This window comes from Lytechinus variegatus, chromosome 6 (genome assembly GCF_018143015.1).
Source record: "Lytechinus variegatus isolate NC3 chromosome 6, Lvar_3.0, whole genome shotgun sequence".
Lineage (NCBI taxonomy): Eukaryota > Metazoa > Echinodermata > Echinoidea > Temnopleuroida > Toxopneustidae > Lytechinus > Lytechinus variegatus.
In genome coordinates this window covers 25,275,362-25,419,540 of record NC_054745.1, presented here as the reverse complement: position 1 = coordinate 25,419,540, position 144,179 = coordinate 25,275,362, and the positions used below count along the sequence as shown (strand labels likewise).

The window sequence follows — 144,179 nt, the reverse complement described above, 5'->3', positions numbered from 1 at the left end:
TTGTGTAGAGTATCTCATCTTCCAAAACTCTTAATCCAAAAGGTTTTCGTGCTTTCTTATTTTTTTCGTATTCAAACTGCCAACAGTTCTTCAATGATGATTGGAGTGGATGTTTGGCGTTTTGTCTTATTTTTGCTTTGTAAACCTTGCTAAGCATATATCTTCTCAGATCAAGGGGTAATTCACCAGTATCTACCTGTAAGGATTCCAGGGAGGTGCCCGGTAACGCCCCTGTGCACAGTTTTAAAGCCTGGTATTGAATTGTCAACAAGAAGTTCTTCACATGATCATGAGCTGAATCATATGCTTCTGCTGCATAATCCAACAATGGCCTGATGACCACTTTATAAAAATTCAAAAGGCTTTTATAACTACTTCCCCACTTTGTTCCCACTAGTCTTTTCATTATATTTATTTTCTTTTTTGCTCTTGTTACAATCATATTTATATGTGGTCTCCATGTTAACTTTCTATCCAGTAATACTCCTAAAAATGAATGTTCGTCCTTTTGTGGTAAGGGGACCTCATCTAAATCAATCTGTACACATTTGTTAGTGTTACTAAAAAGCAAAGTAACAGATTTTTCTTTAGAAAGGGTAAAACCCCATCTGTTGAACCACTCATTTAGGATATTCACATAGGTTTGTACTTTTCTTTTTAGAAAATCAATGTTTTTTCCACTTTTCCATATAACACAGTCGTCTGCGTATATAGAAATACTGACAGATTCATCCATTGGTATGTCCGACAACATTAAATTGAAAAGGACGGGACTTAGGGAACTACCCTGCGGTAGCCCTTCATCTATGTCCTGTATACCTGAAAGGTACTTATTTGCCCGGACCTGGAAAGAGCGCCCGCTTAAATAGTTCCATAAGAACTTAACTATGTTGCCTTGGAAACCAAGTTCATTAAGTTTATATATCAAGCCTTCCTTCCATAGTCTATCATAAGCCTTCTCCATGTCAAAGAAAACGGCCAGGGTATGTTCTTTATTCCCAATACTTTTTTGAATGTCATTTTCAAGTTGAGTTATATTGTCCTTAGTGCTTCTTGCCTTTCTAAAAGCACTGTGGCAAGATGGCAATAAACTATGCTTTTCCGTAAACCATACCATTCTTTCTTTGATGATTTTCTCAATTATTTTAATGAAACAGTCATTAAGAGCGATAGGCCTGTAGGAAGAAACGTCTGTAGCTTCCTTATGTGGTTTCAATATTGGGACTATGACGCAATGCTTACACTGGAGGGGAACAATTCCTGTTTCCCATATGTTATTGATTATAGCTAACATTATACCTTTCCCTTTGTGTGAGAGATTTTTATATACTTCATACCCAACGCCATCTTTACCTGGAGAAGACTCTTTACATTTTTTAAAAGATATACTCAATTCGTACATGGTAAAGGGTTCATTAAGGACACAACATTCCTTAGCATCACCAAAAGATGATATGATATCCTCACATTTTTTAACAATATCTATTTGTTCAGGGGTAAAAACTTTGCCCTTAAAACTATCGTTTATGTTTTTAAAGTGGTTGGCGAAGGTATCCGCAACGTCATTGCCAGTAACAACGGAACTATTCTCTCTCATGAGAACAATGTTTTTCCTGGGCGAAATACCATCATTATTGATCCTTTTAATCATATTCCAGATCTCGGATAAAGGGGTAAAACGATCAATGTCTTGACAGTACTTTTCCCAGTAAACCCTTTTGGCTTGCCTTAAAGTTTTCTGGGCAATAGATCTTTTCTTCTTAAAATCCTCCAATAAATCTGGAGGGGGTATTACATAACTTTTCAATTTGCTCCTTGCTCTATTTCTCTCTTTTATTCTAGAGGAACAATCTTTATTCCACCATGGTACTGGGTTTTTCTTGATATACTTGGCAGCTCGATGTCCTTTCAAATTTTCCAGGGTAATCTTAATTGATTCCATGAAAGTATCGAACTCTATGACCTTGTCTTCTTTCTCTAAGGTATTCCATTGCTCATCAGTTTGCCGCCTAAATTCATCCCAATTTACATTCTTTGTGGATAAAATTGAACTGATTGAATGGGAGTGGTCGATCTTTGTTTGCGTACCATTCCCTTTCAGTATGTTCAACTCACTTAACAATGGATAATGGTCACTTCCAAAACTATTATTCAGGACCTGCCACGTTGCTTTGTTCGCTGTACTGGGAGGGGCTAATGTTAGATCCAAACAAGAAAAATTACCTGTGTGGTAGTCTACTCTAGTGGCACTTCCATCATTTAAGAAAACAAGATTTCTCTCGTTTGCAAAATCTTCCACTACTTTACCATTTGCATCTGTTTTTTTACTGCCCCATAATGTATTATGAGCATTAAAGTCTCCCAATATTACAAAGTTTTTTCCCCTCACATTCTTGAAAAGTTCATTCAGCGAGTCTGTGCTAAGTTTGCTGCAGGGGTTATAGAAATTAACTACATTTAAAACCTCATCATCCAATAAAATTTCTAATGATATTATCTCCAGATCATCGTGTTTAAAAACACTTTTGTAGTTTAGTGAAGAATGGACGTATATAGCGCAACCCCCTCGGGACCCTCCTTTTCTATTCCTATATTCACATATATAGTCTGGTATCTGCATGACTCTCCCCTCTTCTAACCAAGTTTCTTGTACACAAATAATTTCTAAGGGTCTTTTTTGTTGATTCAAAAATCTAATTAACTCATCCCCGTGGCATTCAAGACCCTGTGCATTCCACTGGAGAATGCTGAATGCCACGAGGGTGATCAGACTAGTAGAATAGGCTGCGAATTGACTGTAAATCAACGTCTGAGGGATGTAAACCCAGAGTATCTTTCAAAATATGTGTTATTTCATCAAATGGATTACAGTCAGGCTTTGTTACTATTCTGATTAGTCTAATTATGAAAGAAATAAGTGTGATGTCTGAAGCACCTTGCAAGAAATTACTATGCGTTTGTCCTACATTCTCAGACATTTTACCTGTCACCTCTGTTTTGGTAGAAAATTGCGAATCCGAGACGATTTCCATTTCGGTTTGATCAGAATCTGCATTTCCTTTCTGAATGTTTACTTTATTGATTGGATTTGTTACTTTTATTATTTCTGCCTTGTTTACAAGATGTTTTCCCTGCTTAATTTCCTCATTTTGTTCAGAGCGTAGTCTCACTGCTTGTGCATATGAGATATGATTTTGTATTTTAATTTGCTGCACTTCTTGTGCTTCTTTTGAGGCCTCACAACCTTTATAAGCAGCCGAATGGTTACCATTGCAATTTACACATTTGAAGTGTTGTCGCTCCAGCTCGCAATTTTCTACCGAATGACCTAGGCCACATCTGGGGCACCTTTCCTTAGCACTACACCCACTAGCTAAATGCCCGTATCTTTGGCATTTAAAGCACCTGGGTGCTGGTGGAATATATTCCTTGACTCTTATTTTCTGGAAGCAAAATTCAACATGCTCTGGAACTTGGGGGGTAGAGAAGAACAATATTACGGTCTTTAGGGGCTTCAAATCACCCTCAATTCTCTTTTTCATTCTCTCAACCTTCACTACTCTGCTAATTTCTAGCTCTTTCAGAATATCTTCCTCAGAGGTTTCTAGAGAAATTCCAAATATGACCCCTTTCGAGGCGTGGGTTTTTTCCTCTATTTTGACCGGAATATTGCCAATCTCTGGTATCTGAGTTAAGGCTTTACGTTGCTTCTCATTTTTACACTTTACTAAGAGACCCTTCCCACCACGTACAAACTTAATGAAGTCAGGGGGAGACCTGCAAGCCTTTCCAATATCCTTCTTGACAGTCAGTTCATTAACTACACTAAGGTTTTTACTTTTCTCAAAGGGTACTAAGAGTACCTTTAGGTGGTCTGCTTTTGTGGCATTTATTCCTATTTTGAAAGGAGTTGACGGCGGTGTGCCAAAGTCGGTATCCGCTGCCAACTCTTCCACATCACTCAAACTTCCCTCTCTCAATCTTTTTTTTGCTAATTTTAGCTTCCTTATAACTTGAAATCCCCCCTCCTCTTCTGGGGGCTTACGCTGAGCTAGATTCTCCGCCATTGTGGTTTGGCGGGAAATTCAAAGTGCAAAGTGCATAAAAGGCCCAAAAATGACAGCTTACCTACTGCAATCCGGAATTTCCTCAAAATAGCAATTGCAAAAAACCAAAGGACTAAATCCAAATTCCTATATATCCAAAATCCTATATATATCCAAAATGAAAAGAAAATGAAAAAGAAGCAACATAGCACAACTCGCTGGAGCACGTCTCGATCCGTTCATCACCCATAGGTTATGTAAAAACAGGTTTTATTTATATACTCTGTCAAGTTGCCGTATGCACAGTGTCTCTGATTGGCTGGATAGGTCACATGACATCTTCATATGCGGACGTGGGTGTCAGCACACAAAATTGGGCCCTCAAAACAGCAAAGGCCGGAAATGCCGTCAATTATCGTTCACAACCTTTTCATGAGAATCTAACTTTGAAATAGATTTGTCGTGATATTAACAAAATATATTTCACCTTTCCTTTCCTTTTTCCCACTCCTTTCTTTTTTAGTTTGGTTGCAGAAATTGTGTCCAAATCATTCCATACGACAGTGGTATATGAGGGTGGGGGTCCATACCAATGGCCGCTTTTGTAATCAAATTATGTGTCTTTAGCTGAAAAATCTTGATATTCTGACTTGACATTTTGACATTCTAAACACCCTTGGTGATCACCTATTTGAGAAACAGTTATAGGCGAGCGCAAAGCGCAAGCTGATTTTTATTTACATTCTGACCTTAGATCTGAACATTCTAAGGACTCTTGTTATAAGGAGCAGGATGGGTATCAATGGAAACAATTGATGCGAGGGCAAGCTGAGATATTTTGATAATCTGACCTAAAATTCTGACTTTCAAAGCACTTTTGGTAGTCCTAAAAAGGATGTTCATATAACTAAGCAATTGATGCGAGCGCCAAGCTCATATTGAAACATGAAATTGGCGCCCCGGTCAAACATCAATTTGACACCCCTCCCCCCCATGATATTACCAAGTCATGGAATGCCACCACTCTTCGAATAAAAAAAACGCTTCATGTATTCTTGACTTCGAATCTTCCCTTAAAACAAGCAAACTTTTTTCCTCAATATTTTTTTTCCGAACAACCGACAGTGTTTGCTTGTTATCGTAAATGCGATTGTTCTTTTTACCATTTTGTTGCGCTGTATGATACTTGATTTTATCGCCTCTGAATATCCACAATTATTAGTTTTCACAAAAATATATTAGTAAAATGTTGTGCTACAAGTTAGTGCAAGACACGAACAACGTGCTGTAACCATAGCATTAGAAATGTAATATTACAGTTCTTCAAAAATGTTTATTGATATTATGGACTGTAAAAATACTATAAACCATTGTTATGTTTTATCATTAAAAACAAAAAGTTTGATGTTGTTTTAGGTACATTTGTTTTATCTTCGAATATTTATTGAATCTATAAATCAACATCAACAGTTACAGTTGTCAGAATATAATTCATTTATTGAATACGTACGAGGTGTTGTAATGGAAGACACGTTGTTATTTAAGTATAGTCTGTTTGAGATCGTTGAAGCCAACAATAAAATATGCCATCGCTTGGGCTTCTTATTACAGACTCAAATTCCATAGACGGGGACGGATCCGAACGGTAATTTTCCACTTTCAACCTGTGTATGACTTATTGGACCGGTATTCTGAAATAGGAATTTCGTTTTAGGACTAACGAACCTTCGGAATTACGACTCTCATTTCCTTTTCGGATAAACGAACCTTCGAAATTACGCCACAAATGTTCGGATTAACGAACCCTTTTTCGTCTTCGGATTAACGAACATCGAGGTATATATGGCAATTTACGTGTTTCGGAATTACGAACCTTCGGAATAAAGAAACTTCGGAATTACGAAGTGCAACCAGTTACGTCATAGTCTAATTCAGCGCTAAAACTATGAGAGGCCAATAACTAAATGGTTTGGTTTTAATTGCGCACTCCTTATGTTTAATGAGCCAGCCTCGAGCCTCGATGGTAAGAAAATATGTTTTAAATTACTATTTTCACACGATTCTGAAATTCTGAGTAACTGATTGCCAAATACTCTTTTCGTTAAGACGTGTGCCACGATTGGCTTTTCATTGTTAAACCACAACTTTAGATTTGAATTCCTTGAATGCTTCAGCGCCTATCAGGGATCTGGGAACGATTCTGTTAACTGGTGGTCATGTGACGCTGATACCGTTTAAAGCTAAATGGTAACACTGATTAGAATTAAACTCAAACCAATTACCGTTACAATATTTAATTAAAACTGCCCATAAGTGCAATTACGGATATGCTGGATTTTTATTATCATTATTATCATTATAAATATTATCATTATTATTATGACACTGGGCCTAGGAAGAACACCGTTTAAAGCTTAAACGTCATACTGATTAGAATTAAACTCAAATCCATTACCGTTATAATATTTAATTACAACTGCCCATATGCGCAAATACTAAGGATAAGATATAATAATAATTATCATTATTTTAATTATTCATGTACTAACTTGTCTGCCTGAATGACATGAATGCCATAAATCTTAAATGCAGTGTAAATGCGTAATCATCACATTAATACACAGTCTAGTCAATATATACGCATCTCTTGTTTCCAGTAAATATACTGAGCGTTGAAGAAGATGGCGAGAGGTTTCGTTAGAAGATCGATAATGCTAACAAGCTTTTTGCTCTTGAGTAAGTATTCGCTTACGTTCAAGCCACATGGATTTCGTAATATCTATAACCCATTACGTGTCGTATTTTGCATTTATCTTACCTTATTATGCACGAACGCTCTGCCTTGATAGCCCTCTTTTAAAAGGTTAATCATTACATACTTCTCCTACATCATCAACATCCCTTTTAGCTTAGTTCCATTAATGCTAAAAAAAGAATCGATGATCAATAATCAATTTCGTTTTGTAATCGGCGTACCAGTGTTTGTTTTACGCTTCCGTTTATAAGTGATATCCTATAACACTCCCCGCATTGGCTCCTCCTGGAATCCGGACAACTTCCATCCAGATTCAGGCGCTAGTTTGATCACAGAGCAAGCAGGGTCAATAGGTCACGACAAATTTGGCGACAAAATTCGCGAAGTCGTAAATTTTATTGTGAATGAAAAAGGTGTCGCGAAAAAATGTGATTTGGGTCAAATTTCTGCTACTTTGTATACCAGACGTTCAGGGGATGCTGCTTATTGCGTATAACACACGTAGAACCGCCTCCCCCTTTCCCCCTTCTACTCAGTACCCCGCTTCACAGGGCCGAATGACATACGTTTTTCTCTAGTTCGAAGACGGTAGGCATGGGACTAGCCTCTTCTCGAGGCCCTGGCGGCTGCTTCCCGAGCGAAGCAGAGTTCAGCGATCTCAGGAAGCAGCCGCCAGGGCCTTGATAAGAGGCTAGGATGGGACTGACTTGGAATCTCGTTTGATTTTTTTGTTTCAGTTTTAAAGTGTGGTATGCCATCATACGTAAGGTGCGGAGCAGGCATACTGCAAACTGTAGACATCGCTGCCCTTGAACCCAAGTTGATATTCAGAGATGATATCAGCTGGCCAGGGATAAAGAGAATCGTTTCAAATAGATTCATCTTCATCTTCAAACTCCCAGGTATGATGTAAAAGCCCCTTCTAAAGGACAAGTCCACCCCCAACAAAAAATTGATTTGAATAAAAAAAGAAAAAATCAACAAGCATAACACTGAAAATTTCATAAAAATTGGAATTAAAATAAGAAAGTTATGGCATTTTAAAGTTTCGCTTTATTTCACAAAACAGGTATATGCACATCTCAGTGGGATGCAAATGAGGAACTGATGACATTACTCGCTCACTATTTCTTTTGTATTTATTTATATGAAATATTTTGATTTTCTCGTCATTGTCATGTGTAATGAAGTTTCATTCCTCCCTGAACACCTGGAATTCCATTATTTTAACATTTTGTGCTTCAGGGAAGGTGGTCCTTATCGTCAAATTCGTAAAAATTGAAATGTTGTGTAATTCAAACCATAAAAGACAAAAGAAACAGTGAGTGAGTGACATCATCGACTCTCTCATTTGGATGTAACTGGCTCGTTCATATGAATATTTAGTTAAAATGAGCGAATAAACTTTGAAATGTCATAACTTTCTTATTTTACATCCGATTTTGATGAAATCTTCAGCATAGTGCTTGTCTGATTTGTCCCTATTGGTTCAAATCAACAGAGGTGGACTTGCCCTTTAAGACTGTCATTTTTATATCAGCGAGTTTTCACTCTGTGAAGTACAGAGGGTCCAGAAGCAGGAAAAGTGTTATTATAGAAATATATCAGGCATTACGGAATTATTTGTCCGAGGTTGGACTGGCATTAATAATTTTGCCAGTGCAACCGAGGATGAATAATTCCCTCTATACTTTCGAAGTAAAGGCCTGGTGTATTCATTTTATTCCCTACATTTAATATTGATATGTAACAATACGTCTTCATAATCTAGTTCTTGCACACCTATTTCATCCTTTTATAATCTGAACTGAAATACAGATATCGCTCTGCGCTGACTAATCTACTTTTTTCCCGAAGCCAAATGTGCAACGCGGATTTGTGCCTGCGCCAAAGATTTGCCCGGTAGAATTTCCTCGCTGATCGGTGCGCCCAAAAGATTGTATGATCTGTGTCAGTGATCTGTGATGCCAATGATAGAATAGTGCACTCTTCCGTCATTGACATCACGGAATAATAACTTTTCTTCAATGGTCATTTCATTTTCAACATCATCGCAAAATATGGAAAATATGTTTGATCACATGATGCTATTTAGACCAATTAGCCTACAAAATTAAATTTATGTAGGATATGACATGAAATAGCCTTCATGACAAAGAGCAAGAATTCTTCGTCGAAAATTGGTGGCTCATAATGGTTCAATGAAATTTGCTCCGGTGGCAACTGCTCTTCAGTGAATTCCACATACAAATGGAACTACCAATTTCACCCCTGGATGTAATACTGTTCACTATTAGCATTAAACCAAATAGTAACCCGAACCCTAGCCCTATATCTCAGACGACATAAGGCCCGGAGCAATTGTCGCCGGAAGAAAATGTCGTGTCACCCTCACAACAGCAACTTATTTTCCAATTCAATTCAATTTATTTACATTCTTCAACATAATACAAATAAATACAAGATAGATTAAATCAATTTTAATAAAAGCATGAACATATTTCAACATTGGATAAATGATATACATAATTATTCGATAAGTGATTCAAATATAAATTAACATGCATGTCAAATTTAAATCAATATAATAAATATAATTAAATATATTTAAATCAATATAATTGCACATCATGAGAAGAATGGACGGGTCCACTGGAAAGCAAAGCTTGTAAAATGTGGACCCCTCAAAAAATTTAGGATAGAATGAATATTGAAATATACGTAAATCCCGACAAACAACAAATTTTCAATTTTTCCTCAGTTTCGAAAATTAAAACGAAATTGCAGTTCTGGTTCATCAATTTCTAAGAGACTTCCAAGCTCTGCGTTGTAATTTGTAGGGCATTTTCAATACATTTCCTGTATTTATAAATCCGAAAGCACGCCGTGGATTAAAACAAAAACATTGTCTAGTTTGTACCTTACCAAGCTTGCGTGAATCCAGGATTTTCTAAGAGGGAGGAGAGGGCACTTGTTTGCAGGAAATTTTGACCAAAAAAGGGAACTCGCTACCAATTCGAGGTTATTTGTTGTAGAAAAAAAATGACATGCAAAAAAGGGTTTTCAATATCAAATAGATGTCATTTTGTACCATGTAAAATATGACAAGCAAAATAGAAATAAAATAGAATAAAAAAGAAATCCTCACGACTGTGAATGACAAAAAAAATGCTGGTGCCTCCTAAAAGCGGTTGGCACGGCCGGATTCGCACCCTGGCTCTGCCGGTCGAGTATTTTGAGAGTAAAATGACAGGTGCTGAAGAATCGTTCCTTTGACGATAAAGATGATAAAATCGATTTGATTTCCCAAGCTATCCCTTTTGTCTGTCTTTGTCTTCCCGTTTCTGCCTCTGTCTATTTGTCTCCCTTTGTTTCTATATACCCTGTTCATTCACTTTCCCACCTATTTCAATTTGCCGTGTCACGTCAAATTCTCGATCTCAGATTGTTTACCCAACCCGTGTCTCAACGGAGGAACATGTACGGAAACACTGGAAAGTTTTACCTGCTCCTGTTCAGCCAGGTTTCAAGGACCAACATGTGCAGTCGGTATGTATAATATTGAGCAGAATGTGGACAATATAACCGATAGTAGGTTTCGAAATAAAGAATGTGAGTGTGAGAGCAGTAAGGGAAGACGATGACCCCCCCCAAAAAAAAAAAAAAACCTTCTCTTTGCGCTCCCATTCGCTACCGTGTCGATGTTGAAACCTGTGAAATTTTGATTGTTAAAATAAATGCCCTATTTCATATTTTTTGGAAGGTAGCTGTGGATTTGTCTGGACTCAACTTCCATATAGCATCTGAACATCCTGAATAGGGAGTTTAGCTCCGCGACGCAGAATGCTTTCAAGAAAGTAGGAATGTGTAAGCAAGGGTGATTGAATTTTCCTAGGGGTTGCTGTGTTATTTTCCATAGGCAGCCAAAATGACGAACGTTTTGTAGTAAATTTTTTTTTTCTCTACACCTAAATAATCTTCATGTTGTAGCGAAACGTTTTGCTTTTTTTTGTTTGCTTGTCAAATTTATCTGGGCCAAAATGACATTAGTTTTGCAGTAAACCTTTTTTAATTGCTTTTAAAATAGCACCCCCAGTAAAATATCGTTCCCATGGCCCTGTCGCAACATGTACCGTACGAAGCTTTAATCCTGCGATTGCCGTTACACTACACGGTGAATAAACGAGGTGAATGCATCGTCAATCTGCATCAGAGCTTAACCTATGCAGTATGATTTTATAGTAGACATCTTTAGCCCCTTTCACAATTGGTGGTACGACTGCTGACAACCGTTGCGATTGTGTGCAACATTAACTGTGACCAGATGATCGCAAACGACCGCACGAGCAATTGTGAAAGCCCCTTTACTCAAACCCCTCCGAATTCCAACTATTTTAATTAATATGTGGAAGCTCTGTGGTGTAGCGGTTCTGACTCTCTCCTTGTAATCAGAGGGTCGTTTGTTCGAATCTCACCATGGCCTATAGCGTCCTTTGGCAATGCGTCAATCCACACTTTGCCACTCTCACCCAGGTGATAATTGGGTACCGGTAGGAAAAACCGTCATTGTGGTTGATTTAGCACGTGTGCGCCTCACAGGCTGCTTGGAATGCTATGAATCCAATGACCGGGTAATAACAATTGTGAAGCACTTTGAGCAGTCGTAGATTGATAAAGCGCTATATAAATGCCAATTATTGTTATTATTGTTATTATTATTATTATATCTTCTTTACTTTGGTGTACCCTTCAGATCTCTGCCCGCATTCATCATGGAAACACTTTGCAAGAAGTTGCTACAAACACTTTTACGATTTATCCAACTATACAACCGCCCTGCATACCTGTCGTCTTTTCACCAGTGGACAGTCATGTCGTGGGGATTTGGTTTCGATTCATAGCGAAGAGGAGCTAAATTTCACAACTACATTGCAAGAGGACGTGAGTATTAAAGGTCAAGTCCACCCCAGGAAAATGCTGACTTGAATGAACAGAGAAAAATCAAACAAGCACAGTGCTAAATAATTCATCAAAATCGGATGTAAACTAAGACAGTTATGGCATTTTAAAATTTCGCTTATTTTTCACAAAACAGTGATATGTATAACTAAGTGAGTCAGTCGATGATGTCTATCACTCACTATTTCTTTTGTTTTTTATTGTTTGAATTATACAATATTTTATTTTTTTAGATTAGACAATAAGGACCTACTTGACTGGACCATAAAATCTTAAACAATGCTTTATATTCCACATGAAAACTAGAATATTTCACATTTCGTATAATAAAATATATAAGAAATAGTGAGTGGATGACGTTATAGTCTCCTCATTTGCATACCAGCCAGGATGTGCATATAACTGTTTTGTGAAATAAAGCGAAACTTTCAAATGTCATAACATTATTATTTTACATCCGATTTTGATGAAATTTGTAATGTTATGCTTGATGGACTTTTCTCTTTTTATGCAAATCATTTTTGTTTTTTGTTGGGGTGGACTTGTCCTTTAATATAGGTCACTATGTTAAATGCATGGTGGATTCACAGGCCTAATTTATTTTCTCAAGACTCGTGTGTTAAAGTGGCACTTTAAAAAATATTTAAAAAAATAAGGAGGAAATTCGAGGGTTGAATGCTTACTACCAGTGGACAGGATATATGTCTGGCATTCCATATCTAACCACAAAAGGGTACCTCGACCGGCTCATTTTAAAAATAAATCAGCATTTACGAAGACTACACCTGACAGGACCAAATTCATCACTTTAGAGAGTAAAATGGCCCTAATCCTTCCGCCAGTAAAAGAATAGCTCCAAACTGTGATATATCTTTCCAATTTGGAAAAAGGAAGTTCAGTAGTACCCTCCCTAGAACCAGCGTTAGATTGTGAATCATATTCATTCATTTTTGTCAATTACCAATATCAAATTTTAAGCATTGGGAATGGGAAGACTCGAATGAATAACTTTTGCCTGCCAGTTGTCACTAGGCCCGTGAAACCTCTATTATATGGCACACGAAGGTTTCTTTTTAAATTACATTTCTGACTTGTCTTTAACATCTGTACACTCACTTTATCACAAAGAAATGCATGAAATATGCATATGTGTTATGTAATGACCAATTTTGATGTAACTCCTATATGTCTAGTGCCCTATGGAATTGCACACATCCTAGTTCAACAGTGGATGCAATGTAGGGCCCAAAATCCTATAATGCAGAATTGTAGATATGCATAGTAGGCGTATCTGGATGAAAGAACTACCCAAAATATAATACCAGATTTACATAAGTTGAATGAGATAACAATAAAAAGAAATGAGAATTAACAAAGCATCACACTATACATTCACATCTTCCTATGGCAATGGGTGTAAGCGAGAGAGAGAAAGAGAATAGAGAAGGGGGTGGGGGTTGATGGCTTGTATTATAAAGGGATGGGGGCTAGAAATAAGTAAAAGTATTAGAACAAGATAGCAACAACACTCATCCTCAGCCCCCCCCCCACATACTTACTTGGCTTTTCTCTACCCCTCCATCCTCCCTTAGCTTTTTGAATTTTACTCTATTTATTGAGATATAAATATCTCCAGTCTGGACCATCCCTTTAAAATTTGCGATGCCCGTGTATGCGATTACGAAATTACCATGGAGCTAACATGTAGCTCCATGAAATTGCGCATCATAAGTGCATGTCAGATAAAAAAAAACGCTCAAAAAACGTGAACATGTGTACAAATCCAAGGCAAATTGTGTATTTAGCCAAAATTAAGGAATGTATTTCTACTTTTACAGATGACACTTAACAAACTTTGTCTTGCTTTTGATCAGAATTAAGTCTGCAATAAGTTTGATCGAAAGAAGCAATAAAAAATGTCGAAAAACAAGGAACTACATACGAAATAAAAATAACAAAATACATTAAAAAATTGCGATACTCTATTTTTCAAATAAATTTGATCTGGATCCTACAAAGCGTCTGTGATTTCAAAAATATCAGATTTGAGGGAGTATGAGAGTTGATTATTGCAAATGTTTTAATTTGATGCACAAATTAGCATAATTAATTCATTGAATTAATTATGTAATAATGATAAAAGAAATCTTAATAAAAAAATAACCATATAGCCTCGCAGAATTTTTTCGCACACTACCACCGTGCAAATTTTCGCTGCACTCGCGCGATCGAAGGCCGAGATCTCGGAGGGGGGGGGGGGGGTGGAATCTCATCTCCCCGTGAGATGGGTTCTTTTTAGGATTAAAGGTCCGTATAAATCGCAATTCGACGCAACATGAATTGCAAGCAATGGAGCGCGCGTATTCAGTAGAAGGGCCTTGCGCTTCAATTTATTTCAAAATAATTCAAAACCCTCTTTATGCAATCATAGGCGGCGGAAGCGGGGGGGGGGACGTTTTGTTGTGATAACCTTTTTTTTTTGCTTGTCAATTTTTTTTCCTGCGTCCCCCTCCTTAAATTCACGTGGACCCCCCCCTGAAACTTGTGTTTTCCCCCCTAAAATGTAAGTTGATGCCTTTTTTTTGGCTTGTCAAAATTTTTTACCTGTGTCCATCCCAAAATTTCAGGTGGACACCTCATAAATTTTCTGGCTTCCGCCGCCAATGTCTGCAATTGACTCATTTTTTTTACATTTTTTTTTGCGCCATCGATAATTCATTTCCTTACAGAGTCCTCTATACTGGATCGGGCTTCACCAACCCAGCTTACCTGGTCTCTATGTTTGGACCGATGGAACAACAACTACAACAAATGGGTTGCTAGCTATCATCTGTACTTGCCCCAGGGAAAGTGCATAACGTACTGGAGGAAGGAATCGGGATGGGATGAGGTGTCTTGCCATCAAAGATATCCATTTGTCTGCAAGATCCCTGTTTCTTGTGGCTAAAGGGACTTTTTACTACGAGGAAACGCTCTACAATGCATCCAAGCCCCCCCCCCTACGTCCCTGGCTCGACTGGTGTGGCGCAATCAGATTACAGACAAAAAACAATGGCTTCTATATTTTGTTCCTTATAACTAGGTAACACTGGTTATTGTATATAACATGTATGTTTATGTTCGCCATTGCGTATGCATTTATTGGCTAAATTATTATTGTATAACAACAGTTGTCTCCTCTAGAGATCCATGACCTGCTTGAGATGTGCCTCAATTCCACCTCTTTCAGGTGGAGAGACACATTCTACAAGCAAACGGAGGGTGCTGCCATGGGGTCCCCCCTGTCCCCAGTGGTAGCTAACATGTTCATGGAACATTTTGAGGAGACGGCTCTCCAGTCAGCAACCCACAAACCCAAAGTGTGGCTTAGATATGTGGACGACACTTTTGTGGTTTGGCAACATGGAGCTGAGGAAACTAACAATTTCTTACAGCACCTCAACTCTCAACACGAATGTATCAAGTTCACCATGGAAATGGAGAATAAGGGGTCTATCCCCTTTCTTGATACAAAGATTACGAGGACGGCACAGGGATCCCTATCCCATCAGGTTTATCGCAAACCTACTCACACTGATCGGTACTTGAACTATCGTTCATTCCACCACCCATCAGTGTTGAGATCAATCAACAAGACCTTAGTCAAACGAGCACATGAGGTTAGTGACCAGATCCACCTGAGAGGTGAGCTTGTACATATCAAACGTGTTTTGAAATGTAACAACTACCCCTCACATAAGATCTGCACTGAGCTTCCCCCTTCGCGGAACCCTCATGTTAGACAACCCAAGGCGAGAGTTATTCTTCCATATCTGGGAGCAGCCTCTCACAAGATTCAGAGGATTTTGAGAGAAGCCGACATTGAGGTTCGTCATAGTTCCTCAAATAAGCTTCAATCTGCCCTCACCAGCCATAAGGACAAGCGAAACTCCAAGGACCTCCCTGGAGTTTACCGAATTCCTTGTGAATGCGGTAAAGTTTACATCGGAGAGACGGGTCGTTCCTTTAACACTCGGATTAAGGAACATAGGGCCCATGGTAGACGAGACGAGAGGGACAAGTCTGCAATCATCGATCATGCTCATACGCATGATCACCGGATCCTCTGGGATGAAAGTAGACTAGTCACCCGTGTCCCCTACTGGCATCAGCGGAGAGTCAGAGAAGCGTTGGAGATTGAGGAACATAACACTGTTCCTCAAGACAGTGGCCTCCAACTTAGCAATATCTGGCTTACCGTTCTAGACAAAGGGGCTAATTTGCCTAATTAGCCTACCGGGAGTTTCTACACACACGTGTGAGCACTGCAGCGCACGGGCGGAAGTGGTGGCTTTTGTCATTCATGCTAATCTTAGCAGGAATGATAGATGACAGCATTTCCGGTCGTAGCTAGTTTTGCGCGCCCATTTTGTGTGTTGTCACCCGTGTATGTGGATGTCATGTGGATGTCATGTGACTTTTCTAGCCAATCAGACACATATACCCTGCGAGATACCGTGCAGACGGCACTTCGACAGAGTATATAAAACCTGCGTTTACAAACTTTGCTCATTCTCCTGAGGACGACAAGAACACACTTGTCGAAACGTCGAGATTGGGTGGTCCTTTTCAGGACCAACATTTGCCCAAGAAAGATACATGGTGTACCGTGAAATCTACTACACAACAATTGTATATTATTATTAAGTTATAGGGATGGCATATTATATAAGTATTCTGATTGATATACTTAACAATCAATTAGTTAGTTGACTTGTATCTGAAATCTCAATTCAAAATATTTTTGCGTTTTTCAGTGGTCTCCGAAAATCAATTAATAAAAACTTCATGAAATGAAAAAAAATGAAAGCTACTTTTCATTTTCTCATATACACAATACTGATCCGTTTGATAGTTCAAAATTTAAGTCATTTATTTATCCAATGTGCTTAATGAACTCTCATTATATGCCTGTGTTGTATCCTCTCTCTGTCTATTCAAATTGTTGTACATGACTTTGTAGGTATTATTACTTTCCTTCGCACCGGGTTTGTTTTCATTGTTTAAAACTGAAAGCCAAATCAGTCATGATTACGCAGCAAGGACCTCCTCTGGACCTACTTACAACTCCAAAGACGTAGCATTGACGTGGTGGAACGGAAAAAACGAGCAACAAATCTGTCCATGTCTACTGCGCGGCTGCCACACACATTCAGTTTTCACTACGGCCTATACATCAGTAAAAGTTCCCGCTACGTTGTTGAAATTCCGAAGAAATCCTAGCATCTGGCGACAGCTTCATTTGATTTTCTCAAAATATGTGATATTGTCAAGTGCATGCTACGTCCGCACCAGGTTCTGATAAAGTTCCCACTAGGTTTCTTTTGCCCCCAAAAGCGGCCCTGCTGAGTCTAAGCGGTCCCCGCTACGTTCTGACTACATCCAGCAGATTGTGCAACTTGTTGTACCTTCGTCTATTTGACGTAGCGCCAACTGGGTTTGCGTCATGGCCGCGAAGTGTCGAGTAGTATCAGTACACAAGACATGGATAGAGTTGTTGCCACGTTCTTCCCGTGTCCTCTACGTCTATGCTACGTCGGTTGAGTTGATAGTAGGTCCTTCCTGCGTCATTACTACGCAATGTTTAGACAGCACTCCCGCTACGTGGACATTGGACATGCTCGTCTCGTGCAGACTATGCCACGTAAACAGTTCTCGTTACGCTCTCAGTACGCTGTAGCAGCTCCCACTGCCTCAAGGCCATTTTTCTTTGACGTAGAAATGGTGTAACCGGGTATCAGTTGGTGCTACGTCCAAGTAGACGAGACGAAGCAAATCGCGCAATCTGCTAGATATAGTCAGAACGTACCGGGAACCGTTCAGACGCAGCATAATAAGCTTAGTGGGCACACCACACACGCAACATAAATGCCCCCTGACACCTAACCGAATTGCAAGAAATATGCCTCGCGATGGCTGCCGAGAGGCCTTTATTTCAAAATCGTTTTCAATTGTAACTGATAGTAAATCATATTTACCTTCGTGTCTGGGTCCGTACACCTTCTGAACTATAGGTTGCGATTATTCAAATTCGCGCGGAAATTCTGAACATGATTAAAATTTCCCGACGAATTGTAAAATCGTTAGTCATCTGTTTGAATTCGCTTCTCTTATTTAGTCTGCGGCAATTGTTCGTTTATCGTTTATCGTTCTCTCATCAAATGCTAAGTACTTTCATTTGATAAATTTTGCGTGTGTGTTGTAAATGAATATACTCTTCTTTAGTATGATACACCGGGCTTTGTCTTAATCTTTGTTTGTAAATCGCTTAATTTAAATTCTACTTTTCCATCTTGTTTTAATAGTTATTTTATATTTAATAGCAGTATAAATAATTATGTAACGAGAAATTCAAACAAATTATATATACCGTTCTTTCGTTATACGCTTTCTAAATCTACAATTCGTTATAAAGGGCCAAACTTGTGGAATAATTTACCCGATACTTTAAAATCATCTGTTACATTCTCATCATTGAAACGTAGATTGAAACAAAACCAACTGTCTGCATATAGTAAATAATTCCAACTGCCTATCTAATGTGTGTGTGTGTGTGGGGGGGGGTTGATGTCAATATGTTCGAGTATTGTTTGTTTTGTTTTTTGGCCACTATTCTATTTATGTTTTTATTCGTATAATGTAGTAATCAAGGGAGTCGGCTTGACAGGTCAATGGCCTTTCTGACTTCCTACATCCGCTGCATTTTATTTCCATTTCTTTTATATTTCTACCATTTTTATTTTCGTATTATTGCTTATATTGTGATTTAAATTCTTTTACTCCTTTGTTGTATACTTGTATATAGGCCTATGTTTGTATGATTTTTTTTTAAAGGATGTCAAATAAATGAATTGAATTGAATTGAATTGAATTAAAGTGCATGATACACAATTACACACTCTTTACCCATTTATTTAGGCAGGTATTATACGTTTTTAAATTTTTAGAATTAGTTTAAATATGTATATTGTGGAGCTTTGTGGCCCAGGGATTAGTCTCCGGACTTTGAAACAGAGGGTCGTGGGTTCGAGTCCCAGCCATGGCTGATTTCCTTCAGCAAGAAACTGATCCACAATGTGCTGCACTCAACCCAGGTGAGGTAAATGGGAACCGGTGGGAGGTAATTCTTCAAGCAGCTGTGTGCGCTGTGAACGCCTAGATTAGCTAGGCAATATAGGAGCACCTTGAGCACCTATCAGTTAAGTTGGATATGTAATAAATACCCTAAATTATATTTTCCGATCGATCTTATCAATCGTAACTATGGATAGTCAGCAATGGCAACATCCAAAATGCATGCTTGTTCAAAATATCTTGTAGAAATGATGTATGTACCTGCATTCACTTTTTTTTCTTGACAATTCAGTATGCCTCTGTTTTGTTTTCAAAGGACATTGAGCGAATTTTCTGAATAAAATAAAATCATGACATTGATAGATTTCTACATACTTGAGGGCCCCGTCTTACAAAGAGTTAGGATTGATCAAATCAACCGTAACTCTATGGAAGTCCATCAGTGTCATAATTATTTCTACAGGGAATTTGCACAATGTCCTTTGCAAACAGAGAGAAGCACAGAAAGTTTTTAAGAACACATTTAATGCAGGAATATACATCATAGCTAGAAAATATTGTGAACAAGCATGCATAATACATGTTGACGCTGCTGGCCGTCCATAGTTGTGATTGATCGGATCAATTGCAACGGGGCCCAGACTGTTCTGATCAATCCTAACTCTTTGTAAAACGGGGCCCTGGTCGACAGGCGCGCAGGAACACTTTCAGTTTTTTTTTTTTTTTTTTTTGGGGGGGGGGCAAAATCCCGAAGGGGGCACAATATTTTTGACAGCGTGAGATACCGAAGCGATCGAGCTGGAGAGGCTATGGGACCCCCCCCCCCCCCACGGTAAGGATTTTGTGTAAAAATGGAGTATAAAAGTTGCGTTTCTAAGTGCATTCAAAAATAAATTTCTTGAGAATTAAACAGTCTTGGAGTTCTTTTTGCTCCTTCTGTTTCCTCCCTTCTGACCCAGCCTGGTGTTTTTTTCATGACCAGGGTCGCAGTGCCAGCAAATTACGAGCCTTATTGCAAACGAAATTGTTTCAAACCAATGTAATATAGGCCTTTTAAAGACTTCAAGATGATAAACATGACCGTACGCAGCCGGGGACAGCCGATCGAGAGGGCAAAATTTAAAAAATTCACCTAAAGTATGCACGAAATCCTTCAATTTTATTCTAGAAAATGCAAAAGCTCCCCCATCACAAATTCCCTCGCTCTTACGTTTCTTCGAAAATTTAGGTCTTGCAGCCCGGGTCTTGCAGCCACACCCACTCCCGCGGGTTTTTTATTTTTGCAAACGTCCATGAATAACAAAAGCTGGGATGAACCAGAGAACATAGCTGCCATCTCGATCTGATTAGTAACAGGTAATGGGAAGAAGTTTTGGAATCTAAAATACATAAGTGCTATATATGAGCTGAAATAGTATCAGACAAAACGCCTTCCAATCATGCCAATGAAAAGGAATAGAGGAAATTACGGGGCTGTGAAAATATCTTAAGATTTTTTTTATAGTAGAGCAGTACTGTAACGCTTATTTTTTTCTTTTATATTCTTTACATTTTTATTCATATCTCGGATAATATGAGTCCGGTCAAGAAGACATTTTCACAGATGATTTTATTTTTTTCATGTCTAAACATTATCTCTAAGTTGCTTTCGAGTGGGATTCACCATTTTTACAAATTATAAATTATAATCCTCTACACATGATTATTCTGAGTGTAATTTTCTGATAACATGTCTATATTGAGTTGAAATGACCTTGGTAGTTTCTTTAAGGCACTGAATTTTATTATTATTTTTTTGGCGTCACCTGTGCCTGGGGGCGAAAAGCGAACTGAATCATTATGATCCACAGGTCTCTCCTCCCGATATAACTGATGGGGGGGGGGATGCAGGTGGACCTCGACACCGGGGTTTCCCCCTACTCTTATACGAATAGTGCAGTGGGTTCTTAACGTGCAAAGGTGGTGACTCTCCTCTACACGGGGCCTCCATTTAACGTCCTATCCGAGGGACGGAGTGTTTTCCATTGAAGCATAGCCTGCATCTATGAAACATGGGAGAGACGTTTACACACAACGCACTGACTTCAGTCATCCGCCCAGGGTGGACTCGAACCTACGATCTTTGGTTCGACTTCGACGGGCAGACGCGTTACCGACTGAGCCAACACCTCTCTCTTGTTATCACTGTATTAACTCAATTTATATTTAGTTGAAAGTTTCTCGAGATGTTATGGTTTCTGGGCTTGACAGCTATGACATAGATTTCATATCTTGCTCGAGTAACTAGTGTTCACGCGCGTTAGTATCGGGTCTGGTCTGAGCGTTTCTGGGCGACCGTGCGTTTGTTAGACGACACAGCCAGCATCCTAGAATTATAAACCTATATCATTGGTGGACCACTATCAATTTGCCATTCGCTTTTAGTCTGAAATGTATTCATTAAAAGGTTAAACGTTATCACACTGTAATAAGATGGAAAAGGGGCTTATCAAAGCTATGTTTCACAGAGGAACTGTTCGTCAAAAGACGCGAGGCTTACTATGAAGATGTATTTGCCCCGTCAGGGGCAAAAAATTTTCATTTTTGACAATGGAAATGACAATTTTCAGGAAGAAAAGTGCCTTCGTTTACTTTTGTCCTTAAATAATTTATCATTTTTCATCTTTCAGGGGGGCACGTTGGGGGGGGGGGGGCAAAATTGCACTTGCCCCCCCCCCCGCTTCCGGCGCCCTTGCTGGTCGAAAAGCATTCGGTCTGTTATATACAAGAATAAAAAAATAAACAAATTGTTATGTCTGGCAAGGTAGCGATATGTTTGTCATTTTCCCCTAAACATCTTCATATTTTAGACAAATGAAAAACAAAAACTTGACCAATTATGTCGTATTTAGGCTGGTTACTTTTCAACACAATCCTAAGTTACACCTTTTTCTTAGTGATGACATATGACGATAGAAAATGTAAAAGAATCATAGATTTCACATTCATGTATATTTCGATTATAACGATGTTTGAGAATATTCTTACCTTTTTCTATGAAATCATTTTTATTTCATGAATTCGGACACGTGTGAGTGATATATCTTGAAACAAAAGACGATGAAGCATTAGTTATCCTACACATTAAATTAATGGTAAACTCATTTTGTTTCGTGTTTTTTTCTGGAGAAAAACACCCCATGAATAATATTATTTCATAATTATGACAAAATGCAGAATGATAAGTGGTGATGACATCATAAGTTGCTCATTGCATATTCATGAAGACATTCATAACTGTTTTACCTAAATCAAAGCAAAATCTTGAAATGTCATAGGTGATCTATTCCGTGTCTAATTTTGAGGAAACAGTCAGTGTTTGTTTGGGGGCTAGCATGTAGCTCCATGAAATTACGCATCGTAAGTGCATGTCAGACAAAAAACTGGGGGGGGGGGGGGGGGGTTGGTGTAATCTCACCCCCCCCCCCCCGCTGTGAGATAGGTTCAAGTAACTCGGCTCTTTTAGGGTAACGACTCCGTAGAATTACAATCGAACGCAAATGAATTCCAAGCAATGGAGCGCGCGTATTCAGTTAAAGGGCCTTAATTGCGTTACAATTTATTTCAAAATAATTCAAAACCTTTCTGCAATTGACTCAAATTTTTTTTTTGTGCCATCGAAAATTAATGTTTCTACAGAGTCCCGGGTACTGGATAGGGCTTCAACAATTCAGCCTAGCTGGTCTCTACACTTGGACCGATGGGACACCGTTCAACTACAATAAATGGGTGGCTGGATATGGATTGGACTTGCCCCATGGATGTTGCACAATGCATCGGGCGGTGGGCTCGGGATGGAAAGAGGCACCATGCCATTTTAGATATCCATTTGTCTGCAAGATCCCTGTTTCTTGTGGCTAAAGGGATTTTTACATTTACTACGTGGAAACTCTCTTCAACGCACCCAAGCCGCCCCCCCCCACGTCCCTGGCTCGACTGGTATGGCGCGATCAGATTACAGACAAAAACAGTGATTTATATATATATATTGTTCATTATTACTAAGTAACATTGGTTATTGTATATGACATGTATCTTTATGTTCGCCATTGCGTATGCATTTATTGGCTAAATTATCATTGTATAACAACTGTATATTATTATTAAGTTATAGGGATGGCATATTATATAAGTATTCTGATTGATATACTTAACAAACAATCAGTTAGTTAGTTGACTTGTTTCTGAAATCTCAATTCAAAATATTTTTACGTTTTTCAGTGGTCTCCGAAAATCAATTAATAAAAACTTCATGAAATGAAAAAAAAGCTACTTTTCATTTTCTCATATACACAATACTGATCCGTTTGATAGTTCAAAATTTAAGTCATTTATTTATCCAATGTGCTTAATGAACTCTCATTATATGCCTGTGTTGTATCCTCTCTCTGTCTATTCAAATTGTTGTACATGACTTTGTAGGTATTATTACTTTCCTTCGCACCGGGTTTGTTTTCATTGTTTAAAACTGAAAGCCAAATCAGTCATGATTACGCAGCAAGGACCTCCTCTGGACCTACTTACAACTCCAAAGACGTAGCATTGACGTGGTGGAACGGAAAAAACGAGCAACAAATCTGTCCATGTCTACTGCGCGGCTGCCACACACATTCAGTTTTCACTACGGCCTATACATCAGTAAAAGTTCCCGCTACGTTGTTGAAATTCCGAAGAAATCCTAGCATCTGGCGACAGCTTCATTTGATTTTCTCAAAATATGTGATATTGTCAAGTGCATGCTACGTCTGCACCAGGTTTTGATAAAGTTCCCACTAGGTTTCTTTTGCGCCCAAAAGCGGCCACTGCTGAGTCTAAGCGGTCCCCGCTACGTTCTGACTACATCCAGCAGATTGTGCAACTTAATTGTTGTACCTTCGTCTATTTTACGCAGCGCCAACTAGGTGTGCGTGATTGCCGCGCAGTGTCGAGTAGTATCATGTCACAAAACATGGATAGAGTTGTTGCCACGTTCTTCCCGTGTCCTCTACGTCTATGCTACGTCGGTTGAGTTGTGAGTAGGTCCTTCCTGCGTCATTACTACACAATGTTCAGACAGCGCTCCCGCTACGTGGACATTGGACATGCTCGTCTCGTGCAGACTATGCCACGTAAACAGCAGTTCTCGCTACGCTCTCAGTACGCTGTAGCAGCTCCCACCGCCTCAAGGCCATTTTTCTTTGACGTAGAAATGGTGCAACCGGGTATTAGTTGGTGCTACGTCCAAGTAGACGAGACGAAGCAAATCGCGCAATCTGCTAGATATAGTCAGAACGTACCGGGAACCGTCCAGACGCAGCAAAATAAGCTTAGTGGGCACACCACAGACGCAGCATAAAGACCCCTCACACCTAACCGAATTGCAAGAAATATGCCTCGCGATGGCTGCCGAGAGGCCTTTATTTCAAAATCGTTTTCAATTGTAACTGATAGTATATCATATTTACCCTTCGTGTCTGGGTCCGTACACCTTCTGAACTATAGGTTGCGATTATTCAAATTCGCGCGGAAATTTTGAACATGATTAAAATTTCCCGACGAATTGTAAAATCGTTAGTCATCTGTTTGAATTCGCTTCTCTTATTTAGTCTGCGGCAATCGTTCGTTTATCGTTCGTTTGTTATAGTCGCGCATAATCCCTCATCGTGCTTTTTTTTTTTTTTTTTTAGTAATCTTTTATTCTCTTCTCTCATAAAACACAATTGAACATAGTAAAATATAACGTTCATTACAAAGTTTGATTTGAACTTACAAATATTATGGTTACATTTGACAATTCTTAACAAAAATGAATTTAAACAATGTCATAAATAAATTCTAAATCAATTCAATTTGTTGTAAGTGTCTGATGTACATTCTTTTCTCTTACATTTTTATATATACATAATACATATGTTAATTGAAGCGAAAAAAAAGTACAGCCTAAAATCAAATTATTCACCATTTATCACAAAGAAAACTCTGTAAAGAAACCTGTAAGTTTATTAAAATATGGGATTTATGAGAGAAGAATTACTATTGATAATCTTCGGACCTTCCCGCACACTCACATCCCACCCCCATCACACTCAAACCGATTCACGCACAAACACCCCCTGCCCACACACCCTTACACACACACACACCCGCACACATACCCTCACACACACATACCTCCACCAGATCAAATGCATTTCATCTGTCCGCATAAGTGTTAAGACAGCTGTCATGAAAATAAGTGCATATCATGCATTAATTAAAAACAAAAACAAATGGATTCTGAGTGCCTCGTCATCGTGAAGTGTGAAAGTTGTCCCACTTCCTCAGGTGACCGGATAATTTTCCACGTGCCTCTGCTATTCTTTTTTCCTCCTTTTCATTTTCCAATATCTTTTTCCTTATCTCTTGAGGGGTTGGGGGTCTTCTTTTAGCCTTACTATACTCAAAGATCATAAATTTGATTAGAAAGATTATATGATTTAGTAATTGTTCCTTCCCTATATCAAAAACCTTAACTCCAATATGAATATCCTTCCAATTAACATTTTCTATTTGACGTAATTTAAATAAACAACCACAGTCTTTCCATAAAGTTTTTATGTATTCGCAGGTGAAGAATATGTGCTCATATGTCTCTTCACATTTGCCACAGAACGAACATAGATTATGTGTTGATAATTTAAATCTAAACAAATATTTTTTAGTATATACAAGTTCATACAGCAATTTAAATTGAAACTCCCTTAACTTGCTATTTAAGGTAGCTACCCTAGGTCTTAAAAATATTGTATCAGTATCTTTTTCAGAAAAGTCATATATTCTTTCAATGTTTTTAACAGCGCATGACCTCTCAGATTTCATGTTTAACAAAGCTTCATAGATTTTCTTTGATGTAACATTAGCTATTGTGTTCACATTTCCATGAAACATAAATTCGAAATTTAAAGCTGTGTCCCTGCATGTGTCTGTTTTCTTCAAGAGACATTTCCACGTTGCTGGAATATTTTTATATACTGTGTGGAGATATTCTATCTCATCTTCTTTTAATCCCATCCTCTGGAAGGCTCTAGATGATTTAAAATTACCCCTGTCATCAACTAAATGATGTATTTTATAAATATTTCTAAGAAATAAGCTTTCTTCAAATAGCATATTTCCGTCCAAACGTATAAATTTATTATTAAAGAATATCTCATTTCTTTTTGACGTTTCCTTTTTAAGCAATATTTCTTTCGTAGCACCCCATATTTCCAACAAACTTATGTAAAAGCTTGGTAGGGACAATCTGCACAAATTTAAAGATATGTTACTAAAAAGTATTAGTAAGCCTCCAAAATTACGTGTCCTATTTATAAAAAATCGTTTCCATCCTATTTTCGAATCTCCGAGTATGAGTCTCTTTAACCACATAATCCTTTGTGCAAATACAAATAAGTTAAAATCTATCATTCTAAGCCCTCCTTTTTCGTAATCCATGCACATAATGTTCCTTTTTATTTTGTCTTTCCCATTCCATAAAAATTCAAACATTAACGTTTCAATATCATGAAAAACCCAAGGTGGTACTGGGGTGAGTGACGATACAAAAATTATTTTCGAGAGTGCAAATGTTTTCAACAATTGAATTTTTCCCATTAGAGTGAGATCTCTCTGTTTCCACCAATTCAACAAATTTTTAATTTTGCTTAAGATCTCTTTATAATTTATCCTTTCCTGTACCTCCACATCCAATGAAAAAGTTATACCCAATATTTTAATGACTTCTACTACTTTACCAAAAGGCATTCTAACGTTTTCTTCGGAGAGGGGGCCTAACAGCAAAATAAAGGTTTTGTCTTTATTTATTCTCAAACCTGATATTTTTTCAAAATTTTCAAAGGTTTTTTCTATGTTATCTATTGATAACGGATCTTTTATGAAAAGGGTCATATCATCTGCATAAAGTATTTGTTTAACTTCAAAATCACCAAAGTGAATTCCACGTATATCGGAATTTTTACGAATCGAATGAGCTAAGACCTCGATACATAAAATAAATAAATAGGGAGAGAGCGGGTCCCCCTGCCTTACCCCCTTTTCAACGCAGAAATACCCTGTAGATATGCCTCCATTAAAAACACAGCTTGAGGCTTTATTATATAATGTTTTAATCCACCTACACCAAGATGCTCCAAAACCGAACTGACGTAAAACATTTTGTAAAAATACGTGGGACACAGAGTCGAATGCTTTTTCAAAGTCTATTGCCATTAAATAGCCCGGAATATTATTTTGTTTCGTATAAAAAATCATGTCGTCTATTAACCTTACTGCCTCTCCTATATTTCTGTCATTTATATATCCAACCTGATCAATATGAATAATTTCATGCAATACTTTTTTAATTCTTATTGAGAGAGCTTTTGCTAAAATCTTATAGTCGACATTCAGTAATGAAATTGGCCTGTAATTCTTAGTAAACAAAGGGTCTTTTCCGTCTTTCGCAAACATAATAATAACTGCTTGTTTTTGATGTGCCGAAAGTTCCCCCTTAGAAAAAGATTCATTTAAAGCGTCTACTATCAAATCTCCTATTATAGACCAAAATACTAAATAGAATTCAACACTAAGCCCATCGTTTCCCGGTGTTTTATTAAGTTTCATTTGTTTTAAAGCTTCCAAACATTCACCTTGAGTAACTTTTCCTTCACAAATGTCTCTTGAAGCCGGTTCTAATTCCGGTATATCTTGAAAAAAGGTATCTTCCATAATCTCGTATTTTTCGCCTTCCTGTTGCGAGTATAATTTACTGTAAAATCTTTGTATTTCCTGAATTATTTCATTTTGATTAAAACTGATTTTTCCTTCTATCATTAGTTTACGTATTACTGTTTTTCTTTTATTAGATTCCATCAGTTGAGTAAAATACCTTGTATCTCTTTCACCACTTTCATAATATGATGCTCTAGATCTTACCTTCACTCCCTCATTTACGTAATTATAAATTGCTTTTAATTCATTTTGTTTACCTTCTAATAATTCTATTTTTTGCCTGTCTACCTTTCCTAAAAGATCGTTTTCTAAAACCAATATTTCTTTCTCCAAAATCTTTATTTTTTCCTTCCGTATCTTAGCCTTTTCTTTAGAATATTTTCTTGTAAAACTGCCAATTTTCATTTTTAGAAAATCCCAGAGAACTCTCTTATCTGCAATTTCTTCTTTAAATTCTTCCTTCAATCTTAAAATTTCCTCTTTCATCTTTTTCTTAAAATCTTCATCGTTACATAAACTATTATTGAATTTCCAGTAAGAACTTTTAAATTTTAAATCAGATGGCAGATTATAGCAATGCAACTGAACTGCTGAATGATCTGGTGCTAAGGATGGAAGTATTTTACAATTTGAAATAATCTCTTCTAAAGTTTCTGATACAAACCAATAGTCCAATCTACTTTGCATGAAAGGGTTCATTTGTTTGTAGGTATATTGTTTTTTAATTCCATTTCTTTTCCTCCATATATCTATCAATTTATATTCAATCAAAAAATCATTGAAAAGAGATTCAAATTTGGAATTCATATTTTGCTTACAAGTACCCCTATAATCTAGGTCTTTATCTCGTATCATATTGAAATCTCCTCCTATTATTATGGGGTAATTATTCTCATTTATTCTTTTTAATGTTGTATTGAGCTTCCTCAAAAAAGTTATTTGCTCCGATTCTTTCCCTCGAACTGGGAAATAAACGTTTGCTAAAACTAAATCAAACCCCTGTATGTTGCATTTCCAAATTATAAACCGACCTTCTTCATCAGCAATGACTTTTAAAACTTGGGCATCTAGCTTAGCATCTACAAGTATACTAACTCCTTTACTATGACTCGTACCATGACTGAAATATATATTTCCAACCCATTGTTTTTTCCACCTCTCTTCGATATCTTTCGTACTAAATGTCTCCTGTAAAAATACAATATCTGAACGTTTATCACGACACCAATCAAAAATTTTTCTCCTCTTTGATTCTTCTCTTATCCCTTTTACATTTAGAGAGATGAAATTACAATCAATGGATATCTTACTAGTGCTACACTCCATATAAATTATTTATAAGTAATAATATACTTGTCCACATTTTACTGCTTCTAAATACTGACGGCGAGGCACTTTCAAATACACATCTGCTATCCTTGATCCTAACATCATTTTCACTGAGACGTCCACACCCATGCGGACAGAGAGATACATAACAAACAATAACCATACATTCCCCACAAAGACACACCTCCCAATTCACACACAACAAAGGGAATCGCCATAGTGTCGTAAGCATTAGAACTTAACCTATAATTCCCGTATTCGCCGCCCCCCCCCCCCCGACACCTAGGAAAATGAATTTAAACAACAAAACGACAAAAAACATTAAAATGAAAGGAATCAAATGCCAAAATATAAAAAAGAAACCAATGCAAATATATGAGACATAATAAAGAATTGAAATTAAAAACCAAAATAATTTGAACTAATATCAATTATCTTTCTTTTTTTTCTTTTGTATATTATTTACAATATCTTTAATCATGTTAATAAACATGACATGCACGTTTCTAAAAAAAGAATAGATTTCATTTTTTTCAAAAAAAGGGCATCAGACCCGACAGATTATGACCTGTACCCGCTAACGATCCCTTTCCATTCTCACTATAAACCCCATGTCAGGGGCTACTTCCCCTTTAATAATTGTATCCCATTAAAAATATTCTCGATACAATGATTACCTTTCAAAAAAGCACAATTTTAAATTGACGACATCTTCGCATTCATGAAAGTTAGTTTTCCCAGGGTAATAATGAGGCGAAGTATTAATAAAGAATTAATTATAAACAGAACATAAAACAATGCACCTTTACGCTTGAAAGGCCGTTTTGTCAACGGTTTCCTGACTATATCTTAATCGAAATATAGGACATCCCCCTACAATAAGCTTTTTTATCCACCATCTTATTTCCTCATTAAGTCAGCTCACTTGCCTAAAGCCCCCTTCCTAACTAATCATCAGGACCAAGGTTTGTTGTCATCATACCGGACTTAATCTTGTGAAAGAGTAACAATATCACACCCAAGGGCCCAAGTATCTATTTATTCCATTCTCAAAAAATCTGCTTCAAGATGTTAAGTATCTATCTCGCGACCAACAACAGCACATAAGAGCCTGCTCAAGTTAAATTAACAAGAGGGCATTAAGGCATGATACCCCGGCATAATACCAAACAAATATTTTCCGACCCACCCTTGACGAGTGGCATGTATATGAGGTACACAATATATTAACTTCAAGCATTGATCTTCAGTTTTGAACGACCATAGTGGCATTCCGATGCAGTATATCTGACCACTCGTAACAATGTGGAATTTTCCCAGTCGAGTGAATGCAATGTGACTATCACTTAAAAAAACAATTAAGATAAATTTATACCCTTTGACAATTCACTCTTAATAATATGTTCAAAACTGTGGAAATACGACAGTATGCCTGATCAACTGAGTGTTGCCAAGTGGCATGTTTGAAACGTGTAACGAGTGATCAAACAACCGAGAAAATATGCCTAATCAATATAACACTTGACATAGCAACGATACCATTTATCTTGATTAATTCAATCAAGTTCAATAAACCATTAGGCATTAAGGCATGATGCAAAACAGTCGTTTTCCTATTCACCCTTGCCGAGTGGCATGTGTGAAAGAGGTACACATTGTATTAACCTCAATCATTGTAACTTTTAGAATGAACATAATGGCATACCGATGGAGATATCAGCTCCACTCTTACAATAATTGGGATGTGAAATTCTGGTGTACAAAGTATAAATACGGTATTGTGTCAAATCTTTTTCTAACCGACACTCCACCCTGATAACTGTGAAAATTTGGATGAAAAAAAAAAATGATCATTTAGTTTTAGTTAATACAAGGCACGCACAATTTGCGGAATGACATGACTCTGTATAAATTCCGTTGGCCAATGTTTAAATGACCAAAAATAATCAGAGTAACAATTCCATTCACAATAATGTGGAATTTCCCTTGTCAAGTGGAATGTAATGTAAATTATCATTAAAACAATTAAAGTAATTTTATACCTTCTGACATTCCACTCTTAATGAAAATATATTCAAAACTGGCGAAATACGGACAATAAGGTATACATGTTCAACTGAGTGTTGCCAAGTGGCATGTGTAAAAACGTAACATGCGATCAAACAAAAAAAAGTGCCTAATCAATGTTGCACTTGACATAGCATCGATTTCATCGTAATTATTTCAACCTTGAAGTTCAGTAAACAGTCAGGCATCAAGGCATGATGCAAAACAATGATTTTTCTATTCAACCTTGCTGAGTGGCATGTATATAAGAATATAATACAATGTATTAACATCCAGCATTGTAGCTTGTCTTTTTGATCGAACATAATGGCATACTGATGCATGATATCAGACCCCCTCTTACAATAATTGAGATGTGAAATTCTGGTATACAAAGTATAATACGGTATCGAATGAAATCTTTTTTAAACCGGCACTGTACCCATAAATGTGAAAGTTTGGATGAATAAAAAAAAAAAAAAAAAAAAAGTCCTTAATTTTAGTCAATGCAAGGTACGCATAATTGACTGATACTTGCGGAGTGGTCAGTAGCGGACCGCGACCCGGACGAGACTAAGCACTGGGGGGGGGGGCACTGCATTGTCTGTGAACAATGCCGCCCCCCCCCCCCCCAACGCCTCGCGTCCTCCGGGCCACGGTCAGCCACTGAATATGTATAAACTCCGTTGGACAATGCTTGAATGCAAGCTTTTATGACATTCTTTAAAGCCAATTTATACCATCTGCTATCCAGCCACTCTTTAAAGCCAATCTACCATCCAGCACCCCGCCCTAAAAAAAACATTCGTATTCAATTTGGGATGGACAAAAATAATCAGCGTAACAATTCTATTCGCAACAATGTGGAATTTTCCCTGTCAAGTGGAATGTAATGTCGACTATCATAAAAACAAATAAGGTGATTTTATTCCTTTTGACATTCCTTTCATAATGAAAACAAATTACAAAAGCTGGCTAAATATGAACAGACATTCAGGTATGCATGATCAACTGAGTGTTGCCAAGTGGTATGTGTAATAATGTAACACGCGATCAAAATAATAAAAAAAAAGAACCTGACCAACATAGCACTTGACATAGCATCGCTTTCATTGATCGAAATTATTTCAATCAAGTTGAGTTCAGTGAACAATTAATCATTAAGGCATGATGCAAAACAATCATTTTCCGATTCACCCTTGCCGAGTGGCTTCTTTTGTTATTCTTCTGTAAACCAATACAAATTGAGATTTGGTATGAGAAGAACTGCTATAACCATGTGCCATTTATTAAACTAGCATTATACGTGATAAAGGAATGAAGAAAAGGAAAATCAATAAAATAAATGGTAGAATACTTAAGATTCCATATAAAATAGCGTCGTTTTAATAAAAACAACTAGAACAAAATAAAGCAGATTTCTTGCCTCTCAATTAGCTGGTTACATTCAATAACGTTAATGGAGCTATTCAAATTGCCCATGCTAATTTGTTTAGAGCCATTGTAACATATAGCTCTATTCAAATAATGTTCTCTGCCAATTAAAGCTATCTGCCTGAAGCAAATCTTTCTATTCCTTCATTTTTTTTGTTTCATTGAATATGTAGATCAATAACCATTAATAAAATTTCAAACATTCTAATTGTTGGAAGAGTCATCCCGTGTGCTTATTATAAAAACAAACAAACAAACAACCAAACAAAAACAAAAACCTGGGATGTGCGATAGAAAAAGACGTAATACATAGTCACCAGCAATGATGCAAAATTTGTAAATGCACACAGAGCTATTCATCCTGTACCTTCTCTAGCAATATTTATTCTTTTATGAAACTGATTTAAGGTTATGCCTTTAAATTAGACTAAGAAGATTTACTGTCATGTGCATTCCATTCCTTTTTTTTTCTTTCTACCCCCTTTTTGGGGCTAAAAGTGGTTTAGTGAATGAGCCAAGAGCTCCTTGAGAAAACCCTTCATACCTTGCAAATTCATGCTCAAAATTAATTAATTGTAAGTTAGGTAATATTTGTGTACCTATATATCTTTTCCACAAAATCATAAAGAAAGGGTGATTGTTCCATCAACGTCTTCTAGTTTCTTCATTCTAGATAAAGATTCTTCTTGTTGCATGAAATATCTTTAATAATCAAAATATAAGCCCTGTTGCTTTTCACTTTTGAAACGCTTCATCTCCTTTCCTTCCTTAAAAAAAATAGTTTTTAGTATTAAACTCGTTCTCCATCCAGCAGTGATCAATGTTGATAAGAGTGCACAATATTTGTTCTCACACCACGCTTTAGTTATTGCTGTTATATTTTCCTGTCTTCTTTATCCTGCATTTCTCTTGCTTTTTTGGTTTGAATAGGAATATACCATTCTTCAATCATCCTCATTGCATCTTCCACAAATAATGAAACAATTTTGCTTTCAGTTGACTCGCAATTTGTTATGAAATATTTATCAAACCAAATTCTTATCAGTTAAACGGTTTAAATGGTGTTTAGAAGGGTCTCACTTAGCGAAAAACCTCTTTAACTCCGTTGTCTAGAAAATTAAATGCTTAGTGTAAGCGAATGTAAACATAAATGATACTTATCAAAGCTTTTCTCCTTGCAATCTCATAGCGCCAGTTGCTTATTCCGGGAGATTATGCTCTGCACCAGCAGCTACCTGAAGACGTATTCCTGGGTTACCGGGATGTGTCTCCGTAGGAAGTGGCCGAATGAACGCATGTTGCCTCTCCCGTGGCACATAAACTCGATCGATGTACAACTTCCAAGGTTCGCTTCGGGAGAAATAAGCCATCTTACCTGAAGACCGGGCTGCCTTTAAGGCTGGCAATTGAGCTCGTTGACGTTCTCTTATTCGCAGTGGGAGATCCTCTGTAATAAACATGTGTGAACCTTTCAAATTCTTCGCCTTTTGAAACACAGCAGCGCGATCTTTATATCTCAAAAATCTTGCAATGATGGGGCGCGGTCTTCTGGTAGAGTTGATCCGATGGGCTCGTTGAAATTCAATCCTATCTGCAACCGCTCTATCAAATCTAAGGTGCTCCACAAAAAAGTCCCGTAAAAGGTTCTCCACATTTTCCTCTTGATTACCTTCTGCTATTCCGTGGAAAAGTAAATTTTCCCGATTAATGTATGCCTTGAGACTGTCAATTTCCTGGTTGACTATTTCCTTATCCTCCTTTATTTTCTGCTGAAGTTCTGAAATACTTTGTTCATTAAAAGTGACCGAATTCACAACATCGTTAAGTTTTTCTTCAAATTTCTTTATTTTGGCTTCAAAGTTAAGTTCCAAAACTTGAATTCTATCTAGAACCTTTCCTATCTCCTCTGCTAACAGATTCTTAATGGCAGGCAAGAGAGCAGGTCCTTCTGGACTAGAGCCGGTAGATGGTCGGGGGCGTTTCCCGCCTTGTTTCCCTCGATGACCGCTCGACATTTTCGTAGTTCCCGATATCTTTTTCAACTTCAAATATCCACGTTACGTAATGGGAGAGAGGAGGCGAACCTGCGATACGTGTCACTCTCTGACGAACATGCTCCGAAAAAAAGTGGAACGATCTCGAAAGAATCCTTAACGAACATGAGGAAGCAACACGATGACACAAACGTACAAGAACACCCGATCTATTCCCTCGTCTTCGTTTCTAATCGTACGCCATATCAAACCATTGCTTGCTGTTCGTTCGTCTTATTGAGTTAATAAAACATGTTAATCAACCCTTCGCTCGCCTCCGGCTGCAAGTTACTTCGCATGTTATATTCATCCTTCGCTTATCGTTCGTTGGTAAAATTTGACAATAGATACTGATCGCATGATTGACGGAAATTTTATTTGAATTCGTTGTATTCGCGTGCATTTCGTGCATTTTCCCATTCGTCACCCTTCGTCAACCTACATTTGGTCAGGTGTGAGGGGGCTTTTAAGTTGACAATAACATGGGACCTTTCGCAATCTTCACCGACGCTAATATTGGGGTCCCCTTACACAAAAGTTAACGCTTAATCATACACTTGATTTTTATGATTGATTGTACATTATAGTCAATAGAATCAAACGTAGAAAACTGCTGTACGATCAATGCTAAACTTTGTGTTACAGGGGGGTTACAGGCCCTACAGATCTGCTTTTCGTGTGCAAAATCATTTCCCGCGACACCCGCACTCTACATACATGTATATTATGACTGATGGCTGGAGATATTCGAAATGCAGGGCCTAAAATAGATTATGACATGGATAAGAAAGTGGTTTTTCAAACAGATCGAGTACATATTGAATGAGGAAAAACTTACTGAATGAACGCTTAGATATAGATCATTACAGTCCATCGAATCGATATTGCATTTAATGTGGATTATTGGTGGATCACTGGCAATTGATTTCATGGGTCAGATCAACCTCTCTCACTAGCCAAAACCATTTCTGTACACAGCATATACATGTACAATACGTTTAAGCACGGACCCTATAGGGTCCATGGTTTGAGCTAACGGGTTTCTTTGTTCTATTGTGTACGCCTTCTACACAAACGATATGCCTCTAGCACACGATGTAATGGGCATTATGTTTTACTTTCCCCAGAAATGGGGATTAGATTCAAATTCCGGGGGGACCACTTCCATTGATAAGTGGATACCAGGCGCGACAATGGAGTTTCGAAAAGCACCCTAAACAATGGAAGTAAGTCTTTTTCATATTATGAAAATGCATCTCTTAATTAGTATTTGGATTGTGACACCCCGTCAGTATCCCTTTTTCAGCATTTTAAACATCGTTTTGACACCCTTATAACGCTACATAGGTCTATACGTAATGTACTTGCCCACTCTGTCCCCTTTTACGCGTGGTTGCTCTTGGTATCCACTAATCAATGGAAGTGGGCCCCCCGGGCGGCCTCTCGAGCTCTAGGAGGAGTCAAATGTGGCTTTGGAAAGTCGTCCTCAATCGGATATATCGCTGTTACCATAGTAGCAACCAGAATTTTGCACACGAAACGCATATTGAACGTTTCCGTCGCAGATGCGAAACGAAAAAAAAATCTCATGTCACACAATTTGCATTGCCGGCTAGAGTTTTACGACGGGCCCAAAAAGTCTCTTCCAAAATCAACTACCGTTGTAAAGTAGCGTTCGCGTCCTCAAACGAAAGGTCGGGAATAACATGGCGCGGACGTAGCATGCACTTGGAAATTTAAAATATTTTTTTAAAATAAAACGAAGTAGGCGCCACGTCATAGGGATTCTTATGAACTTCAAGAACGTAGCGGGAACTTAATCTGGTGTAGAGGGGGCGCGTATAACATTTTCCGGTACTCTGTCGCAGTTCCCAATGCGTCATGGCTATTTTTCGTTGACGTAGCGAGAACTGCCTGGACATAGCATTGATGTAAAGAGGATATTATGGCCGATTACTCTCATCAAATGCTAAGTACTTTCATTTGATAAACTTGGCGTGTGTGTTGTAAATGAATATACTCTTCTATAGTATGATACACCGGGCTTTGTCTTCATCTTTGTTTGTAACGTGCATGATACACAATTACACGCTCTTTACCCATCTATTTAGGCAGGTATTATACGTTTTTCAATTTTTAGAATTAGTTTAAATATATATATTGTGGAGCTTTGTGGCCCAGGGATTAGTCTCCGGACTTTGAAACAGAGGGTCGTGGGTTCGAGTCCCAGCCATGGCGTAATTTCCTTCAGCAAGAAACATCCATAATGTGCTGCACTCAACCCAGGTGAGGTAAATGGGTACCGGTGGGAGGTAATTCTTCAAGCAGCTGTGTGCGCTGTGAACGCCTAGCTTAGCTAGGCAATATAGGAGCACCTTGAGCACCTAACAGTTAAGTTGGATATGTGCGCAAAATAAATACCCTAAATTATATTTTCCGATCGATCTTATCAATCGTAACTATGGATAGTCAGCAATGGCAACATCCAAAATGCATGCTTGTTCAAAATATCTTGTAGAAATGATGTATGTACCTGCATTCACTTTTTTTTCTTGACAATTCAGTATGCCTCTGTTTTGTTTTCAAAGGACATTGAGCGAATTTTCTGAATAAAAAAAAATCATGACATTGATAGATTTCTACATACTTGAGGGCCCCGTCTTACAAAGAGTTACGATTGATCAAATCAACCGTAACTCTATGGAAATCCATCAGTGTCATAATTATTTCTACAGGGAATTTGCACAATGTCCTTTGCAACAGAGAGAAGCACAGAAAGCTTTTAAGAAAACATTGAATGCATGAATGTACATCATAGCTAGAAAATATTGTGAACAAGCATGCATAATACATGTTGACGTTGCTGGCCGTCCATAGTTGTGATTGATCGGATCAATCGCAACTCTTTGCGACGGGGCCCAGACTGTTCTGATCAATCCTAACTCTTTGTAAAACGGGGCCCTGGTCGAAAAGCAGTCTGTTATTTACAAGAATAAAAAAATAAACGAATTGTTATGTCAGGCAAGGTAGTGATATGTGTGTCATTTTCCCCTAAACATCTTCATATTTTAGACAAATAAAAAACTTGACCAATCATGTCGTATTTAGGCTAGATACTTTTCAACACAATCCTAAGTTACACCTTTTTCTTAGTGATGACATATGACGATAGAAAATGTAAAGGAATCATAGATTTCACATTCATGTATATTTCTGTTATAAAGATGTTTGAGAATATTATAACAAAAAAAAACCGAGGAGCTAATTTAGCTCTTAAAGAGCATGTATAGTGAATGCACTTCGGAGTGCTGTTTTTTTTCGTTCAATTATTTGAACGAAAAAAAAAAATCAGCACTCCGAAGTGCAGTCACTCTGCACACTCTTTAAGAGCTAAATTTGCTCTTCGTAGCTCTTCGTGTTTTTTTTTTGGTGTAGAATGCATTTGGCACGAATATAATTTTTTATTCTTCAAAGAAAATTCCTCTTGAAATATACTTTTATCCCAACGATATCCCAATAATATGAAAGAGCTTAATACGCTCTTTCATTCGAGACCAAATTCGTCATGGTAATGATGGTAGTATGTATATTTCTGAAGATATAGTAAATTCTACAATGTTTTGCAAGCGAACAAATTTCACTGAATTCCACGAGTTTATGCAAACTTTTGGCCTCAACTGTAGGTTGATGATGCCATATCCTCATTTTTTTTCTTTCTTACCTTTTTCTATGAAATCATTTTTATTTCATGAATTCGGACACGTGTGAGTGATATATCTTGAAACAAAAGACGATGAAGCATTTGTTATCCTACACATTAAATTAATGGTAAACTCATTTTGTTTCGTGTTTTTTCTGGAGAAAAATATTATAATATCATTTCATAATTATGACAAAATGCAGAATGATAAGTGGTGATGACATCATAAGTTGCTCATTGCATATTCATGAAGACATTCATAACTGTTTTACCTAAATCAAAGCAAAATCTTGAAATGTCATAGGTGATCTATTCCGTGTCTAATTTTGATGAAACTGTCAGTGTTTGTTTGGGGGGCGTGATGTTATCATTTTAACCCCGAAGCAGCCCTTTTATGCCCCCAATAGATTAACAGTTGTGCGTAAAGTAAAGCGTTATGTTACAGCTTTAAGAAACGTTACGTGCGTCTGCGCCTCTAGACAAAGGTAACAATGGCTTACAGTCTTGCCAGTGGGGCAAGATCTGGGATTTCCCTTTTCATTTTGTGATTGTCTTTTATTTTTGAACATTCATCTATTCAATCGTAGTTTGGTTAACACTGATCTGTTTATGTCGGTTACCAAGGCGACAAACGATGATTGAGATAATTATGAACAATAATTAGCAGTATCTAATCTAACTTATCTTTATCACATCGAAAGCGTGTGCTGATGTATGTGTGAATGAGCGAAAGGTGAGGTGTGTGTGTGTTGAGTCTGTTGTTCTTTTAAATATGTTTAAATGTGGAAATCTGAATGCGTGTGTAAGAGGGAATGGTCTCCCTTTGTAAATACGAGAGGGGTTATTAAAGGCTACACGTGTGTATATGTGCGTGTGGAGGAGGGTGTGTGTGTGTGTGTGTTGTTATCACTACCGTGTGAGTAAAAAAAAAAATGCCACCTCACAAATCCTCATTTTATGGAAAAAAATATGTCATCATCACACATGATTTGGATTTGTGCCAAAGTGTGGCATGACTGCAATCAATGAATCCAGATGGCTCTGATTTCATATAGCCCTACATAGGTTAGTAAACACGCATACATTAGTAATTATTCCGAAGGTTCGTATTACCTTACCCTAGGGTGTTTGCGTGCTTTGGCGTGACGTTTCCTGCGGCTGGCACTGTACATAAACTTTGTGAAACAACCTCTGGTCATGCAATGGGGGTTCGGGGGTAGGGGGAGGGCGCATACATTCGTAATTCCGAAGGTTCGTAAGTCCGAAAACGAAATGAGGTTCGTAATTCCAAAGGTTCGTTAGTCCGAAAACGTATTGATTAACGAGCCTTATTTCGTTTTCGGACTAATGAACCTTCGGAACAATGAACCGTATTTCGTTTTCGGACTAACGAACCTTTGGAACATCGAACCTTCTTTCGTTTTCGGATTATCGAACCTTTTGCATAACGCCACACATGTTTATCGAACCCTGCTACGTTTTCGGATTTACGAACATCGAAGTATAGGCAATTTACGTGTTTCGGAATTACGAACCTGTGGAATAAAGAACCTTCGGAATAACGAAGTGTAAACTAGTAAACATAAAATTATACTCCTTTCAGTGACATTAACTTAATAATCGATGCTAAAAAGTGTATATTCATGCATGAGAATAATCATAGAAACGGTGTTTTATAATGGATTTTAATGTAACTCTTGTTGGAACGTGACATTATTGCCATCTGGATTAATTAATTGCAGTCATACCTTACTTTGGCGCAAATTAACATGTACAGTATATCTCTGCGAAGAATACATCCTGATTACCCTAGCGTACACATACCACGTAAGTTTGGTATCAAATGATTTTTGAGAAAAATACTCTTTCAGGCCGTATATAACAAGTATGAGTTAATAGGATATTCCCTATTTAAATTGGGGGTTTGTAAGGTTGTTTCACTCACACGTTATAAGATAAACAATATATTCATATTTTCTATTTTCATATTTTGAGGTTAAGTTATGTAAATAATCGAGTGAGAACTTCGTCACACATTTTACTTAAATTACACAAGGAATACATTGTAATAAAAACAACGAACAGTGACAGATTTTCTAAAAGTAACCCCCATTTATATATACATGCATGCTGTAAATATAATCAATAAAACGGTATATATCGTAATTGCAATTATTTGGATGGAAAAAACCTAAGAAAATTAACAAAAATATCTCCTGAAATATAGCAGGGTGACCAGATTTCACAAAATGAAATACGGGACAATCGACAAAAAGGATCAATAAAGATACATAGTGTTAGACTTGTGAAAAATATAAGAATTGAAAGGGAGGGTAAACGAAAGAATGGAGGAGAGAAAAGACAAAAGAAAAGGGATGAATTGAAAAGAAAGAAAGTAAAAACGAACTGAAGGGGAAAATGAACAGAAAAAAAAATTAAAGAAAGTTAGAATAAAAGAATGAACAAAGAAAGAATAAAAGAGAGAGAAAATGTTTCCGTCAATTCTTTGAAATGAATATTAGAAAGAAAGAAAGAAAAATAAAGGAAGGAAGGGAAGAAGAATAAATGTGTGAAGGACAAAATAAAGGAGAGAAAGGAAAAAGAAAATAAGAAAAAAGGGGTGAAAAGAAAGAATGAAGGAAAGAAAAATGTTTCCCTCATTCTTTGGAAGAAACAAAGAAAGAAAGAAGTAAACAGGAAGGGAGGAAGGAAGGGAAAGAAATGATAAGGGAAAAAATTAGAAGGAAATATATAATAAATAATGAAAGAAATGCGGAAAGAGAGGGAGGAAATAATGAAGGGAAGAGAGAATTGAAGAAAGAGAAAATACTGGAAGGAGACGAAGAACAAAAAAGAGAGAAAGGGAGAAGGAAGCAAAGAAAAGTTTAAGGAAAGAAAGATGAATTCAGGAAATAAAAAATGAAATTTAATAAAGGAAATCAGAAAGAAGGAAAGAAAGACAAATGAACAGAGAGAGAGAGAGGTTCAGGAAAAAAAAGATCGGAAATAAAGATAGATGGAACAAAAAAGGGCAAGCAGGAAGGATATAAAGATGAACAAAGAATGATACAAAAGAAAGAAAGAAACTTCAAGCAAACAAAAAATCCAGTCATCTAACAAAAATCATATGATATTTGGTGCTTGATACATTTTTAGAATTTGAAGAACTAAAATGTTTTAGATATGAAAATTTTAAAGCAAAACATTGTCAAACTTAAAAAAATAGATGAAACATAGCGGCATCATGCACAACAAGAATCAAAACGAAAGCTGAAAGAACAAGATCTAGTTACGATAACTCATTTGTTCCACCCTCATTTATACATCTCCAAATTAGTTTCATTGTTATCTCTGCTCGTCATCTTTTGGTTATTTGATGAAAATTCATCACTTTTAAATGTATTAACTACATTTTGTTCAATATTCTTAAATACGGGACAAATAGGCGTCCCGGGAAGGGTTTATCGGGATGCCGGGACGAAGGAGCAAAATACGGGACAATCCCGGGAAATACGGGACGTCTGGTCACCCTGAAATATAGAGACAACATTCAATTCATTCTAGGTGATGATAAATGTTTAACGTCGATCTAGGGGGTTGATTATCGAAAAAATCACAAATGAAAAACATATCCCGGCTCCGTGACACAAAGCGTAACGATTGATCGTACTCTTGGTTTTACGATTGATTGTACATTGTAGTCTATTCAATCAATCGTCAACATTTGTATAACGATCATTGCTAAGCTTTGTGTTACGGGCTCCTGATCTTATTTTGTAAAATTGGCAGAAAGCATTTTGTGGCAATTTCCAATGCACTGTTTTGATAGGGGCAGTGCACTGTGAGTTGCGAACTTGACAATGAATGATAACATTTAGTCTTATTATTCATCCCCCCGTTGGTCTGTTGCTAAGACTACCGAGCTAGAAGCGTCTTCATATTGAAATAATAGGGACTAGTCCATGATATTCCCATAAAACCATCTTAAAAGGCATATCAAGTTCCCAAAGCCTCTGAGGACTTTACAGACTCCAACAATATTTGTAAGTATCCTTTGATTATACAATATACAATAAAAAAAGTTATGTTCAACAATTTTAAGCATGATTATATCCTGACCAGAGGTAGTAACATGCAACAATTTCATTGTATTATTATGTGCTATAAAATTAGTTGTACGATAATTTTGCTGTATAATAAAGTTTTACAATTAATCCTGTTGTAATATTTTTTTTCAAGGATTATGTTGACTTATTGACATATCATACATGTATATGCAAGCATCGAATAGATATCTTTGCGTGATTTGTGGTATAATCATGTATTTATTATTATTATTATTTTTATCATTATTATTACCGGTGTTATCATTATAATTGCTATTATTCATATTATTACTATCATTATTCCGAAATCTGGTACCATTGATTCATATAAGAAATAAATAAATTATAAAGGCTATTGAAGTTTCGTTTGATATTGGCATCAATTTTGGAACATTAGAAGAACACATCAGCCAACCACACACACACACGCACCTTGGGTCTCACAGGACTACAAACTCATGTGCTGAGTTGGTACATTTGCCTTAAGTATGGTTGTATGCCTTGATAAATTCGTTTTATTTTCTTTCTCAAATAATGTTCAGTTCAGTTCATTTATTCATTTCTAAAAAGGCAATGAGTACAGATATACATAGAGAAATACACTTCAAATATATCCATCAGTATTTTTAAAATGTAAACGTGCAATAAGGAGTGCCCCAGGGATCTCTCCATGGACCCTTACTGTTCATTTTATTTATCGATATAATTTCTGAATTCAAAGAGTGCACCGTACACCTTTATGCTGACGACACAGTCATATATTTCTTACATAAAGATGTTAGAGTTATTGAACGCGTCCTTAATAAGGAACTTGAAAGTTTATCTGCATGGATGAAGATGAATAATTTGAAAATAAACTATGATAAAACTGTAAGCATGTTGATTGGAACGACTAAAATGCTTAAAAGGTCACAACATTTACAACTAAAAATTGACTGTCATTTACTGACTCAAGTGAAAACTGTTAAGTATCTAGGTGTCTTTGTGGATGAAAACATGAAGTGGGACGATCACGTAAATTATTTATGTAAAAAACTGGGGAAAATAAGTTATATTACACGGCTAAAGCATTTTGTAAAATTGTCAGAATTAAAGTTAATATATAACTCAATAATTTTACCTCATTTTGATTATAATAATAATAATAATAATAATAATAATAATAATAATAAAGGTATATTTACCCAGGGTAGCCACTTCAGTTCCGAAAACTGTTCTCCCAGCGGGCCCTGCTATTATTACCCGGCTAAGCTAGGCTACCTTCTCGGTGCACACAGCTTGTGGTGACATTATCTATCAATTTGCTAACAAATCTTTTCTTGACCAACTTCAAAAAATTCAAAATAGAGCCCGAAGAATAATTTTGAAAATTGACCCCTATTCACACACTTCAACCTCTCATATTCATTCTATTCTGGGTTGGGACACTATTCAAAAGAGACAGTACACTGTGAAAAAATTGGGCAATATTTTACCCAATATTTTGCCCAACGTTGGGCCGATAGTCAACCCTACCAACTACTGGGCAATATTTTACCCAACGTTGTTGGGGCATTAATGTGCCCAACTGTTGGGTAATATTTTGAACTACATTTTGGGGGACATTAATTTGCCCAACTTTTTAATAAAGTTATTAACCCAACATCTGGGCAAGGCCTACACTCACTTCGTGTACCTGGTCCGTGTCGATCCGGAGACCTTATCCGAAAGTGCTTTGCATGCACAATAACGCTGCATACAAGTGCAAGTGCATATCTCAAGTGAGTGAAGCAAAAACAAAACAGCGTCAGATATATGTCATGTATGTAGGCCTATTCTGACAAATTCCTTACAAATTATGCTTAACGTAAAGTCCAAAATAAAAAAATTAAAAAACGTTTAAGCAACTCATCTATGAAAGATTCAGCGAGGCTCCCCAGCCCCCAGTCATCTAGAAGCTCCTCCATATCTTATCGACCGTGTGTAGCATGCTGCAAGCGCAACTCGTGATCGTAAAGTTTCGCAACATTTACCACTCAGCAGGGCAATTACTAGCCCAAAAATTGGACATCTGTATTTTGGCAGCGGCAGAGTAAAAATTTGCCTAAGTATTGGGCACATAATGCCCAACAAAACAATAACCAACGTATATATTACCCAACAAAAAAATGACCAACGTAAATTTACTCTTTTTTTTCACAGTGTATACTCATTTTATATTATTCATGTATAAGATTAGTAACAACATGTCCACTGAATATATGAAAAGTATGTTTCGTACAAAAGCTACTCCTTACCCTCTTAGAAATGAAAATAACATATGTTTACCCAGACCTAGAACCAATAGTTGTAAAAGATCTTTCTCTTACCGAGCTGCCTCTGAATTCAGCAGAATCCCTTTGTACGTGCGTAATGTCACCACTTTTATTTCTTTTAAAAATACATTTTTGAAATATATCTGTGCTAAATGAAATTAAATCACTGATTTGTACCGGGGGAGGGGGGGGGGGGAGTAAGTGTAGGTTATATGTTTTTTTTGTCTTTTTTTAATGAGTTCACTTTTATGTCTGAAGGTCAACTTCCTTTTTTATTATGGTAATCATAGCCTTATTGCAAGTAAACTGGCTCCATGGAAGACCAGCAGCAATGCATTATTGCAGCTGAATATGGATTACCAGCCGTATAATTAACTTTATTGCCTTACCTTTTATTCTTGTATCTTAACATTGACCTCATCATCTCATGTTATATGTATATGTACTTTGTATTTGTTATTTTATATACGGAAATAAAACAAACAATAAACTACTTAAACTAAATACAATGATACTCGTGTACAGTTAGGCCTTGTGTACAGTAATAATATGAGAAACGAAAAGGAGGACTTAAATTAAAGCCAATAGTGGCCTTGTGGGTTAAAGTCTCCTAAAAATAATAAATGCTATTTGGAGACTATTTAGTATATACAATAATAAAAGCATATGAGAACTTAGGTTACAAAAGTAAATGGATTAAAGAAAACGAACATAAGGTACAAGATAAGCAAAAGTATTATGGCAAATCGTCTATAATATTGTAACATAGCTGCAAAATTAGGAATATTTTAAATAAAAGTATTGTGTGAATTTTCTTGTAAAGAGGGAAAGAGACTTGCATGTGCGAACAAATTTTGGAATAGAATTCCAGATTGTTGGGAAGCTGAAACGTATTGCTTTTTGTACATAGGACTTTCCTACTTTCCATAAATGAAACAAATTACTGTGACAATGTACAGCATTATTGATACAAAACATTTTACTGATCTTATTTGGTAATAGTTTACCAAATAGAATGATGCTCTACACTGTAAAAAAAACAACAGAATTTACATTAAAATAATGATTTTGCAAAAGGCAAATTCATAAAACAGGATTTTTTCTGCAATTTAACAGAACAGGTATGTTTAAAAAAGGGGGAAAGGGTGTTTTCTTTAAGGAAATTTGTAAGGTTCCATACACCAAATACCAATATCCTGTAAGATTACGCAATCTGGTAAGATTACAGGGGTTATCGAGACTATGCTGCAGGAACTTCTTTTATTTTAAGAAAAACAGTGTATTTAATTTCCTCATCATTATTTGTTTCTATTTTCTTTAATTCATTTTCTCCACTATCACCTTTCTATACATGATGAAGCCGTGTAAATTTTAACCCTTTATTTTATTAACCCTTTTTTTTCTTTTATTTCAAAGACGTGACCAATCTTCGCCATTATGCCTGAGGTAAGTTGCAATACATGTAAAATCATTTATTTGGATTACAACAAAGTATGAATTGATGAAAAATAAACAGAAGTCATTGAAATTTTGTAAGATGCGAATTTCAGATGAAAATTGATCATCCAGTCATTTAGAAAAATAATAAAAAAACAACAAAAATGAAAATTTGTCTTACGTCTCAAAGTCTCTATTAAATAGCCTACTAAACTTTTCATATGAATTGCAATTTTTTTTTTGTATGCACTATTTTTGTTTTATTATTATTCAATGTTACAGAAAATTATGCTTAGTCTTCTTTGGCGCATTTAGCATCCATTAGAATGCGCTGTAGACAGCGCTGTAGTTAAAAATTTATAGTTATCTATTATTGCTTGGTATTTATTGAATAAGTTTTCAAAATGCTTTGCAAACGATGTGCGTGTGAATGGTGCTTTAAAATATTAATGAAGATGCCGAACTTTCAGCATCCATGGGGATTTTAAACTTGAAATGAATTAATCATAATATTGTTTGGAGAGTTAATGTCTGAGCCTGTTTATAAATATTGCCTATTAACTTTCCAACGGCCCCTATTAAATTTAACAACCTTAATACCACAAAGATCATAGAGTGAAAAATAAAAGATTTTATATTTATATGTGTAAAACCTTGCATAAAAGGTGAACATAGAGTTATTTCTAAGAGTTAAATGTGGAGTTTAAAACACCATTCAAGCAATAAAATTGGAAATATTGAATATTGCTGCTTGAATTGTATTTTTTTTCATTTAATTTGAACCATACGGTTGTTTTATAGGAGAAAATTTCACTTCAACAAAGAGTTGATTTGAATAAAATATGAAATATCAAGCATAACTCTGCAAGTTTCATCGAAATATGATGTAACATAAGAGAGTTATGACATTTTTAAAGGGGAGGTTCACCCTGACAAAAAGTTTATTGTAAAGAAAAAAAAAAAAATATTGCCGAAGATTTGATAAAAATCCACCAAAGAATAAGAAAAACTATTAAAGTTTTAATTATTTGATTTGTGACGTCATATGCGAGCAGCTCTTCTACACAATTATCATGATTATGTAAAAATCAATGTAATGTCATTTCTCAGAAAAGTGAAAATAGTTTTGCTATACCTTCAGCATATCAATAGACAAATGATTTCGTATCCGTTTCTATTAAAAAGAAACAATAAAAATGAAATGCACGCATATTATACATAGCGTATGGGGCAGCTGCTCGTTTATGACGTCAAAAATTCAAAACTGTAAATTGTAATAATTTTCTTAATCTTTCGTACATTTTCATCAAGCCTTCACCAATATTTTTCATATTTTTTTCTGCTTTTTTTATACCAAACTTTTCTTCAGGGTGAACTTCCCTTTGAAGTTCTTTTAATTTCCAAAAAAAGTTATAAGCACACCCTGCTCGGTATGTAAATGAGGGGCTAATGATATAACCCACTCACTATTTATTTTTGTATTTTGTTATATGAAATATTCTAATTTTTCCCTCGTTATCCTGTGAAACAAAGTGTTTTCCTCTCTGGACATGTGGTTTTACCATTGTTTAAACATGTTATGGTTCAAGTTTATGGTCAAGGAGCTCGCCGTAATAGATTGGAGAAGGATAATAATTATTTTACCTTCTGCCGGAATCTATTGGAAAACAGTTTATAAGTAATAATGTGGCTGCCCCGGGTAAATTATTATATTCTTTAATATTGTCTGTACTATATTCTGTAGCTCTTTGTACTCCCTTAGACACAATGTGTTCTCTGCAAAAACACCGAAAATGTACTATAAGAGCTTCACTTTTATTCGTCTTAAATTAATGAAGAACTTCAAGATATCATACATTCTAATAATAATGAGTTTTCTCAGAAAAGAAACTTGAAATGTAATGGTTGTACTCTTTTATGTCTCCTTTTATGTTTAGTTATATTTGTGCAATGCTTTTCATTAATCTCTGTTGATTTGCTGGTTTTAAATTAAATGTAATGGAATATAGATGTACATATTTTTTATTTTCGATTGTATTCCCATGATTGAGTATCTGAATATTGCGGTCAAGTCCAATTTTTGGCGAAATAGAGTTAAGTATGGAAAATTGTTCCTTATACAATGACTCATCTTGTGTACAAATGATGAATCTGAAATCATCTAAAAAAATGCCTTGAATAAAGGAGGAAAATCTGGTATGAGTGTAAGAATAGCTCAAGTCCAGGACTTGGGCTTTTCTTACATTCATATCATAGCGCCCTCTCTCTTTACTTCTACTACTCACTCCAGAAGTCTACCATGTACATGATGTATAGGAATGTAAGAATGACACAAGTCCATATGATTCTAAAAACGACCCAAATCCACCAGGCAAAAGGCCCCGCCCACAAGAGACGTGAAAGTTAATGTTCATAAAATATGCACTTAAATTTGTTTTAAGGCCCCCTCACACCTAATCGAATTGCCTGAAAGGTGCCTTGCGATGGCTGGCGAAAGGCATTTTTAAAAAAAATCGTGTTCAATGGTAACTGGTAGTAAATTATATTTACCCTTCGTGTCTTTGGGGGTTTATTTGTACACCTTCTGAACTAACAGTTGCGCTTATTCAGATTAGCGCGGAAATATTAAACATGTTCAATATTTCCCGACGAATTGAAAAATCGTTGGTCATCTGTTTGAATTCGCATCTCATATTTAGTCTGCGATAATCGTTCGTTTATCTTTCGTGTTTTATTGTCGTTCATAGTTCCTCATCGCGCTTTTGCCAAAAAGGACCGATCTTGAAAGAATCCTTAAAAGACAAGTTCACCCAAACAAAAACTTTATTTGAATAAAAAGAGAAAATTCAACAAACATAACACTGTAAATTTCATCAAAATCGGATGTAAAATAAGAAAGTTATGGCATTTTAAAGTTTCGCTTCATTTCAAAAAACAGTTATATGCACATCTCGGTCGGTATGCAAATGAGGAACTGATGACATCACTCACTCACTATTTCTTTTGTATTTTATTATATGAAATATGAAATATTATTATTTTCTCGTCATTTTCCTGTGGAATGAAGTTTCATTCCTCCATGAACACGTGTAATTCCATTATTCTAACATTTTGTGCTTCAGGCAAGGAGGTCCTAATCGTCAAATTTGTAAAAATTGAAATATTGTATAATTCAAGCAATAAAAAACAAAATGAATAGTGAGTGAGTGACATCATCGACTCTGTCATTTGGATTATGAACGAGCCAGTCACATCCAAATGAGAGAGTCGATGATGTCACTCACTCACTATTTCTTTTGTTTTTTATTGTTTGAATTATACAATATTTCAATTTTTACAAATTTGATGATTAGGACCTCCTTGCCTGAACCACAAAATGTTAGAATAATGGAATTGCACGTGTTCAGGGAGGAATTAAATTTCATTTCACATGACAATGACGAGAAAATCAAAATCTTTCATATTTCATATAATAAAATACAAAAGAAATAGTGAGTGAGTGATGTCATCAGTTCCCTCATTTGCATACTGACCGAGATGTGCATATAACTGTTTTGTGAAATGAAACATTTGAAATGTCATAACTTTCTTATTTTACATCCGATTTTGATGAATTTTTCAGCATTGTGCTTGTTGAATTTTTCTCTTTTTATTCAAATCAAGTGTTTGTTGGGGTGGACTTGTCCTTTAACGAAGCAACACGATGACACAAACGTACAAGAACGCCCGATATATTCCCTCGTCTTCGTTTCTAATCGCACGCCATATCAAACCATTGCTCACTGTTCGTTCGTCTTATTGGGTTATATCAATCCTTATCTCGCCTTCAGCTGCAGTTTACTCAAAGAGGTGAACCGAAAAATCTATATCATTCGCATGTTATATTTATCCTTCGCTTACCATTCGTTGATAACATTTGACAATAGACCAGTTCGTAGTTATTCATGGACAATTTTGGTGAAATGGCCTTTCATTTCTTTCATTATGATAGGCAGATTTCAAAGCAAGATATTACGTAAGCTTGCCTTACATAGCAGGATGAAGAAATTGAATGGATCAGGTGACTAGAATAGTACACCAATGAGCACATGTATTTGTTGCATTCCTACTTTGAATGCAAATCATAGCATGTTGCACAGTGTACTTGGCAAACTGTGAAATACAAGTCGTTCGTGGACGCATTGTTGTTCTTTGTGGATGTAAATGAAAAAACACAATTCAAAAGAATATATGCATAATCAAGACACCAAAGTTGGTGCTTATCTCATTAGATTTTAAACCACCATGTCACTTTAGTACAAATGACCTTCCTCTGATCATGCGCAGAATCTTTTGATCATGCGCAGAAAGGAACTACGAACTGGCTTATAGCTATTGATCGCATGATTTGACGGAAATTTTATTTGAATTCGTTGAATTCGCGAGCATGTCGTGCATTTTTCCCATTCGTAACGCTACGTCAGCCTACATTCGCTCAGGTGTGAGGGGGCTTTTGTGATGTTCTCTGATGCCTTTTGGCCAAATATACTTATACTTAATATTCATGTACTCAATTGTTCTGGGTTTATTTTCTTTTATTTCTTCCATGTTATCATCCCTTTCTGAAATAGGATATTGAAGTCCATGATTTTACACACACCTCAGTATGGATGCTGTTGTACGGCTTCGGTGCGGTGGCATGCGGAATTGTAGCCGGATACTACAAGATTGAATTCAGCCTTGGTGCGGTAAGTACATCAAACTTTTCCTTTCGTGCCCTACATTTACAAAACCAATATAACTATGACAATTTAAAATCGGTTCTAAAAGTGGTTGTAGGCGAACACAAGGAAAAATTTCTGCTTAGTTTGGAATAATGTTGATAAAAATGATGATAATAAAAATGATGAAAATAATAACAACTTCATATTTTACCCAGGGTTTCACTTTCCCAGCGGGCCCCGCTTAATGTGATCAGATGATAGTGCTGTTATTACCCCGAATTTTGCACGGATACCTTGTTACGTTTTATTTTTAAAGAATATAAAACAATTGCATGGTATGCATAGGAACCAGTGAACTCCTGAAGGTGATGCGCACAATTTGAGTAAAAGCGGTACGATAACTGAACCCTGGGATACGTCTTATTGTATTGGTATTGGATATCACTCTGTATAGTGATCGGTATTTAGGGAGCATCCCATCGTGCTGTTTCCTATCGTAGGGATATTTGCCAAGAATGTTCGATTAACAAGTCATATGCCGCATCAGTACGTTGGGAATTACGCAAAGTTCTAAATCAAGCATTGAGTCCTATAATCTTGTATTGGACGATTCTTTAACAGGCATAGTATTACACAATCCACGTTCCCTTTATTTTTTTCAGCTGTACATTGTCACTGCCCTTGCTGGACTTGCGACAATATCCAAAAATCTGTGGACGGTAATTATTGATGTATTTTCTCACTTTTGTTAGAAATATATAGTGCGTCCCAGAAAAAACGAAACCGAGATTTAGCGATCATTTATCATTACTTAATCATAAATAGAATAGACAAATGACCTAAAGCTTAGAATCTCCTCTTTCATCTGATATTACTTAGATTATTTCTCATCCACGCATGAGTGAGCAAATGTAATTTGAAGAAAGGATATCAAAAACTCTTTTGGCGGGGGGTATCTGGGTTTCAAAAAGAAAACCACATTTTTGAAAATTGTCACGAAATAACAAAGTTCTGGTCATTTGAAATAAGGCTTGTATTTCCATAATTTCATGAGATAAACGTGTTTTCACCGGTTTCCCACAGAAGCTTTCGCATGGTGAACAAAAGATTTAATGCATGGCTGATCGTCAACAAAACAGAGTGTCGAGAGAGTTTCTGTAATTTAGGTATCAAATTAAAGAGGAGATATTGAACTTTTCAAAAGTGTGGTTTTCTTTTTGAAACCCAGATACCCCCCGCCAAAAGAGTTTTTGATATCCTTTCTTCAAATTGCATTTGCTCACTCATGAGTGGATGAGAAATAATCTAAGTAATATCAGATGAAAGAGGAGACTCTAAGCTTTGAATTGGTAGGTCATTTGTGATTAAGTAATGATAAATGATCGCTAAATCTCGGTTTCGTTTTTTCTGGGACGCACTGTATATAAAAAAGAAAAGAAATCAATGACTATCAATTTTATAAAACTTACCATCAATTGATCATGTTGATTATGCATAATTAATCTTTTTATTTTGACATCAAACAGCTGTATTTGATACTATGAATAAGTATATAGATAATATGTGGATTCATTGGAATAGTTACATTACTAGATTCGGAAGTGAATATAAGATCAATACATTATAATAATCATTGTCAACATTTTGTAGATTGCACATTGCTTCATGTGCTACTTTCCATTCTCAGTGAACTTTCCTTTCTGCATCTCTCTATGCGTCCATATTCCATTGACGACCTAAAAAATACTGGATATCCATTGAGAAAATCTTGAGTTTGATTCCTGCTTAACGACGCGCGGACTTTTTAAAGTGCTATGGTAAAAAGAGAAAAGTATGCACCAAAACGGACAATTCCTGTGACAGTAATTGATCTAATGAAATATTTCAGGTTGTGGCGTTCCTGATATTGTGCGCCCTGTCAACATTTGGAAGCGTAGGAGCTTGCGGGTATTACATCAACACGCTTGTATCTGGTTCCTGTCACTTCAACGGATGTTTGGTAAGCAATCCTGTATAGTCATAAAATATTAAAAGTTATATTTACATAGCGCTTCAGTTTCTTTGTAAAGCGCTTTGTGAATATTATTACCCGGTCATAGGATCCATCACTGTTCCACACGTATACTCCACTTGTTCCACTCCCTAGGGAGTATCCTGGTCATGCACCTTTTTTATTGGCGCACAATTGCTAACATCATCACATTGAATTTCACATCGTATACCGGGTACCCATTTGTCACCTGGGTGGAGAGTGACAAACGTGGATAAGTGCCTTGCCAAAGGACATTAGCGCCGTAGGATTCGAACCCTCGACCATTGGTTAAAGAGTCGAATGACTGAATCACTACACCACGGAACCTCCACAATGTATGTATGTGTGCTCGTGGATGTGTTTGTGCGCGCGGGATGCGATCTGGATGTGCTTGTGTCTGTTATTAAGTTTTCACAATATTTCTCAATAGTATATTTGATGCATCCAGGCTACACCTCGTAATTCCGAAGGTTCGTAATTCCGAAACACGTAAATTGCCTATACCTCGATGTTCGTTGATCCGAAAACGTAAAGGGTTCCTTAATCCGAACATTTGTGGCGTTATTCCGAAGGTTCGTTATTCCGAAGGTTCGATAACCCGAAAACGAAATAAGTTTCGTTGTTCCGAAGGTTCGTAAATCCGAAAACGAAATAACGTTCGTTAATCATTTCGTTTTCGGACTAACGAACCTTCGGAATTACGAACCTCATTTCGTTTTCGGATTAATGAACCTTCGGAATTACGAACCTTTGGCAATACGAACCTTCGGAATAACGATAATACAGGCACATCTAGTAGCGGACCGTGACCTGGCGGAGACAAAGCATTGGGGGGCACTGCATTGTTTGTGAACAATGCTGTGCCCCCACCCCCAATGCTTTGTCTCCGCCGGGTCACGGTCCGCCACTGGGCACATCTATGCAAAAACAGCCATCTTTCTCCTACTATTTAGTTTTAGTTGATTATTACAAAGACAATCTACTTTAACTCGACTGATGGTGTGGGAATGGAAATTGTTTAATAATTTTCAGGGCAACGTCGCATAATATGTACTAATATATGGTAAATTTACCATCCAATGGTAACTAGCATGGAATCCTTGATTTTGATTGGCTGATGATCATGGGCGGATCCAGGATTTTCCAGGGGGGGGCACGTGCCCCCTGTGACCCCCCTTCCCGGATCCACGCCTGCTGATGATCAGCGTTACAATGGTAGTTTCCATTGGTTTGTAAAGTTACGATAATACTTACCGAAGCTTTTATATAGGACGATCAGCTATCCGTGTGCGCGAAATGTCGATAATAAACCATCCACCTTACCATTGTGGTTTGACTTGCATTTTCAGTAAATTTACCTCGTTGCAGAACCTGTCCCTGTTTCAATTATAAAAGCTTCCTTTTATGGTGCGTATTGATAATACTATTTTTCTTCATCCCCTCCCCCAGGATGTCTTCATTCCGTTGTGTAGTTTAGCCGGAATAACCTTCATGGCTTTAATCACCTCATTTGCCGGGTTGGTCTATAGCTGCCAAGGATGGTTCTCTGTTGAGGCTCGCAGACGAAGAACATCGGTAAGGTTCTGTTGCTATTTCTGTTATGGTAACTCGATCCCGTAGGAGCTCGGTAGAAGAGCATTTTGCTGTTATAATGCCAATTACTTATGAAACATTTTACGCCTTAGTTAAGCAGTCACGGTGGCTGACCATATAGACGACAAAAATTACTCTCAGGTTTTTTTTCTTCTGTCTATTGCGCAACATATCCTTCACAGCGAAGACCTCTTCCTGAATGGAAATGGAATAAAGAATTGAATTGAATAACACAGTCAGTCCGCCAGTGCTTGAGGCTAATTGCAAAATTGGGGTCCTCCATATAAGAGTCTTGTGCTGAACCAGTGTCAAGTATGCATACACTGTCATATGGTGTTAAATATTTAGTTTCACTTTCTCTTGCAGAGATATACTCACTGCATCACACAGAGCTGAATATATGGGACTGGCAGTATTATTTTTTTCAAAACTGAAGGAATGTGACAGCAGCAAAAACACGCTTCCTTATTCAAATTGAAACCATGATGACAGGTTCATTTACAGTTACAAAGTCCCACTTACAGATGGATGGCAAATTGAATGGCTTAATATCCATACATCATCCAAACAGCATGTATCACCAGATTCGCCATTTCGTATGGCCATCTATCGGTCCTTCGATACCCATCCGATCGGAAAATTATAATGTTCGGAAGTGAACTGTATCCTTTAATCTTGACAAGCATAATTAGATCTGTGGCATATCAATAATAATAGCTCATAACAAAATGTATAAAGGATATATTACAAGGAGCAATAAAACTGACCTTGTTATAAGCTACTGGGAATTCCGATTGGAAATTTCCTGGAAATACCAATGAATTCCGGGAAATTTAGAAAAGTCAGATCGAATCTTGATATTTTGTAGCCATGGAAAAGTTTAACCTATTAGAATATTTTTTTTTCTCTCTCTCGTTACAGGTTGCTAACCGGGAACAGCCAGTAGTTGTCACTACAGAAGTTGAGATGGGATAGGCTGCGTACCCTTCTTAGTACGATCAGGCTATGCATGACAAGAACTAATGAAGTGTGTAATCCTTTTTTTAATATGGTCTTCCACGGCATCTTTGTTGATCTTTAGGCAACATATTCTTAGAGGAAAACCTTTTAATGAATGAATGATTTTAGTCAATACTGAGAACTATTCCAAAATGCCTTACGATGAGTGAAACGATTTTTTTTTAGCTATCCGGCTATAAGCCACACTCAAACTTTTGCTAAGCACCTCTCCTCTACAGATGTCCACTTTTATCTCTTTATAGTGGGCCATATGTGAATTCTCCAATCTGATTGGTCGATTTGTTTGTGAGACAAACCCGTATGTACCTATACTGGGTCACAAAGATCAAACAGGTGATATGAGCCCGCATTACTTGTTTGGACTTTAGCTATTGTTGTTTTAATGTTGTTTCATTGATACGCGCATGCCCAGTGCTGATTTCAACCACGTAATATGATGCTGCATTACGTGCACATTCAAGAATCACGCTGCGCATTACTATCAATTTCAGTTGCAAAATTTGCATTCTTTTTACTGTGATCATTGTGATGTCTGGATAACTTCCTTTCAAAAATCACTCTCAAAATGCAGGGTTTTGCATTTAAAGGGGAAGTTCACCCTGACAAAAAGTTTATTGTAAAAATAGCAGAAAAAATAATGAAAAATATTGCCGAAGGTTTGAGAAAAATTCATCAAATAATTAAAAAGTTATTAGAATTTCAATTATTTGATTTGTGACGTCATATGCGAGCAGCATTCCTACATAGTGAATGGTAAAAAATCAAGGAAATGTCATTTTCTCAGAAAATTGAAAATGGATTTCACTGTACCTTTTGTATACCAATAGACAAATCATTTCACACCCAATCATGAATAGAAAACAAACTTAAGTCATCTGGAACCATACAAAATTTGAAATTCATACATTTTATATTACATAACAAATGGGGCAGCTGCTCGTTTATGACGTCACAAATCCAAAACTTTGAACTCTAATAACTTTCTTACTCTTTAACGGATTTTCCTCAAACCTTCACCAATATTTTTTACTATTTTTTCTGCTATTTTTACAACAAAGTTTTCTTTAGGGTGAACTTCCCCTTTAAACCTTTTTTTATTGATTTCCCTTATTCTGCAATATTACAAGGACACACTTCAAGAGATAAAAGCATTGCAACCTGCTTGTTCTTACGAAACACGGGAAATATCTACGTTCTGGTTCCATATTTATTTCGGGCTCTGGCGTCATGGAATATTTCCCGTATTATGTGAACAAGCAGGTTGCAACTAAAAATATCATCATTCAATATGATTAATCCGATATTGAGAGATTTGCTCGGAGTCAAGAAAGCGTGGCTGTGATTTGTATTATTTCTGTTGCCCATCTTTATGTGAAGCGGGTTATAATTTTTCCTTTCTTTCTCGATTTTTTTTCATTAATTTCATGTCATGTCATTTATTCTGAAACTTATATTTGTATTTCCATTGTTTGCGAAGAAAGACAGTGCAGTTCTGACTGAAGATAGAGGCGAAATATATTTAAGGATTTGCGATTAATAGTTTGATGTGAAGATTACATTACTCAGAAAAATATCCATGCATTGATTGATGCTTTTTCCAAACGAGCGCAGAGGGCATCATCACTTTGGAAAGAATGGGCGCCCTCTACGTTCTTTACTCTTTACCTTCCATTTCAAACTTACCAACGTACCCTACTGGAAATAAAACTGCGTCCAACAGGCAAGGCAATGTGTTCAGCAGTGTTCGAGCTAGATATTTCATTCTGGTGACAATGCATTGAAAAGTGTTTGAAGATACTGAAACTTATATTGATATTTCCATTGTTTGCGAAGAAAGACAGTGCAGTTCTGACTTTCGATAAAGGCGAAATCTATTTAAGGATTTGCGATTAATAGTTTGATGTGAAGATTACATTACTCAGAGAAATATCCATGCATTGATTGATGCTTTTTTCCAAACGAGCGCAGAGGGCATCAACACTTTGCAAAGAATGGGCGCCCTCTACGTTCTTTACTCTTTACCTTCCATTTCAAACACACGTACCATCGTACCCTACTGGAAATAAGACTGCGTCCAACAGTCAAGGCAATGTGTTCAGCAGTGTTCTAGCTAGATATTTCATTGTGGTGGCAATGCATTGGAAAGTGTTTGAATATAAGTAATCCCTATTGCAAAATATGAAAAATATAGAATAGGAAACCTGAATTACAGTGTAAAGGAGAAAATTGCCATGCTTGTTTGCAAGGAGTTGCATTTTAAATATTCTGTATTTGAAATCAGTTGCAGTAGGAACCAGTAATACTTCTTGATATAAATCAACGTTTGACATCATGAATTCTATGTCTTTATGTCAAGAAAGTGATTCTTAGAAAAAAACATTTCCCCTGTTTTACTTTAAAATCATTTCCAACTAATTTAATCAATTCATTTGATATATTTTGTATTTATTATGTAAAACTTATTTTCATGTTAATTTCAAAACTTTGTGTGACCATACCACCCTCTCAATACACAATTATCTTGAAACGTTGGTTTTTATGCTTTGCATGTTTCTTTAATAAGAGTATTTGGTGATTCAGTGCAATTTAATAGGGTTTAATGAATACTGAGATATTTAGCCTGCGCTGGCCAAATCACCTAGGGCCCCATCTTACAAAGAGTTGCGATTGATCCAATCAACCACAACAATGGAAAGTCAGCAAAATCACACATAGTATGTTGTTGTTGTTTTTTTCAAAAGTTTTGAAGATATGACCTACATGCATATTCACTTTTCGGGTGCATTCTTCGCATCCTCCTTGTTTACAGAACGACATTCGGCAAATTTTCTGGAGGACAAATTATGAGATTGATGGATTTCCATTATAGGTGGGGTGACGTCACACCTGCTTATCAACGACGACAGCACTGACCGTAGTGCGATGAAAACAAAGAAACACAATAAAATGGTGTCAGAAACATCACCGGTCAGTTGCTAAGGCTCGAATTAAACAACAAAATGGCAGGATGTTCGCCCTGGCCTATACCGTGCAAGTAAAAAAAAAAAACATGACACCTCCCAAGTCCCTTATTAAAAAATGTGATGAACAAACAATTAGTATATATAGCCACAAAAAGCATCTTCTCCGAAATAATTTGATATATTGCCTTCACGCTTGGAGAATCAGCAAAGGTATTCTTTGCAGTGGTGTATCGTTTGTTTTTCGCCAAAGTAAGGCACTACCGCAATTAATGATGTCATAATCTTCAAAGAGTTGCATTAAAATCCATGGTAAAACACCTTTTCAATAATTAACATTCAATATAATTGTTCGATAAACACTGCTAAGTATCCATTCTCAAATTAAATGATTCATTCGTTGCAGCCATGCCTTATTTTGGCGCAAATCGAAGTTAACACCACGGTAAAAACATACAATTATCCAAGCGTGAACACATACCTCACAGAGATGGTATCAAATTATACAGGAGAAGATACTCTTTCAGGCCATATAATTATAATCATTGGGTTTTCATGACATTTTTTCTTACTGAAGTTGGGGATTTGTGAGGTATATCTAACGTGTAGTTGAGGTTGATTGGACCGGTTACACTTCGTAATTCCGAAGGTTCTTTTTTCCGAAATACGTAAATTTCCTATACCTCAATGTTCGTTAATCCGAAAACGTAATAGGGTTCGTTAATCCGAACATTTGTGGCGTTATTCCGAAGGTTCGATAATCCGAAAACGGAATAAGGTTCGATGTTTCGAAGGTTCGTTAATCCGAAAACGAAATAGGGTTCGTTGTTCCGAAGGTTCGTTAGTCCGAAAACGAAATAAGGTTCGTTAATCATTACGTTTTCGGACTAACGAACCTTCAGAATTACGGAATAACAAACCTTTGGAATATCCGAACCTTTGGAATAACGAAGCTTCGGAATTACGAATGTATGCGGATTGGACCAATCACTACTTCTTAGACGGGACCCAGGTCATTATCCTTTTCACTCATGATTAGTGGTCTTTGTTCACGTTGATGACGAAAATGAAACACACACACACACGATAAAATGCCCTTATCATTTGCAATCTACTTCTTGTCTAATTTCTTTATTTTTCCCTGTTAATAAAAAAATATTCTATTTGTAAATAAAATAAGCTTGTAGTTGTACTCTTTTCTGTATTCGCCGTCAAAAATACTGTATTGTATTGCATTTTGTATTTGAATACCAAAATCAATCGATTCATGAATATTAAAGGATCCTTAGAGAGTGAAGTTATTATAGTGACCTGTGACCAGCCGGGAATTAGATTTAGGGTAAGATTTATACATGCATCAAAGTTGAAGGATTTTGATCTAAATTCGTTGGGATTTAATTCAAATCTGCTCCAGGTAGTTCGTGCTCGCGAACAAGTTTTCGGTTACATTTTTGCTATGCTGTCTCATTATATTCGTATAACTATTCATTTGTGTATCTGCTCTCCGTTTTTTTTTTCTTTCTCCCCGTTATATCTATTATGTTGTATCTATAGACCAGTTCGTAGTTACTTCATGGACAATTTTGGTCAAATTACCTTTCATTTCTTTCATCATGATAGGCAGATTTCAAAGCAAGATATTACGTAAGCTTGCCTTACATAGCAGGGATGAATAAATTGAATAGACCAGGTGACTAGAATAGCACACAAATGAACACTTAATGAAGGCATTTGTTGCATCCCTTCTTTGAATGCATATCTTAGCATGTTGCACAATGTACTTTTCAAACTTTGAAATACCAGTCGTTCGTGGAAGCATTGTTGTTTTTTGTGGATGTGAATGAAAACGACAATTAGAAAGAATATATGAATAATTAAGACATCAAAGTTGGCGCTTATCTCATTAGATTTTAAAGCACCATGTCACTTTAATACAAATGACCTTCTTCTGATCATGCGTAGAATCTTTTGATCATGCGCAAAAAGGAACTACGAACTGGCGTATTTGTTCAGCTTTCTCCCCACTTCCTTCTTTCCCCATGCGCTGACCTTATTTGAACTTCCTCACTCAATGCACATCCCTCCCTGTCCATCCCTATCCTGTCCATATAGACACACTCACCCTCAATCACCCACACACACACACCCAGACTTTTTTGAATTTGACAATCAATAACTTATCATTAATTGCAAAAGTGGTTACACGCACGTCACGTAACCGGACGCAATTTCAGACAATGAGACGTACGTGAGCATAGTTCGCACCCCCCCAAAGAAAAAACAGTGGGGGCAATTTCTAAGCAGACTGAACACACACAAACACACAACAAGAGTTTATTTGGTCGAAAGGGAAACTTTTCACAAATCATGCTTTTATACCGTATGGAACGGTTTGAAATGAGGAATTGATCAGCATGGCGATGTGGACGTCCCCGGTTGGTCAGTAAAATGTAAGAAAATGTCCCAAAAAGTAGGCCATTGCAAAACTTACACACATCCGCTATTATTAACCGTATCAGACATCTGAGCAGGGCAACTTTGAAACATTGTTGCCTGCTGAAGACTGGGATCAAATTGCCGGTCAATAAAATTCCATTTGTTTATCCACGGGCCCAATTTATTGCCCGCTCAAGAAAGTCAATGAGAAATTGCGTGGAAATGTAGCGGGCAATAAAAAGCAGCGCTAATATCCGGGTATTCTACGCATTTTTGCATGCGTCTTTGAACCACGCAGTGCTATACGTCATAATGGTAATCAAGTTAAGACAACGCTGGATACTGCGTCCCCAGGCCAGGGACGCGTCATTTCAATTACGTCACAATGGTAAAGTTCAGAGGCCCAGTCTACTCAACATGATAATCTAGATTCTCATTATTAAAATTAAAAATATCTAGATTAACGATTTTTGCTCTAGATGCCTGATTTGGTTAATAATAGCAATATTGACTGGCCTGGGGGCGAAAGGACATATATCGCCCTCACTAAATTAATATCCCCCTCGTCTTCGACTCGGGCGATATAAATCTAGTTTGGGCGATATATGTCGTATCGCCCCGAGGCCAGTCAATATTGCTTTATTAACGCCCATGTTTTTGCGTTCCTCCGCCCCCCGGGCTCCGCCCTCGCCCTTACTGTAGATTCATATAAAACGCATACCCCACACACACTCAAAACATAGTAAAAAAAAAGTATCTTCACAGAGAAATGCCACCCCCCCCCAAAAAAAAAAATAAATAAATAATAATACAATCAAATGAATAAATAAATAAAAACAAATAAATTAATACACGAAATAAAATTAGATAAAGAAATAAACAAAAATAAAAATATGGCGTGAAGAATACATCTGGAATCAATAAGTCAGACATACGTTCGAGATGAGTACGAGTGTAATAATACGATTTAATCTGCCCGCAATGATATAATAATAATTACAATGTACGATACTAACTTTCGAGAAGATTGTAGAAAACAAATAATAGACGTTTTACCTCGTATAAGTACACATAATGATAGAATATATTTAAGCCGGCGACATGAAAGGGTTAAATTACTTCTAAGGAACAATACATGATAAAGCAAAACGTCCTGTAATGGTCAGGCTGAGTAAACGAAAAACAAGGCGGATAACGATCAGTAAATCATTTCACCGTGGTATGCTTAATGTGAATCCGTGCATATATCCAGGGTCAATTCTTACGAATGACTGTGATCGGTACAATCGATGCAAATTATGGGTAGCCAAAAGGGTCATAATTCTTTGGCTGCAAAGATCAGGGGCCCGTTTCATTTACTTTGACATTATGACAACTACCATGGTAACCTTGATTTCGATAGGCTGCTGAGCCCTGTTGCCATGGTAGTTGCCATAGTTGTTACAACAGTTATAGGTTTTATGAAACTGGCCCCTGAACTCGTCCCTCAAAAAACAAGGACAGGCCAATGAATGTTTGTCACATTCAGAGAACAGGGGTTCATTGCAGAAAGAGTTGCAATCAATGGCAACTCTAAAATTCATGCGTCTCAAATGCGCGCTGTTGATTGGTTGAAAATCAAGTTGCGCATGATTTTTAGAGTTGCGATTGATTGCAACTCTTCCAGCAACGGGCCCCTGACACGAAAGAACACATGCATTTTGGCGAGGTTGTGTGTTTTCCATAAATCAGACAGAGCGATCACGCTCATGTGTAAGAATAGGCTAAAGAAATCATCCTCTTAACCTTTGACGTAATGTATTATAAATTTTAAAGGCACATCCATTTACATGTAAAATAATAACAGAAATTCTACAAGAATATTGTCTCTCACAGTACTACACACTTACATTCCATTCAATGAGTATGCAAGTAAAAGCTTGACATTTCGGAAATTCTTTCTAAAATGGCCGCATTATAGAATATAACTGTAGAATGTGATAAAATCTTTCTGAGAATACATACATATGGTGACATTTCAAGCTTTTATAGCAAAGGCATTAGTGTGATCATTTACAAAAATATGGAAAAGGGAAATTAATAAACACATATCTATTCAATAAAACATCTATTCAAATGAAATTCCTGTAGTTATTATAACAATGAAATTATTCAATATGAAAATAAAGTGCATATGTCAATAATCACTATGAAAATTCAACTTTCATGATTTCTCCCTTTAATAATGAATATCTATAGTTCTATATACAGATATATCTTCATTTTGAATACGTACTCTTCTCTTTTCAGCAGTATGATTCATGGGAATATATAACTTTAATATCTTATTACAGAAATGCAATTACAATTGGTATGATTGCAATACAGTTAAAATAGAAACCAGATTTGAATAAAATAAGAAGTGTCTGTTTCTTGTTTAATTCAATCTCATTTCCTTGTATTACAAAAACTACAAATGTATTTAAGATTGGGCTTATGTGTTATCGACACATGTTTTCATAGAAATCAATCTCCATTTGTATACCTTTGTATTGGCATATCATTAGAAATCAGATGGGGGAGGTGTCATTGCTATATTACTGGAAAACAATTTAAATGTAAAAATGAACTACTTATTCTACTATTTCTTTTCACATTGAACAAATAATTTCAAAGAAGATAAATAATAAAACATGAATATGAATGGAAATACAGAGAATGAGCAGGTTTATAAAAATATACATGTCTTGTTACATAGATGTAAATCAGTTTGGGGCACAGGCGTTATATTAACACTAAGTTATGAATAAAAAAAGAAATACTTCTAATTATGCCGTTTGCACTTAGTTGAAAATTTCTTCACCCACAGTGGACAAGGGCCATTGTACAAAGCTAGTGCTAATTTTTGCATTGTCTAACATCGGTGACATGTACCACATAAATACGCTATTAAAGCTGTCCATTTGGACTAATGGCTTTTAAGAAATGATCACCTTATCTAATGTAAATTACAGGAATTTCTATGAGATGTTTACACAATGTGTTCAGTATTTGGATCCATCAAAGACAAATTTGGACAGAAAGTGCCAATGTGTGTGTTTGTGTGTGTGCGCGGGTGTGTGCATATGACCTAAACTCAAACACATTTATATATTTTTATCACACAACTGAGTTGTTTTCCTGGTATAAAGCAAGCAAAAGTGCAATCACATCACACAGTTTGCATGACGACAGTATGTGTCATAATTTGTCAAAATACATGTATGCATTTCCGAAGAAAATAGAAATATGCACAAGAAAGCAAAATCTGTTATTCAAACCATGGGCTTAATTGGAAGTCCATGTCCCAAGAAAGTTCCATAACCAATTTTACAGACCAGGAAGTTTTCTGGCAGGGACCATGACGATTTCTTTTCCAAACGGGATATCCCGACCAATATATAATCTTAATCAAATTCATTTGGATTTAAAGGCTAAGTTGCACCAGCATGTCCAAAGTTCCATTATTAACCAATTTTACAGACCGCGGAGTTTTCTGACAGGGACCATTAAGATTTCTTTCCCAATTGTGATACCCAGACTAATATCATATCATCTCAATCCCATTCATTAGCATTTAAAAGCCAAGTTATACTAGAATCAGGTTCATTTTAATAAGTGCAGTGTTAATTTAGATATATTGCCCAATTGCATCACAGGGTAATTCATCATGAAAAGCAGATGAAAGAAATGCGATCTGGGGCCCGTAACACAAAGCTATGGCTTAGTAATCAATCGTAGAACATTTTATTCACAATTTATTGCATTGACTAAAATGTACAATGAATCGTTAAAATTAAGCGTAGAATTAATCGCTACGCTTTGTGTTATGTGACCCTGGGCTCCGTAACACAAAGGTTAGTGATAAATCGCTAAATGAAATGGCCTATCAAAATCATCCTTGCGTGTGCATTCTGCTCCGCAGACTGACAAGGAACCAATCAGAATTGATCTTTCAATAAACTGATTAATCATTAATCTGTGTTACGGAGCCCTGATTGTCTTTTTTTTAATTGTTGGTCTGTCCTTACGGTATCTGAAATGAAAAAATGTATTTTTATTGCAATGAGGATAATGTGTCTATAGTGAATCAATTGGGTATGGATCATAAGAAACCTTGAATAAACCTCGTAAGACAAAAGTTGTAGTATTACATGTGAAGTAAAGCAACAGTAGGAAATAAATCTGCATAATACATGAAGAAAAAATGTGTGTCACTTATATTTGAAAAATCTCATTTAAATATTAGTGGACAAAGATATACCTTCGCTCATAATATAACTTCTCTCTTTCTGTCTCTCTCTAATACAAAAGATAACTTCATTTACAAAATCAACATAATCATGTCCATCTAATCTGTAAAATGAATGTAGTAGTTGTTGTACAATGTCTATTTTATGAATATAAATACACACCATTATATATAAATGATAAACATAAGCATGGTTTTGGTTTATTCGCAAAATGCAGCTGATACAATGCAATTGATTATAATGTCATACGCAGAAGACAAACGGCATTCTTTGAAATCACTAATATGATGAATCGAGGCAGTGGTATGATGAATCAAAAATTTAGATGAGTATCGGCAAATTCATCAAAATGGTTTGAGCGAGCAATTTTGTAATTAGAATTTTGACATAATATTCCGAAAATAATATATTTCACCCCTTTCCCTTTCACTTTCTTTTGGTTGTAAAAAAATTCTTTATGCCTTTAAATAGAGGTACTGTATGAGTAACTTTACTTTTTAACATGCAAGAGAAATACCTTGGCCAAGGTGTATTAATGATCTTTTTGGTCATCCTCGATTTGCACAGCTGCACTTCACGAAACCCCGCAAAAGACACGCTTTCCCTATCGAATATTTCCTGTATAAACCCCAATGATACAAAACACATGGAATACTGGTATACATTGATAATGTATGCATAAAATTCTAACACAATCATTGATAATATACTTTGTTAATACATTTCCACCCTGGATCAAAGGTATCAATTACATTATACATTCATTCATATATTTACATTTGTGTTCTCTACTGTCATTTGTATGTACATTGGGTAATATATCAAAATATAAACTTCCCATCCTCTATGCATATTAAGTGGAAATTCACAGTACAACATGGATATCATAATTATACCTTTTTTGCTTTATAAACGCACCATTTCATTATGACCATTTAAAATAGCTCTATATTCCAAATTTACAAGTCAAATTTCTACAATAATTGAATACTACTGGTAAAATATATAATATACACATGTCAAAGTAGCATTTATAAAGCATTGTTTTGCGATAGGCGAAATTGAACAAAATATACACATTAATCTTGGATACAATTTAAAGGGAGAAATCCCACTGCAATTTTTAAAATATAAATGATTCTAATATATAAGTATGAATTTTCTTTTGAAAACATGACATATTGGAATACAGGTTCAGACATGAAGTTACATAGTTATCGCTTATTTTGGAATGAATACAATAGGACTGTAGTTCTTTTTTAGTACTAGGGTACTCACATTGGAATGAATAATATGGGACTAAATGAGAAATTGAATACAAATCTAGAGTACTGTTTTACCTCTATGCAACAAAGTGAGAATAATCAATTAAACACTAAAGCAGGCCTATGTAAAAAAACACGAATTATTTTTTGTTCACTTATTGACTTAAAGGTTTTGTTTTTCGTTTAATATATATATATTTATTTTGGCTTTTGTCTTAGATCTATTTTGTTTTAATATGTGGTTCATTTCTGACAACACCTTTCCTTATTCTATTTAATATAATAAAATCATTACCAGACATGAATACTCAATCCTCACAGACATATACTTTTCACAAATTTTAATTTGTGCTCGTTTATTTCAAAATGAATTTAAAACCAAACTGGAAATTATCCAAATTTATGCAAGTGATACTGAGAAATACAGTTAGAAACATACTGGATATATATACAAAAATAGTGATTTATCTACAGCAATACAGAAGTATGAAAATCTTACTAACAAAACTTCCTATATACCGTTATGAACACCTGTTTCTACTTCTTTTAATAACGTTCAAGTTCAGGAATCAAAATCAAAATTAATTTCATTAATGGGAACTATTTAAAGCGATGAACATATTTGTACAGCCATTGGAGAAATTAAGACAATGTGTGAAGTGCTACCTAAAAGTGGAATACTGTCCTTATTGTTAAAAGTATCAAACTTATCTGTTGGTGTAAGTTTTCTTGGAAAATTTCATGTGATAACTGCAGTCAAGGACCTTGGCCCATAGAATAAAAAAAAACATGATATAGCCATGGGAAGCAAACAGGCAAAGCTTTGTGAATATAATGTAATGTAAATATAAATGATAACCGGAAGGGGAAGTCGTGAAATCTACAGTTTCAATGGGTTATTTGAAAACATTCAGATGCATAGGTGTACCATGAAACAGGTGCTTTATATCCCATACATGCCAGACAGTAAAATCATACATCAGTTTCCCTGGCAAAGAATGTCTAGAAAGGGTCAGCAAGTTAGCTGTACCCCACTGACTTACTTTTTGCCAGTTATCACCAGTTATTCCAAAAACTCTGGGATCAGCCAATTGAAACATACTAGCTTTAAAAGCGGATGATTGCTGAAGTTAATCTAAAACCATTAGCATACATAGACTGGAGTTAATGAGAGCACTGAGGCATTCTTGTTTATAATTAAAAATGAAATCCTATGGAAAAAAAAATCAGAGTTGATTTGGCCTCTGCAGCATTGGAGTCCCACTCGAACCAGTATGAGCAAGCAAAAAAAATAAATGAAGCAAAAGCAATGGAAATTTAACCAGCAGATGATGGAATCCTATCATTCCCATAAGCTTTGTATAGAAAATATTTGGCTTGGGTAGGCAACATGGTAAAATGACATGCAGACATATAGCAGCCCTTGCACATGCAGTATGGTATGAGCTGATTTTAACGGCCTTATGAATCCAAGATGAGCAGACAAGAATGTTAGCACAAGAAGGCTCTACAAGCGCTGTGATAGGTTCCAGGTTACTTCACCATGGGACATCTGGGGGCCCCTCTATAAGAAGTAATAAGATAATTGCATAATGTCAATAGCCTTATGTGATACAGCAAAACCTTATATCATATAAGACACGATACAGCATTCATTTACTCTATCGGCTTATATGGTATAAGGTGAAAGCCGATGAAAATGGTATAAAAATACCTTACGAATCCTGTAATATTAAACCATCTTCTATCAATAACAGTAAAGGGTGAATGAGGATGGTTGTGCAGTAAAAAGCAGTGTTTGAGGAAAGAAATATGGTATTTTCGCAGTAATGAAAATATCATTTGAATTCTTTTCTGTTAAGAGACAAAATTGATCGCATTCATATATGATATATACAATACTGCACAGGCATTAGATGAAAATGGTGCAATAGAGCAGTCATAACTGCTAGCATTATAAGATAGATGAAATAAAAAAAGTACTTTCCTAATGTAATGCCAGATTCAAAGTAAAGTAATAAAATGGGGAGTATATGAATTTCCCTATATGATATATGACTCAAATCAACCGATGTAAGTAATAACATGCACTTTTTCATTATCATCTTTTATGGCATATTGTGCTGTTTTGAGATAATATGGAATGGATAGTCAAATGTATTGATAGAAGATGGGCATATGGATGAAATGGAGGTAAGATGTAACTGCTTTGTTAATTTGCATAGCAACAAGTGTCAATTACCCATTTCTGTACAATCGGTACATGTATCAAACTGTTACATACCATTGAAATGCAGGGATACATATTGGGAGCATTTGATGAATCAATTTTTTTCAGTGCCTTTTTCACTAGCAGCTGTTATAAGCTATTGAAATGCTAACATATGATTGGCCTAGAGTAATTTACCAGTTCACTGAGTAGGTGCTCCGTGAAATGTGTGCCTGCACTTGTTGCTATATGCAAGCCCACAGTGAGATTAACAAATCCCCTTGATACCCCAGCACATTATATAGTTACCTAAGGCACGCTGCAGATAGACTTGCACTTAAATGCAACCAAATAAATAACATACTAGTCGTATGTTTCTCATTGCTTAAAAATCAATGCCTTTTATTTTTCTTTTAGCTGCAATTAGTGCAATTCTTTCTGCAAAATAGGCCTGCAACCTCTTATCTCAATTTTTTACTTTTGCTTCTTTATTTAAAGGTAAAAAAGAAATGTGGTTGCAGCAAATATTTTTTTCATGACAAAGTTTTTGAAATCAAGATGAATTTGTCCTCATATTATCACAGATCTGGTCTGGTACATTGAGATAAACTTATCTTTGTGAAATCACGAGAGCTGAAAACCAGTAATATATAATGTGTCAAAGCAAGGCTTTAATATTTCATAAAGCCTTATGGCATTCATGTTTCTCTTTCTTCATCTATTCCCTATTTGTGAGATAAGGGGTTTTGTCACTAAAAGCAGGTTATTCAAACAGAGATGAACCCAAATATCCTGTAACACAAGTTCAGAGAAAAGTACAAAATTCTGATTCTGAATGCATGGTTAAGGGGGAGAAAGAATAATGAAGATAAAATGATATAAGAGAGTTGTTAGTTGGGTACATGTATACTAAATACAACTGAATAGGTGGAAGATGAAGGCAAAAATTGATTGAGGAGAATAAGATTATATACGGAAGACAATGGAATTGCATGTAATTAACTTGTATTAAATGTATACATCTAGTATTTTGAGTAAAATGAAATGGCAAACAAACATTTATCATGCATTTTCTTGGTTAGGTGGAGTTTACATCAAATGGAATACACGGAGACACAACATATCACAAAAAAATACAATGAAAAGTAATATGATGAAAAATGCAGTAGACGAGGAGCAAAGCGTTGAAGCCCAACATTTTGAGAAATATTTTGAGCAATCTTTTGGGATCAATTATTGACCGAGAAACACAATTTGCAATTTCTTTTACAGAAGTCAATAATTATACAAGAGTGAGAATAATCTAAGGATCTATTGTGAGTGAATGGGAGCAGACTAAATTCGTTTTAGAAGAAATCAGTGAAATACAAGAAGTTTCACTATAACTAGAATTCTATCGATTTGAAATTTGACCTCTGGCCTAACTTTGATGGAGAAGGACCATTGCTTTCTCAATATAGCAAAGCAAATGCCAAATTATTAGCAATATCATTATGATAGCATTTATTTTTTTTTAGAAAAGGAGAAATGAGGAATATAAAACGCTGATGTCCTTGAAGAAAATAAGTTAGCATCTTTCGATTTGTAGAAAGTGATTTATATATTTTCTATTGAACAGAAGAATACAAGTATATACATATACAATCCAAATGTTTTTCCTTAGCAACAAATAGCAAATCCATATGTCTAATCATGTTTTCAAAAAGTGGAAAGAAAAAAGCATTAGCTAGAGAATGACTCATTTGCATTAATTTCTTGTCAAAGTTCATTAATATTTTAAGGAAAGTACTATCAAGTTTTCTAATTCTACATTTCCAATCAGGTTTCGATAAATAAAATGAAGACATGCAACCTTAAAAAGACCATGTTTAACTATTTTATGGCCAAATTACATTAATCTGCGCACATTTCATAAAACTTTATATTATGACAACTGTGCACTAACAGTCTAAAGCTTTTAAAATCAAAAGATTTTTCTGATAGTAAACTTGTTATATAAAAAACTGTGCATTTGATATTAGGTCTTTATAGAGCAGGAGCATGAAATAAATGTTTATTTGAATTGAAACAAATTATCCAAATTTTGACCACTTTTTTTTTACATCGAACTGCAATTAATTGGTGAAAAGGATCTGTTAAACAAATCATCCAGTATTCCCCTTTTTACATGGTGAATAACTACTGTGGATCAATGATGTCTACCTGTAGGTGAATCGAAAACCGGAGGCGTTTCCGGGATGAAATCGGGCGGGGGAAGGGTCTCGTCGAGGACCCGTGATTTACGTTGCATCATAATGGCGTCGAGCTCAGACTTTCCATTTTGCTCCTCCTGGGAAAGAAAAAGATAAGGTGCACACACCAACATGCCACAATAAGCGTGCTATCTGATCATTATTTCTAAGAAGGGATTGTCAAGTTGGCAACATTAATTCCTCCAACTGATCAATTTGAAGGAAAAAATCGATGAACTGATCAACCAAAAATAAAAAAAAACCCTGAACATTTTCAAAGTCAAAGAAACTGCGATCATCAAATTGGCAATAATATTCTTTACCAACTGATTGAGTTATATTATGATCAGTGAAACAAAAAAAACACCCTGAAAACTTTGAATATCCATCATCAAATGCACAAAAGTTAAAATTTAGGCCGAATTGTAAAACCAAATCGTATCATGAGATATATTTCTTACTTTTTTCAATAACTGATGAAGTTGAACAAAAACAACCGACAATTTTGAAAGACACTGATTTTACTAAAACAAACATATAAAAAACATAATAACAAATTGCTCCCCCCACTAAAAAAACTAATTAAATTACAATATAAAGCAACTGACCAAATATGTATTTTTAAGAACATGACAATTTTTGAAAGTCAATGAAAAAAGGGAAAATAATTTGTGCATTTTTAAATCATTTTCCTGATATTTGGAAAAATATGGTCGATAACAACTTGAATTCCAAAAATTCTAAATATCTTTTTTTTTTTTACTTAATATCAATATCTATCTCAAAATATTGAGAATAAAACAATAAATAAAACCCTTTCTCCTAAGTACCCAAAACTAGAATTCAGAGATGGGTATTTTCATTTGCACAACATCAATTTCGTCAAAATTTCCACAATGAAAAAAAGAATATTAAGGATAATTTAAAACCAAAAGCCCCATATTAAATCATCACACATTCCCCTTGTAATAGGCAAGGACAAAACAAACACACACAGGGATACCATACATCATGATGGGGTTTACTAGAGGATTATTAGTGGATGAAATATCTAACATAATTTATATCACAATTTTAAATGGACCGCATACGTGTAGGCACATGGGGGGAAAGCATGTGCAACTATTAATTATAATACGGGCTGATATGTATTAGATAAATACATGTATGTACGTGTGTTAATTGGGTTAAAAGTCAGAGGCACTTGGCAACATTACAGAAAATCCACAATTACACCAGGGCCCTATCTTACTAAGAGTCACGAATGATCGGATCAATCGCAACTATGGACGGCCAGCAACGTCAACATCTATTATGCATGTTTGTTCAAAATATTTTCTAGCTGTGGTGTATATTCATGCATTCATTGTTTTCTTGAAAATTCACTGCACTTCTCTTTGCATAAAATGGACATAGTGCAAATTTTTTCGTAGAAAAAATTATGACACTGATGGATTTCCATAGGGTTACGATTGATCGGATCAATCGTAACTCTTTGTACAAAAGGGCCCAGGGCCCCATCTTACTTAGAGTTGTGATTGATCCAATCAACCACAAATATGGAAAGCCAGCAACACCAACATCTAAAATGCAGGTTTGTTCAAAATGATTTCTAGATATGATGTATAACTCTTAAATTCACTGTTTTCTTGATAGTTTTCTGAATTCCCTCTGTGTACAACAAACAATTTGCAAATTTCCTGTATTAAAAATTATGACATTGATGGATTTCCATGAAGTTAAGGTTGATTGGATTGATCGCAACTCTTCGTAAGACGGGGGCCATGAATCTACAGTCTAGTTGGAGTATTGTATTGCTCTATTTATTAATTCAATTGGAATTTTTTGAAATATTAATACAGAAAATGACAATGATTATGAAATCAATATAAGGCATATATCTGCCGGATTTACACGGATTTACCCCTTTCAAAATAGTCTTTCTGTGTTCATTTTATTAACAAAAAATTGTGTGCAAACTTGTACCTTTCGAAACTGTTCATGTTTTGCAATCAGTGTCAAGCTGTGAACCACTGACATGTCAGCCTCTCTATAAACCAATTGGTCAAAAGCTATTTTATTTTCTGAATCCCAAAGTAATATCTAATTGAATTCAAATTGTTCCCCTCATGTTCCATGATTAACTCTTCCGACTAGAATCTATGTGTACATATGAATTCAATGAAGTGAATATAGAATAATATGAATAATATGAGGGTATAAGATGAAATGATATTACATAACACTGAAAACCCCATCTTTATGTATAATGCCAGAAAAGTGAATATCTATAAACGGAATTAATGTTTTTAATTATTTAGTGCAATTAACGACTTTGTAGACCACAGAATTAACATATTGTGCACTGGAAGGCTTGATCGAAAAACAAATATACAGCAACAAGCCCTAACATCCATAATGCAGTAGGATGACAAAATAAAGTAACTATGTAGATTAAAAAGGTCATTTTGAAAAAAAATCTGTCCTTTTGCCATGGAACAGCAGAGTTTCATTATCATGATGGATGTATGATGGAGTAAATTTCTGAGCAAATTTTGCCGGCATATTAGGCATTCCATACATTGTGTGTAGCAAGCCAGAAATTGGAAGTGTAAAAGGTGTGGCACTGGTTCATAAAACCTAAGATTTTGGCAATTATGATTGTTTAATTTCATTGTATTATTTGATATCTAATTCATTGTTTTACTTCATGTTTCTATTTAATACTTTTTCTATATTTCTATTCATTTTTTTCAACTTATTTATATCTATTTTTTCATTAAACATTTTTTTATTAATTCATCTATGCATTCATTTACACATGTATTATGTATTCATTTATTTATTAATTTACCTTGTTATTCTTCGATTCATTCATTTATTTCTTTATTAATTTTCATTTTCACTTGTTTATTGTTGTTTTTCATTTATCTGAATTATGATTTTAAATTTCTACTACTATCATTATTTCCATATTCTCCTATTCATTTCTCTGTTTTATTGATCATTATTCACTAAGTCACTAATTGATACATAGCATTATGAGTGGTGAATGATAAACAGAGTGAGGACATTCATCATGATATGTGCATTATACCAAATACAACAAGCTTACACAAAAGTGCAATATATTTTGGCAATCAATTGCCATATAATTTTGAAATCAATTGCAACATAATTATGCAATCAATTGCAGTATAATTGTTGCAATCAATTGCAACATAATTTTGCAATCAATTACATCACAATTTTGCGATCACTTGCGCCATAATTTTGCAATCCATTACATCATAATTTTGTGATCACTTGCACCATAAATTTGCAATCAATTGCAACATAATCCTGCGATCAATTATATTATGATTGTGCAGAACTTGCAACATAATTTTGCAATCAATTACAACTACAGTGAAACCTGTCTATAGTGACCATCCAAGGGGAACACAAAATGTGGCCTTTATAGACAGGTTCTTATACACACAATCTGCCTCCATAGGAAGTGGTTTTAGTGGTCACTATAGGCAGGTGACCACTATAGACAGGTGGCCACTAACACAGGTTTGACTGTATTTTTGTGCAACAACCCCCTTAAAGTCTGGTCTGGAGAGTTACCTGTAGAGCAGCTTTCTGGATCATGAGCTGGGAGTAGACCCTGGAGCCATCATCGTGACAAACTTGCTGCAGCTCTTCCTTGGTAAGGCTGAACAACTGGGCACCATTCAAGATTCCAAGACTGTGCACAGTCCTATATGATAATGTGTACATGAGAATGGGATGGGATAAGCAAGAGAAATGATATCAATCTCCAAAATTAGTCTCTTCGCAGAATATTTTAAAATATTGGCTTTAAAACAGAGGGTGGGTTTGAATCCCGGCCATGGCGCAATTTCCTTCAGCAAGAAATTTATCCACATTGTTCTGCACTCAACCCAGGTGACGTGAATGGGTACCCAGCAGGATTAATTCCTTGAATGCATGAGCGTTGAAAGGCAGCTCGAGCTAAATTGGGGGTAATAAAAACAACAACACCCCTCGGAATAGAACATTTCAAGATAGATGGCGCTATATAAATGCCTATTATTATTATAACTTACATGGGACTGAAACCTTTTGATTCAAGCCATCTCTTCACATCATCCCGACCCGAATCATACGTCAGGGAGACATCGCTGATACTTCGCCTGGGAATGCGGTAATTCTTTGCCTTTCCTCCGTTGCTGACGCGATTCTTCAGCTCTTCCTGGAGGGTGTCGTATTGACTGCTAGATGACGGTGCTGCAGACAGATGAGAAAATAATATTTAAAGATAAATTCTGGTATTGGTGGTAACATCAGAAATAACTTAATAATAATGGATATTTAGAGGCGTTAAAAACAAAAAGTACCATAGCGCGTACAATGTATGAATAACAATTTAACATTTGCAATAATTACTACAATATTCAAGATAAAAGGGGAAATTAATTATTGAGTAAAAAGGTATGTCTTAAAGGAAGATTTGAAGCCAAGAACTCTGAAAGCATTTCTTATTTTAAGAGGGATAGCATTTCAAGTCCAAGTCTTGGCAGCTGCTACAACAAAACGTTTCTCGGCAGAGGAAAGTTTTGACAAGGGAATGCAAAGTCTGCATGTGTCAGTGATTGAACGAAGATTACGAGAGGTTGTGTGTAATTTGATGGCATTATTAAGATATTCAGGTGCCAATTGATTTAGAGTTTTGTATGCATATAAACAGACTTTGAACTGAATACGTTGGAATAGATGTACCCAGTGGAGTTCTCTAAGTAGGGGTGTAGTATGAGTTCAGGATCCAAAGCCAAAAATTAATCGAGCAGCACGATTCTGAATAAACTCAAGTTTTTCTCTATCCCTAGCTGACAAACCAGTACATGTATATAAACTATTGCAGTAATCTATCCGAGAAAGAATAAGTGCTCGCACAGCATGGTGACATGTCTAAAAATCAATGAATCTACGAATCCCACACAAATTGCTGAGATGATAATTACAATTGCGGACAACCTGTTCATAGAATTGAACAAAACTTACACACAGTCACAGAAACTATAAACATTTGACATCTATCATAAATCTGTAATTATAATTACACAGTCATGGGAAAATAAAGATCAGAAAAAGGCCTGTCCGCTTATTGTGTTTGCCCACATTTTGTTTCCTGTGTTAGCTACACCGGGAAAAGCATGCATGTGCAAATGAAGAATATAATTTCGAGCAAGCCTGAATTATTTCAATGAAACATTGTTGTTCTAAATAAGCATTGTCGCATATACAGGTATGAAAAATAGTTTAGGATTACTTCCAACCATTTCCTAACAAAATTAAATTTCTATACCAGAACTCGAACTTAGCCTAAATATAACAACTGTTATGATGATAAATTAGAAATGTGAAAATCATTTCAACAATTATATATCATGTCATAATTTCTCTGGGAACGAAGTATTAGGGTGAGGGTTGGATGAGTGTTCTTGGTTAAAAAATCTGAGGATTCGGATATATATGAGATATCAACAGGTTCATTTAATGGCCTGCATGGTGTAAACATCAAAATACTCCAAGACACCGCAGTTTTATTGTAATAAAATTATTCTGATTATCCATATTCACCATGTTGTCACTGGGGTAAATGCATTGAAATTATGCATACACTTCCAAATGTTATCAGTTGAAATAGACAATGGGCCGCCCCCCCCTCAAAAAAAAAAAAAATTGTACATCATTCTGTTACTGGAATAAATTGTCTGTGTTTTCTAGTTCACACAAGAAGTTGTAATGCTAAAAACTTATCATCATTAAGTACAAGAAGAATTGAGTGAAATGGAGGTGGGAGGAAGGATAAGGGGATGATTTTTTTGTTTTGTTTCCCACATGCTAATCAAATGTAAATTAAACTGGTCACTTAAAAGTTAAATCAGGAATTCAATCAGTGTAATTGCGTTTCACAAAGTCCATTTAATACAACTGCATCAGATTTAGATTTACATCGGTGTAGTAACAATAAACCTTGAGTTTACAGGCTTTCTCATGAATTACCGCAACATTGACATTTGCTCAAACGACAATTGCTTTGGGCATTATTTTGTCTAAGATAAAGAGTTAGGGTAAAGTTTGCAACTTAGAAAGAGGGTTTTATGTTAGCTTTAGGATAGGGTATAGTGTTAAAGCCAGATTGAAGTCAGTCATTCCATTTGCATATGACATAATTCGTAGCAGAGCAATAGAGGGCCCGTCATATCTGCTGCCTGGTATTTTTATCTTGCTCAGTGTTTTTCGAGCTACTTTTATCAATTTTATGACATTTTACTTGGTATTGTTGTTTTTACCATTCTCATTCTTTTCCATCTTCCTCTGTGATTTTCGTGAGTAATTTTGGTTTGTGTCACGGTTGTTTTTTTTTCCTGGTATATCTTTTGTGATTGTATAATATGATAATCGGTTGGTTGTTATTTTGTGCTTATATTTCATCTTTACAATATTTTACTTTGCCTTTGTTTATACTGTACACTGGATTTTTCAGTCTTTGGACTGTTTTGCCAGTTTTCTTGATTGAATAATATTCCCATATTACTACTACCACTTCTAATACTACTTCCACAATTGTCGCCGGAGCAAATGTCATGGGACCACTGCTACTGCATTCATTAATCTTTAGAGTTGGGACACACTGGTACCACTCACCTCTATCCTGTATCTTTGATGGTCTTAACTGTTTGTTCTTTAATGTGTTTTGGAGCTGCGTGGCAAAGTCCATACCATTTGCTTCTGAAAGGTAATAAATCATTAAGAAACAATCAAAAGAAAAGATCAATGAAGGCTGATTAACATGACCCCGTTCTCATTACCGCCCTAAAACCAGTTTAGTGGAAACTAGTTAAACGTGTAATGCAAACTGTCCAAGCTGTCTCGGAAGTGAGCTTCCAAACCGGTTGAGAAAACCCACCTAGCGATATAGTTTTCAAGATTGCTTTCCCCAGACCTGCCAACGTCTGGGAATGAAAAACTGTATTTTGTGATAAAAAAAAATGTATTTTTCCCCAAAAAAGTGTATTTCATAATAAAATGCTTGGCGCACCCACTCATCGCGGCGCTCAAGCTGCATGCAAGCTAAAATGCGCACTGCTCTTGCAGATGAAAAAAAAGAAAATATTGAAACATGTGTATATCTTCACCCTGGTTTTAACAAAATGATTAAAAAAAAAGTTATCTGAAATTACATTGATTTAATAACCATATTTGTGTATATTTAATGGAATACAGACTTATAGAGATGATTTTTCTCAATAAAGTACGTTTTTTTTTTACGAAAAATCGTACTGCCATATTTTGGTTGCAAAAACGTACTACATGTAAATACGCCTAAAACGTACTGGTTGGCAGGTCTGTTTCCCTCGTTAAACTTGTGTTAGCGCGAGGACTCAACCGTTTTACGGGAAGCAATCTTCGCACATTTTGAGCGCGCTCCTCCACACTCGTGTGTGGAATGTCCACGTTGCGGTTTCAAATTTTGCGCAAAATATGTCACCCCCACTGACAGTGTTCTCATAGCGACAAAGCCACTTTTTGTGAAGTGGTTTCAAAACTACTTTAGGCTGATCAAATGGTAAAGCTAGCAAAAGCGATCTTCCAAACTGGTTTCCTGAACCGATTTCCAGTAAACTAGTCGTAGAGAGTAGAATGAGAACCGTATGCATGTTGCATTTCAAGTGCTGATTACAACCCTTAGGTACTTGGAGGAATATAGTAAGAACAGAAAAAGTAAAAAAGGAATGTTACAAAAATAAATAACTACATCTGAGTTCATGTTTAAACTAATCTCAGAGCTGCCAACCTGAACTAGAACATTTCAGTACAGTGAAACCTGTCTATAGTGACCACCCAAGGGAAACACAAAATGTGGCCTTTATAGACAGGTTCTTATACACAAAATCTGCCTCCACGGGAATCAGTTTTAGTGGTCACTAAAGGCAGGTGGCCACTAACACAGGTTTGACTGTATTTTTAAAGCTGAACATCAGTATTTTGGCGAGGAAATCAGTATTTTCAGAGAAATACCATAGGACAACACATAAAAATGAAACTTGAGAAATCAGTATTTTGCATGAAACCATCAGTATTCTTCTTATTTATCAGTAATAAATACTGAAAATCTGTACTACTTGGCAGCTCTGTAATCTATAGGAAACCAAAAATGAAACGTGTGAAGTTCTATTATTTGCTCTTACTGTTTATATATAAGCCAACTTATTTCAAATCATTCTAAAGGCACTAAAAATTAAACAGAAATGAATCTACAGCAAACGCAAAAATACAGAGATATAAAAAAGGAATAACAACATCATGTTAAGCAGGGCAAGCTGGTAGAACAGTTTTCAGAACTGAAGTGGCTACCCTGGATAAAATTTGGTGTTATTATTGTTACTATTTTTATTATCATCATTATTGTTATTGTTATTATTATAAGAAATGGAGATGAGATTGAAGGACGGAAGGTAAAAGGTAAATGCTAGTTTTGGTAACGATATCAAAATGAGTTCGTACAGAATCCAATGAAATGACCACTAAAGTGTCTGTTTGTATAAATAAAACGCATGTGCCAAAGGATTCTGGAAGAAATTGTGTAATTGCTGAGAAATCAGCAAATAAGCACGGGATTCGGGTAGGGCGTCGGGCCCGACGCCCTAAGCAATAATTATACATTGTCCCACGTGCGCTTATCTGTGTTGGGGATTTTTGGTGTGAACATTTTTCAGCGTAGATTTCAAGATTTCACAAAGTCCAGTTAATGTAACTACCAGATCTAGATCCTCGATGATATACTGGCAATTAAGCCTTGTTTTACAGACTTTCTCATGAAATCAGTGTTAACTGCAACTACTGGAATTTCTCTTTAAAGAAAAAGGAAAAAGGCAAGTACGAACAAACCCTCAAAATAAAAGGGAGAAAAGAAAGACAGAAAAGAATGAAGATTTAGCGCCCAAAATAGAAAGAAAAAAAAGGAAAAAACTCAAAGAAATGAATAAATAGGAAAAGAAATAAAAGTACAATTTACTAGATAATTTCTTACATGTAAATAAAGCGATACTTACTTTGAGTTGAATTTGGTCTACCTGACCCATCAGCTGGGGGTGGTGGAGGAGGAGGGGGCGGGGCCTAAAACAACAACCAGAAAAATACAACCAACTTTAGACTATGCATCACAAAGAGAGCAAGCACTGCACAATTCATTTTCAGAGGAAAAGTTGTTGAATCTGACACCATTCATGAACAAGTGGAATGCCTCTGGCTGTCTCACCTGCATCACGCGGTTCAATATAGCAGCAGTGCTGACTTTGAATACTACTCTAACTTGCACAAGATGTTCAGTGATACATGGTTACTCTTATGTCCACTTTTGATGAACTAGACCAATAAACTTACAGAGATATGATGGTTATTCAACAAAAAAACCCAACATGGCCAAAGTTCATTGACCTTACATGACCTTTGACCTTGATCATGTGACCTGAAACTCGAACAGGATGTTCCGTGATACTTGATTACTCTTATGTACAAGTTTCATGAATCAGATCCATAAACTTTCAAAGTTATGATGGTAATTCAACAGATACACCCAATTCGGCCAAAGTTCATTGACCTTTGACCTTGGTCATGTGACCTGAAACGCGCACAGGATGTTCAGTGATACTTGATTACTCTAATGTCCAAGTTTAATGAACTAAACCAATAAACTTTCAAAGTTATGATGGTAATTCAACAGATATCCCCAATTCGGCCAAAGTTCATTGACCCTAAATGACCTTTGACCTTGGTCATGTGACGTGAAACTCATGCAGGATGTTCAGTGATACTTGATTAACCTTATGTCCAAGTTTCATGAACTAGGTCCATATATTTTCTAAGTTATGATGACATTTCAAAAACTTAACCTCAGGTTAAGATTTCGATGTTGATTCCTCCAACATGGTCTAAGTTCATTGACCCTAAATGACCTTTGACCTTGGTCATGTGACATGAAACTCTATTAGGATGTTCAGTAATACTTGATTAACCTTATGGCCAAGTTTTATTAACTAGGTCCATATACTTTCTAAGTTATGACGTCAATTCAAAAACTTAACCTCAGGTTAAGATTTGATGTTGACGCCGCCGCCGCCGTCGGAAAAGCGGCGCCTGTAGTCTCACTCTGCTTCGCAGGTGAGACAAAAACTATCCTGTGGCCTACAAGATAAACTTTAGCAATCGCTGTAGAACATTGTTTATGATCGAGTGCATGACTACAATGTACAATTAATTGTGAAAATAAAGCGTGCAATTAATCGCGAACCTTTGTGTAACGGGACCCTGGTGAGTCAAAGAGACATTAAAGGGGAATGAAACCTTTGGAATAAGTAGGCATGTGTTGAAACAGAAAAATCGAAGAAACAGATTAACAAATATTTGAGAAAAATCAGACAAATAATGAGAAAGTTATGAGCATTTGAAATTTTCGGCATTTTGCTCAGTGAATTCTACTCTACAGTACGTATTAAGATATAAATATTTTCAGCCCAGACCATCCCTTTAAGCTCTTGCAAAATTTATATCATATATCAATTTAAAGCTTAGTAAGTGAATTATTTTCAAACTCAATAAAAGTTGCAATAATCACTTTTGTTGACTTATTGCTGGTTCTGGGTGGCAGGTCACATATGAAACTGATCCACAATGTGCTGCACTCAACCCAGGTGAAGGAAATGGGTACTGGTGGGTGTTTCATAAAGCTGTGCGTAAGATACGAATGACTTTACGCACCACTGGTGATCCTTTCTTGTGCTATGTGATATCCCTGTATAATTGTTTCATGACCCAAGAACATGTTCCAGTCGTTCGTAAAGTTGTGCATAACTTTACGAACAGCTTTATGAACCACCCACCAGGTAGGAAGTAATTTCCTCACGAAGCTATGTGCGCTGTGAACGCCTAGCTTAGCCGGGTAATATAGGAGCGCCTTGAGCACCTAACAAGGTGGATATGTGCGCAATATAAATACCCTATATCATTATCATATGTTTATAATTGCACTTCCCAAAGTTCCAACATGTATACTCACTCCAAACGTTGACATAGAGGGAGGAGGGGGCGGTAGCGTGTTTGGCGGCTCCGGGACGTGATTTGAGTTGGTGTTGGTGTTTGGAGAGGGCGAGGTGATCTTGAGAAGCGTCGAGGGAACGTAACCGGACTGGCCTGAGGTATTCCTGACCTCCCACCACTTACGTTGGTCATTTAACACCTGTCAGAGAAGAGAAAGGTATTGATGTCAATGCTCACAATGTGCAAAGCAGTAAATATCTTGCCCTAGACAAAAACCTACAAGTTGATACTAAGAATTTTTTTAAAACTGTTAACTCTTTGCCCGCCACGTACACTATCCCCCCTGCGCCACATTAATTTTGGGGTACCGTATGCATTCTGTGCGAACTGTGACTTGAGTTGTCGTTGGCAGTCCGCTGGATGTGCTGCAAGTCGTCCGTGGCGGGCAAAGAGTTAATAAGACTTTGTAACATCAGTCCTGTAAATTGTAAACTTTTTCACTTAATAATCGTTATTTGATTAGGGTAAAAAAATTCAGCAAGTCTTTCCCCGAAGAGGAAGTTTTGTTGTAACTTCTGAAGGTTTCCATGGCGAAGAAGGATACTGTATTAGGTTTCACGGTACATCAAGTATCTTCTAGGGCAAGTGTTTGTCCTGAAAAGGACCACCCAAACTTGATATTTCGACAAGTGTGTTCATGCCGACTTCAGGGAAATGATGGTCAGCTCTTTGAAGGAAGTTTTGCCTAATAAGTCTAATTTTACACAGTCATACATAAATGCCTATTATGATTTCCCGGATTCCACTACTTTTCTCATTATCTTTACCTCAAGTTGTTCATCTGCCATTATGGTCAGCTCTTTGAAGTTGCGTGCGACAAAATCAAAGATGGCGGTTGCCATCTTGGCCCCAGGGCGGGTAGGGGTGGGGCTGGATACTGGCTTCGGAGCTGGAGGGGGAGGGGTAGGAACTGCTGAGGTCCTATGTAGAAGAACAGAAAAAAAGGATTAATGTAAACAAAATAATCAATATTGATCTGAACCTTTTACTATTTCTGATCTGAATATGAAAGGTTTTGCAAGAAATTTTTGCAACAGGGATCTGAAGGGAATGAATTAGAATGTTGAATCTTTCATTTTCGTTGTCTTCAGATATTCTTGCCCAAAGGGTATTATAGTAATGATTATTAATGTGAACCAATGCCAAAAATCTTACCTAGGACTATGGGCCAATGGGTCCGAGGTCTGACGCTGATGGTAACCGTTTCCATTAGCATGGGTGGGAGGTCCATGTGAGTGACCGATGGGCCCGTTTGTGTGAGTAGCTGGACCGTTCGTGTGAGTACTGGGTCCATTTGAGTGGGCATTGGGCCCGTTGCTGTGGATGATCGGCCCGTTAGCGATGTGGCCGCTATCGTTGGAAGGTTGCCTTTGGTGGTTGTGGCCGAAAACCGGGCCGTCGGCTTGATCGCTCTGCGAAATTAAAGAAAGGGAAGTGACAAGTGAGGATTATTTTCGCTGAAAAAAAATCCAGGGTCTGTACTATAGAGGACTTCCTACTCTGGTAACATGGCTCAGCAGATAATCAAATAATAATAATAATCCACTTTCATAGCTAAATACATCGGAATGACGTCTCTAAGCGCTTTCCAGATATATCATTACCCCGGTCATCAGATCCTGGCATGCCTGCATACAATGTATGCACCTTCTCCACTCCCTCAGGAGCATTCCAACAAGAGTTCCAAGACTCAATAGCTAGGCATACTACATAGGCTTTCGCATCCTACCAGGTACCCATTTACATGTAACACCTGGGTGGAGAGGGGCAAATTGTGGATTGACGCCTTGCCAAAGGACGCTAGGCCATGGTGGGATCCAAACACACGACCTTCTGTTTAAAAAGCGAGAGTCAGAACCGGTACACCACGATGCTTCCTTGGTAATTCATCATTGTACCATCGTAGGTTTATATAAATTAGGTGTTCCACTAAAGATTGAAAGGTGACTATTAAAGTCACATTAAAATTCAGAGTTGTGTGCAATATACAACGCTTTGCTACTTCACATTCGTGAATAAAATATGAAAATACTTACCTGATTTTCTTATTTACGAGATAACTCATACATCTACTTGATTTGCTAGTTCAGCCCTCTGGACTGCCATACCCGAATAGAACTCCCAAGGATTTAAAAAGCGCGAGCGCGCCCTCTCCCGTTCAGGCTTACTACCCATGATCACCGCGCAATTAGCGTCCATCTTCCTCACCTTTCGCAAGCCCATACGTTGAAACATGTTGCTACGCAAGGCGGAGGGTCGGTGGGAGGGTATCAAGTAGATGTATGAGTTATCTCGTAAATAAGAAAATCAGGTAAGTATTTTCATAATTTACTTCAATAACTCCATACATCTACTTGATTTGCTAGACCAGCACGGACTCAAACCGTAGGGAGGCATGTTTTCAATTGTAAGCCTAAGAAAATTTAAAAGAAAAAACAAAAACAACGAAATTTAGGGAGAGGGGGAAAAAGCCGCAGCTGCTTTAAGCGCCGAAGCAGCAAATCTCGCCTCGCTGGACGGAATGTCCTTCAAGTAGAAAGAAGTGAAGGAGTTAGTTGAGCGCCAAAAGGCGGCCCTCAAAAATGTCCTCGAGAGGAATGCCCTGTATACTCAGGAATACTAAGTATCATGGGCCCTCGGCCTAGTGTCAGGAGAACAACATCACCTGCTGACTAGAGCGTAAGAATTGAAATTTGTTGAAAATTTCAACAAGAATCGTGATCGGAAAACTGAAGCTTTTAAGGCTCAGTAAGTGATCAATCGACCAATCTGAGAAGGCGAGATATCTCAGAACCCCTACCGAAATTTAAGCGTGCCGCTTGCTAGTAACTAGCATGCGACTAGCAGGGCACTCGCTTAATAAGCGAGTGCATGCTAGCGAACAGTCCCTGCTCGCTAAAAGATCGCTTAACTATTACTCTGCACGCATATCACACGCTTATTAAGCTAACCGCATGCTAGTTACTAGCATGCCGCAAGCTTGCGCAAGCTAGTCGCACGCTTCCCGCAAGCTTGGAAATTTCTGTAGGGGAAGCCTCCGCGTGGGAGAAAGCGCCCAGAATTCGATATCTGTCTCAAATGCGTGAGGGCAGAAATCTGCAGAATTCTGATAGAGAGCTGTGGTAAAAAGTTACTAGCGGTCCGAAGGGGACCAGGAACGACGGAGAGTAGGGTTTTAGGAAGAAAACCACTCGTAAGGCAGACAAGGGTCGAGAAAGCGACTGAGTGCCATCCTGTTAATAAGGAATGCCGCGGACATGTTGCCTATGTAGAATAGAGCAGTCTGGTCAAAACAGCTCAACCGGGCGTGTCAGGGATACAGCGCGGTACACATCACGACAAAAGTGTGTTAGACCGAGTGATCGAGAGAGAACTCAGGATCCCCTTTCTCCCATACTGATTGAAGCACCCATCTGAGGGTGCAGTGCCCGCGGTGGAAGAGGTGGCTTGGCTCAAGCCACCATCGCCGAGAGAGCCCGTGAGGCTAGGCTGCGATGGCTGTCCGCTGGGCGGGGGAATCCCTAGCAGCAGCAAGTGTACGCCAGAGGGAGCTGGCGAAAAAAAAAAATCTGTCACGATATTACGTGTAAACGACCATCAAGAGATGCTCTAAACGAACAGACATCGCCAGATATGATACCTCAACCGTTACATTCCCAACGGAATCGAATGAGGTAGCAACGGCCCTGTCCTATCAAGTTAGGGACGGAAACTGGCTAAGAGTGTCGAAGTCCTCGCTTGAAGAAACAAGCGAAGGAGACTTGAGGAAGTAATCACAAAATTTCCATCAGTCTGCGGTGAGAACCAGTTGTTTATGAAAACAGTCACAAGGCCTGTTTCTCAGGTGATCGTAAGAGCGAGCACCGCCGGCGCCGGTTGCGGCAGCGTGGAACAGTCCGATATCGGTAAGATAAGGAGCTCCAAAAAGCTGCGGGGGGGGGGGGGGCGGCAAAAATGACGCCCTAAGCAGGGGGGGATGAGAATCTAAATTTCTAAAAGAAGAACTCCAGTGAAGTAAATCACTTACATGGAGAGGCTCATCCACAGTCGGCCCGAGAGAAGGCGGGTCGTAGTGATCGTGGTTAGGAAGGCATAAGCATACATCCATCCACTGTTACATCATCCTCGGTCGTGCGGTGACCCTGGCCACATGCCTTGCATGGAAGGAGGATGAAAGCAGCATGCGGGGCGACTCGAGTGTGCCGTGAAAAAAAATTTCTAAGAAAGAAGCCGATTCGACTAACGGGCACGGTAAAGACATCCACCGTAGACCACTCCGCACAAGGAGGGAGCGGCGGAGACGCCCGCAAGATTGACCCACATAGAGGGCAGTCTATAAGATAGACAGTTAGAGCTCGACCGATGGTCTGGCGGTGTACAGTTTGGTGTGAACTCGCCGACCCGGTACGGTGGGTGTGCCCAGAAAGTAGGCATAGAATGCCGACAGAGAATCCTGGGGCTTTAAACAAGTTTGAACGCACGTACATAGCCAACAATCTCATGAGATGTACGGCGGTTACTTTCCTCCGAGATGATGTTTACCCAACCGGGAAAGACTCGGGGAACAGCTGTGAATGTCAACAGGAGGGATATCTAGCATATGAAAAGCTGATTCCTTCCACGTATTCGGTGCGGGTGCTGCCGGCGGTGTCCGGGGGGACGACCGGTGATGGCAGCTCGGGCAGGGTTCGTACGAGCCGCCCGAATACGAGAAAAATAGGTTAACATAACCATAATGCACCGGGTGGTGAAGGCATAGCGATTATTAAGCACAGGAGAACTTTTAATCGCCGTGACATTCAGATCCGATATACATACTCATAAGCTCGGAGAGCTATGAGATAGTGAGACATACCGCTGAGCGGTGATGGTGCTCATATCAGAGTCGCCCTCTCTTCAGCGGCGATCGCTGGAGAACGGGTGTCTGTACTAGCCCTGACTCTGGCGTTGCAAGGGTAGGAGCTAAGTAAGACAGGGCACCCTTACTTTCGAATAGAAAGTGAGGTTCAGGCCAGAAAAGCGACGGTCCCGTCGCCTGGGCGGACGGTCCGCGGACGTGATAGGTTGTCCTCTCAAAGCAGCCAAACATTCTCACGAGAGAAGTGCGGCATGCGGTATGTAAGAGATTCATACCTCCAATCTACGGGCCCGCTTAGGGGGAAGAATGGAGAGAGTTACCGCTGAAGGAGTCGTCGCCGTATGTGAGCTTGACGTAGAGGGCGAATTCGGGAGTACCTGCATAATAATCGCCCCCCCCCCCTGCCTCTGCCTTCTCGCTAGCCTCGAGAGGCTTGAAAATTTCGAGACGGCGGCGCCGGAGCCTGGCGCTTCCGGGCAGCAGCAGAGCGGGGGTGGGTTTACACCCACGGAGCTGGCGGCTTCCTCGTCGTAGGAGCCGCCTCGTCTAGAGCGACCCCGTCACTCTCCGAGACCCCCAATTCGGCCGATTGAGCTCGGAGCGCCTGAAGAGGCGGGGCGAGAAAATATGGACTCCCTTGCTTCATCAATACCCCCGCTCGGAGGGTAGATGTGAGGTAGATACTTGTCAAGCAGCGCCTGAGCGCTTACTGAAAAGTCGACCGTGGGATAGGGGTTGTCCTCGTAAAGGGAGTCTCGCTCTATGGACTGAACCGGGGGGTTGTCCAGTAAGCGCCGGGGTGGCCCCGCGTGTCGGCTGGGACACGTGCTCTGAGATCGACGAAAATGCTGGAAAGCACACGCGATCTTGGGGCACCCGGTTAGTCGGTGCACTGGCTGGCGATTTAACAGAATCGCTCGAGGATTTCCCGGGTGTCTGGTGGTTATTGCCCACTTGTCTCGCTTGATGCTCAGGGGCATCAGCGGGGTGAGTAGACGTCGAGGGTGGGGTGAACCCGCACTACTCGAAAGCAGAATGTAGCAGCATGAATAGCTGTAACATCTGACCACCGACACAAGGGTCTGAAGGAGGGACGCCCATGGCAACAGGGCTGGCCGACCTCACCTTCGACCTCTTCTTCTTCGCGGCCTCCGCCGGTGTGGCCGGGGCAGAAGAAGGCACAAGAGGCACGGGTGATTTCTTACGATTTGCCGCCCCTGGCAGGGCGGCCGTCAACAACGAAACTTCACCCGAATCTGACGGGGTCAGATTGTGGTCACAGTCTGATGTGTGACGCCTCTCGCGGTAGCAGAATGTAGCAGCATGAATAGCTGTAACATCTGACCACCGACACAAGGGTCTGAAGGAGGAACGCCCATGGCAGCAGGGCTGGCCAACCTCTCCTTCGACCTCTTCTTCTCTTTCTGCGGGCTCCGCCGGCGTGGCCGGGGCAGAAGAAGGCATGAGAGGCACGGGTGATTTCTTACGATTTGCCGCCCCTGGCAGGGCGGCCGCCGACAATGAAACTTCACCCGAATCTGACGGGGTCAGATTGTGGTCACAGCCCGATGTGTGACGCCTCTCGCGGTAGCAGAATATAGCAGCATAACATGTATGACTGTAACATCTGGCCACCGATAAGAGGGTCTGAAGGAGGAATGCCCATGGCAACAGGGCTGGCCGACCTCTCCTTCGACCTCTTCTTCTTCTTCTTATTTTGCGGGCTCCGCCGGCGTGGCCGGAGCGGAAGAAGGCACAAGAGGCACGGGTGATCTCTTACGATTTGCCGCCCCTGGCAGGGCGGCCGCCAACAACGAAACTTCACCCGAATCTGACGGGGTCAGATTGTGGTCACGATCAGATTGTGGTTACAGTCTGTGTGACGCCTCTCGCGGTCAGGGGCTGGGCGATCTTTCCCGATGCTGTCAACGGAGGACGACTTATACGGCAGAGATCCTGACCTGTGCCGGGGGGAGAGAACCGCACTCTCCCTCCGGACTTCTGGTGACCCGGTAGCCGGTGGGTCGCATAGCCCTATGGGTGCTGCGGCGGCAGGACCTAGTTTAGGCTTGGAAGCCTTGGCTACCACTTTTTCCTTTGTCCGAGACCGTGGCACCACAGTCTCGGCCTTCCTTCTCTTAGCATCCGACCGCAAATTCGGAATGCTGATCGACGCACCCTCATACTCACCGCCGCTGGGCGCTCACCGCGGCGTCCCTCCTGCTCGCCTGGAGGCGGCCGACTTCTGTAACTTGCAATCGGGACGGTCCCCGTGGAGGGCACCAGGTCCTCTGGGGCTGTGTTAGTCCCATTCAAAGATACCTCTCTCTACCCTGAAAAAGGAAAAACAAGAATTTTTCTTTTTTTTTTCTTTTTTTTTTTTACAAAGATCTCGCTTAGATTAAAAGTGGAGACCGGAGTGGTCTTTCCCTCCTCCTAAAAGGAGTTTGTTTGAGCAAACAGAACAAAACAAGAGGGGAGGGGTAGGGAGGAAGAAGAACCTAAGAATAGTTTAGGTATCTGCCTGTAAGAAAATAAAAAGGAGGTCGGAGACTTTGAAAAAAGAGACTCCTACAAGGTTCCCCTACTATATTCTCTTTTTTTTTTTTTTTGTGCCCGAAGGAAAAATTCGAAACAAAAATTCAAAAATGAATGCAAGTTCAGAAGAGAACGAAGTTTCCACCTGCGAAGAAACACAAAAACAAGCATTTCAGAGCAGGAAGAAAAGGGATTGAGAGACAAATAATTCCAGATAAGAGAAATTTTACGATAATTTCCAAGAGGAAAAAAAAAGGTAACCTCCTGTGGAAAGGTAAAGAAATTCAGAACAGGAGGAAGGAGGAACGTCTCTAGTAACGATTCCAAGAGGAAGAACGACACAGTAAATCCTCAAAGGGAATCGTAGAGCCCGCCTGTCGAAATAAAAAAAAAAAATATATAAGACTAGGAGGGAAGAGGGAATTGAACGAAGAAAACAATTCCGGGACAGGTCAAAAAAATTTCTAACAGGAAGGAGACCCCACCTTTTTTTTTTTTTTTAGGGGGGATTGAATAACCAAACAATCATCAGGTATAATTGCGTAAGCCGAATTAAACAATCCCCGAAGCGTCTGTGAATAAAATATTAATCAAGAATTTTATTCAGAACAGAAAGGAAAAGGAATTGAGCTTTAGGATGCGCCTGTGAATAAAATATCAATCAAGAAATTTATTCAGAACAGAAGGAAAAGGAATTGAGCTTTAAGATCCGCCTGTGAATAAAATATCAATCAAGAAATTTATTCAGAACAAAAGGAAAAAGGAATTGAAGAATTAATCAATCAATAATCAATCGAAAATCTTAATAAATCAATTCCAGAAAGCAAGGAAGGAACAGAGTTGAAGATCCCAACCTGCAAAAAGAAATAACAATAACACCCTCGACAACAAAGTGTAGAGGCTGTCTAGAATTTAATTCAAAAACGGCACCAAAAGCCACCACGCTTTGAACGTGAAGAACAATAACCATGACAGGTGGTGAAGGCTTGCTGCCACGTAGGCAGGCCAAGCCCGGTGCCTCGCGAACGCGCTAGCGATGCGGCGCGACGAGAACTCAAACGTTAGAAAAACAATTTAAGTGTCACCAAAAACACGTCTAAAAAGTCACGCCAAGTGTAAATTCTGAACACAATCTTACACACAAATGGAAAGATTGAAATTAAAAGGGAGAATGCACCACAGATAAGCGAAAATAATATACCAAAGCTCAAAAAGATTTGAGCTCTTAGGAGACTTATCTGAGCACGTCTTGACAGGTGGCTTGCCGAAAGCAAAAAAGGATGATGGACGCTAATTGCGCGGTGATCATGGGTAGTAAGCCTGAACGGGAGAGGGCGCGCTCGCGCTTTTTAAATCCTTGGGAGTTCTATTCGGGTATGGCAGTCCAGAGGGCTGAACTAGCAAATCAAGTAGATGTATGGAGTTATTGAAGTAAATTTACTTGTTTATCATCGTGCTAATGCAAGCAAATGTACACCATACTTAATGGTATTCAATAAAAAAGGATATAACAACTTTGTCATGAATTTGTTTGAGATATCTCATAGTTATTCGAACTGTAAAGACTAACAGATTATGCTTTTACACACATTTTCCATTGACCCGCAATATATCTCCATCAAAGCCCGATCTCGCTTACCCTCTCAGAGAGCCTCCTTGGCGACTCCCGAGCCACCGCAGCCGCACTGGCAGCAACTGACGCATTGTTGACAAGTACGCTTGTATTGAAGTCTTGATGAGGCTGGGGTTCTGGGATAGGTCTCGGTGTCCATCCATCGCGGAAGCGCGGGACGTAACGGGAGACGGGGCGATCCTTGGGCCATTCGGTTCTGCAGGGATAAATGGTTTCAAGCATATGCTGCATAATGAGGTGTGATATTTAAACCAAACAAAACCCACATCAACATGGTAGATTCATTACATACATGTAGACCCATATTCCAAAGTCAATGGTCTACCTCTGTGCAAGGATTATGGAGATTAAACTATTTCAAAACTATGTAGATTGTAGTTTTCTTTATTTTCTTGTGCCCTTATCTAGTACCTTGATGCCTGAGAAAACTAATTTAGTAATCATTCCCCAAGTTTCTGAGTGATTTTATGGTCACATGAGCTGATAAATTGCAAATATATTGATTTGTGTTACAATTGGCTAAACCTACATGTACATGTAGCATAAAAGCCAACTGCAAATTACACTACATCTTAGACAAAATGAAGCCCAGAGCCATTGTCGCAGGGGCAAATGTTGTGTCACTATCAAAAGATGTATAGGATAATTATACAAGATTCATGTTAATAGATTTCGTCCAGACAACAATTTGACAAGATGCCTGAAGAATCCAAGACTGAACAGGCCGAGGGTTACTTACGATGGTAAGGTCCAGGCCCTGCCCAGAGACGTCCAAAGCTCGTTCTCCCTAGACGTGAGGCAGTTCTGTAGGAGGTCCACCGCCTGGGGGCTCAGGAGGGGAGAGACCACGCTGGCAGCGAGTTCCGGACCTTGACAACTCTGGATGATCAGCTTCAGGGGGACAAAGAGAAAGTGGACCAGCTCGGGGGCATTGGGGTCATGGATGTGGGCTTTCAGCTTTGCCTGGAAGAAGTTAGAAAGAGTTGGAGTGGATTGATAGTAGAATCAATGATTACATATCAATAATACATTGTACATGTGCATGTATAGCATTATCGATCTTGTTGCGGATTCATTGGCATACTGGGTTACCCAAGCTTTGGCGAGAGACATTGTCGGAATAGCCATTTTAGATCAGAAAGCAAGTTAAGACATATTATCTGCTTCAATATCTTAGATTATGGCCTGGAAATGATTTTTTTTTTAAAGTTAATTCATTTGTAGAGAATTTTAACTCTTCATGCGTTCACCTGTAAACCCCCTGTGTGTTGCATTATTTTAGCAGTGATCCCTCTATGCAGTATAATACACTCTGTTATTTAGAGTGACATTACTTTTATCTGATCATTTTGAAAGAAAATGTTGTGTAGCAAACATGTAGAGTGTTTCCTGGTCTTTCTTATCGTATATAAATTTATTGAATAAATTATGGAAAAATGTATAATAAATTGCATTTTCTAAATGCTTTCTCCTAATACTTCCAACAAAATTTGGCCCTACTTTTACTTTGGTTCTTGTGTTAGTGGCATGATTTTTATTTATCCACTTGGACTGTTCATTACATAAGCTTTGTATTGATACCAAAATCATGATAATCTGATAAAAATAGCCCATATGATAAATAACAATAAACCTGGCCATGGTTATTGTTTGTGAGGAGGGTTTTATTGATTTTTCTCCTCTCCCTTTTCAATGAACTTCCTGGCTGTGATCAGGATGTATTGATTTTTTTGGGGGGGTACCTCTGATCTCTATACTATAGCATAGAGATCAGTGGGGGTGACTAGTAAAGATACAATAAAGTGGGGTGCCATGATTTTGTTCGGAAAATAAACGCGATATAAGTACTAATTTTCAAGGAAAACTCAACGATTCTGTAATTTGTAAACTGCGATAATCCGTCGAACGCTAAACCAATGTCGCACGCGCGATCGATTGATTGGTACACATGAATGGTATACACAAATGCCAGGCTATACATTGTAGCTAGGCACGCTCCGGGGCATGCAATTGATCGAAAAAATATGGGACAGGGGACGCGTCTATGGGAAATGTGTGGTGTGCAAAAATGCGAACGAAACACGCCTACAGATGTGCAATAATGCGAACGAAGCGCATGAAGAGTTAACTGTTTGGAACTAAAAAAATAAATAATTTTTATTAGTTTATTCGTTTCAAATTTCTGACATCCATTTATCGGAAAACCATCTCTTTTTTTACCAGAACGGCTTTGGAATCCAGAAAGAAAATTTCTTATCCCTACTTGATAAATTCGAAGAATTAGTCTTCTCATAGAATGAACTTACCAGTAAATTAAAACAGTATTTAAACTTTTGGAAGCACTCGATGTATTCCCCATCAGTAGGGGGTCTTGATTTAGCCAATAAAAAAAGAACAATTCTTATCCATACTTGGTATATTCACAGAAGTAATCCTCTTAAGAATCGAGTGCTGTTTAAAACTTACCAGTAAATTAAAACAGTATTTGAACTTTTGGAAGCACTCGATGTATTCCCCATCAGTAGGGGGTCTTGACCTAGCCGATAAGAGACCATCGCCGTGTTCCCTCCGACGATTCTTCCTGGACTGACGTCTCCGGCTTAGCTCTGTGTATGCCTCAGCGGCTTTCTGTAGTCTGCCGATGAATGCCTCGATGTCATCGAAGCAGTGATTCAGAATTTCCTTAGAATAATAGAAAATAAATTTGGGACATCAATTATATGTAGCCTTTGTACTTGTAGGTGTGATGAAATGTATTATTCACATTTTTTTTATAACATTTTCTTTTTATTGCTGTATATTTCAACTTGAATAAATAATTCTTACTTTTATTCTTCCTCTACTTATTATGCGTCCATATGCCTCCTCCTCCTTCTTTCTCTTCTTCTTCTTCTTCTCCTCCTCCTTCTTCTTCTTCTTCTCCTCATTCTTCTTCTTGTTCTTCTTCTTCTCCTCCTCCTTCTTCTTCATCATCTTCTTCTTCTTGTTCTCCTCCTTCTGCTTCTTGTTCTTCTTCTCCTCCTCCTCCTTCCTCTTCTCCTTTCTTCCTCTCCTCCTTTCTTCCTCTTCTCCATCTTCTTATTCCAATCACAATTTGTTGTTAGGGTTATTTCTATTATTTTGATACGTTTTCTCTTACCACATCCCTCTCTGTCCTCATAGCAAGCAGCTCAATAGGTTCCTCCGACTCAGCTGACTTTACTGGAGCTGATTTAGGAGACTGGAACCCCCTTGGTGAGATACCATTCCCATTAGCTGTAATGAAAAGTAAACAAGAACTTATGTGAATAACTGATACCAGTCTGTCATTTTATCATTCATCCCTTTGGAGAGAAACTATCGCCGTTTGTTGTAATGAAAAGTAGAGAGGCAACTTATTTGAATAAATGATACCAGTCAAATACCAACTGAAATCATCTCTCCCATTTCTTTGGTTAGAATGAAAACTTCCACAACACAGAATGATAATGGAGGACATAACTGGAACACCTCTGATAACAAACCATTAAAAAATCAATGAATTTTAATGTGAATAGAAATAGTGTGATACATAATATCCAAATATAATCTACATACATTACATGTGTATGTAATTAAGAAAGGAAATTCAGATGGATAAATGATTAATTACAGACAGAATCACTTTGTTAGAAACTGGAACAACCTTGATGACAAACCTAATTACACGGTCAGAGAGAAATCAAAACCATTTACACACGAGGTTACAAAAACTTATATGAAAACGGTCTCCATTATTTCTACATGTCAAAACACCCTTGATGACATACATGTAACATCCATTGTGAAAAGTAGCGTTAAAGAAAAATAAGACTAACAACAACAGTAGAAATAATAACAAAAATAAGATTATGGTTAGCTTCAAACACAAATCCAAATACAGTATGTAAAAGAGCCACTATTCAAGACATCTTTTGTGCATGTGCATGGGATATACATCCTTTCGGTAAGAGTGCAGAAGGATAGAACGAATGTCTGGATGTTTTATGATGTTCCCTTAACTGCCTCATTCAATTTCATGAAGCGTATTGCCTCACATTTTTTTTTTCTTTACATGTGGCAAAGTGCTTGGTAACTGGGAAACATCCATGCTATATTGGTTAATTTTCCTGACAGCTACCCAATACGTGTTTGCCCATTTTACGCAAAAAATACTTACAAATTCTAGTGCGTGATACTTTATGATCAAGATAGCCTGAAAATTACAACAATTGCAGACAAAAACACACTCAATATTCTATGCTACATCAATGAAGTCTACACAATATCTGGATTTTTTTGGGGAAAATCACTCCTTCCCCGGATGGGAGGGATGCGCTTCAGGGGAGCATTTCATGAAAGGACTTGTCAGACGTTTTATCCGACAAGTCCTGTTTTATCCGACAGTTACTATAGTAACAGTGCTTCTCAACCAATCAGAATCCAGGAAAGATGTCAGATCTGACAACTTGTCGGACAAAAATATTGATGAAACACCCCCCAGATGAACACAAACATTTGGATTGAGAGAGGGAAGGAGAGAACGGAATAGACGCATCTAGGTAGAAGAGGGGGAGCTGGTAAAAGAATGGAGGGAGAAGAGAGAGTGTGAAAACTGTGCTAGTTTCTCAGCTATTCATTGAAGGAATCAACACACACCAAAGGAAACAGACAATATGTGACCAGCCACCCCAGCCCAAATCAACTATAAAGTTCCCATAATTTTGAGATTTTTATTGAGTAAAAAAAAAGGAAATCCTAAGCTTTAAAATGATATACCACATGTTAAAATTGATATATGATTGAAAGTAGGTGAATTTCAGTGAGAACTTGAGAAAAAGGAGGAAAAAACAATGTTTGAATTTTGGGGCTTATTCAAGCATGAGTTGTGTGCATTCTGTGCAATCTCGCTGAAAACTTACATGTAGCAGTCCACAAAAAGATACTTGTGTCAAATAAACTCTTCTTTCTTGCTTCCTATTCAGTTTCAATCCTGAAATTTTGACAGTATGAAGAAAAATTTCCATTAATGCTGCAGCAACATTTCCCCTACGGCAGCCGTACCCCGAGCCAAAAACAGCCGTTTTATCTATTTTTATTCAAATCACATGTAGCTGGTTCAAAAAAATGTTAAAATGGCTGTTTTCGACTCACAGGGGGGAAATTAGAAAGGCTAATCTTCAAAATTATGCCTTTTATGAACACCAATTACTACTTAGGCTGTTAACACAGAACCTTCCCTGGCGACTTATTGTTGGTTTGGGGGTTGACTGGTCACACACCAAGCTCCCTACCTTGTGCAGCAGCAGCTGCAGCAGCGAAGGCTGCCACCTTGTTCTTGACGTTCCCGGGGACATCGATGGGCGGGGGCGGGGCAGGTTCATCGGGAGGGGGCGGGATGAACATGTTGTCGGTGTCGTAGGCCATCCTCCTGTCGTCCCCATGGACCTGGGCCTGCGACTGCATCTGTGGTTGGGACGGTCCTCCGGGTACCATGCCGTAGTTTTCCGACCTGGGTGGAATTGACCACGCAAGAGATAGACATCAAAACAACCACACAAGATACAGACATCAAAACAATTTACGTATTCCTTTTTTTTAAATGAATTTAAATTCGTAATTCAATCAGATATATTGGGGCGAAAGAATAGAATTCTCTCACTTATGACATTAAAAACTGCCCAATACTCTCATGATTTAAGTCACTATCAAAGTAAATTTTGTTTAATTACTTAAACAACTTCAATCCCCCCCACTGTAATTGTATTTTATCATTTGTTTTTATCTTGTCTTATCTTCTATTCTATTTTATTCTATCTTCTGTGTTTTTGCATTGTGTGATGATGTGTTGGTGTGTGTGTGTGTTTATATATATAAAACCTTTTTTTACCAGTTATGATATTTGTGTATTTGGCTCTAAGCAGTTTTGCTTCTTAGGGGTCCTGACCATTAAGTCATTAAGTAATTTGTAACCTCTTATATTTTGTATTAGTTTGCTTGTATCATGTTATTTTTGTCAGTATTTTGATGTCTTTTTAATGGTCAATAAATTGAAATTGAAAAAAAAGATAGGGTCATAGGGGCAATGTTTTATGTGTGTGGGTTGCCTTTTAAAGGAGATACAGACCATCAGCCTTGTGTAGCTTTATCTCAAACCCTCAACTGCTCAAAATCTGGTCAGGTTGTAAACCCATAATGCAACATTCAGAGCACTAGTAGTCTTGCAATATAGACCCATTCGAGTGTAATATGCACAACTTGTAATTCACTACCCCATACACTCATACTACAGTATCAAAGGCAAAACAAAAATAATCAGCAAAATGTCATTACAAATACAGGTTTGATAATGCCAAATGCAAAACTCCTGAAGGGAATTTAAAAGTGAAACATGCCCATAAACAAAATGACAAAATAAAATCTTTGCAAGAAAATGCACACCTAGTCTTGTCAAATTGCTCATTACCAAATGATATGCTAAACAATTTATTTTTCTATGGAAATTCCATTGTTACCATCGACAAGCTCTGTTGACAAAATGACATTCCATTTCCTCTCAAGGCACATGTTTACTCAGATATCCCACTAATTCCCTTTATCTGGTCTATTTTTAACATTTACCTTAACAAAAAGACATGTAAACTCTGGTAAACGTGAATAAAACATGTGAATAATAAAACCAGGTGCAGTACTACTTTGAATGGGTACAAAGTTCATACATAAATAATGCCCAAAACATATCTACTTCTTTCAATACTCCCCTCTTTCCCTGCCAGAAAAAAAAACAGAGACGGGAAACCATGATAATGTTAAAAAATATTCATGATTTTATTCCATGGTTTGATATTGGCACTAGGTTTTGATAGCTGAATTGATTGAATGAGTTATTTTCAAATGAACATATTTCCATCCTGGTAGGTGTTCCATAAAGCTGTTCATAATTAAGAGCGACTTTAAGAATGACTGGTGATCCTTTCTTAAGTTTCTTGTTGTAAATGGTATATTTATTGGTGATGCTTTAGCGCGTAAGAAAGGATCAACAGTTGTTCTTAAGGTCGCTAGTAACTTACGAACAGCTTTATGAAATGGCCCCCCTCGTCCATTTTACTCCAAAGTTGAAGAGATTTCTGTAATCCCCGAATATTCAACTTTATAAAAGTTTGATGTATACATGAAAAAAAGTAAATGTATGAAAAAATGAAGAAACAAAATAAAAATGCTGCCAAGAAGAAAAAAATCTGATCAAATAAAGCTTCACGGGCCATGTTGCAAAGCGTAGCGATTGTCCGTGGGACTGACGTCTATGATTGATCAACACAGTCATTGCAATCTGTTGCTGAAATCAGCCCATGATTGATTGACCACTAAGGCCCAAATTCACAAAGGTGGTTTTGAAAACCCACGGTTGAGTCCATGGTTTATGCAGATTTCCTGAATTAAGCACACATCGGGCGCGTGTATAAAGATGTCCAATGCTGATGCGCGCTTTTTTCCCAATGTGCCAAATTGACGCCTGTTACCGTGGTTAGATACGTCATTTTATTCAGGAGTCCACTGTTTGAAGAGTGGACTCATGAATAAAACAGCGTGGATAACCACGGCAACAGGCATCAATTTGGCGCACTGTGACAAAAGCGCGCATCAGCATTAGACATCTTTATACACGCGCCCGATACGCGCTAAATTGAGCGTATTTAATACATGAAATCTACATAAACCATGGATTCAACCGTGGGTTTTCAAAACCACCTTTGTGAATTCGGGCCTAAAAGTTTCGGGTTATAGGCCCGAGACAATTACAGCGATTAAAACTGAGAATATGTACATGTAGGCCTACTGTCACTCGGAGCATATACAGTGTAGGTTCCATCTTGTATTCAAACCACTTCAGCATTACATAACAAGGCTAAATAAATAATTTACTTTCTACTTTAAATTCCATCTTTCTAACAAGCACAATGTGGCTATTTGTTTGGTTCTTAGCCCTGTGTTGGTGCCCATGTTGATACCATTCTATTGGAAAGTATGAGTTGTTGAGATTTAGAATAGGATTTATTCTGTTGACATTTCCTGCCATATCGAGATCATTCTATCGAATGTGTGTATTGATGCAGTAGATTTTCAGGCTGCAATATACAAAGTACATCCCCAACCCCTTATTGATACCTTTCTATCGACTAGTTCGACATCTACATGTATGTACATGTAGTCGAAACTTATGGTAGACTTCGATATGTACACCCACGGACCCACCCCCATATATATTAGTATTATCATTATGGTAAATGGTAAATGGTAATTTTTTACCTGATTGCTAAGAAAGCATTTACCTTAGAATTTAACTTGGAAGCAGGCAAACAGTTATACACAACTTCTTTGCCCCTGTGGCATAGTCCATGAATGATTGGAAGCAAACAACCACTATTATTTAAGGTCTATGGCCGGTATTCTGAAGTCAGGTTTAAAGTTGTCGTTTAAGTATGGGAAGCCAAAAGTATCAAAAGTTTTATTAAGTTGTATGTTTCTTATGTTTACTGTGCTCTTTCCTGATTCATCGATGGTGAAGACAATCATCTATTTATACTTCCTACACAATTATGAATGATTTGAGAGCCGCATGAGCTGAAAGTATGATATATCTACTGTTAGTAATTATGTAACAATTGGCTATCCATACTTAATCCACAACTTTAAACCCAAGTTTAAGTTAAACCCGACTTCAGAATACGGGCCTATGAGTAGCAAGTCTTTCACTGAAAGTCGCAATTAATCGGAAATAACTTTTATGTTTCGCAGCACCCCATCAAATATAAAAATGAACCAGAAAACACACTAATTACTCACTTCAATACACATTTTATCGAAAATCAAGGAACTCTTACCGGTACATTTCGGCAAAATAAGCCACTATCTGGGCATAATCCATCTTAAATATCCTCAAAATATAGGAGCGGAGAGTGAAAGTTATCTGCGTCACCAATCCCACGAACATACCAGATTTGTTATGGAGGTACATGTATGATATGAGGGGAATATATTGGGATCATTTTTTGTGGGTGTAGCTGAATTCCTTGGTCACAGCAGTTTTATTAGCTATTGACGGGAGGGTAGTCTTCAAGTTCAAGAACAGTCTTTTTCACAAACACATAGTGTCTTCAGGGCTGTATGACATGAAGTTTAGAAATTGATCATGTGGCTGACTCCTATGATTGACTGCAACGATTATTGTACATGTTCAATAGAAAAATAACCATACAGAAAATACCTGTTTTGGGGTCTTTTTTTCGGGGGGGGGGGGGGGGGGGGGATTCTGCCTTAATGTACATTTAAAGCTTCACCATTGCTTGTGGGGTAGATTTCTATGATTAATTGCATACATTATTGTGCATGTTTAGTTGTAAGATATTCACACAGAAAATACCTGGGATTTTCTTTTTTTTTTGGGGGGGGGGAGGAGAGGGGGAGTGGAGGTATCTGTCCTTTTTTGTTGTTTTGTTTTCTTCAAATAGGGAAGGGTGTAGGAATTCTGCCCAGATCAGAAAAATACCAGGAATTTTTGCCACGGTGAGAGCAAATTACTTGTAATAATCTCAAGTTCGAAGAAAATGCCAGCAAACAGTTAGGAGAATTGGTATAATTTTGAGAATTTTTTTTTTACAGGGATTACTCAAAGACTGCACACATTACAAGATCTTCATGAGACAAGGTAACAACATGTATTTAATTCTTATTTCCTTTTTTATATAGATGCCAGTTCCATGAATAATAAACAGACAACATGGTCGGGCACCCTAAATACTTCACTTCCATTTTGCAAGCATAATCGAAATTGGCAAAGTGTCTGAATGTCGAGTCTACCATCACAACAGACTTTCAGCAGGGAAGTTCAAGTTTAGCCTGTACATTTGCTCCCTGGTGACCCTGCCAAGGTCAAAGGTCAAAGAAGTGCATAGAAGACATGGAGGAGATGAGGATCTCTGGATCTCCTTGGCATTGGCATTGTTATTCCTGTTGCCATGGTTATCACCCAGTGAAGTAAGGAGGAAGCTTTTATCGTTCTCTTTCTTCCTATCTGCCTGCCTCTATATCTCTTGAGATCCCTCACTCTCTCTGCTCCTCTCTCCATTTACCTCCATCCAAGACCCCTCCTTTTTTTCTAAACATCTTCCTCCCTCTCCCTCTTTGTATTCCCCCAATTTTTCTATTTATGTATATTTTTATTCATTTATATAGGCCTACTTATTTACTAATTAATTATTTAATCCATTACTTCTTTTTTTTTCATTTGCTTGTTTATTAATTCATGACTTTATTAAATAATTTCTCTTGGGGGGGGGGGGGGGGGGTGGAGGAGGGGAATCCTGGCTAGTTCACTGACTTTTGTACATACATCATGTACAAAATATATTAACTAAAACAGAATGATCCACACTACATGTGTAAGAACTAAATAAGGATCATACACATATATTGAATCAACTGGAATAAAGTGACCTACATGTACAATTTTCAGAAGCTATACGAGAACTGATGAAAGCGAAATAAAATGAAATGGAATGAAAAGCATATTTGTAGAATTATCAAAACTCAGAATCAGGGGGGGGGGGCTTAGGGTGGAGGGGATGTCAAGAGCTATATATTTACAAGTGCAGAACGGGTGACATTCCTTTTCAGCAAATTTCAAATCATAAATGATCCATACCACTCATATTTAACAATAAGTGGCATCAAAGTTCGACTAAAAGTAAACGAAGCATTATTTCAACACTGCATTCGGTTCTCTATCTCCAACAACCAGCATGGAAGTATGGTATTGACAAAGAGGGATGATCAAAGGGGAAAAAAGAAAAGGTTGGGAGACATGCCAAACAATGCTATTTACTCTCTGTAAATTGCCGGTACTAATCACAAGATTAAATAATGCAAATTCTATGACCTCTAACGTTTGGAACAAGATATAAGAACCTGCATCCTATTGATCTAATAGTGATGCAGTGTTTTATCTGAATGAAAAGGAAAATTATGAGCAATGGTGTAAAAATGCAAAGTATATGTTACTGAACATGCACATAGATTACCCATTTATAAACAAGAATGGATTTTGAATCGCTCTTAAAACACAAAGGATGAAAAATTCCTGATAGTTTAGAGAATGCAATGTGCAAATCAAATGGTTTGTATTAAATCATATAAATCATTGACTTTTTGTTGCCAATTTCCAAAGCTACATGTATAGGGTGATAAGTTTCAAAAGACACATTGTCCAAATGATTGAAAACAGGACAAGCTGATAATTTCGAGGGTTGTTTCATAAGCTGAAAAATCAAATTTGAGATTGATGAAAAACCTGTAGAAATAAATCAAACCCTATATGAAATTATTCCAGAAAAAAATCACACAAATTGCATGAACATTGCGATAAAGATCGCCAATTTTAAACATTTAATGGATTGTTTGTAAATATAGCTGCTAATTATTAAACCTGAACAAGAACATGTCAGTATTAAAAAAATATATATATAATTATGAAAAATCAGTATTTTGGTAATGAACTCAGTATTTTCAAAGAAATACCATATGATTACACCTAAACTGAATCTTTAGAAATCAGGAACTTGCATGAAACCATCTGTATACTTCTCATTTTTCCCCTACTACATGTAATTCCTGAAAATCAGTATTAGCTGGCAGCTCTGTGTTTGGGGAACTAAAATTGATTTTCTATTCAATGAAAGATCCCCGACACCAATCAGCATCTAAAAGTAAACATTCATGTCCATGTTTTGATATGAGCTCTACGTGACATGAAAAAGAGAGATGCCGCAACGTCAATCTTTCATGATTCATATCCGTCTATTTGCTTGTATATATGTTCGTGTAGGATTTGTGAAGAAAGGTTGAATAGACATTGTGTAGGTCATGTCTACACCCTTTTATTTAAAAAGAAGGAATAACATCTCCTGAAAAAAAATACATATATATATATATAACTGGTTTTGACTTTGTGATATCATTTGGCTGCATTTTTTTTTAAATTTAGGTCTATCATGATGGAAATGCATGTCAAAATACATGCGCCCCCAACGTGATTAATATACATTTCTATGTGTTTTGCCATTTTCGGAAGCAGAATCCGTGTAAATCGAGCTTTTTTTCGAGATTCCATGACATTTCCATAACGAGATTGCTGCTTTCCATGACTTCCCATGAAGTTATGTAGAATTTGGGATGTCACAATATCAAACATGTATAATAGCAGAGTACGATCACAGAGTATGAGTGTTGAGAGACACAACGAACTGGAAAGCTGCCATAGCCAAGAGGTAAATGCAATTCAAATGACTTTTCCATGACTTTTCACAAATTTTCCAAAATCCCTGGCTTTCCATGACCACAAGTTTTCCAGGATTTTCCATGACCGTGGGAACCCTGTGTATACTTGTTTCTTCTTAAATTTATTTATTTGTAATTTATGTTACGATCAATACGTAACATCAATTGTAATATGTAAATTTCCTGTTGCCAGTTCAAGTGGGTGTTTCATAAAACTGTTTGTAAGATACAAATGACTTTACGTACGACTGGTGATCCTTTCTTGTGCTATGGGACAACCCTATGTAATTGATTTAAGACCTAAGAACATGTTCCAGTCATAATTGAAGGTGTGCGTAACCATAGGATCTGCTTTATGACCCACCAGAAAAGAAAAAAATACACATCACCTACTCTGATGATTAAAACAAACAGGTTGTTAGGTGGGGGTATCTTCATTTTATATTGATTAGCATTTCTTTCCTAATGTATTAACTTGTATATGTTATGATCTGTTTGGAATTTGTGTTGCAAATGTAATACAAATTGTTCTTTTGCACTGGTCATCCTCATAGGCCTATGATTCTGTATCAAGAGTCTGAGGGCATTTTCTATTTTTATCTTTGTAAATATATATGACATAAGGAATTGAATCGACTTAATGAAATTTATGCAAAGCTCAGAAAATGTTGAAAGAAATTTATCTTCACTTTTTGAGCTTTATATTTCTTTTATTGTTACTTGTAGCTTCCTTTTATTTTTTTCAATGAAAATGTATAATGGGGAAGAAAAAAACAATCAATTTTGAAAATCCTCAAATTGGCAACACAGCAAATATATGAAAATACCTTATGAGAGTAAAATCAGTTCTTTGAAGCATTCTCACAACATATTCTTCACCTCCATATATTTTCAATTGCCTGTTCATCAGAAAAACATGTTGTCTACTCTAGGGGGATTTCACAAAGATTTAAGTGGGACTTGAAGTCGCTCTTTAATTTCCACTTGCACCGAAAACTTATCGCCTCACTACATTGGTCAGATAGCTTACACGGTACGTGCACTTCTGCATATCCATCCATCACATTATGCATCAAATAATATGAGTGTGGTTGAGTTGATCTATCATTTTTCATCATTATTTTCACAATGCTTACCTGTGTTGTTTCTTCTTCTTGCCTGATGTATGGTAATCAACCGCCTTCTGTAGGGATCTAGCGATGTCTGGGGCCTGGAAGGGAAATGACAGAAAAACAACAGAGAATGATTCATTCAATCATTCCTGTGTCACTGTGGCCCACTGGATTAGTCTTCTAACTTTGAAACAGAAGGTCGTGAGTTCGAATCCCAGCCATGGCATAATTTCCTTTGGCAAGAAATTTGATTACACCCGACCCAGGTGAGGTAAATGGGCACCTGGCAGGTATTTATTCCTTGAAATGCCACCACTCTGCAAAAGGCTGCGGGGATAAGCCAGGATAATGATATCAAATTAAGCGCATAAGTACGCATTTAGCAGTGATATGTGCTGTATAAGCATGTTGGTATTATCATTATTCATCCATTCATCCATAAATTCATCAATAAATCTATGCATGTATCCATTAATTCTATCTTAACATTCATCCATCTGTCATTAGCAACACATATGTTGATATTCAGCATGCTTTTACAATTAACAGGCATAATTTTGAGCTCCCCCCACAAAATATTTTCATAGAACCAATAGCGGGTGAACTAACTGAGTCTTAAGGTTAGGATATGAAACAACACAAAAATATTTATCGGTTGTTTTAAATTATTATTCCACAGACACTGCACATTGAACAAAGGCATTGAAAGCACAAGAACCATAAGCCACTTTACATGCCATCTCTTGCCTCAATTGTCACAATTCAATGATAAATTAAAAGATATAAGCTTATCCAGGCTGAAACTTTACAGTCGCTATACTGTCTGGCAAAGGTCATTGCATGTTTTAATACAATCATCCCTTGTTCATATTATTTGGTACAGTAAACTTTGAAGGCAATGGATTTACAGATGCATTGATAGCGCATGCACGCAAAGTACATGGGCCAGTTTCATAAAGAGTTACAACTGTTGTAACTTTGCCATTATGGCAACTACCATGGCAACAGGGCTCAGCAGCCAATCTAAATCAAGGTTACCATGGTAGTTGCCGTAATGGCAAACAGGCCTCGGATCTTGTCAATAGAACTGTCATCCCTTTCACTTAATGATTATTAATAGCAACAGATTACATGTATTGGATGATAAAAAGCTTTAATCCAATGTCCATAAGAACAAATGTTTAATGTGGCTAAATCCCTTTCATGAAAGTTAAATTTTCATATGTAACTTTTTTTTGCAAAATGGTGAGCTTATTTGTGAAAGTGGTATATAAACTTTTGCTCAAGCAAAGAACGAGATGGCAAGCTAGGGAGAGCTCTTTTCATCCATCTCTACTTTCATTCCCAATCCGCCTCCTCCTTCTCTTCCTCTTCTTTCTTCTCCCTCTCTTTCCCCTTCTTCTTCTCATTCCTCATTCTTCTTTCTTCTACTTCTCTTTCCCCTTTCTTCTCCTTTCTCATTCTTCTTCTTTTTCTTTCTCATCCTCTTTCCCATTCTTCTTTCTTCTTCTTCTCCTTCTTCTATTTCTCCCCTTTCCTTTCGTTTCCTCTCCTTCTTTTTTCTATTTCTCCCTCTCTTTCTCTTTCTTCTCCTTTCCCTTCTCCTCTTTATTTTCTTTTCCTCTTCTTCCTTCTTTTAATCCTCACAATATGCACAAATACCGGTGCAATTAGCACTCAATGAAAGTTTCCACACAAACATGTTCATCTTCTGTTTTGGGGGATCTGAAAAGGGAGCTATCCCACTCCCTGCATTGGCAGTGTACTCACCGGGACCTGTTCGCACTGGAACATCATCATCTCTGGAACTCTCTTGCTGGTGTATCTGACAATGATGACGAGCAGACTGTCGTAGTTACACTGCTTTAGCTCGGCCGAGACTGCTCCAATGTCCTGCAGTGGGAACACCTCTAACGTTTCCTGGAAGAAAAATGGACAATAGCTTTAACCAAACTGAATAGTACATGTCCTAAATAGACAGACCATGGCAGGAGACATACATGTATTGGCCTGTATTCTGATAGCAGGTTTAACTTAAACTCAGGTTTAAACTTGTGGTTTAAGTATGGATAGCCAATCGTTCCATAAATCACTAACAGTAGAGATATCATACTTCAGCTCACTTGGCTCTCAAATCATTCATGATTGTCTAGAAAGTATAAATAGATGATTGTCTTCACCATCGATGAATCAGGAAAGAGCACAGTAAGCACAAGAAAGTGAAGAAACATACAACTTAATAAAAATTTTGACACTTTTGGCTTCCCATACTTAAACTACAACTTTAAATTAAACCTGACTTCAGAATACCAGCCGGTGTGTCTTGTCTTCACAGAAAATTCAAAGTCTAAAACCCTATCAAATGTGACCGCAAGTAAATATTTTCATCTCACAAATTAAGCTGTAAATTGCAGTCTTTGGGTTAGACAAGAATCATCCATTTTAAATCTAATCGGTAACAGAATTGTAGCAAAAATAAATATCAAATATCGCCTGGGGTCAAGGGAGGAAAGGGGTGTTCACAGGTAACTGGGAGATGGCGCTATTGACAGAAAATATTGACCAGAAAATCAGGTAGACACATCTAATTATTGACGAAAATAAATCATTTACCTGAGTATATTCATCCATCAGCACCACTTCCTTCTCTGTGACCATAAGTCTGACGTCCTGCGACCAGATCTTCCCTTGGCGTCCAGTATCCTCAGCTTCCGGATGCCATCTTCTACCGAGACCACCCCATCCTTCTTATCCATAGCAAATGTGTACAGATGCTGCAGAATCACAGAAAAAAAAAAATCAAGGTTAAGGTTTGGAGCAAGGATACCAACAAAGATTTAATTATGACTTAGAGTCGCACTTAAATACCGAGTTGCATAAGATATGAAAGGCTTGATCGTATTGGTCAGATCGTGACACGAGGACGCACACTACTGCGTATATATCAATAAGATCGCACGTTGCATATCCTGTACGCGCCGGCATTTAAGTGCGACTGAAGTCATAATTAAATATTTGTGTATCACCCCCCTGATTGTAGTAATTTCAGGGACAAGAAAAGCATATTTTGAGATGAAATAAGTATTGATCAAATTTGAACAAGTTGCATACAATCCAGCAATTTTAGTTCCAAATCAATATAAAATACTGCAAAACAGGAAGGATTGATTACCTTGTTGAAGGCATATGGCTTTGATTTCTCAGCGGGCTACTTTTAACAACTTGCTAAAAAATGGCTTTGAAACGGCATGACCATACAGAATTGGGACTTTCTAATTTGAAATTATCATTATTTACAGTAAATAATGAATAACTGACTGACACAAATTATGAACAGGCTTATGGAAACACCATCAGGGGAGCTCTTCATGAAAGGATTTTATCCGACATACTCTACTTCATCCGACAGTTACCATAGTAACAGTACCTCACAGCCAATTAGAATCAGGGAAAGCTGTCAGATCTGACAAGTTGTTAGACAAAAAAGTTGATGAAACACTCCCCTGGTCTCTCAGGGAGGAACTCAAGCCCTTTGCCCTCTGCATGCTTGCTTGCGTACTAGCATTCAGAATTTCTAAGCTATCAGGCAAAAAAAAAAATATTATCAACCATCACCACTCTTGGGCGCGTTGTGGTCTAGTGCCTCTGACTCTCGCATTTCAAACAGAGGGTCGTGGGTTTCAATCCTAGCCATGGCGCATTTTCTTGTCATGAAGAAATTTATCCACACTGTGCTGCACTTGACCCAGGTGAGGTGAATGGGTACCCGGCAGGATTAATTCCTTGAATGCAGAGCACTGAAAGGCAGCTCGAGCTAAAGCCGGGGTCATAATGATAATAACAATGCTCCTTGGAATAGATTGCTTCTAGATAGATGGCACTATACGAATGCCTATCATCATCTTTATCATCATCATCATCACCATCATCACCATCATCATCATCATCATCACCATCATCTTCATCATCATCATCATCATCTTCATCCTCACCACCAACATCATCAACATCATTATCACCATCATCATCATCATCCCCATCATCATCTCATCATCACCATCATCATCATTATCATTACCATTATCATCATCACCATCATCATCACCATCATTATCATCATCTTCATCATCATCATCATCACCATCACCATCATCATCATCATCATCATCATCATCACAATCATCATCATCATCCGATTCCTTACCTCCACTGGGAACCTGTTGGACCTGTGCTGCGGCTGTGTGTGGTGGTGGGAGGGGACATGGGACTGCTGCTTGGGCTGCTGATGGGCGTGGCCATGTGGGTGTGGCTGGGGTTCATGGTGGCCCTGCTGGTAGGAGACAGGCCTACGGGAGGGGTCGTACTCCTGCGGAGGGTGACCGTTGGGGTACGATACCGGTCTTCTCTTGTCTCTGCTAGCATGTTCAGCCAAATGTCTCGGGTCTCCATACACCCCTGCATAGGAAGAAAATAGGAAATAAGAAGATCATGTCTTTAAGGAAAATAAATGCTTCTGGGTAAATAAAGCAAACGCATTGGTAAACAGTGCTTTGACTTTATTTTATCTGAGCGGCACGGTCCCAACTGCCGCTGTGGCAGTGAAATGTCTACTAAATAAGGCCAAGAAAAGTGCTATATAAATACAATGTATTATTATTATTATTATTAAGTTTCAAGTGAAAATCTTTATTTACAGCCTCAAAGAACTGCAATATAAAGTGACAAGAACCGCCACAACAAATTCATTCCATATATTTTTAGATTAATCTCGCCAAGAAATTATATAAATTATAATTTTTCATTCACATGTATCTTGAAAGGAGCTGCAAAACTTCTTTTTTGTCTTTGTCCTACGTATTTTATAATCCACATGAAAAATATTAAATCAAAGTTCAAATTATTTTATCAAAAGATATTTCTATGGGGCGCCACAAACTCCCGAACTATTACGGTGCAATCAACAATTGTATTCACCATTCATCTGGGGAACTTTTCTTTGTAATTAGCCAGTATGTTTGCCTACTTCTTGCCAGGGTTAATGTACATGTATATGTCTGATAAGCTTCTTATTTTGTTTCCAGTAACTCATGATTTTTTGGTCCACACCAGGCCCGCACTGAAAAAGGTATGCACCACACAACAAAAATTATGTTCAGTATATAGCAGAGACGGGCTACCTTTACGATCACCAATTAAAAACTGGTACACGCAGGCTATTCTAACCCGCGCCATTCATATACTAACAATTCCATAACTTATCCTGCAACTGGTTCGGATCAGCGAGTTACTGAAAGCGGTATTGGGCATGCAGGGAGAAACTACGCAATGAACCTACCGTAATGACCCTTATGATTGTTGTTATTCACGCCTCTTGAAGGTCCTTCATGTGGTACGCCATTTTGGCGCCCGTTGCCAGAGGGGTAACCATTGGGTATGTGGCTTCTGTCCATCTGACCATTCATCCTGTCGAATCGAAGAAAGGAACGAAAAGACGATCAGAAATTTTGCATTGATAGCTTCATTCAATGATCCACAATACTATTCTTTGTAATCTTTTGGGGTGAGATATATTATCTAACTCATTTCTTTTTTCCCATTTTCACTTTCACTACCAGTAGAAAATTCAACCACAAATCAAGCACACTTCACACATACTGTAAACATGCAACACAGATTTCAACAATCCAACACATTCTAACCCCCCCCCAAAAAAAAAAAAAAAAAAAAATTACCAAAAATCTGAATACTACAAACCTCATTCCTCAGCTTTGTCACATAATTGTGCAAACTTGATATATATGTACATGCAGTTTACTGATGGAGTTTTTCCCTTTTCATCTACCGGTATGTAAATGTATTTTCTAAAGCTTGTAGAGACATTTTTTAGATAAGTGCTTCATAAAAAAAATGTAGATTGTTATTGTTTCTGAATGAAGCTTAATTGTTGAATTTTGAGTCAATAGTGATAGTAAAATGGAAAATACATATGTTTCTACAGACTGGAGGTATTCCAATATCATTTCAGACCATTCAAAGCATGCTGGGTACCGCCATTTGCTCACTCATCATCTGGTTATGAAAACCATCTGGCATATTTAAAAGTTCATCCAAACAAAAGATTTAGGCAATAGTGAGTGATTGTTAGCTCCAAATTTATTACACTGCCAATGTTATACAAATCAAAAAGATTTTGAAGTTTGTTCAAAGTTATTCCAATAAAAAAATGGACCAATGAACAAAACATGGACAATTAAAAAAATCTATCAACCTAAACACCTTGTAGGTGTTTCATAAAGCTGTTCGTAAGCTAAGAGCGACTTTAAGAACAACCGGTGATCCTTTCTTATGCGCTAAACCTTCGTCAATGAATATACCATTTACCACAAGAAAGGATCACCAGTCGTCCTTAAAGTCGCTCTTAACTTACATGTACGAACAGCTTTACGAAACACCCACCTTGACTGAATGCGATAAGTTTCTCCTGAGTCAAAGAATAAAGCGTGACGTGCAACATAAAAGTATAGTGTATGAAACCTGTCAGTCTCTCTATGCTTTAAACTTGAAGAAAAAATGAAATTTAAACTAATTTTACTATTAATATAATTCATGAATTAATATTTTAATAAAGTAGATTCTAGCAATTCTGCTTTTGAAGAAAAATATAGAAACCTTTAGCTGATTACAGAGAACTTTCCCTTGAAACTTGGAACATGGGAAAAATACATGTAGTGAGCTGTGAATTCATCTGCCCTAGGACAGATTATAAAAGAAGATCTTTTAAATATGTTGCTGCCGTCATATTTAATTCTCTCCCTTGTGATATACAAAAATGCATGTCCCACCATGCATTTAAAAAACCCTGTAAATCATTAAAATTCTGACTGTCAAACATGTAATTATACTAAATAACTTGATGTAAATTTGATGATTCCATGAGTAATTGTTGATTTCACTCTTAATGTATATAATCTTTTCTGTTTTGACTATATTATATATTACATACATTGATTTGCTATGATATTGAATTGTTAAACTGCAGGGTGCCTTTGGAAAGCAGTTTGCATTTAACTGAACAGGCCTACCCTGCTGTACAAAATAAACCACAACCGATGAATAAATCATGATAATAAATTGGTATTTGTATAGCGCATAATCAACTGAAATTGCTCTATGTACTTTGTACAAATTGCTCTCCAATATTACAATTACACTACAACAAAAATAACTGTTTTCAAATTCCCTTTTAAAGATTCAACAAAAGTACATGATCGAAGGTGAATTGGTAAACTATTCCATAATTTGGGGCCGCAAAAATCAAAACTAGCTTCACCCCCCCCCCCCTTTTGAAACAACTCTAGGAATGTGTATAAAAAATTGTAGTGTCTTCACTGGAACGAAGTATATAATGTGGCTGATGTGGGGATCTAAGTATTATAGAGGTATTCGGGTGCCATTTTATGCATACACATGTATACTTTTCACACTGCATTTCCTTAACCCCATACTATCCTTAACCCCGGACTATCCTTAACCCCATACTATCTGCTCAACCGTGGTTAATGCCTTCACCCCGGACTATCCCTCAGCTCATGAATATTGATGATTTTACCATACAGAGCGTGATTAACGCGCAATTCGACTTCCGTGATAGGCTAATGCTTAGCACCACATTTCCTTAGCCCTGTTTCGGTTTCACACTGCATCTCTTAGCACCGCAATTGTGGTGCTAGCACCACAATAAGCCGGCTAACCCTGCTTTTTTTTGCCTTTGCCCCACCAATTTAGGACAAAAAGTGCAGTGTGAAAAGCATATTAATGGCACAGATGAATACTCACTGTGGATGGTGGCCCCCATGGTGTCCGTAGGGGGATTCCTGGACGTACGGGTTCTGTCTTCCTGTCGGGATCGGCATCGTGGGTTTCGTTACGGTGTCTCTCAATCTCAAATTCTAAGATTCATCAACCACCTGTGGAAATGATATGAATATATACAATAAAAAAAAGGTTTACTTGTCGACGACTAACAAAAAACGTTGAAAGTGGTCTATGGTACACCACATGGAAAGAGTGAACAAGAACATTTCAGTATTTTTAAAGCTGAAAATCAGTATTTTGGCGCGGAAATCAGTATTTTCAAAGAAATACTATAGGACAACACATAAACTGGAACTTGAGAAATCAGTATTTTGCATGAAACCATCAGTATTCTTCTCATTTTTCAGTACTAAATACTGAAAATCCGTACTACTTGGCAGCTCTGCTTAAGCCAGCCAGTCAACCTGCCTGAGATGTCGGGTTTTCTCCCCGGCTCCTGCTCTATAATTCCTTTCAAAATTTTCAAACTTCCCTGACTTTCAAGGACCACAAGTTTTTCCAGGATTTTCCAGGTTTGTGGGAACCTTGTGAATGATGGTATTTTATTGTGAGAGGATGCAATTTCTGCATGATCCAACGTTAAATTCTGCTTTAAAAAAAAAATGTAAATTGTATCAGCAATAACAACTATCATAAATAGTTCCCAAGAACTGGAAAGCAAACACACATGAAATGTTATCAGAGATGATAAACTTGTACAGATATTCCAAAGGGCAAGTACTATCTGTAGACAGATACCGTGTTTACACATTGACTCGGCTCTGTTGTTGAATCCGCGAGCCGGGTTGAACACTGCGAAGAAGGGATCAGAGATCGCGTTTATACGTACATATAGAAAGACGAGTTCAACACGGCTCGCGGATCTCGAACGGAAGAAGAATTATGACGTCGCAAATTAAACGCGGGAAATTCACCGCAGGAATCGAATCTTGTCCGTGCGAACAACAACAATGCCAAAAGTGAAAGCGCGCGCAGTGACCTGGTCAAGAGAGTTCGACACGGCTTTCTGTTTACACACGAAAAAATTGCCGAGTCTGGCTCGGTTCGCAGGTTGAAACCTACGATTTTGGCGGATCAAAAAAGCCGTGTTCGACACGGCTCGCGGATCACACTGATCGCGTTTACACAGCATAAAATTGCCTTGTTGAGCACGGCTCGCGTGTCGAACCCCCGAGCCGTGTCACTGTGTAAACACGGTAATAGATGTCGAATTGCATTGCAAAGCGACTGAATGTAAACAATAACTTGGAATAAAAACAATGATGTAAAGTATGTGAGCCAATATAGTATTTACGAGTTGAATAAAAACCAAGATACTGCTGGTCTCTCATTCCCATGCTCTCCTGCCCCCACCCTCCCCCTGCTCACCCTTCCCCCCCCCCTAACCCCACAAAAACAAATTTTGTTGGTATCAGTTATTGATCAAACTAAAAAGAATGCTGTTTTTTTTAATCAAAAGATAGTTCAGTAAAAGCCTAAAAGGTGTACATTTTATCTCACACAGGGTTGGGGATCAAACAATTCTGATTCATTTTTTTCTAACAAAATTTCTGGTAAAGCATTTTTCTCCAAATTATTAACTGGCACTGCATTTTGGCATGTAGCTTTGAACCCCTATATATTATAGGGGTTCAAGTAAATTATATTATAAGTAAATGCTAGAGTCAGGCAAGTGTTTTGAAGTAAAGACCAAAACTACTTGCCCGAAATTGGGCAAGCGAAATTCTCAGTAGAATGGTCAAAATTTGGGTTGATATGATTATTGACCCTAATTTTTTTCGTCATGGCAGACAAGATAAAATCACTTTTGAAAAAGAAATGCAAGAAAAAGGTAGATCCGTTCATGTCAAAAGAGAGAAAATGTCAATGGTTTGTATAACTGCAAAATTTTCTTTTAAAAAAAAGACTATTTTTTAAAAGGATTTTGGGGGGCGAGTGAAATTGATTTTGGGGCAAGTGAACTATTTAGAAATTCACTTGCCCGACGGGGCAAGTGCTTTTAAAACGTTATGTAGCACCCTGCTACTGGATCCAGGCAATCCATGCATGTATATGAGAATTACAGAATCCAGTAGTTGTAGGGTTAACAGTGGAGTAGTCCAATACCTTCATCTGTCACTTCCAAGTGGGACTAAAGTTGGCAAAGAAAAATCCGCAGTCAAAACAGAAGTATTTTGCAGCCACTTTGGTTAATGATTAAATCCAAATTAAACAGGAACTGAATGTATCCTTGTTTTGAGCAAACTCCTGAAACGACAAGCAAATTACTGTATATGAAGCATCAATCTGCAGTGAAAGAGAATAGGTTTTCATTAACATGCCCCGCTTCGGCTAAATCATTAAATCCAAACTTAAACCGATACTAGCACATCCACATCTTCGTAGTGTTGTTTTGTCCAACTCCAGAAACTAGCAAAGGTAGGTAGGAGCAATCCACAGTCAAAAATGAAAATCAACTTGGCTACGGGACTGGCTAAATCCAATATCAAACCAGAACAAGTACGTCTATATCTCAGTAGTATTTCTTTCTCCAAACCCCTGAAACTACAATGTAGCAAGGCATTCCACAATATCCAATTTACTGCATTTCACATGAAGCACACAGAAGGACTTGATGACTTTACTCTAGTAGAAGGTAATACACACAAGTAATCAGTACAAGACCATGTACACACCTATCAATGCATTGGGCATAATAGTTCTGGTTCTTTGCCCATATTCTTACCGCCCCATATCTAAAGAAGACCAATGAACCTTGGACTATGACGTTTCAATAGGACGTTTTCTAAACGAACACAAATGGTGAGGGTGTGTTCCAACAATAAAATTTGATTGCATGGCATGTTGTTTAAGGATATGTAAATCTGCAATGATGGTATACATGAAAATGTAATGATTGCATTTGTCATCTTCTTGCCTACATTACGACTGCCAAACCCGATGACTGTATTGAATCAAATAGTTGCCCACAAGATTATTCCTGATTGCCAATATTTGAAAATGACAGGCAATTTGATTTCCATATCAGATAGTTGACAACCCGGGGGGGGGGGGGGGGGGCACTCGACCAAAAAGTGGTGGGGGTGTGCCGCCGGCGAGACAAAAGTCGAGGGCCTTGGAGCGGGCTTACTCTAAAAAGGAGGGTCCTCGGAACGGGCTTCGGAACGACAAATGTTTGTGAAAACGGGGGTCCTTGGAACAGATCGCCAGCGTGTGAGTGCGTATGCATCCCTATGGAACGGTCATGCGTGCATGATGCAGCTAGCGCGGCCTCCGCCGGGGAGCTCTGCGGCCGCTTTTCACCAAAATTGCAGCTCATTCAATGCGATCGGAGCGGCGTAACGAAAAATATGCGAAGCTTTGGAGCGGATTTCTCTCTTCTTTTTTCTCGATAAGAAGAAAATGCTATGCCTTGGATCGGCTTTCTTTGTTCTTTTTCTCAACAAGGCAAAAATGCTATGCCTTGGAACGGAAATTTGAGTGTGAAAATGGGGGTCCCCTCCACGGCACATACCCACTATGCATTATATACTGAGTGCCCCCCCCCCCCCCCCCCCCGGGTTGACAACATGCAGTGATTGCCAATACTTGGCAAATGAATCCTACAAAACACAATGATTGCCAATACAGTGATTCTAAATTGAAATGGAAAACAATGACTGACAACATCAAATGACTTCAAATTGCAATGATTGCCTTGTATATGCTTGCCAGAATGCAATGATCAATTTAATTCAAATGATTGCCCAAAAGGCAATGATTGCAAACACCAAAATTGTCGATATCAAATTTAAATACTAAATGAACGCAAGCTTGTGAATGAATACTAGTACTTGATTAAAAAAAAAAATTGAGGGATTGATTTTTGATGAGCTGTGATGGGGGTCTGAATTAGTCATGTGTGCTCTATTTGGACCTATGATTATTATCGTTATTATCACGATTCACTAGGAAGTCTGAACAGACCCAGATCATAATTGTAAACAGCAATAGGTCACATGGGATCTTTCACAATACGGCTATTAATACGCTTCGCCATTCCTAAGCACTGGTTCATCCATGGGTGTATTATGGGATAACCAATGCACCGTGTCAAGGAATTTCATAACAATTCATAAAGCGCTTTGAATAAAATGACAAGGTTGCGTTTCTCTATTTTTCAAAGAATTGTTCATAAAACCATGTAGGGAGGCTCCGGGTTGGGTGCACATGTAGGGGAGCTCACCCAGTTGATCATTTTCAATTCTTTAGTTATTTCATATTTTTATTTTGGGGGTTTGGGTTTAAATCTTGGAAAAAAAATAAGGAGATTGGATGGGCTGGCTTATGACATGGAGGTGTGAATATGAATATTCAATTGAAGTGTACGGGAACCGGAGATCCCGAACACAAATCACAGCAATGGACTGAAAATTTTTTTTAGGAAACAATTACATTGACTAAAAATCTAAGCTTTGATAGAATATGGATCTGGGGAGTATCTGTTGCATAAATACTTTAATATGACAAATCCACAGTTTCTATCATAACAAATTTCAATGAGTGATTACACTTCGTAATTCTGAAGGTTCGTGATACTGAAGGTTCTTTATAATTCTGAAGGTTCGTAATTCCGAAACACGTAAATTGCCTAAACCTTGATGTTCGTTAATCCAAAAACATAAAAGGGTTCGTTAATCCGAACATTTGTGGCGTTATTCCGAAGGTTCGATAATGCAAAACAAAATAAGGTTTGATGTTCCGAAGGTTCGTTAATCCGAAAACGAAATATGGTTCGTTGTTCCGAAGGTTTGTTAATCCGAAAACGAAATAAGGTTTGTTGCTCCGAAGGTTCATTACTCTGAAAATGAAATAAGGTTCGTTAATCATTTCGTTTTCGGATTAACAAACCTTCGGAACAACGAACCATATTTTGTTTTCGGATTAACGAACCTTCGGAATTAAGAACCTCACTTTTTTTCGACCTAACGAACCTTCGAAATTACAAACCTCATTTCGTTTTCGGACTAACGAACCTCCGGAAATACCTTCCAAATAACGAACCTTCAGAATTACGAATGTATGCGAAAATGAGTTATGACAGTAGCTTGGCTTTTAGTGAAAATTTGTTATTTTGGCAGAATTGAAGGAACCGACCCTCTGTGGTTGATAGAAAGGCTTCTAGAGGACAATCACGCCTGTCCATCTCTTAATCTCCATAAAAAGATAGATCTAGGGGCTCCTTCATATGAAACCTAACAAAATACATAACTACCAACTCTAATTTCTCTCTCAGCTGTGGCACACATGAGTGTATGTGAGTGTGGGTTGGGGAATACCATAAGTCCTTTACCGGAATCCATTTCAGGAAGAAGGTACATGTAAGCGTCTTTTGCAGCACTTTTCCTGTGACATTCCCCATTGCTTTGTCTATGATAGCTTAGAATTAGTGCAAAAAAACAAACCTTGCAGGGTACTTGCAGGAAAAGAAGTGGACATGTCTTTGGTAAGGATCCTGATGCAAATATTCCAGAGTAGAATGATTGGAAATAAAGAGTATGTAACGTTTGGGATAGAGTGGCTTAAATCGATATTCTGATGAAAGATATTGTATGTTTGAATTTGCCAGCGCCATAATGAGGCTGCGATGAATGCAAGGAATGCTCCCCATGGAGTGGACATTGCGCACTTTTCGTGCCAGATCGAAATGAATCCAATGACCCCGGTAATAATACGCTATAAAGTGCTTTGAGCAGTTCTGGGAAAAGCGCTACATAAAAATTGGCTATTATTATTATTATTATGATAATCAAGTAAAAAAAGGGGGTCTCATCAACCATCCCCTAGCTGCACCCATCTAAACCCCTACAGATGACCTGATGATATGCCCCGGAGTGGTGCCATCCCTGTACTTCCCCCTTGATAAGCCCCTCTCCTTTCCATTTCAATGTAGAGAATAGTCCAGGAATTCTATGTATGCCAAAAAATTGTTTGCCTTTATCACAATTTCTATAGATAGTCCAATTCCAAACAGCTTTGTGTGTCGTTTCAATACAGAAGGCCAGTTCATCTCGCCATAATCGAGCTTCATTCTTGTTGTATTTGCTGAGCAATTTTTGCGCAATTCATTAGGTCAATTTCCTGGGTGTTGATCTTTACCAGTTGCCGTGGCGACTCGCATATTACCTATTTCTTGCAGATTGTGAGTTTGAATGCAGAATGAAGAGCATTGTTAATTTTGATGTTGGAGTGGAATGACATGCCAAACAAATGGTTCAATATGAACAGAGGATGTGGTGCATATTTCAAATATCTGCAATAATTGTGTTTTGACGGGTTTCAGTGAAGTGTCATTCTATAAAGAAAAACATCGCAACTCCTGATAAAATTGTCTTAAAGATAATTACCAGTTGTGGTACGATCTCAAAATGAGTTCAAACAGAATCCGATAAAATTACCACCCAAGTGTTTGTATTTACAGTGTATAAATTGAAAAAAATATGTGGCAAATGGATCTTGAAAAAAAATGTGTAATTGATGAGAAATGAGTAAAATAAGAATTTGACATTTTAAGGAATCCCATCAAATGTAAAAATTAAGAAATATGTGGCAAATGGCACAAACAAAAAATGTGTAATTGATGAGAATTGAGTAAAATAAGAATTTGACATTTGATGGAATTCCATCAAATGTCAGGTATTTTTCCAAGCATATACATTCACACATCCACTTTTCTGTGTTAGTGATCATCAGAATTATCGGTTTTGAGCTACTTGTATGATTCCATGTTTTCTCAAAGGTAAGTCTACATTAATAGATATGTATTGTAATATGGTGACAATTAATCTTGACTTAAAGATAAATTCCAGTTTTGGTAACGATCTGAAAATGACTTTTTACAGAATCTAATATAATGACCACCCAAGTGTCTGTTTGTATGAATAAAAAATATGTGCCAAAGGATTCTGGAAGAAATTGTGTAATTGCAGAGAAATCAGCAAAATAAGCGCGGATTCGGTCACTTCCGTCGGGTCTTTATTCCAGCAATAATAATACACTGTCCCACGTGTGCCTATCTGTGTTGGTTATCTTCAGTGTGAACATTTTTCAGCGTAGATTTCAAGATTTCACAAAGTTCAGTTTATGTAACTGTACCAGATCTAGATCCTCGATGATATACTGACAATTAAGCATTGTTTTACAGACTTTCTCATGAAATCAGTGTTTACTGCAACTACTGGCATTTCTCTTTAAAATACTTTAATTATTTTTTGTTGGAAGTACCTTCTTTTACCTTCAAGTGTCTTTTGGCACACAGGACCTCTCACAAGATAGCTATTGCACTATTTAAAGTTAAACTTTACCACAAAAAATATCTTAAAACAAATACTACTTCCGATCCCTCTTTTCATTCAAAGTGATATTCCTCTTGAGCAGTGCTTAACAACTGCTTAACATTTCAGTTGGTATAACACAATGCCAGAAAAAACACCGTTACATGCTTGACTGAGAAAACATGTCTTCACGTATCCATAGGCATATTGTTGTGGTGAAATTATTTCATAAATATTACGATTGCAGCCACATTCTTGACATTCCAAAGAGATGATTTTTTATTGTATAATCCCTCGCATAATTCCAAATCAAGTTAATTGATTACTCTTGGTGGTGTTAGTGGCAAGCTGGTGGGAATGCTTTTGATTCATATTTCCTGCGCAGGTGAGGAATGGGCAAGTCACAAAAAAAGTAAGACAGCCAGGTAATAGTATTGAGAATGATTTATGACAAACTTTTCACAGTGGTGCAAGAAGTGAATACACATAGTATCCTTCTATAAGTACTGTATAATATTGAAAAAGGGTATTAAACTGTTCAAGTGTCACAAACAAATCAAAATTATTTCTAATTCTTCTGAAGTAAACCGATTGAAGGGGAAGTTATCTATCTACGACTTGAAATTGATTTAAAAGGTCAATCTAAAACTTTGAAAACATCTGCAAAACTGAAACTCACACATCAAATGTAGATGTGAACTAACTATAAACCAATGTAGTTTATCCCTTAGTGAGAAATCATTGCCTTTCATCAGAAACAAGAGGACCCAGAAATGATCCTTGGGGAAGCCCTGATGTAAACATATCTGTTTGATACAAATCTGTTAACACTCAACCCGCACATACAGTACATCCGCTGAAGATGTGAAATCAGAGTTTTAGTGACACAATAAATTTGTCTTTTGTCCATACATAATTAGGACCCAGATTAGACCCTTGGGGTACCCCACTGTAAGAAGTGCATCTGACCCATACACAGAGTGTAAAACCACCAACCTTCAAATACATAAGCTGAAGATGTGAAATAACCTAACCCATTTATTTCTAGTCTTCATTATTTCATCAACTTTTCAATCTTTAAAATCAAATCACCCTTTTTTTCTTCCTTTGTTGCATTGATCGTTTTACATTCGGAACATTCACCTGAATGGAAAATTGAAGTTAGAAAATTTGTTAATTTACAATGGGAATTCATTGGATTACAAATTACAAAAAGTAGGAAAGACAAGGAAAGTCATCCTTTTTATGAATTGTAAAGTGCATACATACATGTATGTAGACCTGTTGTGATCTACATGGACTTGTATTAAGACCATTCTGGTAAAACTGAAAGGAAATATTAATTTCTGTATTTCATAATATCTTGTAGAAATCGTCAACAGACCACATGGTGTCTTGCAGACGATTTAAACAGAACTCGAGATCACCACATTCTCCAAGAATAAAAACAGGTAAACATTCATTTTCATTCAACCCACATTGGGCTTAACGGAGGGGAAAATTAAAGAGAAGAGATGCCATTCTCCACTGCTAGGCAATCATAACATTGTATAGATCGATCAAGGTCAACAATTTTGACAAAATTTCCCACATTCTCATGTCTGCGAAGTTGATATTCATTTCCACATACATTCACATCAGTTTATAAGCCAAGGTTGTGTTCAAACAAAGAAATGAAATTCACCTACAAAAATGGTGTTCAATAAGTATGTTATTGTGTAGTTTATGCCATGATTCCCTACTGGTAATAAATGTACATTCATATATTAGATTTAGAGATAAATTGATTTTGTTGCACTTAGCACTGGTTGAATTGTCACTCAGTCCTGGTAGATCTAGAATTGCCACAGTGAACTTATCTAGGCTGAAAAGACAACCACTCTGGAGATCCCCAACACAGATAAGCACATGTGGGACAATGTACCATTGCTGATTGGAGAAAGATCCAACATCTCGATGAAATGCCACGTTTGTGTTGTCGATTTCTTAGAAATAACACTTTTTTCCTAACAAAATAATTTGGCACATATTTTTCTTAACACTTTGGTGGTGATTGTTTTGGATTTTGTTTGAATTTATATTTTGTTTACTGGCATTTAAATGTATGTTTTTAATGGACAAAGTATCTTGGTATCTGTACATCAAAGAACAAATATTCAAGTATTCCATTCATCTTGCTTATAATTAAACTTCTACAAGTGAGAAGTTTCTATAGATAGTACATTATGGTGTCGGTATGGCGTTATCAAAAGCAAACAATGACGGCCAAAGGGCGGCCATCGTACTTTGGCCGGGCGGGCCTAACCAACAAGTAGCACCTCGATCTTTTATTATCTTCTCAAATATCCTTTAGTGAGGAAGAAGGCTTGTTCCTACTGCCATATTCTATTAAAGGAGGGCTGGCGTGTGTAGATTTTGACTCAAACATACACTGTGATTTCTATTTTGTATTCATTTACTTCTTTCATGGCATTTACTTTGATTATTTTGTTTGTCATGCATACATTCCTATAATACCATTTCCATAATACATAACAAGCATAACATATTGTTTTTGTTTGGAATGTATTATAGAAATGTACTAAAAATCATTCTAAACAGATATGATCTACTACCAAATTATTGTAAACATTAACATCTGAAAACAAAATAAAAGATATTATTTTCAATTGATGTTTGTATTTTATGGGAACAGACCCTTTATCATATTCATTGCATGACTACAAGAAAAAGGGACTTCTTAAGCCGTTATAGGTAAATGAACAAATCTAATGACGTAGCGGATGAAATTTGCCATTTGTATTTACTTTTTCGGATCAGCTTAAAAATGACCTTGTGAACAAAATGTCTTTATAAAGAATTTCTGAAGTCTATTCATTTTGGGACAGCTTCGGTCTTTTCAAGTGAGATGAGCACACATGAAGAACCTTTGGTTTTATTTGAAATATTTTAAGCACTGAATCACAGGAACCAATTATCTCTCTATACAACTGCATAATACTTATTTTTAAAGGGCAAGTCCACCCCAATAAGAAGTTGATTTGAACAAAAAGAGAACGATCCAACAAACTTTAACACTGAATATTTCATCAAAATTGGATGTAAAAAGAAAGTTCCAAAAGTGTAACTTGTAACTTTTGCTTGATTTCACAAAACAATTATTAGCACATGCATCTTGGTCGGTGTGCGAATAAAGGGACTAATGATGTCACTCACTCACAACTGATTTCTTTTGTACTTTATTACAAATAAGAAATTTTCGAATTTTCTCAATGTCATGTGAAACAAAGTTTTAGTCAAAATTCCCTGAACGTGTGGAGTAACATTGATTTTATGGTACATATAAGTTGGCTCTTATTGTCAAATATGCAAAAAAATAAAATATTGTAAAAAAAAACAAAGTAATGAGGGCTATCATTGACTCTCTCATTTGCATTTCACTTAGTTGTGTATAAAACTCTTTTGTGAAAAATAATCAAAACTTTAAAATGTTATAACTTTCTTATTTTACATCCGATTTTGATGACATATCAGTGCTGTGCATGTTGGATTTTTTTCAATTCATTAAAAAAAAATCTGGGGTGGACTTGGCTTTTAAAAAGAGTCGACTACAGAGCAAAAGCAAGCATTCTCTTAAAAAAATAAGAAATCACTAATCAGTTTGTAATCATGGTAATTAAACTCTTCTTTGCTCTCCTACTGGAAACACAGAGTGATAATTATCAAAGCATCTTTTTGTGTGTGTTAAACAAGTTTATAAAGTTGTAAAAAGTTTGTATATAAAAGTTTGAAAGCACTTATGCTAAACACTGCCAACAGATCTTTACTTATTCATGATTTGATTTTCCTGGCTTTACTTGTTTTCAGAATCCAAAAAATTTGACCGAAAAACAAATTATATAGCAATAAAATTCTGTGAATTCCTCAATTTGTTTTCTGTGAGCTTTTTATAATTATTCAGAGAGCTACTGGTGTCTAAGTTGACGATTAAGAGCAATATTTGTGCGTTTTCTTACTTCAATTTAGAGAATCGGAACTCATGATCAAGTATGGTCTAACATAGCAACGGCAAAATCTACTTTTTAGATATAAATTCGCAGAAAGTCTAATTATTGCTTAATTCAGTGCTTTAATCATGAATAATTTAGTCTGATCATTTTGAAAAATTGTTATCTTATTTTGATTTACTAGTAAAACATGCAGAAAGGATCTACATATAGGTTTTGGCAGTCACAACATGGAAACAAGGCACAAGCCATACAGAAAATTCTGCAAACTGCCATGACTAGCAGGAAGAAGAGGTTTAAGCAACGTACCTTTATATCCTGGTGAGCTTTCCTTTATCCAACCATTTGTCCAAGCGTTTAACTTTAAACAAGTCAAGCAAATGTTGATCAAATAGCATCTAATTGGGTTGAAACTATTTAAATTTAGGTAAACAAATGTACATATATTCCAGGAAAATGATAGTTAGGCTAATTGAACCATGTCAGAGGCGGAAGCTGTTGACAAATACGGAATTCAATAAAAACAAGGAGATGGATGCATGTCTTTCGCGATCAAATGTTTTACCTATGACAGCAAGACACAGAAATGGTTTCCAACAAATGCGGAATCTGTGGAAAAGAGCCGGTTCCACTTACACGTACATCATGGTCAGGTGTTGCAGCATTGGTAACCAGACAGTCTGGTCAAGCATGGATTGAAAGTTACAGAAGTAGAGTTTCCAACACATGCAGGATCAGGGAGGGGGCACTTGCACTTGCACTTGATAACGAGTCAGTCTGACCCTTGTCAAGATGAAAACTACAGAATTACAGTTTCCAAGGAATGTGGAATCTCGATCAGGCACTGCAGCAATGACAACAATTCAGTCTAATCAAACACAGATGTGCAAATCACACAGAAATCGTTAACAACAAATCTAAAAATCTGTTAAAAGGAGGCGGGTGGAGTTATATCATGATGAAACATTGCGACTTTAATAACAAGCTAGCCTGATCATGCATCGATGTAAAAATGAGAGAAGTATAGATTTCAACTTTTAGAATAAAAAGTACATGTAGTCATGTACATTGAAGCGCATTCCTGAGAATCTCCATAGACTGACTCACTAATGCACCATGTATTGTGGGACTTAGATAGAGGGTGAAATATTGTTTGAGAAGACAGGGAATGCTGGTCTATTGTCTGAGATTTAACCGAGCATGAAACAAGGTTGCATGAGATAATACAGTGTACACCCTAGCCATGTCTCCATCAGCCTTACACCTAGTTGACATATGCAACGATCTCAAAGGATGGATTCCTCTGCGATTTTCAGGGGGCATCACAGGTGGCTTTAGAATATAATTTACACCCTCCTCAATAAAAATTGACAAATATATTAAATCAATAAAAAATATAAAAGGTATGAAGGGTTATCAACCCTCAAATAGGCTGCTAATTTTATATTTGGGGTATCTTCTTTTCTAAGGAGGGGAGGGGGAGGTGCATCTCACTATTAATGCCCTAATCAGTTTATAGATCTTTATTACATGATTTATTTGCATGATTTTTCTAATCAAAATAATGTACTAATTAGAAATGGCATGACAACTTTCAAAATAAAATAGCTGATGAAGACTGACCCTCCTGGGGAGAGACAGTGACTATCACTGCCAGCCCAACCCATGGGGTAACAAAATCAGTGCAACAAGTTTTGAGTGGTAAATTGGCAACTAAAAGATAAATTCAAGTTCTGGTAACAATCTCAAAATGACCTTTTTACAGAAACTAATACCCTTTTCATAAACCCATCCTCCAATTAGCCGCCTAAGAGTAATGCGGATAATTCAATAAAAATTGCGTTCACAAACTCCGAAAATAAGCCGCATTGTTTTTACGAGCGCCCGTCCTTAAAAAGGCGGATAATCGTCATGACAACTGGACATGCCCCCTCCGATGCGGTTGTGTTGGAAAAGGGTGACCTTGTGACCGCACCATGGCAATTATCCGCATTATTTGGAAATGCGTTCATAAACTCAAAATCTTGTCCTGATGCTGCTATTATGCGGATAATAGCAGCATTAAAATAATGCGGATAACTCTTGTCCTCCTCCAATTTTATGACCAAATTATGCTGCTATTAGCCGCATAATTGGGTTTATGAAAGGGGTATAATATAGTGACCACCAAAGTGTCTGTTTGTATGAATCAAAAAAATATGTGCCAAAGGATTCTGGATGAAACTTTGTAATTGCTGAGAAATAATTGCTGAGCAAAATAAGCACGGATTCGGTCACTTCCGTCGGGTCTTTATTCCAGCAATAATAATACACTGTCCCACATGTGCCTATCTGTGGTTGCGATCTTCAGTGTGATTGTATTTCAGCTTTATTATACACAGGAATCAGATGAATTTTAGGATATTTGAGTAATCAAAATATACATGTATTCCGATCGTTGATGGCATTCAGAAATATTTCTTTTTATTACTTGAATGGATGGGGGGGGGGGCTTCCCACCTTTTGCCCTGCAAATAACAAAATAAAAATGGCACAGTTAAAGTGATTTGCTAACATTGATTTGATTTTTAAAAAATCTGAGCTAGAAGGTCATACATGTCACCTGTGTCTGTGATATGTTACAAATATGAAGCCAAGACAAAAATCACGTTCGAAAATCATTATTTAGTGCTTCAAAAAGTGAAATATAACGTGACCGGAAACACCATCTTAATTTCATCCCATACACTTGTGTGTTCTATTTAAGCGTCTTTAAGACGCCTAATTACAAAAAAAGGGGTTTGCCTTGTATTTTTAGCTTAACATTCTCCATAATGGTTGTTTTCAGGGTTTTTTAGTTCTAATACATGTACTTGTACACATGTTTCATCTTGGTTTGAGAATTTTTTTTATTGACTGCTCACAAAGTTAAATAATACCTTTAACACTTGGATATGCATGGATTTTCCTTTTCCCACACTCTTTACGTGGTTTCCAACCACCTCTCGATCACAAGAATCCCCGTTAAATTATGAGAACTTTTTTAAGGCTTAAAAATACCCGTTAATTATTCCTGCATTCACACCGCCCCGAAACACATCCTTCGGAATAAGTTCCCAAAGTTACGAACATGCGTAGTATGATCTGATAAGAAGGCAAGACGCGAAATTAAAAAAAATCACTAGCCCAGCAGCCACCCATGCAACCACGCCCAACGACACGCTGGGCTAAAAGTTCCCGTAATTTGCTTTCACATTGCCAAAATACCTGTGACCTTGGGAAAATCCCCGCGAAAGTTCTCGTAATTTCGCCAAGTACCTACTATTTAGCGGGTATTTTCTTTTGGGGTAATTACGCGTAGTTTTGCTTCCACATTACCAAAATACCTGAAATTTTCTGATCGGGGTAAATTTCCCGATCAGAGAATACCTGGAACTGACGAACTTCGAGGCGGTCTGAAACCACCTTTCGTTAAGGGTTCTCATGTCTCTTTTTTCAGTACAGTGCACCAAATTTATTGAGCCAAATCAGATCAGAAAAGCTGGTTACTTTGTCTTGAATGGGTTCACGGATTCAGTATACATCTTAACCACAGGTCGCATCCTAAAAAGTCTTACGAATGATTTAACCCACTGCATGTATCCCCATTCAGATTATTCAAAATCGTTGTATAGTCAACCAAGAAGGTGAATACAAAAATAGATGTGATACTATTAGCCGAAAAAGTTGTATTGCATTAAGCCCAAAGGGGTTTCCAAGGGCTCTTTCGGACATTTCCGTGACAAATTCACCAGTGCAATTGTATTTCCTGGAGCCCGTAACACAGAGCTTTTAGCAATGATCGTAGAGCAGATTTTCACAATCGATTGCATTGACTACAATATTCAATCAAACGTAAAACTCAAGCATGCGATCAATCATTATGCTTTGTGTTCAGGAGCCCCGATTTCCAGAATTTAATCTGATTTCACTACTTTGAAGATTTCTCATTCAAGCCCTTCACACCAACATTTCATCATGTTGCGCAAGGTTCAGGTTTGCTTTCAAATATTGCCTTGTATGAATGGAACTTTTTAATGAATGATGCAAATGGAACGAAGAAAAAATATGTTATTGCAAGGTGATGAACCGATTTTGACCACAACAATAATCTATTTTGTGGTTCTCTTCCCCCCCCCCCCCCACATACACACACACACATACACTTGTTCTTCATCAATCAACAATTAAATTGGTGTACCACAAAAAATTTTCTTGAAATTGGTTGGAGACTGAATGATTTCACAAAACATTTCTTCTAATTCATATACTTGTACATGGAAAGGGGGTCGAGGCCTAGTCTGCAAGCACAGACCCTGATTGAAACTTTGATCAACAAGTGTGCCTCCACGCAAAGACTAGCACATACAATACTTGCTGTTCTGCCTTTAGTACACATGAGTAGGCTGCACATTCAGACCCTTAACTGGAGTGAAGGGTTTGCCCAGCAGACTAGTTGGGGCCTACCACAGAAGAAAAAAAAACACTTTCATTGGATTATGAAATGAGGCAGGGGCATTGCTGTACATCAAATTATCTTTAGTTAGGTATACTGAAGTCAAATTGTAACTACAGTCAAAAAGATTTCTGTACTCGACAGATTCGACTTTATAGGCACGTGGAGGTGAAAATCATAAGACTGATCCATAGGTCTGTAAAACCTCAAAAAGAGACACACACACAATATGAACACCCTCTTTCACCCCAGGATACACACATTATGAACACCCTCTTCTGCTCCCAGAATACAAACATCAACATCATGAAACGCTCTTCCATCACTCCCAGGATACACACACATTATTGACACCCTCTCCCACTCGCATGATACACACACACATTATGAACACCCTCTTCTGCTCGCTGAATACACACACACATTATGAGCATTCTCTTCTGCTCCCTGCATGGATACACACACGAACAATTTGTGTACACCCTCTCCCACTCGCAAGATATACACACACATTATAAACACCCTCTCCCACTCGCAAGATACACACACACATTATGAACACCCTCTTCCACTCGCAAGATACACACACACATTATGAACTCTCTCCCACTCGCAAGATACACACACACATTATGAACTCCGTCTCCCACTCGCAAGATACACACTCACATTATGAACTCTCTCCCACTCGCAAGATACACACTCATTATGAACACCCTCTTCCACTCGCAAGATACACACACACATTATGAACTCTCTCCCACTCGCAAGATACACACACACACTCATTATGAACACCCTCTCCCACTCGCAAGATACACACACACATTATGAACTCTCTCCCACTCGCAAGATACACACACACACATTATGGACACCCTCTCCCATTCACAAGATACACACACACACATTCTGAACACCCTCTTCCACTCACAAAATACACACACATTACGAACACCCTCTCCCACTCGCAAGATACACACACACATTATAAACACTCTCTTCCACTACCGGGATAAACAAACACATTATGAGGACCCTTCCCTCTCACTCACATGATAAAGACACACACATTATGAACACCCTCTCCCACTCGCAAGATACACACACACACATTACGAACAATCTTTTCCACTACCAGGATACACACATTATGGAACCCTCTCCCACTCACAAGATACACACACACATTATGAACACCCTCTCCCACTTGCAAGATACACACACACATTACGAACACTCTCTTCCACTACCAGGATACACACACACACATTATGGAACCCTCTCCCACTTGCAAGATACACACACACATTATGAACACCCTCTCCCACTAGCAAGATACACACACACACACATTAAAGACACCCTCTTCCACTCACAGGACAGGGATAAACTCACAATAACAAAAACCCCTCTGTATTCCTCCATAAACTATTGTCCCCTAGGCATACCTTTGAACAATGGGGGCTCTCTCCACATCAATGGGATTCGCCCCCAAGAGTCAGCACAGATTTACCTATTCAACCCATTGTGAAGGGCCGTTTCCACCACTTGCCAGACTTATCATGGGCATTATTTCCAAACTGAAATCCTCCACAAGATAATCGCATCTGAAACACTCTCGCCATTCTTAAACTGTCAGTGTATTATTTGCACTCTCTCGCTCTCTCTCTCCCCCTTTTCAAACTATATTTGATTTCTTTCTCACATTGTCTCTCATCTCTCTTTTTCTCCATCACTTTCTCTCTCTCTCCCGGATAAACCCAAATGAAAGACCCAATATACATTACTTTGGAGATGACACCCATGCTTTAACCTCATTTATGTTACTTTCTCTGTCTCTCTCTCTCTCTCTCTTTCAGCCCCATGCTTTGTCCCTCATTCTATAGTTCAGTGTGAACATTTTCAGTTGTATTATGTTTCCGTCTTATCTCTCTCTTTTTCAAACACAATTTTTTTTCTTCTTTGAAGTATGTACATGGTGTTTTGTGTGCTGGGGGATTTCCTCTTTATGATTAAATGTCTGAAATAAATCTAAACGGCATTGCGAGTATCTAAATTCTACACATAGGCTTACATGTACATGAAGGCATGCCATATTCAAAGACAAAAATACAACTCTTAGATAGTACTGCTTTAGCCGTATATGACTGAATGGCTGCAGACAAATCATTTCTAAGTGACCAGGAAATTTGCTGAAAGGAAATGGTTTCCCTTTAAAGATTGTCCGGGCTGTAAATAATCATATCTATATAATTATAAACAGAGAAAAATTCACAGTGCAAAATTTTATCAAAATCAGATAACAAAGTTATTGAATTTCAAATTTATCAATAATTTATGAAAACAGTTATATGCACATCATGAATATTTGTTAGGTGGGCTGATGGTGTCACATCCCCACTTTCCTTTTTTCTTATGTTATTACATGAAAACATAACTGTTCCATTCATTCATACATGTGTAAATGAGTTCTTGGTAGAAAACATGTGAATAAACCTAATTTCATATACTGTAATAAAAATACAAGATAAGAAGTGGGGATATGACATCATCAGCCCACCTAATGAATATTCATAGAGACAACATGCCTAGAACTGTTTTACAGGAAAAATCTTTACAATTCAATAAATTTGTTATTTGTAATTTGATTTTGATCAAATTTTCAGCATTTTGCTCTGTGAATTTTCCTTTATTTGTTGAGATACAAATATATTCTCGGCCTGCTGTATCCCTTTAAACAAGTTCAGAAGATCGCTTTGCTAGCATGCTCATCACCATCTCCTGAAATGGTTTCCAAAACCATTTCAAGTAAAGTGGTCTTGTTGCTATGGGAATGATCTCAGTGGGGTTACTTACATGCTCTGAAGAACGATCGTGTCCTTATCGACATTCAAAGTAAGAGATCTTGAAAACCACAACGGCGGAATAGAAGGCAACCTAAGGTTGCTTCAATTGTTGAACATCCTTTTTTAAAAGCAATGCAAAGGACACACAGCAATTGAACTAAATGTCAAAATTCACCATTTCAGATGCATGTACATGCACGTCCGAATGAACTTGACATATTTCGAATATTCGCTTTCGGATATCAACTGAAATCTGTTGTAATGGAATGTGTCCTTTGTAGAAATTTCCTACTAATTATTTGGTGATCAGTCATCCAGTACAGTATAAGTAGGTGGGGGCATCAAAGCCCATCTAGGTCAAAAATAAATGTTTTAAAAGGTATTCATCCATTTTCCCCATAAAAAAAACCCTCCAATGATTTCAATCAAAATCCACATTCCGAATGCCAATGTCAGTGTCACGCCTCCAACAAAGCGAGCTGTTATATTGTTTGTCAGCAAAATGTAAAATATAAACATTGCAAATACCATTCAGAATTTACAGTATACTGCAAGGAACATCATATGCTGTAACAATGAGTTAATGGCTGCTTTATATTAAAGGTCAAGTCCACCTCAGAAAAATATTGATTTGAATCAATAGAGAAAAATCAGACAAGCACAATGCTGAAAATTTCATCAAAATCGGATGTAAAACATTTCAAAGTTTTGCTTATTACAATATTTCAATTTTTACGAATTTGACGATAAGGACCTCCTTGCCTGAAGCACAACATGTTAAACTGATGGAATTCCACGTGTTCAGGGAGGAATGAAACTTCATTTCACATGACAATGACGAGAAAATAACAATATTTCATATTTCATATAATAAAATACAAAAGAAATAGTGAGTGAGTGATGTCATCAACTCTCTCATTTGGATGTAACTGGCTCGTTCATATAACTATTTTGTTGAAAATAAGTGAAACTTTAAAATGCCACAACTTTCTTATTTTACATCCGATTTCGATGAAATTTTCAGTGTTATGCTTGTTGAATTTTTCTCTTTTTATTCAAATCAAGTTTTTGTTGGGGTGGACTTGTCCTTTATATCAAGAGATTAGATGCTCCCAGGATAGACCAGTTCATAGTTACTTCATGGACAATTTTGGTCAAATGACCGTTCACTTCTTTCATTATGATAAGCAGATTTCAAAGCAAGATATTACATAAGCTTGCCTTACATAGCAGGATGAAGAAATTGAATTTACCAGGTGACTAGAATACCACACCAATGAACACTTTATGAAGGCATTTGTTGCATTTCTACTTTGAATGCATATCATAGCATGTTGCACAATGTTTGGCAAACAGTGAAATACCAGTCGTTCGTGGACGCATTATTGTTTTTTTGTAGATGTATAAATGAAAACCAAAATTCTAAAGAATATACATTATGAATAATCAAGAAATCAAAGTTGGTGCTTATCTCATTAGATTTTAAACCACCATGTCACTTTAGTACAAATGACCTTCCTCTGATCATGCGTAGAATCTTTTGATCATGCGCAAATTGGGTCACAGATACATGTACAGTGCATATGGGGCAGGGAAAAAAATACACAAGGGAATGGGACCCGTGTTTACACTTAATCGACTTTTGCATCTGCTTTTTCATAGTGTGTAAATGCGATTTAATTGCATCGGCTCGCGGTTCAGAACCAGCAATTTGCACCACCAAAGTAGTAGGTTCTGAACCGCGAGCCGATGCAGAATCGGCTTTTTTCTACGTGTAAACAGAAAGCCGATTCTGCATCGGCAATTTCCTTTACCATTGTGACGTAATTGTAAGCGCACAGATCTAGCGTTGTCTTAATTATGACGTATACTGTTGGTGTGCATATCATTTCAGGTTTTTGCATCGGCTCGCAGCTCTGAACCGCGAGCTGTAACAGCGTGTAAACGCAGTGCAAGATAAACCAAAAGCTGATTCTGCATCGGCTCTTGGTTCTGAACCAAGAGCCGATCAAATGTAAATACGGTCAATGTCACCCCAGAAATTATCAATAAGCCCTGAAATTCGAAATAAAAAGTATCGGAAAAATTATCATCCGTGGCATTGTTGAAGTTGCAAGGTTGAGTTGCAGATTTGGGGAGCACATTGTGAAAAGAATATATTTTTGGGGCCTGAAAAGGGAGAAACAGAGGCTTTAGGGAAAGTTCAGAGGAACAGACCGATTTGGTGGATCATACAATATGGTGCGCCATCTATTCGTTGCAGCAGACAGGCCAATTGTCTAACTTCAGGTGCCATGAGCCTAATTACATCAGGAGGGCTAAAGATATTCGTTCGACCCAACCCATTCCAATTTTTTCCAATTTGATGTTGCTGATTGACAAAAGTGTATGAATATGATTCAAAATCTAACACTGATTCAAGAATTGGTAACTACTGAACTTCCTACGCCCAAATTGGGAAGATAAATAAGTGACTTGGAACTATTTTTTGACTGGCGGATAAATTAGGGCTATTTTATTGTTTCAGTTGATGAATTTGATCCATTCATAGTTATCTTCATGAATGGCGATTTATTTTTAAAATGAGTTGGCTACGGTACCCTTTCCTGGTCAGATATGGAATGTCAGATTACATCCTATCCAATGGTAGTAAACATTCCACCCTCTATTTTTTTTCACATTTATTTTTTATGAATTTTTAAAAAGTGCCATTTTAACACACAAGTCTATGGGGAATATTTAACACGCGTGACACCTTCAGGGTCCACATAGCCCGCAGGCACAGACAGTGCTAGTGTACTGCAATGAGACCATGATGCTTCAAAAATGAAAACCATATGGCAAAAGGGAAAGAAGAATTCACCAAAAAAAAAATGGTCTAAATTTCACGAAGAAATATGCGGCAAATTTCTATCTCACCTCCTGGACCTTGATAAACAGCATAGTATCATGGAAGCCAGGCGAGTCGTGTCGACCAGCACAGCATCATATGCATGCATTAGCTAGTGCGTAGATGTCAACTTTTTCCCATGAGGCATTGTGAAATTTGGCCTATCCGCGATGCACAAAAGATAGGGGGTGTGCACACCATATTGTGAATCTACCGAATTGATAGGTGATAGGGTAGACTAGATTTAACTGTTTTACTTTTTGTAGAAACGGGGAAAGAAGAGTGCTTTCTATCTTCCCAGGGAAGCACTTTAACATGAAAGTCCATAAATTAGACACAGCTTTGCATCGCAGAGGCAATTAAAATTGGATTAGTTGCACTTGACTTCTCTGACAAATTACAGACATTAATTTGGCATCTGGAGAATACCATGCCTTTCATCTCCTATGACTATGTACAGACAAGAGTTTATACAGTAACTCTTAAACCGCCTCATGCCACTATTCTTCACTACACCATTTGAATCTTCTCATGATTTAAAATCAGTGCATTACATGTACCAGTGTTTATTTCATATTATTTTATGGGCATTTTCACGTTAACTGATCAATGTTACACGGCACAATGTTTTCACACCTTTCATTGTGTGTATCTCTAAAACAACAAATGATGGGAGTTTGCTTTTGATAGAGTTAATAAACTGAACCTTGCTGAATACTCCGATACTAAATTTTCCTATGCAACCACTTTTTTTCATGCATCAGCAAGCAAAAATGTGTCGGTAACTGAAATTACGCCAAAGGACAATTTCAGGGTGTTCAGTAAAATTGAAATATCTCATGTCCCTGTGTAGATAGAGTGATAATTTGAATACCTGTATCTCCGTAACTAGGTTAAGATGTGTCAATAATATTAAACAATTTGTTGTCTTTTGGGTGCTATGATAATTTTTCCAAGACCATGCTGGTAACTGACATTCCAATAATGGAATTTTGAAGGTTTTGATTTCGTATCCACCAAAAAAACTGCTTAAATCAAACATGTTTTAAATCTCATTTAAAAAGGACAATTCTCCAGTAGAAAATCTTTGCTTGAACACACACTTACAATGCTGAAAGAAGCTCGATATTTTAAAAATTCTGATAGCTTTGTGCCAAGAGGATAAAAATCTAAACGAATCCCTAAATCCCCAAGGAGATTGATACCAGAAGAAAGAACCGAGGGCAAAATGGCAGGTGGAAATTGGTAAACCTCACAAAAGACAGAAAGAGAAACATAATGATAAAGGACAACTGAAAAGCTGATTTTCGATCTGATCATACGATTACGCGATAAAAGAAATATCCATCAGCCCCAACGCCCCAGGTATTGTAAAAGTGGAGCAGAACCCCGTTCTCATTATAAACTCAGTTACAAAAGACACTGATCAAACTTAACAAGGGCACTGCAGAAATTCCACTCATGCCCTTTTTACACAGGATTTTCTTAACCCCGGACTATCGCTAACCCCGTACTATCCTTAACCCCGTACTATTTTTTTTCCTTTTCACACATGCCAAATTGTTATTGCTAACCCCGCATAAGGAATGCTTGCTTTTTACACACGAAACTCGCTAACCCCGGACTAGTGGTTTTTGTCGATCATTCGTAGTACAAGTGCTTCACTCGTACACTTTTTACACACGCTAATTTCCTTAACCCCGTACTATAGGTAGGGCCAAATTGCCATTTAGCCCCACCTATAGTACGGGGTTAAGCTTAGCCCACTTTCGTTTTACACATGCGATCTTAACCCCGTACTATTGCTCTTAGCACCGCAATTGGTGGGATAACCCTGCTTTTTTGCAGGGCCAAATAATCCCGTACTATAGGTGGGGTTAGCCCACTTTGCAAAAACGCTGTGTAAAACGAAAGTGGGCTAAGCTTAACCCCGTACTATAGGTGGGGCTAAATTGCCATTTAGCCCCACCAATAGTACGGGGTTAAGGAAATTTTAGCCTGTCTAAAAAGGGTATGAGTCAAAATGAACAATATTTTCAAATAGGCTAGTTTCAATAACCTTTACTAAGCACAATCCAATAATTAAGAGATTGGTTTAACCACAGAACGGTTGTATAGCCCCTCACATCAATTGGTTTCAAATTCTAAAGTCAGAAAATTACAAAAAGAAAGACCAATGAAAATTATGAAAATGAGATGAGATTTAAAAAAACTTCCAAGTTTATCACATATCATTCACATGCATGTTTAAGTGATTGGCTTTTTAATAATCATAAAGAAAGTATTGATCCACAAGAGAGGTCAATTCTGACACATGCTTGTGTAGGGTTCCACTAAAAGAGCAAATTTAAAGACACTTTAAAGCTCAACGTGTTCAACACCGCATTCACGATGCTAAAGCAGCTAAAATCTGAGCTGATAGCGTTTCCAAATGCATATTTTTAGGTGTACAAATTTTCCTCCGAAACACAATCTGAAGGACGTTTACTTTTACGACCAGGAACGGGGGACATTGAACACACCCTTTGTTTCTCATTATATCCCCATTTTGTAATAGCATTTTCAATCATGATTCATGATGCTCATTACAATTGAAAACCTACACTGTAAAAACTGTGGTGTTAAAACTGACACCAATTGGTGTTAATAGAGGACCACACCCTGAGGTGTTAAAATAACACCCTAGAGATGAACATAACACCAAAGAGTGTAAATGTAACAACCATAGGTGTTTAATAACACCTATAGTTGTAAAACTAACACCACAAATTTAACACCGGTGTAAAATAACTGGTGTGGTCCTCTATGTACACCGGTTAACACCAGTTGTTGCTGTGTACATTGATCACACCGTAAGATGGGAATGAAAAGGGGGGTGGTTACACAAACCTGGAAAATCACGAGACAGTCATTCTGTGAACCTTGTGTCCAGTGATGACCTGCAAAAGAAAAAAAAAACATAATTTTGTTATTGTCTATTTAATAATCATGAGAGGGGAAGTTCATCCTGACACAAAAGATGGTTGTTAAAAAAATACCACAGAAAAAGAAATACTGGTAAAGGTTTGAGAAAAATCCACCAAAGCTTAAGTGGATTAGAATTTCAAGTATTGGATTTGGGATGTCATAAAAAAGCAGTTGTCTCATGTATGATCATGTTTCTTATGTAATATCAAGTGCATGGATTTCTTTTTTTTCAGTGATTTGTGATGACTAAAATATTTTTTCTGCCAGGAGTGGGTGTGAAATTATCGTTTAATCGTTGATTTACCGAAGGTACATGTACAATACAAAACATTTATGGAGAAAATGACATTATACTGGGGGGGGTTGTGCAATTTATGACACGTGAAATGCTGCACTCACATAAACACGTATGACCTCACACATACAAAAAAATAAACTTCTAATAACTTTCTTAAACTTTGATGGATTTTCCTCAAACATTCACCAATATTTTTCATTATTTGTTTTCTCTAATGTTTCCGATACATTGCATGCAGGGTATACATTTTGTCAGGGTGAACTTCCCCTTTGCTTTCAGTTTGGAAAAAAAAACTCTTATACAGATTCAAAGGCATTGGGTGGTATGTGGGGGCTAAACGACCATCTCCATGATCAATTGCTTGCTTTACTGCAGTAGTAGTAGTAGTAGTAGTAGAAGTACTAGTACCCCTACAGAAATTTAAGCGTGCCGCTTGCTAGTAACTAGCATGTGACTAGCAGGGCGCAAGCTAGTCGCACGCTTGAAAATTTCTGTGGGGGTAGTAGTAGAAGTAGTAGTAGTAGTAGTAGTAGTAGTACATGTAGTAGTAGTAGTAGTAGTAGTAGTAGTAGTAGTAGTTGTGGAAGTGGTAGTAATAGTAGTAGTAGTAGTAGTAGTAGAAAAAATTGCAAAACAGTCCAAAGACTGAAAAATCCAGTCAACAGTTTTATGCAAAGTACAATGATAAATTACAAGCAAAACTACATTCAATCAATTACACATAAAAGACATGGATGAAAAAAAAATTTGAAAAAGACTTTAAAGCGTAATACATGTATTTTCATTGATGAAGCAATTAAAAACGTCAATAATTGTGATGCTGCAATTTGAACAGAATGTCAACTAGGGCACCAAGTGCTCATTTCAAGTATAACCATCAAATATGGGGACAGAAAGAAAGACTTGTAAGAAAAGAAGAGATAGAGAGAGGAAACCAAGATTATGGGGAAATAAAAAATAATAAAAGCATATGGGAAGAGGGAGAGAGAGAGGGAAGATGAGACTAGGGGGGGGCACTTCCATTGACGAGTGGATACCATGCGGGACCATGGGGTCTCAAAAAGCATCCTAAACACGTATTTTCCATAGTCTGAGAACGCACCTCTCAACGATTGGCATGTGCAACACTACCCTTAACAAGTATTGGAAACCAAACGATCCCCTCAGCATGGACGGCCGTCGGTTTTACCTTTTTTACCTGAAAAGAGGGGCATCAAAGCGGCATGTCCCTGTACATGTACTACCAATATATGTCAGTGGTGCCCCCCCCCCCCCCCCGGGCTGATTTGGGTCTTTCAAACAGTTGTCCCACTTCCAAAAAGTGCTTTCAAACTCCTAACATATATGTATTTGTAGCTTTCAAGGTAAAACAAGTCAATTATCAGGAAAGTTTGAAAGATAAAAAATAAGGGATAATTTGTTTGTGTCCCACTTCCAAAAGGTGCTTTCAAACACCTGAAAAATAGCTTTCCTGATCAGAAAATATTACTACACTACAGAGGGTCATGGGTTCGAATCGCAACCATGGCGTAATTTCCTTCAGCAAGAAATTGATCTGCAATGTGCAGCACTCAACCCAGGTGAGGTAAATGGGTACCTGGCAGGAATTTATTCCTTGAAACGCAGCGCGCGTAACAGCTGCACTGCTAAAGCAAGGGTAATTATGCTACATACATGTATACTGTAGAGCGCTTAGAGACTTCTGACAAAGTAAGTATTAAGCGCTATATAAGCAAGTACAATTATTTATATATAAAAATGAGGGATAATTTGAGCATCAAGCCAGTGCAGAAGGGTCCCGTCCCACTTTCAAAAGGCATGGTTCTTTCCAACTCCCCTGCGCATAGCTTTCCAGGTAAAACAAGTCCATGACAACCACGTAGCAAGGACTAGCAGAATTTCCAAAATAAACTTTCCACCTTGAGCCACAAAGGTGGAGCTTTCTTGGCCAAACAATAGATTGTGTATACATATGATGAGCTCGCTCGCAAAGGGGGTTAGGTCAATTTTTCATCAAATTTGAATTTTATGTCAGATTTTTAGTAGCTCCATAAGATGATACCAATAAAAGTTGAAATTCCTATTAAAAAGTGAACTAAAATGGCAAAGAAAAACCACTTTTTTATTAAATCAAAAGAGATTGGATTCATTTCAGTTTACTTGCAAAAGGGGTTAGGTCCACAATGATTTTTTTTTCAATGTATAGAAAAAAATTGAAGACAGGTAGATGTCTTTTATACCCAATTTTATGTTCACTTGATAGGGTAATACATCGTGACAATTTAGTTTCTCATAAGAATATTGTGCACATTAAGTGAGAATAAAAAACATGGTGTTTCTCGGAATAATCCAAAGTGGACCTAACCCCTTTTGCAACTAAACTCTTCATATATATACAGTCCAATGTTTTCTGTCATAATCGGCCAGTGGGACTGTGGGCGTATAAGATCAAAGACATTCTGGCGTGCTTCAGTCCTATGTACACAAAGTCTTGAGAATCGACTCCAGATATGATGGATCGGCCCATTTCAGAAGCCTGGTTTTACTTTATAGGTCATGGTCTAAACTCTGAGGCCCGTATTTGAAGTCAGGTTTAACTTAGTCTTAGACCACGGTCTAACTGCTGAAATTATAAAAGTGTCAAAAGTTTTATAAAGTTGTATCATGTGTTTTTAATGTTTACTGTGCTCTTTACTGACTCATCGATGGTGAAGACAATCATCTTTCCTAGACAATTACATGTATGAATGATTTGAGAGCCAAATGAGCTGAAATATGATATTTCTAATGTCAGTGATTTATGTAACAATTGGCTATCCATATTTAAACCACAACTTTTAACCCTAGTTTAAATTAAACCTGACTTGAGAATACGGGCCTGGGAAGTCAAATGATTAAACTTTACATCTACATGTAGATATATATAGTAATTACTTGGCTCTTTCATTGTATTTTAATGAAGAAGCGAACTAGGATTTCAGAAATTACTCTCAGTCAGGTATGAATGATTTGATTGTCAAATGAACTGACAAGGTCTGGGCTGAACAAATTTATATCTACATGTAAATAAATAGAAAAAATTCACGGAGCAAAATGCTGAAAATTTCATCAAAATCGGACAAAGTTATTGAATTTTAAAGTTTATCAATATTTTGTGAAATATGCACATCATCATGAATATTCATTAGGTGGGTTGATGATGGCATAATTGTTACAATTGTTCATACATGTGTAAATGATGTGTCTACATTATGATGAAATAAGTTACAGCAATAAATAACTAATTAACTTAAAGGGATGGTCCAGGCTAGAGATATTTATATCTCAATAGAGTAAAATTCACAGAGCAAAATGCTGAAAATTTGATCAAAATCGGATAACAAATAACAAAGTTATTGAATTTTAAAGATTTGCATTATCCTGGTGAAACAGTTCTAGGCATGTCTTTATGAATTCATTATTATTTTCATGTCTACATGTATTTCTAACAATAAAACATGTATTTTCATGTATTTGTTTTTCATTTCATTTATAAAACACAACGCACTTTAACTAAGGTCAACTAAAGGTCATGAGAGGGTTTTCTTGCAAATGTGCATGGTACAAAATAAAAAAAATGCATGATTATGTCACAAGGCAACAAAAATCGCAATTCACAGAAGTTGCATCATAATTATCCCATAGCTGCCTTTCTAGAAATAAATGCTGAATTATAAAGTACAACCCAAATGAACAGTTGGAGACAATAGTATGTACACTGAATGTATTGATTTGAGTAAATCCTGTTGCATGCATGCCATGACAATCCGTCCATATCACCGCAAAGGGTCACGCTAAACAAGAGCGCATCCGCACAATGCAATTCCAATGACTGGATAAGACGTCTTTTAATGAGTGGCTCGTCCACTCAACTCATTACTCCAGCTATTCAAAGCCAGGCATGCATTCACATTGTGTTGCTAGATCTTCCTCTACCACTAGACGATATTGTGTTGATGCACAATCCAAGCAACCTGGCTGACCCATCATGCAGGCCTGCCCACGGTTCCCAGCTTTTCAAGAAAACAAAATTCCCTGATTTTTCCGCCGTTGGAAAAGCAGTGCCCATAGTCTCACTCTGCTTCGCAGGTGAGACAAAAAGAGTTTATGATATGCTCATCCTGGTCAGTACATACATGCACATGAGGAGACATACGTCATCCACTCACTAATTCTTTTGTATTTCATTTTATGACAAATGAAAAATTCACATTTTCTCCTCATAGTGGAGTGACACAAAGATTAATTCCTCATCGACTGTCTCATTTACATGTCAGAGTGCATATAAACTCTTTTGTGAAAAATAGGTGTAACTTTAAAATCTCATAACTTTCTTTAATATTTTACATCCAATTCTGATGAAATTTTCAGCATTCTGCTCGTTCAATTTTTCTCTATTTATTCAAATTAACAATTTTCTGGGGTGGACTTGACCTTCAACCACAGAACCCAATGTTAGAATGCACCAACAGGCCATTCTCATTACGCTTTCTAAAACTAGTTTACTTGAAACCGATTCAGGAAACCACTTTGGAAGATCGCTTTGCTAGCATTCCCACTTGATCACACGAAAGTGGTTTTCAAAATCAATTCCATAGCTCTTGTTGCTATGGAAACGCTCTCAGTGGGGTGACACGTTTAGCGCGAAATTCGAAACCGTAGCATAGGCATTCTACACCTGTCGTGTGGAGTAGCGCGCTCAGAATGTCCGAAGATCGGTTGTGTCCTCACTTACAATGTACGCTAAAACCAGTTTAACGAGGCAAAGCGATCTTAAAGACTACATCGTGAGGTGGTTTTCCAAACTGGTTTGGAAGATCGCTCTGACCGTTCTCACTACGCGTTAAACTAGTTTCCACTAATCTAGTTTCCAGTAAACTAGATGTAGGAATGTAGTGAGAAATAATTGGGAAATTGGAAGGCATTCACTGCAGTCTATCATGGACTTTTACAGCAACTATTAAATCAACCGGGTGAGAGTGAAATAATCACCCAGAAAACTCATCATCATCATGACTACATTGTACTTGTACATTGCATGACTGCAGACAATCCCTGCTGTCTCGTTATACCGATGGGGAAAAATAATGAAAAGCGATGATTGGAATGTAGGGGTGACATTCCGTTCATTTCGCCCATTTAAGTAACTCAGGGTATTGATTATTTCCTGGGGCGATGTCGTTCCTTTCACGTAGGGAGATGGACAAAATGATCAATGAAAGTCTATTCACCACTGGTGTAAGATCAATTATAGCCCTTATTCCGTTCTATTGCATAACTATTGAACCAAGAGCTAATTGTACATGTATGTAGGGCTTACAAAAAACAAGACATTTATACTAAACGTACCCTATATTTTCATGAATTCACAAGTACTACCTGTACAGCAAGTTTTAATCTGTACTTCTTTTGGGACAGGGAAAAAATTACAACCTGGGGGCATTATGAGGCAATTTCACCCCAGTAATGTTTAAAAGAGCACTGGAAGATTAAAAAAAAGAAAATTTCTTATTTACAGCAATTTTGTAGACTTTGGCAGCAGGTTGTAGAGATAGCCCTTGAAAATCTTCTCTGAGACTGAGGTGGAATGAATCACCAATTTTTCAATATTTTTCAGAATTTGTTTCCATTATGAGCTTTAATAGTTAAATTTTTTTCTATTTCATCTGATAAAAATAGGCCTATTTGTACTTTCATTCTATTTCATTTTTTTTATATCAATTTTTGTCTTGTTTAATCATGTATAACTTATCTTAAATTTTTATTTATTTTTCTTTTCTTTTTTTTATTAGTTTACACATGTATTTGCTTATTATTATTTTTTTTTTTGGGGGGGGGGGCTTGTTAGCTTGGTCTCCAATGTTTTCCTCACAGGCATGTCCTGGATCCTTTAGACTTTTGTTGTATAAGCGAAGCACAATACCAACATGGGCTTAATGCTTTATTCATGTGCAGCCAAAAGATTTACCTTTAATAAAAAAAAATCCAAGTGTTGTTTTGATCTGTTTGGGGTTTATATCCAAGCAAGCTCGTCATCTGTATCTATCGGTGGTTTCAGACCACCTCGAAGTTTGTCAGTTCCAGGTATTTTTCTGATGGTGAAATTCACCCCGATCAGAAAATACCAGGTACATATGAATTGGCAATGTGAATGCAAATTACGCGTAATATCGCAAAAAGAAAATACCCACAAAATAGTAGGTACTAGTAAAAATTACCAAAAACTTTTGCGGGGATTTTCCAAGTTCGCAGGCATTTTGGCAATGTGAAAGCAATTTAAGGGAACTTTAATCCCATTGTGTAGTTGGGGGCCCTTGGGTGTCTGCTGAGCTAGTGATTTTGAATCTCACGCTTCGCTTGCTTATCAGACCGTACTGCACATGCTCGTTACTTCAGGAACTTATCCCGAAGTGTATGTTTTAGGGTGATGTGAATTCAGGAATAATTAAGGGGTATTTTTTAGCAAAAAAATTTCTCGTAATTTAATGGGGATTCTAGTGATCCGAGGCGGTTTGAAACCACCTTCTGTTATTATTCGGTACCACAGAACTGAACATGCTGAATGCATGGATGGATATTGTCTCTTTCATCTGTATTCCGAAACCTGGTTCTAATCTGCATTGTATCATAAGTAATGTCTGGGTTAATATTGGAAGGTACATGAACTTTTACAGTGTGAGAATAAAAGTTTGCTTTGAATGTGTACTAACATTTTTTGGGCTCTTCTATTTCCTTGTTTTAATGGCAAAGTCAACTATGGAAAAATTTTGTATTTAATCATAATTTGTGTTGCCCTGACCTGTATTACCTTTGTTTAGAGAATAACCTGGGCCCATTATTGTCATTGATTTCCTTTTTTTATGAATAAAAGGTGATTTTTAAGAAGATAGACAAATTCTCTAGATACTCAGTAGAAGTAATCCAGTTCGTCATGTTTCATGACAAAAAATAGCCGATAAGCCTTTGTCGAGCAAAACAAAACCTGTCATATCGAACGGTGCTTAAAAGCATACCTACATCATTCATGTTATCTTATACCATGCATGTTTGGCCATCAAAGGACATAAATATTTCACTCAAACACAATACACAAGACTCTCTGGACAT

General features: G+C 37.3%; 3 protein-coding genes and 1 long non-coding RNA gene across 4 annotated transcripts; 2 read left to right on the top strand and 2 right to left on the bottom strand.

Annotated features, from left to right (window-relative positions):
• Positions 1–14,963: 14,963 nt before the first annotated feature.
• Positions 14,964–16,031, top strand: LOC121417657. The gene has a single exon (XM_041611392.1). The coding sequence runs from the start codon at positions 14,964–14,966 to the stop codon at positions 16,029–16,031; it is 1,068 nt and encodes a 355-aa protein (XP_041467326.1).
• Positions 16,032–40,248: 24,217 nt separating this feature from the next.
• LOC121417071 lies at positions 40,249–41,903 on the bottom strand. The gene is made up of 3 exons (XR_005970307.1): positions 41,711–41,903; positions 41,506–41,507; positions 40,249–40,394 (listed from the first exon to the last, which is right to left on the bottom strand). It is a non-coding gene; the product is annotated as an uncharacterized LOC121417071 (long non-coding RNA).
• Positions 41,904–50,634: 8,731 nt separating this feature from the next.
• Positions 50,635–55,842, top strand: LOC121416576. Its single transcript, XM_041610069.1, has 5 exons — positions 50,635–50,745; positions 51,384–51,440; positions 52,610–52,720; positions 54,203–54,328; positions 55,268–55,842. Exons 1-5 carry the CDS (start codon positions 50,668–50,670, stop codon positions 55,319–55,321), a joined length of 426 nt encoding a protein of 141 aa, XP_041466003.1. The 5' UTR covers positions 50,635–50,667; the 3' UTR covers positions 55,322–55,842.
• Positions 55,843–61,709: 5,867 nt separating this feature from the next.
• On the bottom strand, positions 61,710–124,185 carry LOC121417258 (epidermal growth factor receptor kinase substrate 8-like protein 2). Its single transcript, XM_041610895.1, is given in 23 exon segments — positions 61,710–67,862; positions 70,710–70,836; positions 74,351–74,483; positions 74,833–75,013; positions 77,438–77,521; positions 79,846–79,909; positions 81,849–82,028; positions 82,657–82,810; positions 83,045–83,301; positions 90,925–91,114; positions 91,658–91,881; positions 93,385–93,600; positions 94,058–94,173; positions 95,096–95,131; positions 96,210–96,427; positions 104,385–104,458; positions 106,131–106,280; positions 106,974–107,050; positions 107,053–107,134; positions 108,565–108,815; positions 109,696–109,823; positions 112,197–112,327; positions 123,865–124,185. Coding segments are annotated over 22 exon segments (3,045 nt in total). The 5' UTR covers positions 112,274–112,327; positions 123,865–124,185; the 3' UTR covers positions 61,710–67,836.
• Positions 124,186–144,179: the final 19,994 nt, after the last annotated feature.

Excerpts from the sequence above, each read along its gene's own strand:
- LOC121417657 (XM_041611392.1), top strand. The coding sequence starts at position 14,964 with ATGTGCCTCAATTCCACCTCTTTCAGGTGGAGAGACACATTCTACAAG.
- LOC121416576 (XM_041610069.1), top strand. The coding sequence starts at position 50,668 with ATGCTGTTGTACGGCTTCGGTGCGGTGGCATGCGGAATTGTAGCCGGA. Across the intron at positions 52,721-54,202 it reads GTCACTTCAACGGATGTTTG|GATGTCTTCATTCCGTTGTG; the intron begins GTAAGCAATCCT and ends CCCCTCCCCCAG. Across the intron at positions 54,329-55,267 it reads CTCGCAGACGAAGAACATCG|GTTGCTAACCGGGAACAGCC; the intron begins GTAAGGTTCTGT and ends CTCTCGTTACAG.